The 125000-nt window shown below is 40.9% G+C and overlaps 8 protein-coding genes across 23 annotated transcripts in view; 7 read left to right on the top strand and 1 right to left on the bottom strand.

Moving 5' to 3' along the window:
• LOC113535044 (low-density lipoprotein receptor-related protein 8) overlaps window positions 1-16356 on the top strand; it is a 19913-nt gene extending 3557 nt beyond the window's left edge. The window contains exons 4-12 of one of the 2 annotated variants that reach the window (XM_034306789.2): window positions 796-921; window positions 1873-2044; window positions 2565-2780; window positions 2865-2983; window positions 4064-4203; window positions 8042-8186; window positions 13120-13206; window positions 14087-14241; window positions 14632-16356. In XM_034306789.2, the coding sequence (XP_034162680.2) occupies window positions 796-921; window positions 1873-2044; window positions 2565-2780; window positions 2865-2983; window positions 4064-4203; window positions 8042-8186; window positions 13120-13206; window positions 14087-14241; window positions 14632-14655 (1184 nt within the window). In that variant the 3' untranslated portion in view covers window positions 14656-16356. Of the gene's footprint in view, window positions 1-795; window positions 922-1872; window positions 2045-2564; window positions 2781-2864; window positions 2984-4063; window positions 4204-8041; window positions 8187-13119; window positions 13207-14086; window positions 14273-14631 lie in introns of both variants that reach the window. The other variant, XM_053236502.1, reaches the window with a different exon arrangement.
• Window positions 16357-18965: 2609 nt separating this feature from the next.
• Window positions 18966-24251, top strand: LOC113535165 (N-acetyllactosaminide beta-1,3-N-acetylglucosaminyltransferase 3). Of its 3 annotated transcripts, XM_053236537.1 has the most exons (5): window positions 19000-19128; window positions 19289-19388; window positions 19776-19811; window positions 20144-20174; window positions 22227-24251. In XM_053236537.1, exons 4-5 carry the CDS (start codon window positions 20150-20152, stop codon window positions 23387-23389), a joined length of 1188 nt encoding a protein of 395 aa, XP_053092512.1. In that variant the 5' UTR covers window positions 19000-19128; window positions 19289-19388; window positions 19776-19811; window positions 20144-20149; the 3' UTR covers window positions 23390-24251. The 3 variants fall into 3 exon arrangements, with proteins under 3 accessions (XP_053092510.1, XP_053092512.1, XP_053092511.1); XM_053236536.1 differs by lacking the exon at window positions 19776-19811 and having other exon boundaries at window positions 19001-19128; XM_053236535.1 differs by lacking the exons at window positions 19776-19811; window positions 20144-20174 and having other exon boundaries at window positions 18966-19128.
• Window positions 24252-25784: 1533 nt separating this feature from the next.
• LOC117597794 (N-acetyllactosaminide beta-1,3-N-acetylglucosaminyltransferase 3-like) lies at window positions 25785-29772 on the top strand. Its single transcript, XM_053235883.1, has 2 exons — window positions 25785-25939; window positions 27747-29772. The coding sequence occupies exons 1-2, from the start codon at window positions 25894-25896 to the stop codon at window positions 28907-28909; spliced, it is 1209 nt and encodes a 402-aa protein (XP_053091858.1). The 5' UTR covers window positions 25785-25893; the 3' UTR covers window positions 28910-29772.
• Window positions 29773-38236: 8464 nt separating this feature from the next.
• Window positions 38237-45634, top strand: LOC117597812 (N-acetyllactosaminide beta-1,3-N-acetylglucosaminyltransferase 3-like). Of its 3 annotated transcripts, XM_053236416.1 has the most exons (4): window positions 38238-38893; window positions 39057-39130; window positions 39518-39553; window positions 40946-45634. In XM_053236416.1, coding segments are annotated over exons 3-4 (1164 nt in total). In that variant the 5' UTR covers window positions 38238-38893; window positions 39057-39130; window positions 39518-39552; the 3' UTR covers window positions 42109-45634. The 3 variants fall into 3 exon arrangements, with proteins under 3 accessions (XP_053092390.1, XP_053092391.1, XP_034162452.2); XM_034306561.2 differs by lacking the exon at window positions 38238-38893 and having other exon boundaries at window positions 39019-39130; XM_053236415.1 differs by lacking the exon at window positions 39518-39553 and having other exon boundaries at window positions 38237-39130.
• An 11229-nt stretch (window positions 45635-56863) lies between these two features.
• LOC113525136 (N-acetyllactosaminide beta-1,3-N-acetylglucosaminyltransferase 3-like) lies at window positions 56864-68088 on the top strand. 11 transcript variants are annotated; one of them, XM_053236408.1, is made up of 6 exons: window positions 56864-57003; window positions 57094-57193; window positions 57580-57615; window positions 57880-57910; window positions 63223-66131; window positions 67866-68088. In XM_053236408.1, the coding sequence occupies exons 4-5, from the start codon at window positions 57886-57888 to the stop codon at window positions 64383-64385; spliced, it is 1188 nt and encodes a 395-aa protein (XP_053092383.1). In that variant the 5' UTR covers window positions 56864-57003; window positions 57094-57193; window positions 57580-57615; window positions 57880-57885; the 3' UTR covers window positions 64386-66131; window positions 67866-68088. The 11 variants fall into 11 exon arrangements, with proteins under 11 accessions (XP_053092383.1, XP_053092386.1, XP_053092389.1 ...); XM_053236407.1 differs by lacking the exons at window positions 57580-57615; window positions 57880-57910 and adding an exon at window positions 66519-66554 and having other exon boundaries at window positions 56882-57003; window positions 57146-57193; window positions 63223-65882; window positions 66084-66131; XM_053236405.1 differs by lacking the exons at window positions 57580-57615; window positions 57880-57910 and adding an exon at window positions 66519-66554 and having other exon boundaries at window positions 56882-57003; window positions 57146-57193; window positions 63223-65882; window positions 66058-66131.
• LOC117597811 (N-acetyllactosaminide beta-1,3-N-acetylglucosaminyltransferase 3) lies at window positions 65815-69086 on the top strand. The gene is made up of 3 exons (XM_053236048.1): window positions 65815-65882; window positions 67866-67926; window positions 68043-69086. Exons 1-3 carry the CDS (start codon window positions 65815-65817, stop codon window positions 68565-68567), a joined length of 654 nt encoding a protein of 217 aa, XP_053092023.1. The 3' UTR covers window positions 68568-69086.
• Window positions 69087-83816: 14730 nt separating this feature from the next.
• LOC113525137 (N-acetyllactosaminide beta-1,3-N-acetylglucosaminyltransferase 3) lies at window positions 83817-98947 on the top strand. The gene is made up of 4 exons (XM_026911597.3): window positions 83817-84208; window positions 92371-96032; window positions 96132-96172; window positions 97428-98947. The coding sequence occupies exons 2-4, from the start codon at window positions 95968-95970 to the stop codon at window positions 98549-98551; spliced, it is 1230 nt and encodes a 409-aa protein (XP_026767398.1). The 5' UTR covers window positions 83817-84208; window positions 92371-95967; the 3' UTR covers window positions 98552-98947.
• Window positions 98948-105634: 6687 nt separating this feature from the next.
• The window catches only part of jak3 (Janus kinase 3 (a protein tyrosine kinase, leukocyte)), a 27927-nt gene continuing 8561 nt past the window's right edge, over window positions 105635-125000 (bottom strand). The window contains exons 7-24 of the mRNA XM_026911599.3: window positions 124782-124904; window positions 124226-124383; window positions 124012-124123; window positions 123034-123214; window positions 121259-121383; window positions 120971-121102; window positions 120555-120642; window positions 118436-118557; window positions 116366-116513; window positions 116009-116157; window positions 115234-115384; window positions 114907-115034; window positions 112963-113152; window positions 112262-112386; window positions 111699-111871; window positions 109965-110082; window positions 108467-108580; window positions 105635-106556 (exon numbers count right to left, since the gene is read on the bottom strand). Coding sequence (XP_026767400.3) covers window positions 106437-106556; window positions 108467-108580; window positions 109965-110082; window positions 111699-111871; window positions 112262-112386; window positions 112963-113152; window positions 114907-115034; window positions 115234-115384; window positions 116009-116157; window positions 116366-116513; window positions 118436-118557; window positions 120555-120642; window positions 120971-121102; window positions 121259-121383; window positions 123034-123214; window positions 124012-124123; window positions 124226-124383; window positions 124782-124904 — 2457 coding nt within the window. The 3' untranslated portion in view covers window positions 105635-106436. The remainder of the gene's footprint in view (window positions 106557-108466; window positions 108581-109964; window positions 110083-111698; window positions 111872-112261; window positions 112387-112962; window positions 113153-114906; window positions 115035-115233; window positions 115385-116008; window positions 116158-116365; window positions 116514-118435; window positions 118558-120554; window positions 120643-120970; window positions 121103-121258; window positions 121384-123033; window positions 123215-124011; window positions 124124-124225; window positions 124384-124781; window positions 124905-125000) is intronic.

The raw sequence follows: 125000 nt of genomic DNA, 5'->3' as shown, positions 1-125000 counted from the left end.
CCGCAAGGAATTGTGGGTGCTAACAGATGTGTAGCTGTAGGCTCCGTATTTAGGAACAGCGACTCGGGCAAACTTGCAGCAACCAAACCACGTGTACAGGAATATTCCGATTCCTGGACGCATATAAACATCATATTCGGAATACGGCTGCAACCCGAATATAGACCTTAAACAGAATTAGATCTGCATGTAAACATAGCCATTGACTATAATATTATTATATTATATAATTAATAATAATAATAATAATAATAATAATAATAATAATAATAATAATGCAAAAACTAATAGTTATAAGAAAATAATTTAAAAGAAGTCTATCATTACAAGAATGTCTAACATGCAGTAAAAGTACAATAATTTTACTCTACAGTATATAATGTGAAATACACCATGTGAATTTCTTATTGTAAAAGATATTTTACTATTTTAATCTGGAGTTCTGTCTGATTTTAAAATGTATTTATTTCTACTTCTTTTAATAAATTTTATTTGTATGAATAATACACTGGGTGCTGATTCACCTGCAGGCAGCTACACTAACCAGCAGGTGGCGCTGTTGTACTGAGCGTGCTAACGTTAGCAGTGGTGTGAGGATGAGCGCTCGGCCGTGTCAGTGTTCACACTGTTCTGAAATATCAGAGTGTATTTACATCATTTACACTTTTCTGTATTTAAGTATTAGTTTAGTGATTATTTTACTTAGTGACTGTAACTCAGTGTCTGTAGGTGAAGATAAACTGCTGATGGGGGATTTAATGTTTATTTACGTGTCGTGTGTGTGTGTGATGTCAGAGGTGGAGCCGTGTCTGGATGCGGATGTGTGTGATCAGGTGTGTGTTCATTCCAATGGCTCTTTTACCTGCGCGTGTGGCCATGGTTACGTGATGAGCTCAGAGAGTGGGCGGTGCTTGGCTGCAGGTGAGACTCCAGTGTCATGATTAAGATTTAATTCTCTTCTCAGGACAAAGATGATTATTATAATAACACGATTTCCTCAAGTAAGGAAAAATATCTATATGTAAGTGCGAGGCTGCGTGTGTGTGTGCGTGTGTGTGTGTGTGTGTGCGAGGCTGTGAATGTCAGGTATAACGTGAAACTCCACACACACAAAATAAAACAATGAGTCATTTGCTCTGTGTTCCACTGCATGGCACTGCAGCATTAGATTTCTCTATAATGGACCTCTTTTTGCACGCGCGTGTGTGTGTTTTTTGTGGGTGGGTGTGTATGATTGTGTGTGTGTGTGTGTGGGTGTGTGTTTTTGTGGGTGGGTGTGTATGATTGTGTGTGTGTGTGTGGGTGTGTGTTTTTGTGGGTGGGTGTGTATGATTGTGTGTGTGTGTGTGTGTGAGTGGGTGTGTGTGTATGATTGTGTGTGTGTGTGTGTGAGTGGGTGTGTGTGTATGATTGTGTGTGTGTGTGTTTGTGTGAGTGGGTGGGTGTGTGTGTGTGTGTTTTTGTGGGTGGGTGTGTATGATTGTGTGTGTGTGTGTGTTTTTGTGGGTGGGTGTGTGTGTGTTTTTTTGTGGGTGTGTGGGTGTACGTACATGTTTTTGTGTGTCTGTGGTTATGTGTGTATGATTGGGTGTGTGTGTGTTTTTTGTGTGTCTGTGGGTGTGTATGTTTTTGGGTGTGTGTATGATGTGTGTGTGTGTGTGTGTGTGTGTTTTTGTGGGTGGGTGTGTATGATTGTGTGTGTGTGTGTGTTTTTGTGGGTGTGTGGGTGTACGTACATGTTTTTGTGTGTCTGTGGTTATGTGTGTATGATTGGGTGTGTGTGTGTTTTTTGTGTGTCTGTGGGTGTGTATGTTTTTGGGTGTGTGTATGATGTGTGTGTGTGTGTGTGTGTGTGTGTGTGTGTGTGTCTAGGCGATGCAGCAGCAGTGATCTTCAGCAGCAGTGAGGGAATCATGTGGATGAAGCCTGATGGGTCTGAGCAGAAAAAGATCATCAACAGCACAGGAACATCAGGAGCTTTAACTTCTCTCACTGCTGATAACACACTGTACTGGGCCAACACTGAACACACACACGTCTACAGGTACTGAACACACACACACGCGCGCACGCACACACACACACACGTCTACAGGTACTGAACACACACACACACACACGTCTACAGGTACTGAACACACACACACACACACACACACACGTCTACAGGTACTGAACACACACACACACACACACACACACACGTCTACAGGTACTGAACACACACACACACGCGCGCGCACACACACACAGGTACTGAACACACACACACGTCTACAGGTACTGAACACACGCGCACACACACACATGCGCGCACACACGTCTACAGGTACTGAACTCACGCACACACACACACACACACACACGCACACAGGTACTGAACACGCACACACATCTACAGGTACTGAACTCACACACACACACACACACACACACACACACACACACACACACAGGTACTGAACACGCACACAGGCACTGAACGCACACACATCTACAGGTACTGAACACGCGCACACACACACGCACACAGGTACTGAACACTGAACTGTGTGTGTTCTCAGGCTGGTTCTGGATGCAGGAGATGAGGAACCCTCAGTGATGTTCTCAGGAGCCAGTGGGATTGTGGGATTGGCTGTGGACTGGATTAACGAGGTTCTGTACTGGACCAGTACCGGTACCGGAGCGGTCCACGCCGCGGCACTGAACGGAACCCGACCCACCCCCCTCATCTCGGGTCTGTCCTCCCCCACCGCCGTCGCCGTGCAGCCCTTAGCGGGGTCAGTTACGAGCAGGTTATAAGCAGCTCTATAGACGATCAATAAACTTTAACTGGTTTAGTTTGAATTATTTCTCTCGCTCAGCTTCCTGTTCTGGGCCGACGCTGGAGTTTCTCCCAGAATCGAGCGCTCGGGTCTGAAAGGACAGAACAGGAAAACCCTCGTCACCTCCGCCATACGGCACCCCGTCTCCATCGCTCTGGGTTAGTACTGACACCTCTATCCCTCCATCTCTCCATCCCTCCATCCCTCTATCCATCTCTCCATCCCTCCATCCATCTCTCTGTCCATCTCTCTGTCCCTCCATCACTGTGAGTTACTGTACACACCTCCGCCATACGGCACCCCGTCTCCATCGCTCTCGGTTAGTACTGACACCTCTATCCCTCCATCTCTCCATCCATCCATCCCTCCCTCCATCTCTCTATCCCTCCATCCATCCCTCCATCCCTCTATCCATCTCTCCATCCCTCCATCCATCTCTCTGTCCATCTCTCTGTCCCTCCATCACTGTGAGTTACTGTACACACCTCCGCCATACGAAACCCCGTCTCCATCGCTCTCAACTGGTACACACACTTATATCCCTCCATCCATCTCTCCATCTCTGTTACTGTGAGTTGCAGTACACACGTATCTATCTCTCCATCCCTGCCAATTACAGTACACTCCTCCATCACATAGAACCCCGTCTCCATCACTCTCAGGGAAGTAACACCATTATCCCTCCATCCCTCACTCGATCTCTCCATCACTGAATTAGAATAAACGCCTCTGCTCATCCTTCCTATCCATTTCTTCATCCCTCCATCGCTCTCTCTCTTCCATCTCTTCATCTCTCTGTCTCTCTCTCTTTTCCCCCCCCCCATCTTTTATCTATCCATCCATCCATCTATCTCTCTATATCTTTATCTTTCCAGTCCATCATTCATCCCTCCATCGCTCTATCTCTCTATTCCATCTCATCTGTCTTTTTTCCATCTCTCTCTCAGTCCGATTCATCCCTCCCTTTCTCTTATCCATCTCTCCATCCCTTGATTTTTATTGTAAATCAATTATTAAACAAAATGTAGCATGTTATTAAAGAATGACTTTTATTATTCTGTAGTTTGTGATTTTTTAGAATTTCTTTATCATTGACTGTTTGAATTCTAATTAATTAGCGCATGTTAATGTGTATTAAGCTATTTATCAGTATGTGAAAACGCTGTGAGTGTTTGTGATGTAAACAGTGCGAGGTGATTAACGCGTGTGTGTGACGTTAACGTGGTGTTAATGAGCAGACGTTCCCCGCGGGCTGCTGTACTGGGCCGACTCGCGCCTGAACACCGTGTCGAGGGTGACGTACGACGGGCTGCACAGAAAGACGGTGGTGGAATCGAACGGTTATCTGGACCAGCTGTTTGGACTGGCTGTGTTTGAGGTTCGTGTTTTCGGTGTGTGTGAGTGCGCGGTGTGTGTGAGTGCGGTTTGTGTGTGCAGTGTGTGTCTGTGCAGTGAAAACGCCACCCACCTTATTTCCTGTCAGACTTGGCACCAGGTCAGAGCTGAACACAGGAACTCCATCACGTGACCTGCAATGTCGCAATGTGTCGAAACCCGCAGCTTCTACACAGCCACATTGACGCACTACTGAAATATTAACTAACTATTTATATTTTAATGCTTATTAATTACATTTTTTTAAAAGTAGAATTAAATTTGAAATGTTTTCCTGTGGTCATTTTTAATGCATAATTTTTTTTGTTTAACAAAAACTTTTCTTATAGACAAACAAAAAAATAATAAGAATGGCTATAAATTAACAAACGAGCAATATATATATATATATAATTTTTTTTTAAAGAAATTGTTTTAAATGTTGCTCGTTGTTCTGTGATTTTATTACACAGAAGAGACAATTTCTTATTGCTTAAAATACTTTATACATTATTGAATCATCATTGAGTAATCGCTGTCTCTATTTTTATTTTTGTTGCATCATCTTGAAAAACATTCCCTTTTGAATAGGGATATTGTATCACACACACGTGCACACACACACACGCATACACACACACGCACACACACACGTAAATACAATGGATATAAAAAGTTTACACCCCCCTGTTAAAATGGCAGATTTTTCTAATGTGAAAAAAGAAACCAAGATCGTTTTCTACCTTTATTGTGAAATTGCAATCTATAAATTAAAGTGAAAAACAATAAGAATCATTTTAGGGAAATAAAACTAAAAATGTACAATAACCTGGTTGCGTAAGTGTGCACACCCCTAAACTAATACGCAGTTGAAGCAGCTTTAAGTTTTATCACGGCATTCAGTGTTTTTGGGTGCGAGTCTGTGAGCGTGGCACGTGTTGACTCAGCAATATTTTGCTATTCTTCTTTGTAAAAGCGTTCTAACGCCGTCAGATTGTAAGAGCATCTCCTGTGCACACAGTTTCGATTGGATTAGGTCTAGACTCTTGCTAAGCCATTGCAAAACCTTGATCTTGTTTTCATGAAGCTGTTCCTTTGTTGATTTGGATGTATGCTTCGGGTCCTTGTCATGCTGAAAGGTGGCATTCTTCTTCATCTTAAGTGTTTCTTAAGAAACCTCAAGTCAACTGGTGTTTGTAGCTATTCATGATTCTATCCACCTTTAAATTAAAAAAAAAAAAAAAAAAGCCCCAGTTCTGGCTGAAGAAAAGCCGCCCTAAAGCATGATGCTGCCACCACCATGCTTCACCACAGGTGTGGTATTCTTTTGGTGATGGGTTTTTTTTTTTGCGCACCAAACATACCTTTTGGAATTAGTCTCATCAGACCATAACACATTTAGCCACATGGTTTGAGGTGATTTAGTTGAGCTTGGATGGTTTTTGTGAGAAAGGGCTTCTTCTAGCCGTCCTACCTCACAGCCCAGACATGTGAAGAATGAGAGCATGTTGTTACAAGCAGAGAGTAACCAGTACTTGTCAGATGATTCCTGTAACTATTGGTATGTTGTTGTCTTTTTGGAAGGACATTCTGTTCTTGGTTAGTTAATGTCAGTTACCTGGACAAGCTGTTTGGACAGGCGATATTTGAGGTATGTGTTTTCAGGGTGTGTGTGTGTGTGTGTGTGAAGAGACCAACCTTCTTTCTGTTACACTTGGCATCGGCTCGGGGTGCTGACAGGAACACTCTTCTGTTCCCTGTGATGTCATTGTGGTGCTTCATTTTCTCCACTTGATGATGATGATGGCCTTCACAGTGTTCCACGGTACATCTAATGTCTTGGAAATTCTCTCTCTCCTGATCGATCTCTTTCCACAGTGAGATCCTGTACAGGCTTTGTAAATTCTTCACATTCAGCAGGCGGATGAAACCAAGAAGATGTGAAGAAGATCCTACAGAAACATCTGATCTTTATTTAGTGTTAATCAGAATAATTTCAGATAATTCCTTTTGAACATGGGATTGAATGTGATTGGTTCATTCTGAACGCAGCCACATCGCCATTTATAAAAGTGTGTGCAAACCTATGCAACCAGGTTATTGTTAATAAACTATTTTTTATTATTTTACTCATTCTCTTTAATATGCTCCCAAACCTCAAAGTCTGTAGATTTAAAAAAAAAAAAAAAAAAAAACTTTTAGAAACTTTTAGACTTCCTCATGCCCTTTATGGGTGTGTGTTTGTTGGTGGAAATCTGGTCTTGTTACATTCCATTGACTCTTTATATTAAAATGTTATGACATCTTTTTTTTAATAATTTCAATAAACTTAAATTAACATTAGCACATAACGCCCACGTTGTTAAAAAATGATGTTTGGGTTTATTCAAAAATTGTAACACTTTAAGTTCATTATTTGTACTGATAACTTTATCTCTGGTAGTTTTTTTTTTTTTTTCTAGTTTAAAAACATCTCAAAGCGTCTGTAGGTCGTATAAAACACTAAATAACGCATTGTTTATTTCTAAATAAAGGAATGAGAGCAGTTAATGGTGGCTTAAGACATTTAGATTATACAGTAATAAAAGAATTTAAGAATCAATTTAAATATAGAAATTCATATTATGAAAATATATTTAAAAGTATTTACAGTATCTAAATGATTTTATTATAAATGAATTTTCTCCTTCTTTGCGGTTTTAAAGGTCACAGCAGTAGCTTGTACGCTGGATAAAACCGGTCTAAAACACCAGTCATTAAATCTTGTAATAGTCGTGAACGTTGATCAGAAGCAGGTTCCGGGCAGCGCTGTATCTCAGCAGGTAATAAAGATATTTTTTGGAGATCATGTGACTGATCTGGTTAATATTTGATAAATAAACGATTTTATATTTGTGACTTTACTGTGTGGAATTGGAAGCGATGTCGCCTGCCCTCGTCTCGCACGCTTAGAGTTTGTAGTGAAAATTACGCAAACGCAAGTTCGGTTTTCGGAAATTACAACATTGCGGGATGTTGTTCGTGCTTAATTGCACTCAGAGTGAAGCCGACATCATGCACATGTGTGTACAGCGTGGAAGGAACTGATTTAATATTTGAACAGAGTAAAAGAGCTTTAAAGCACATTTACGGCCGACTGTCTCAAGTGTTGCACAACACGACTGCGTTAAACACGTCGAAGGAAAATAGAGCAACAACAACAATCTAACAGCAAGTACAAATGAAAATAATAATAATAATAATAATGGCAACAATAAAATAACATTAACAATAACGGTAAAAAAATAATAAAGCTATCAGAAATAAAATTAACACTAGCAATCTAATCGTGATCGACGAGGTAAAACTGACAAAACGGGCTTTAAAAGCAAAAAGAACAATAACGTAACAACTGTCAATAATAATAACAATAAAAATAATGTTAGCGAGTAATTGATAGTATTAATAACAACAAAAGCAAAGATAAAAAACAAGGAGGATAATAATAATAATAATAATAATAATAGTAGTAGTAGTAGTAGTAGTAACAATTTTTTTTTTTTTACTGTTTTTGTTTTAAAAAAAAATTATAAGTAACAAGAGCCATCAAAGCAAGAATTAAAAAAAAAAAAAAATCAATGAAACCAGCAACGTTAGCATTACTGTAATTATTTCAGTAGTAGATGTTGTAATTAATATGGGAGTTTTAGCTCACGTCGGTAAATTAGCTAGCTTATCGCATGCTGAATGAATGGAGAAGCATTTTGTGAATCAATTCCAGCGACGTCTTGAGTGCTGAAATCTTTATCTTGTAACCCTAAACGTGTGTGTGTGTGTGTGTGTGTGTGTGTGTGTGTGTGTAGAGTGGTGTGTACTGGAGTGACAGGCATACGGGAGCGATCTGCCATGCAGATAAACACAATGGAAACCTGCTCAAAATCACCAGAATCTCTGGAGCGAGTTCTCTGGGCGGATTACTCGTCTACCACCGGGTCCTGCAGCCTACAGGTGAGCGGTAGACTGGGTCAACACCACCACCGACACTTTTCATTAACACAGCGGCAACTTCTGTAGATTAGACAAGTGCACAGGCTGATTTCCTCTCGGTTTCCCTCTGTAGCGTAGCCATCCGAAGGTAGTTACCGTAATGCGCTGTATATTTGTGCACTCCGGTGTCTAACAGCTGGCTTGAAATCGCTCTGAAACGTGGGTTAAAATCAACATGCTGCGCTTGATGTAAGTCGCACTCGCGTCTAAAACGATTCAGAAGCACGTCGTGTGTTGTGCTGGCAGTGAAAATAAAAGCATGATTGTTTTCCTGATCTGTATGAGTGAATTAGTACGTGCGGCACGCTGGTGCATCGGCCGAGGAGCTGAAGTCATGACACAATCTACCATCAGACAATCTTCCATATTAATAACGTTGCCATGGAAAACATTTCTGACGCTGAAAAAGATTAAAATAGCATGTTAATAATAGGAAAAAGTTACACTTTATAAATCCTGATCTGCAGTGGTTTATCATTTTTATATTTATATTATATAAATATTTTATATATTCATCAGCTAATGCGGCATCTTCAGTTTCTGTCACCGTAAATGGGGAATGTTTGAGTTTGTTTATGTGAAATAAAATCTATCTAGTGTATGTTTAACGTAACGTTAACATAACATTAGCTACGTGTATCGTTAACCTCAGTTAAAATATTTTATTAGGGATTTCGCTGAAAAAATTTTGCCCAAAAAAACACTGCTCTTTTCAGCCATCAAGCCGGTGACTGTAGAAGCTGGAGTGTGTGTATAAAGGGTTTTACGGGAACCAGGCTTTTAGGGAGAAAAAACAAATTAAGATTTAGACACTAGAAAACTTTGTGATTAATTACTGTATGCAACATCTTTTTCCTAGAATACACTAGAAGCAATTTTAGATTTGTGACTGTGGAGTTTAATCATTAAATCTTGTAATAGTCGTGAACGTTGATCAGAAGCAGGTTCCGGGCAGCGCTGTATCTCAGCAGGTAATAAAGATATTTCTTGGCGATCATGTGACTGATCTGGTTAATATTTCATAAATAGACGATTTTATATTTGTGACTTTACTGTGTGGAATTGGAAGCGATGTCGCCTGCCCTCGTCTCGCACGCTCAGAGTTTGTAGTGAAAATTACGCAAACGCAAGTTCGGTTTTCGGAAATTACAACATTGCGGGATGTTGTTCGTGCTTAATTGCACTCAGAGTGAAGCCGACATCATGCACATGTGTGTACAGCGTGGAAGGAACTGATTTAATATTTGAACAGAGTGAAAGAGCTTTAAAGCACATTTACGACTCATGTTGCGTTAAACACGTCGAAGGAAAATAGAGCAACAACAACAAAAAAATATCTAGCAGCAAATAAAAGTGGCAATAGAAATAATAATAATGATGATAATAATGATAATAATAATGGCAACAAAAAAAAATAACATGAACAATAATGCTAAAAAAAATAATAAACCTAACAGAAATAACAAAATCAACAACAGCAATCTAATCATGAGCGACTCGGTAACACTGACAAAACTGACGTTAAAAGTAAAACGAACAATAACGTAACAACTGTCAATAACGGAGAAGAGAAAAGTTTACTTTTGTTGACACTAGAAAAGTTGACTGTAAAAAAACTTTATACTAGGAACTTTTTTGACTGTCAACTTTTCTAGTGTAAAGATTTCTACTCTAAACTCTTTTGACTGTAAACCTTTCTATTATAAACTTATACTGTAAACATGTTTACTGTAACTAAGGGAAAGTGTGGGTTAAACAGCCCTCATCTGCAACCTTCTAACCAATACTGGCTTCAGTCTTAATCTAGTGCACTTTATTCAGCTTTTTTTTTTTAAATAGTTAATTAAATTAGCTGAATCTAATCTGAATCTAAAGAGTGCTTGCTTTAGGGTTTAAAGATCTCAGTGAGTTTTTGGCTCCATAACTTTAAATCCATTTATATCTTCCATTGCTGATAGACTCCACCCAGTGAGCTTATAAAGGGCCCATTATGCTTGAGCATGGCTGGGAATGCATTTTGTGTGAACCTCCACCACCACCTGGCCTTCAGTCAAAACTGGATTATTTGCGAAAGAGGCCAGTGATCAGTCAGACGACTTGTAGATGTGGTGTGAGTGATTTCAACACACGTGTCCATTATGACACGACTGACTGCGTGTACAGCATTAAGCTGACGCTTTGTTAAGAGCCGCTATTACAGCAGCTGAACTTTTTGCAACAAGCTTCCCAGGCTTTCTTTTGCTTGCACAGCTGATTACAGATCTGTGTGAAGAAAAACAGCAGCTAAGTTCCCATGGACGTTTTGCGATAAAAATGAGTTCCGCTAAGCTGAGTTCCACGTTAAGACTTCATATATTGCAAACATGATGGCGTCTTTATATTGTGTGTAGATTACGGCTCAGTGCCGGTTTCTAACAGAAACATTTATTTGAATACTTATTCCACAGAAATTGACATATTACATGTTTATATGAGCTTATAGTTTATTCGAAACGAGGCGTATGAATTTTTAAAGCCGAATGAGTGAAACCTTTCACACGCTCTATAATGATTTAGAATTAAATGGTTCGGTCTGTAGGTAAGAATAATAAGAATAATACAATATTGAGAACTCTTTCTGTACATTTAATGATAATTTGGTACATTTCTCCTGTTGGAAACAGGAGTGGAAGTGCAGGAAGATTCCAGCAGTTTTTCCGCGGTGTATGTTTTATAGTTAGACACCAGGAGCCGGTCGCATAAGTCTGCTTTACACTCGTCTTAAGTTAGTCATCTAAGATTTTTTTCTTTAAGACTGGTCTTTTCTTATTAAATCAGTTGTGTTAAATCTTAGATTGATCCAATTTAAGACCAAAAAGTAAGACTGATTATCCCATGGCTAACTTTTCTTTATATTCTATGATGCCATGGAAACGAATTAACCGCCTGCTGCATTAGATTCACAGAAGTGGCGTGTTAGATTTGGCTTCTACTAACACTGGCAAACTTTAATCTTTGGTTTTATGAACAGGCAATAAAATATAATCACTGATTATCACTGAGCTACAGAACGTTTAACGACAGAAACAATCGCAAAAGCTTTACTACTTGCGAGACTGTCCAAGCGGCGCTGATGTGACAGCTGTGTCAGGCGGTGTATCTTCCGTTGCTGTGGGTTACGTCCCGTCGGTAACTCCGCTCTCCCTCTCTCCGGGGATTCCCCAAAACATCGGAGACGGCTGCTGTCGGCCATTTTGTGGAAAGTTGTTCAGGATCTCACTTTTCCCACAAAGCAGTGTGAATTAGACTGTCTTACTAAAGACAACCGTGAGCTGATTTATGCAACAGTCTTTCCCTGGTGACTTCAGTTGGCCAGACTAATTCTTAGACGCAGTTTTAAGATAATGTTCCCGCAACCGGCCCCAGGCGTTTAGGGGGCAGAAAGCTGCAGCTCATCTGTTTAAGTTAAAATGTAGACATTAGAAAAGTTTACATGCTCACACTCGTTAATTTCTTATTAAACTGTCTGTAATATCTTTTTCCTAGAGTGGGAAAGTTTGTTGTAAGTTTGTTCAAAGAAGATTCTCCATTTTAAAAATGCAAATAATGTAAAATATACAAAATAACGTTCTGTATTCTATTCTGTTCTTTAATTCACTGTGACAATTTTTTGAAAATATTAAATTAATTCACTGTGTCATTTTTAAGAAATAATCAAAGCAAAAAAAAAAAATCTACAATGTTGTGAATTTCTTGATGCTGGAGGATGAAACCAACAGCGTAACTAAGACGGTCTTTATAAACCAAAAGGTTTAACGCAGTAAAATGAAACTGGACTCGGAGCAGTTTATGGAAGAACAGAAGGATGACATAACGCAGATTAAAAACATTAGCAGTGGATGTTTTAGCTACACGTTCAGCATGGTGATTAGCTACAGTCATTAACTGTGACACGTTTCTGTAGCGTGGAGCTCACTATCGTCATGCTCTGGTCCCGTGTCACAAGTCTGGTCGTCTTGGTGAGTTTTGACATCGCGTCTATCGTCTCTCACTTGTTCATTAGAGATCTAAATCTACGTCCAGTTGTCTGTGACAGTGTGTATTTGTATAACGGTAGATGCTGTGTATGCAATGCTGGTCGTGGTTAGAGTGGTCAGACCCCAAGCACTTCTCAGAAACCCCTGACTGATGACACCACTGTGTGTATAGGTGTTGTGAGGCAGAGTGAATGTTTTGTGGTAATTTTTTACTGACATTGATAGCAAACAACCACAGGCTTTTGTTTGCTGTGCAAGAAGAAGTGGTGAAATGCGAGTGAAAATTGCCCTATGACAAAAAAGATCCAAAAACCTGAAGACAGCATGATGGCAAAACATAGAGATTTACAAAAATCTCCTCCATCACATGCTCCAATAAGCTCGTTTCTGTTTGTCTAGTAATAGCAGTGTGTGTGTGTGTGTGTGTGTGTGTCAAAGGGGTAGATGGGTAACAAGATCACAACTTCAACATCCTGTTGTAGGCAGCTAACACTTCAGCAGAAGTGCTTCAGAGAGATGCCTCGAATAAAAATAATTAAAAAAAAAAAACCTCCTTAAAGGTTTAAACCTTGTTGTTTTTTGTTGTTGTTGTTGTTTTTTTATTTTAAGAATACTAGGAGGTTCTTAGGCATTTCCTGGTTGGCAAAGGGGAAATAAATGGTAGGGAAAAAGTCGAAAAATGTCTTTGATTAGTCAACAGGAAAAAAAGACATCATTTAATGGATTAAAATTATAAATAGTATAGGCTATGTTAAGGAAATGACATTAAGAAGACTTCCTCTATGATGCTACATCAGTGTTAATTAATGTAAGTTTTGATTAACCAGGTAATGTGCGTGTACGTAAATACGACTATAATCTCTTTATTTTATTTCCAGTTTCAGAAACGACGTCGTCTCCGGCTAAGCCTCCCACCATGAACTCAGACTCCGCCTTCTTCTTCTCCTGGATCCTCTCTCTGATTGGTCAGTGTGTAGTTTTATTTGTCTGTGATTGGTCAGATGAATGTGTCTATAGTTACTCTCACATTCACATTAATTTGAGTTGGTGAACTCTTTCATATCAGTGTTTATTTGACTCTGGCTCACTTTATGACTCATCACTGAATCACACCCGAGAGCAGTGATACCAGTTACGCTGCGGTCTTTGAAATGCTTTGAAAACCTACTTTTTCGAACCCCTCCTAGACCGTTTGTCTGATTTTCAGGAAAATCGATTCAGATCATCTTTAGACCCTGCTGACAAATGGAGTTCCAGTTGTTGAGTTAAACCGTTCTTGAATAGTACGCTAACGAATTTGACAGCGAGCACGCTGAAATCGACACGAGGCTATATCTCCGTAAAAGCTTTAGCCTTTCAGACCAAACTCAGTTTTTTTTAGTCGCCATGACTTGAGGGTCCCTACACAGTTTTGGAACAGCGCCACCTGGCGCACACGAGATATGAAAAAAGCATATTTTTGCTTTTCAGACCGTTTGTCTAATTTTCACCAAATTTGACTCCGATCATCTTCAGTCCATTCCGGCAATAAGTTATGGATTTCGTGTTGAAAAGAACTTTTTGGTATCTCCAACCATTTCATATGACGCATCGTCAAAGTTTACATAAGCGCCGCGTAGTGAGTTATGCAACATCTTGGCAACGCTACTGACTATTGCACTGAAGCTTGATATGTACATTTATGACCATATGCTGATGCTTGCTTATCTACTTGCTTATCTACTTACTTCGCCTCTGTTGACCTTGGCTCCGTAATTGCTGCTTGCAGCTGTATTTTTTTATTATTATTATTATTATTATAATTATCATCACGTTATCATCTCCTCCTCTTCCTGTTCTCTTTAGTTTTGGCCTGCGTTCTTTTCGCCGCTCTGTTCCGCTACTGGAAGATGGGAAAGTTCTCGTCGTCTCTCTCTCGATTCCCTGGAGAACCCATGATGAAGGAGTCACAGGATCCACTCGTACCATCATCAGGAGACCCCGAGGCACACGCGGATAAAGTACGACACTTAAAACATTACACACGTGCTGGTGAGAGCTGGGTAAAGATGGGAAGAAAATTTTGATTTTACGGTTAATTATTTTACGGGTAATTTTTCTGAGATATTGTGGGTAGTGTGATTTTTTTATTTTTTTTACTTTTTAATACAAAAGATTATTTCTTAAAAATAATAAAACATCATAAACATTATAAATAATTTAAAGCCTATAATAGGACACATTCAAAATTGTGTTTTTGTTCTTTTGTTCTTCACAGGACACAAAACAACACGGCTATTAATGACTCATTCACAATTGTGCTGTTTTTGTTCTTTTGTTCTTCACAGGACACAAAACAACTGTTTTAAATGACATTTGCAATTGTGTTGTTGTTCTTTTGTTCTTCACAGGACATGTTCCCTGTACCTGTGTGAACCAGGAAATGACTTGAACAGACAGAAGAAAAGAGACACCAAGAATGCTGTGTGTGTGTGTGTGTGTGTGTGGGTGTGGGTGAGGTGAGTGAGGTGTGTGTGGGTGAGGTGTGCGTGAGAGAGAGAGAGAGAGAGAGAGAGAGAGGGAGAAAGACAACATTATGCCCCTCTTATTCCAATTGTGAAGTGAAATGATCTGAATTGTTCAATTTATTTATTTCTGGCTTTATTATAGTCGTGATCTGTAAACAAATCTTCTTCAGTGAGTCAGATGTAGAGATTCCGGTTTCTTTTTCTTTTTCTTTTTCACTCTTGGATCTGTGGGGCAGATGTGGCACGAAATGACTCCTTAAATGTTCCAGTTTAATTTGTTCTCCATTTGTGAGATATTAGCACTTCTGTTTATCGGTCCTTATGCATCTGAATCTCGATCAGCTCTGTAAACGACTCTTCTTCAAATGAATTAGTTTTTATCTTTATTTTTTGGCCATATTTAAATCTGAATATTTTAAGAATGAAGACTGGAATATGGAGGACATTTGGAAGAAGATGTGTGGTTTATAAATTGTTTGATGCACACTTTTTTTGTTTCTCAGGTTTCTCAAGTGACTGCATTCCATAACAAATTCTTATGAATCTTCTGCAGTTGATTCTTTGCAGAATCTGAATCTGAATCAAAGTAAAAGTGTGATAAAATAATCCAGACTGTTTAATTTAACCTCCGTTAACCCAGCTCATGGCTGCTGGCTCTTATGTTAATGATTCGTCTGTATTCTGTTCTTTTTACTGTTTGCGACTCTGAATTTGATTTTATAAATTATTAACGGAATTGGAAACGGATGATCCCAAAATGATCTGAACATCCTGATTTATTGCAGTCATCATCTCTACAATCGACCGTTGTGCGATTCTTGGAAGCTGAGTGAATGTAAATGTGTAAATGAATTGTTTTCAAATGACTCTGAAACACTTTTGGGTTTTTCTTTGTTCAAGTTACATATGGGATGAAATGACCTCGATGAATCAAAATGATTCATTTTACAGCTACGACTCTTCTGTAAACGATTCTTCCGAGTTTGTTTGTATATGAATCTGTATTGTGTGTATCTAACTTTTTATTTTTGTCGACCCTTGACACTTTATTTTGGAGTGTGTCGTGTAAATATGAATCAGATTTATTGATTTGTGCCTTTTTACTGAATACACACCTCTTTAACTACTGATTCATCAGGATTTATTCGACTCTGAGTCAGTGATTCTTTATGAATCACCATAATGGTGGTGTTATGTTACTGGTACAGGAGTTGTGTAATTTGATGCTGTGGGTGAGGAAACGAGGCAAAGAGCCAGACAGTCAGTTACTGTGCTCTTTTATTTATAATGTCACTGAGACAGTAAGATTAGGTTTTCTTTATTTGAAATGTTTGTGGTTTGTGATGTTGACTTAAAGGGCAGGAGTTTGTGTCGCTGATTACTCATTAAGCCACGCTTGAAGATTTTATTATATCGCTTTCTTTCTTTTCAGTGTGTGCACAAGCTTTATTTAGTGACTATGAGGATTATTATTTTTTTTTTTTGAAAATGCTGTAGTTTTATTTATTAGTTGAGATTAATATTTATTTTTTTGGTTCCTGCAGCTGTATTTTCTGAAATAAAAAGAAAATCATGTGGCTTTATTAAAAGCCACAAAAGTGGAATAAACTGTTTGTTTTTTGTTTAATGTAAAATAAATTTGTGACCGATTTTAGTGTGATGACAAAAGTAGTTTGGCCTGAAGTGGAGGGGAGGGGGTGTAAGGGTGAGTGAGGTGTGTGTGTGTGTGTGTGTGTGTGAGGTGGTGGGGGTGTGTGTATTTGTGTGGAAACTATTCAGACTTTTATAGATTTCATTTTAAACTTTATTAAATGAAACTTTTTGGCTATTAATCTAAACACAATAATCCTTATAACAAAGTGAAAACACAGGGGGTGCCATTATTTTTTTCTTTGTAATTAATTTTGGTGAGTTTTCAGCTGAATGTGAAAGCATTGTGATGTGAAAATTCCCCAACACACACACTCGCACCATTGTTAGCGAAGCTACACAGGAGTTCTCCAACATTGCATACATTTCAATGTGTTTCATCACTGCATTTCCTTACCTGACTCTGTACAGAACATATCTGCTTTATTCGTTATGTGAAGCTGGCATTCGGACAGTTCAAAGCTTTATACAGAGTGTGTTTAAAAACCGGTACAGGAGCAACACTGCTCATTCCATCTCTATGCCAGGAATCAATTACATTTATGGCATTTGGCCGATGCCCTTATTCAGAGCAACTTACTTTTTTCTCTCTTTTATTCACCTGAGTAGGTGAGGGTTAAGGTGAAGTCTCAGTAACCCAGCAGTAGCAGCTTGGCAATGCTGACATTTGAACGTCTTAACCACTGAGCTTCCCCCGCTCATATTACTCCAGCATGGAGAAGCAAGAGTTTATCCTGCTTTTATGCTGCTTTCACATGCTATCGTAGTTATCAGAAATACAAGATTCCCACCAGGAAGTTGCACATGAATGACTGGGAAACGCAGAGATAATTCTGATGTCGGAGTTTCCGAGATGGGAGGAGTCTTAAACTTTCATCATGGTGGAGAAGAGTACAGTTTCTGAGTACAGTTTCTGTACTGAATAACAGGTTTAGTTCACTTTTCTGAATGCAGCTAGCACTTGCGTTCGTTAGCACTTGCGTTCGTTAGCACTTGCGTTTTGGTAATATTCATTTATGTACTCTATCAGCAACCATTCTACACATGTACATTTTTACAGGTGGGCGGCTGGGGAGTGTCTATAAAATAACTGACTATAAAATATGTCTATAAAATGACCTTCTGTGTGTGTTGAGGTGTGTGTGTGTGTGTCTAAGAATCTTGTCCAAAAACTTCCAGACAGTTTTCCAAGCAGGTTTTGAGGCTTAAACCTTTCTCTTTTTTTTTTATCACTTTCTGCATATTTTCGTGTTATTTTACACACAATAAATTTTAAAAAATCAACTATTGCACCTTTCATTTGAACTCACCATGAGGCCCAAATTTTGGAGGTACAATTATAATTATTTTTATAGTTTATATAATTATTATTAGAATTATACGACATTCAGGGAAATTTCAGTCCAGTATGTAATCATGATTTCTTACAAACTACCTAAAGGTTCTTACATCCAAATGGTTTTAGCCTTCCATCAGTTCCTCATTCAATCGTGGGCGTTTCTGCAACTTCGTCTCATTCTTTCTTTGGAAGCCGTCCTCTCCTTGCTTGTGTGAGTGTGTGAGTGTGTTATAGCTGTTTTTCCTGAATGCATAATTACTTCCCAGCTTTTACTGTCTCCTGAGCTTTGACTGTGTCTGAGACTTTTTCCAGTTAAGATCAAGACCAAGACACTACAGAGACTTTTAGCAGGAACATGAAGACTAATCCCAGACTTCTATAAGTCAAGACAAGTCTGAGATTTTTACCCATTAAGACCAAGATGAGCCGTAGCCTTATACCTACCAAACAGAGACTTTTACCAATCAAGAGCAAGAAAAGACTGAGATTTGTAAGAATTAAGATGAAGAGAAGACTGAAAGAAGACCAAAAGATCAGAGTACAGATGAGGATCAGCTGAGCGAGCAGTAGAACTCTACACCAACAGCGTGGACGGGGATTCCTGCTCCTCCTCGTGCTCCTCCTCCTCTTCCTCCTCCTCCACCAGGTCTAGTCCTTCTCATTGCTAATCTGTCCACCTGAAACACCCTTAAATTATCCTTCAAACAGGAAGGAAGCTAGTGAAGAAAAATTATTCCAGATATCTGACCTTGCTGTGACCTTGACCCTGTCTGCTTACAGTGATAACCCCATATAAATCCCACAAATATGCGACCACTCACTCTTCAGATATCACTAAGGAAATTCTCCCCCAACTAGTGACAGAGACACCAGAGTGTATGTGTGTGTGTGTGTGTGAATGGAGAGAGAAATTTTCCAAAAACTTCTCTTTACTTTACTTCTGTAACTGTAACCAGCAACATGCACTTCTTCATCTTTTTTTTTTCTTTTTTCTTTTTTTTTGTGGGATACACCGACATTCCTTTTATTAAAGGCTTGAAATCATTTTTTCACTTGTTTCTGGGTGGATCAAAGGGAAATGTACTGCTGTATGTGTGTGTGAGTGTGTTTGCGTGTCTATTATTTCACTGTTTCTGTCTCTAACACACTTTACCTCCTTCCTCTTTCTCTTCTGCCCTTCTCTCTCTCTCTCTCTCTCTCTCTCCACTCAGGGGAGGGCCTTTACGTTGCTGTGTTCTGTAACACAAACGGTAATCTGACATCTGTATTCAGAGCACACACACACACACACACACACACACACACACACACACGCACACAATCATGGCTGATGTCTTTCTCTTCTTCACCTCTTTTGTTGACCTGCTCAGTGTTTTCAGACCGTATTACAGGTAAATTAATTTTATATTGTGTTTGAGTTGTTCTCTGTATGTGTGTGTGTGTGTGTGTGTGTGTGTATGTATGTGTGTGTATGTATGTGTGTGTGTGTGTGTGTGTGTGTGTGTGTGTGTGTGTGCGTTTCATCTCAACCTATTTCCCTCTTTCTTCAAGTGAGTTCTGTCAGCTAAACTTATCAGTTGATTCAGCTGTCCATGTGGACTAGAAATGCGAACCAGAAAGCAGAGATGTGAAGAAATCCGTTTCTGTCAGTGTAAGTGTGAACTCTACATATACTTTTATCATCATCATGTTTCTCTCTTTCTGTTAATCCATCATGGAATTCTAAGTATTTATTTCTGTAAATCATTTGTAATGTTAAGGCTTAAATTTGTGCACTGAGTGACTTATTAACTGTCTGATGTTTGATTTTTAAGTCGATTATTATTTCTAATCAGAATAAATCATACTTTAGAGTCTAAAGACTAAAGACTGAACTGTGCAACAAATAATGAACAAATGTCTCATTATTAAAGCAATCAAGATTTTATTTTTTTCCATTTATAGCTACACTGTTAGCTTGAAAAAAAAAATCTCTAATACATTTTTCAGTTAATGCATTCCTGTTCTTTATCATTATTTTAATCCTCTCATTTTACAGAATCTACACTGAGCTCATTAATATTATATTTAATAAGTAAGTAATAAACAACGTGTGTGTGTGTGTGAACCTGGTTAGACGAGGTGATGGTGTGGGGTGTTTTTCTTGTTTTTTTGTTTGTGTCTTTCACTTGTACCCAAATGATTTGCATATTTTCTCTCTCTCACCCGAAGATGTTTGTATTTATATATATACTCTGGAGATGTAGAAACCATCGAAGATCAGACCATTATTACATCACTTCCTTCTGTTTATTTCCATTTTTAAACACACTTAATACATTTCCTATACTTTTCCTATACTAGCTGTTATACTAGTGTTTAATTATTTGTCTCTCTGTATTAATGTAAGGTTTGGATCTGTTTCAGGTGAACATGGAGGTGCTGAAGTGGATTTACGGTAAGCAAAATATTACTGCTGGTTATATGAAACATCTCACAACCCAGTGTAACTTTATACTCATTAACTCGGGTACAAAAGAACTCCAGCGGAGTGAAGAGACTGGGGAAATGTGTAAAGTACGTACGTCTCTACACGTGTAAATACACAGAACTACACGTCTCTACTCAGAACTTCTATTTTTACTTTATGGAAATTTTACAATTTAGAGCTTTATTTATTTATTAAAATAATACAAACATACAAAATACAGTGTTTTACAAAAGATTTCATAATACTATAATTCTGTATTCAACAATAATGATAATAATAATAACAATAATAATAATAATAATTAATTATTCATTAGTTAGATAATTAATCTATCTCAGTATTTATCAGTGGTAATGAAGTAATATTAAACTTCATGTAAATTCCACAAACTACAGATCACACTCTGGCACATCTTTCCTTTTATTTATATATATATAATGATATTGCACTATTATATAATTATTTTAAGTGCACATCACTTCTCTAAACCAAAGGGGTTATGCTGTTGTACTGTACAGAAGGCTGGCCGTAGTGTTGCAGAGTCCTCACAGCCCTTTACCAGTGTTAATGCTGTGCAGCTTTTCTGCAGAATTCAGCACAACTGAAAGGGAAGTTATCAACAATCTGCTGACGAATAATGATTTTATCAACACACAAACAAAAACTGATTACACCGAGCAGGTTTACTGGTTTAGTCAAATATGGAAACATTAAGAGGTTGTCTATCAATATGCCTGATAAAATGTGTGAATATATAATCAGGATTTACATATATATTTATATATTCATGGTTTATAAATAAAAATTCAGATTTATAACTATATATTCAGATGTATTTGGATTTACATTTATATATTCAGAGTTATAGTTCATATAATTATTTCCTGTTTGGCCCTTCATAATTTTATAAATACATATATACACTATACACACAAACACACACACACACACACACACACACACACACATATATATATATATATATATATATATATATATATATATATATATATATATATATATATATATATATATATATATATATGTATATGTGTGTGTGTGTGTGTGTGTGTGTGTATATATAGTCTATGAAAGATCCAATAAGCATTAAGTAAACTCCACTGCAGTCCCCTGGTTATACGACTTTCCACACTCATCATCAAACTTTTTGCTACACTTGAATGCAAAAGTTTGTGCACCCCTACCCAAATTACACAGTTTGTTGAAAGAAAAAAAAAATTCTGCAAATATTAATGGCCAGTTGCTTTACAGTTTATAAACTTTAAAAAAAAAAAAAGAAAAATTAAAATAGTAATTGTGGCATGTGCAAAAGTTTGGACACCCTATTGACTGAGTAACGCGCCCTTTGGCAGATATCAGAGCTAGCAAACGCTTTCTGTAGCGAGCTCGGAGTCTGTCTGTCATTGCTGAATGAATTTTCACCCACTCTTCCTTGCAGAAGGTTTCTAAATATTCAGGTTCTGAGATTTTCACGTGCCGTGTTGCATCCACACCATGTTTAAGATCTACACACAGATCTTCAGTGATGTTCATGTCAGGGCCTGTGAGAAGAGATCCAAAAGGAACCTGGCAAAAATACTTGGTTTATGATATGTACATACTGTATTTATACTGCTACCTTACCTACCCAAATAAAATTGTCATTTAAATGGGAAGTAAAGTGGGAAAATGGAGGAGTGCATTATTTATCATACTTTATATATGCTTTTTCTAGCAGGAATAATTAATAAATATAACATTACTTTCCATCATTCAGAGAGTATTGTTACTGGAAATGAAGTAAAGAGAAAATATTTTCTGGTATATTTAGAATTCATGTTTACATTTCGAATTGTCTCTCGATGATCTCAGCTCTGACACACTATCACCTGCTATCACTTCTCTAAAGTCTCTGCCGTTCTTTACACTGCTGGGAGAAACTTATGGATGATGTGTTTTGATGTATGGCTTTTAGCTCTGAATTAAAAACCTGGTTTATTATCTCTGATTTCTTTCTAGTGGGATCCAGGAGAAGGAGGTGGAAGCTGGAGACGGCTGTTCTGCTCACCACGGCCATTCTGTGTTTGTTATTATTGCTGCGAACAGACATTCAGAACAAGAAATCACAAAACACAACTGACAAACCAAAGTTCAAACCTGAACCTCAGACATCACCAGACCTGTTCCTGAGATCAGCAAACAAATGTCAGCGAAATTCGTCTGCATCCAACATTAAAGGCTTTTCCACTTTACCCAAACACATCCAAGATTTCCTTTTTTACCGCCACTGTCGGCATTTCCCTATGCTGCTCAACATTCCTGGGAAGTGCGGCGGTCCAGAGAACTCCTCAGATGTTTTCCTGCTGCTGGCCATCAAAAGTTCTCCACCCAACTACGAGCGGCGGGAGGTTCTGCGAAAAACGTGGGCTTCTGAGAGGCTTCAGAGTGGCGTGTGGATCCGCACTGTGTTCATATCTGGAACCACAGGAGACAGGTTCGAGAAGAAAAGACTGAACAAACTCCTGCAGCTGGAGAACCGCAAGTACCAGGACATACTTCAGTGGGACTTTCAAGATTCCTTTTTCAACCTTACACTGAAGCAGGTCCTATTCCTGGAATGGATGGAGAGGTTTTGTCCCAATGTGCACTTTCTCCTCAACGGAGATGACGACATTTTCGCCAACACAGACAACATGGTGCAGTATCTCAAAGGGTTAGATGATAACGATGGAAGCAAACATCTATTTATCGGCCACTTGATCCAATACGTGGGGCCGATCCGGGAACAGGCCAGTAAATACTACATCCCCGTCCAAGTCCATAAATCAGACAAGTATCCTCCCTACTGCGGAGGAGGCGGCTTCCTGTTGTCACGTTTCACTTCCAGAACCATCTACAACATGTCTCATTCCATCACCCTGCTCCCCATCGATGATGTTTACATGGGAATGTGTCTGGAAAAGGCTGGACTTAAACCCTCGTCTCATATGGGAGTGAGGACAGCGGGCCTGCATGTTCCCTCAGTAAAGCTGGACCCCTACAATCCATGCTACTACCGTGAGGTTCTCCTGGTCCACAGGTTCCTCCCACACCAGATTTTTATTATGTGGAATGAAATCCATCGACAAGATTTGGTTTGTGGAAAGAAAGCCCTTAGTGAGCAGAATGACACAAACATGTGACACAAAAATGAAACAAAACAATAAATACCAAAACAGAGGCTGATGACACGTGCTGGTTATGAACATCATTATAGAGCAGTTACTGAGTAAAAAATATTACTCACTGTCAAATTTAACACAACTGCACTCTAGTGATGTTCATAAACAGGGTGATTGGTATAATTCCGTATTTAATTTATTCATCTCAATAATTTATTATTATTAATAATATGGTGAGGCTGACTGACGGTAGATCGTGCTTTAAGGAATAACACACTATAGACAGTGCAGTTAGAGGAAAATGGATTATTTCCCCATAACAGCACGTGTTTTATTACTCTTATACCACAACCAGATTGTCATTTATTAAAGAACGACATGTCGTACATTTTATCTATTTATAGTTACATCACAAACTGTGGAACATCGGCTAAGCGAGTTAGTTCCTGTTGTACTGCAGTTGTTCCCTCACCTGCCTCTCTTTTTTCTCTCTCTCTCTGGAACTTAAGTCCTTTCAGCTCATGTACACTTTGTACATGTAACATTAATTAATTATTAATTGTCATGACACCTGAATATTCTAATGTACTGTATATCATGAAAATGTATGTATGTGGAATAAAGTGCAGGTTTGTGCAATACAATGCTGTGCAACCTCGAGCTGAGGTAGTTGAGTGAAAAAGCTAACAATACAGTAAATATTTATAATTACGGGATATTCTGTGTGTATTAACAGGAATGTTGAGGGTGTGGGTGTTGTGCTAATAAATCCAAGGTCTGTATTTATATGTGTTACAGGTGTGGGGATGATCACAAGATCTGATGTAACATATTTGTTGAAGAATTTTCCTGTTAAGATAATATAAGATAATAATGAAAAGAACCGTTAGTGGAGTGTCTTTCTCTGCCACATACTCATCACTGCTTCACCTGCAGTAATCAACACAACTCTACAGTCACACTGTAAAACTCTCTTAAACTTCTCCTATAACCATACATACTGTATCTAATTTCTAATATCACCAACACTAACACATGACCTCAAATGATACAGTTGCTCTTTCTCATTATACAGACACACATTCTTTCAACACAATGAGTAATAAAGAAATATTCAACATTTTAACAGGCAAATTACAGTCTCTCCATATGAACTCTTAGATCACATCCACTGTTGTTATTTCAACATAACAGTACTGTTCTGAAACAACATCAATCATCTGAGATTACCTTACATCTTTACCATTAAACATCCACCGTTTCAGCTGTATTTGTTCCATTATCGCTTCTCTCCAATATCACACAGACATTAAAGATACATAGCTGGCATGTGAGGTAAACATAACAAAATGGCGATCCTTAATTGACTCGCGCATGTGGTGATAGAATCTATACTTTGTATTCTCTGAACCAGGCTTACTTAGCGTGTGTGGGGTGTGTGTGGGTGTGTGTGGGTGTGTGTGTGTGTGTGTTTTTGTGTGTGTTGGGGGATTTTCACTTCATTGTTTGCTGGTTATTTGTATCGCTCCTTTTTCCATCTCGTGCGTTCACTGCAGTGAAGAGGTTTATTTTATTATTTTAAAATAAAGCGCGTTCGAGAAACTATTCAGACTTTATTATAGATTTCATTTTAAACTGATTAAATTAAACTTTTTGGCTATTAATCTAAACACAATAATCCTTATAACAAAGTGAAAACATTTTTTCATCAATCAGTCACATTTATGGCATTTTGCCAAAGCTCTTATTCAGCAACTTTTTTATCTCTTTTATACACCTGAGTAGGTGAGGGTTAAGGTTAGTCTCAGTAACCCAGCAGTAGCAGCTTGGCAATGCTGACATTTGAACTCGTGGACTTCTGATCAGTAGTCCAATGTCTTACCCACTGAGCTACCCCTGCTCATATTACTCCCGCTTGGTGAAGCGCTGTAAATACATGTTTCCCACTAGGAAGTTGCACATGAATGACCCCTCAAGTCATAATTACGACTGGGAAACTCAGAGATAATTTTGATACCCGAGTTTCCGAGATGGGAGGAGTCTTAAGCATTATTGCATTTCTCGTTAAACGCAAAAATTATCTGGCTGCGCTGGGAGCTTACAGACTTCTACCAAGTATTTTTTAGTTTTGTTTTTTTTCATCTCCTAGCTGAGGTGGGGGGCAGAGTGAAGGGGCATTGGGGAGTGTGTATAAAATGACTGACAGGAGGTAATCTGACATCTGTGTTCAGAGCACACGCGCACACACACACACACACACACACACACACAATCATGGCTGATATCTTTCTCTTCTTCACCTCTTTCGTTGACCTGCTGAGTGTTTTCAGACCGTATTACAGGTAAATTAATTTTATATTGTGTTTATTTGAGTTGTTCTCTGTGTGTGTGTGTGTGTGTGTATGTGGGTGTGTGTGTGGGTGTGTGTTTCATCTCAACCTATTTTCCTCTTCATTCAAAAGAGCTCTGTGAGCTAAACCGTTCATCACTTTATCAGTTGATTCAGCTGTCCATGTGGACTAGAAATGCGAACCAGAAAACAGAGATGTGAAGAAATCCGTTTCTGTCAGTGTAAGTGTGAACTCTACATATACTTTTATCATCATCATGTTTCTCTCTTTCTGTTAATCCATCATGGAATTCTAAGTATTTATTTCTGTAAATCATTTGTAATGTTAAGGCTTAAATTTGTGCACTGAGTGACTTATTAACTGTCTGATGTTTGATTTTTAAGTCGATTATTATTTCTAATCAGAATAAATCATACTTTAGAGTCTAAAGACTAAAGACTGAACTGTGCAACAAATAATGAACAAATGTCTCATTATTAAAGCAATCAAGATTTTATTTTTTTCCATTTATAGCTACACTGTTAGCTTGAAAAAAAAAATCTCTAATACATTTTTCAGTTAATGCATTCCTGTTCTTTATCATTATTTTAATCCTCTCATTTTACAGAATCTACACTGAGCTCATTAATATTATATTTAATAAGTAAGTAATAAACAATGTGTGTGCGCGTGTGCGTGTGTGTAAAGCTGGTTAGACAAGGTGATGGTGTGCGATGATTTTTTTGTTTATCTGATTAGCTTCATTTCATTTGTACCCAAATGATTTGCATATTTTCTCTCTGTGACCCGTAAACATGTTACACTGAGAATGTTTTATAACCTTTATTGTGTGAAGAAGCTCTAAGAAGGCTTCCTCCTGTCTTATCCTTCAAACTCTCTTCCTACGCTTGGGAAAAGGTTTTCCTGACATGAGGGGGTGATAACACGTGCACTTGCTCCCGAAGATGTTTGTATTTAAGCTGTGTTTTTACAGACATGTCAGACCGCACCAGACCAGACCATCATTTATACTGAGTTACACATCAGTTAGCTTCATTTTCAGATCGTCAGTCAGCTGCTTAGAGGAGCACATGACTGCTGAGTGTTAGAGCCAGGGAATTTATTACACTCTGGAATTATTATTCCTAATGACAATTTGTGACCTAATGAGTCAATTAAAGCATAGCAAGATAACTAAGTTCTGGAGTCTTTACAACTTTACAAACGTTATATTTTTTAAATAATTTTCTGCAGAGTTTGTGTTTACTTCTTTTCAATTCAGAATGTCAAAAATATGTGATTTGGGTGGGGTACACAAACTTTTGCAAACAACTGTACCAGGTGCTACCTGATCTGAATTGAAGTACATTGTGTCCTAGTCTGTCATTGTGTGATTGTTGCAGTAATTACAATGAGTCACAGTTTCAGCCACGACTGCAGAGTGATGTAATAAACGCAGTAATTTGTCAAAAATATAAAACAATTTTCCTTTACAAATCGCTTGTCTAATGTCCCTGGTAGAAAGCGGGAAATGTTTTCACGGTTGATCTGCTGCTCAAACTGTTTGAACCAGCAAACAACATTTTTAACCACTTTCTATTTATTGTTATCGTTCTGTTTTTCCAGTCAAAGTTTTAAACCTGAAAACCAAAAGAGGAATTTTTAACCATTTTCAGCCAAAAAAGTTTTGGTGCATTGCTAATAAAAATATTTAACAGATGTCCTCTATATACGTTTCTAAATGTTCCTTTGTGGAGCAGGTGTTGACAGTGTTACACCCCAGTCTAGGGTTGGGGATGATAACGGAATAATCTTTCAGTGGAATTTGAGAAAAGAGAAAATATTTTCTGGTATATTTAGAATTCATGTTTACATTTCGAATTGCCTCTCGATGATCTCAGCTCTGACACACTCTCACCTGCTATCGCTTCTCTAAAGTCTCTGCCGTTCTTTACACTGCTGGGAGAAACTTATGGATGATGTGTTTTGATGTATGGCTTTTAGCTCTGAATTAAAAACCTGGTTTATTATCTCTGATTTCTTTCTAGTGGGATCCAGGAGAAGGAGGTGGAAGCTGGAGACGGCTGTTCTGCTCACCACGGCCATTCTGTGTTTGTTATTATTTCTGCGAATAGACATTCAGAACAAGAAATCACAAAACACAACTGACAAACCAAAGTTCAAACCTGAACCTCAGACATCACCAGACCTGTTCCTGAGATCAGCAAACAAATGTGAGCGAAATTCGTCTGCATCCAACATTACAGGCTTTTCCACTTTACCCAAACACATCCAAGATTTCCTTTTTTACCGCCACTGTCGGCATTTCCCTATGCTGCTCAACATTCCTGGGAAGTGCGGCGGTCCAGAGAACACTGCAGATGTTTTCCTGCTGCTGGCCATCAAAAGTTCTCCACCCAACTACGAGCGGCGGGAGGTTCTGCGAAAAACGTGGGCTTCTGAGAGGCTTCAGAGTGGCGTGTGGATCCGCACTGTGTTCATATCTGGAACCACAGGAGACAGGTTCGAGAAGAAAAGACTGAACAAACTCCTGCAGCTGGAGAACCGCAAGTACCAGGACATACTTCAGTGGGACTTTGAAGATTCCTTTTTCAACCTTACACTGAAGCAGGTCCTATTCCTGGAATGGATGGAGAGGTTTTGTCCCAATGTGCACTTTCTCCTCAACGGAGATGACGACATTTTCGCCAACACAGACAACATGGTGCAGTATCTCAAAGGGTTAGATGATAACGCTGGAAGCAAACATCTATTTATCGGCCAGTTGATCGAAAACACGGATCCGGTCCGTTTCCAGGCCAGTAAATACTACGTCCCGGTCCAAGTCTATGAATCAGATAAGTATCCTCCCTACTGCAGCGGAGGCGGCTTCCTGTTGTCACGTTTCACTTCCAGAACCATCTACAACATGTCTCATTCCATCACCCTGGTCCCCATCGATGATGTTTACATTGGAATGTGTCTGGAAAAGGCTGGACTTAAACCCTTGTCTCATATGGGAGTGAAGCCACTGGGCCTGAACATTCCCTCAGTAAAGCTGGACCCCTACAGTCCATGCTACTACCGTGAGGTTCTCCTGGTCCACAGGTTCCTCCCACACCAGATTTTTATTATGTGGAATGAAGTCCATCGACAAGATTTGGTTTGTGGAAAGAAAGCACTTAGTGAGCAGAATGACACAAACATGTGACACAAAAATGAAACAAAACAATAAATACCAAAACAGAGGCTGATGACACGTGCTGGTTATGAACATCATTATAGAGCAGTTACTGAGTAAAAAATATTACTCACTGTCAAATTTAACACAACTGCACTCTAGTGATGTTCATAAACAGGGTGATTGGCTATAATTCCGTAATTTAATTTAATCGTTTCAACCTCAAAATCAGCTAACGTTTGTTTGATCACTTTTTACTGGCTCCCAACTGCTATGATGAGACCAATCAGAATCCAGCTAACTCACTACACTCTGCGCTCAGTGGAATGTCATTTTATTAGCACCTTATTTTAATCATTTTCACTAGAAAGGTCATAAAGATTTTATGGAAACATTAATAATATGGTGAGGTTGACTTACGGTAGATTGTGCTTTAAGAAATAACACACTACAGACAGTGCAGTTAGAGGAAAATGGATTATTTCCCCATAACAGCACGTATTTTATTACTCTTATACCACAATTCAATTCAATTTTATTTGTATAGCGCTTTTAACAATGGACATTGTCACAAAGCAGCTTTACAGAAATAAATGGATTCACAAAAATATATTGTAAATATGTGAATTTATCCCTAATGAGCAAGCCACTGGCGACGGTGGCAAGGAAAAACTCCCTGAGATGATATGAGGAAGAAACCTTGAGAGGAACCAGGCTTAAAAGGAACCCATCCTCATCTGGGATAGTGCAATTATAAAAAAATCCCTTCTATTATTGTGTACTATATGGACAAATAGTGCAATTGTGCAACCAATAAATTCATCACAGTTTTTGCAAGAAGTCCGGTTGGTTAAAATCAGATTGTGAGGTACCTCTTCATAAAATACTTAAATTAGCACTTTCACAAAAAAAAAAAAAAAAAAAAAAAGCACCTCCCCAACAGAGTTTTGGACTGATGGTATTCCTAGTTTGTGACCTAGCAATATCAGAATGTATTTTTGATAGACTTCAAAGCACTATTGTAAGTCGCTCTGGATAAAGGCGTTTGCCAAATGCCAGAAATGTAAATGTAAGGTAAGTTTTTGTCCTCTAATGGTTAAGGATAATGTACTTTGCGTGCAGAGAGCAAGCAGGGACTCCGGCAAGACTAGCTATGACAGCATGAGGGCACCCTGGGATATAAGGCAGCAGCCACTCCACCATCCACAAACCAGAGTGAACGTGTGAGAGTGGGGGGGCGACAGCATCCAAACATCCCAGTTCACCACAACACTCTATGCCCAGGAAACCCTCCAGACCTGCCCCTGTACCTAAGAAAAAACTATTCACTAAAGGCTTGACTAAACAAATATGTTTTCAGCCTAGACTTAAACACTGAGACTGTGTCTGAGCCCTGAACACTAAGTGGAAGGCTGTTCCATAACTGTGGGGCTTTGTAAGAGAAAGCTCTACCCCCAACTGTAGCCCGCATTATTCGAGGTACCAACAAATAGCCTGCACATTTGATCTGAGTAGGTGTCGCGGATCATAAAAGACCAAAAGTTCACTGATGTGGTCATATCTTCTGGCTCTAGTAAGGATTCTTGATGCTGCATTCTGGACTAACTGGAGCTTGTTTATGCTCCTACTGGAACATCCAGACAGTAAGGCATTACAATAATCCAACCTAGAGGTAACAAAAGCATGAACTAGTTTTTCTGCATCGTGTAGTGACATTATATTTCTTATCTTAGCAATATTTCTGAGATGAAAGAAAGCGATCCTAGTGATATTATCTACATGAGCTTCAAATCAATGACTAGAGTCGATAATCACACCAAGGTCTTTTACTGCTGCATTTGATGAAACAGAAAGGCCATCCAGAGTTATTATGTAATCAGAAAGCTTACTTCTAACTGCATGTGGTCCTAGTACAAGTACTTCTGTCTTGTCAGAATTAAGTAAGAGAAAGTTAATAAGCATCCAGGTTCTAATGTCTTTTACACATTCCTCAACTTTATTAAGCTGGTGTCTGTCATCTGGCTTTGCTGAAACATGCAACTGTGTATCATCAGCGTAACAGTGGAAGCTAATACCATGTTTACGGATATTTTTGCCCAGAGGTAGCATATATAGAGAAAAGAGCAGTGGGCCTAAAACAGAGCCTTGCGGGACACCAAATTTTACCTTAGTATGAGAAGAGAAGTCACCATTTACGTTTACAAACTGATAACGATCAGTCAAATAAGACCTGAGCCAGGAGAGGGCTGTTCCCTTACTACATGCCTACTACATTTTCCAGTCTATCGAGGAGAATAGCATGATCAATGGTATCAAAAGCTGCACCAAGGTCAAGCAGCACAAGCAAGGAGACACAATCCTGATCAGAGGCCAGTAGTTGGTCATTTACCACTTTAACCAGCGCTGTCTCTGTCCTATGATGAGGCCTAAATCCTGACTGATACATTTCATGAATGTTATTCCTATGTAAGTGTGAGCATAGCTGCTGTGCTACAACCTTTTCTAGGATCTTGGAGATAAAGGGGAGCTTTGATATTGGTCTATAGTTGGACAGCTGTCAGGTGTCAAGGTCAGGTTTTTTAATCAAGGGCTTGATAACTGCTAATTTAAAAGATTTAGGTACATAGCCAATGCTAAGGGAAGAATTGATTATCTTTAAAAGAGGTTTGATTGTTTCAGGAATTATCTGTTTGAGGAAACAAGTAGGTAAAGGATCTAGTATACAGGTTGATGATATGGATGATGAAATTAGTGAAATTAGTTCAGCCTCTTCAAGGGGAGTAAAATGTTGCAATTGTTGATCTAATATTATTATATTATCATCTACAGGGTTAGTTATAAAACTGTCCGGTTTTAAATTAATAGTCTGAATTTCTTGCCTGATATTTTCAATTTTACCATTGAAAAAATTCATGAGGTCATCACTGCAATATAATAACCAGTTTGTCATTTATTAAAGAACGACAAGTCGTACGTTTTATCTATTTATAGTTACATCACAAACTGTGGAACATCGGCTAAGCGAGTTAGTTCCTGTTGTACTGCAGTTGTTCCCTCACCTGCCTCTCTTTTTTCTCTCTCTGGAACTTAAGTCCTTTCAGCTCACGTACACTTTGTACATGTAACAAAAACATATTAGGTTTTTCCCAGATATGAGTGTTAGAACTGGCTAATATGAGGATATAATATGAATTAATTGTCATGACACCTGAATATTCTAATGTACTGTATATCATGAAAATGTATGTATGTGGAATAAAGTGCAGGTTTGTGCAATACAATGCTGTGCAACCTCGAGCTGAGGTAGTTGAGTGAAAAAGCTAACAATACAGTAAATATTTATAATTACGGGATATTCTGTGTGTATTAACAGGAATGTTGAGGGTGTGGGTGTTGTGCTAATAAATCCAAGGTCTGTATTTATATGTGTTACAGGTGTGGGGATGATCACAAGATCTGATGTAACATATTTGTTGAAGAATTTTCCTGTTAAGATAATATAAGATAATAATGAAAAGAACCGTTAGTGGAGTGTCTTTCTCTGCCACATACTCATCACTGCTTCACCTGCAGTAATCAACACAACTCTACAGTCACACTGTAAAACTCTCTTAAACTTCTCCTATAACCATACATACTGTATCTAATTTCTAATATCACCAACACTAACACATGACCTCAAATGATACAGTTGCTCTTTCTCATTATACAGACACACATTCTTTCAACACAATGAGTAATAAAGAAATATTCAACATTTTAACAGGCAAATTACAGTTAACTCAAATTACAGTCTCTCCATATGAACTCTTAGATCACATCCACTGTTGTTATTTCAACATAACAGTACTGTTCTGAAACAACATCAATCATCTGAGATTACCTTACGTCTTTACCATTAAACATCCACCGTTTCAGCTGTATTTGTTCCATTATCGTGTCGCGGCAAAAACAGAGGCGGATTCAGTAGCGAGTAAGGCGAGGCTTTAATGAAGTTGCAGAAACTGAACAAGCGGAAACGAACAGTCCCAGGAAGCCAGCTGGACACAGTAATCCTCCCGAGGAGCAAGGCATGCAGCGCAACCGCGGAGCTGAAACAACACAAACATGAAGACAACGAACTGACAAAAGACAGGACAAACGCTGAGGTATAAATAGAGCCAGTAATGAGTGGCAGCTAAAAGCAATGACTAATTAACTGTAGTACATGAAACGGCCAGAAGGGGCCGGTGAACCCATGAACCGTGACAGTACCCCTCCTCCTAGGAGCGCCTCTCGGCGCTACCAGGAGAACCTACCCGTCGATTGTAATCATCGATAAGGGAGTGATCCAATATGTCCCTGGCCGGGACCCAACTTCTCTCCTCCGGACCGTAACCTTCCCAGTCCACCAGATACTGGAATTCGCGTCCCCTCCGTCTAGAGTCCAGAATGCGGTTAACCGAATAAAAGGGGTTCCCCATCTACGAGACGCGGCGGGGGGGAACGGGGGCTGGCGGATTAATAGGCGAGTGAAAAACAGTTTTCAATTTGGATACGTGGAACACGGGATGGATTCTTCTGTATGCTGGAGGAAGTTTGAGGCGGACTGCCACTGGGCTAAGAATCTTAGTGACAATGAATGGGCCAATGAATTTGGGAGCCAATTTACTCAAAACGGAGCGGAGCGGAATATTTTTACTAGAAAGCCACACTTTTTGACCGACGACGTAGACGGGAGGCTTCGACCGGTGGCGATCAGCCTGAGCCTTGGTGCGCGCACCCACCCGGAGAAGTGTCTGACGAACAGTTCTCCAGGTGCGACGGCACTTCTGGACGAAGGCGTGGGCAGAGGAAACCGCGACTTCGGATTCCAGGCTGGGAAAAATAGGTGGCTGGTACCCTAAGCTACACTCAAACGGAGTAAGGCCCGTGGATGACACTGGCAATGAATTGTGTGCGTACTCCACCCAAGAGAGCTGTTGGCTCCAAGAGGACGGGTTCTATGAAACCAAACATTGTAACACTCGCTCCAGATCCTGGTTGGCTCGCTCGGACTGCCCGTTGCTCTGAGGATGGAAACCAGACGAAAGGCTAACAGTCGCCTCTAGTAACCGACAAAACTCTCTCCAAAATTTGGAAATGGACTGGGGACCCCTGTCAGAAACCACATCAGTCGGGAGGCCATGAATGCGAAAGACGTGATCAACGACAGCAACCGCCGTCTCCCTGGCAGAAGGCAATTTGGGCAGGGGAATAAAATGGGCCGCCTTCGAGAACCGGTCCACCATGGTCAAAACCACCGTGTTACCCTGGGACGGAGGGAGGGCAGAAACGAAATCTAACGCTATGTGGGACCAGGGCCTAGAAGGGACAGACAGCGGTTGAAGGAGACCCTCTGGGGGACGATTGCAAGTCTTACAACTGGCACAGACCGAGCAAGCCAAAACAAACTCCCGAATGTCACGAGCCATCAGTGGCCACCAGAAGCGTTGTTTGACCAAAAAGGCAGTATGACTAATCCCCAGATGACAAGCGACCTTAGAGCAGTGGCACCAGCGGATGACGTCAGACCTTAACCTCTCCGGCACAAATAACCGACCCGGTGGGCACCCGGACGGAGGCGTTACCCCTTGTAAGGTCGTGCGGACCTTAGACTCAATCTCCCAAGTGATGGTGGAGACCACAAGTCTCTCGGGTAAAATAAGCTCGGGAGTAGTCTGCCGACCGGAACCATCAAAAACGCGGGACAAGGCGTCGGGCTTGACGTTCTTAGAGCCCGGACGATACGAGATGGAAAAAACAAAACGACCGAAAAAAAGAGCCCACCGAGCCTGCCTGGAGTTAAGACGTTTGGCCGATCTGATATATTCAAGGTTCTTATGATCAGTCCAGACGATAAAAGGCACCCCAAACCTTCCAACCAATGACGCCACTCCTCCAAGGCCAACTTAATCGCCAACAGCTCTCTATTACCAATGTCATAATTCTGTTCGGCGAGAGACAGGGGATGAGCAAAAAAGGCGCACGGATGCATCTTGCCGTCCGCGGAGGAGCGCTGGGACAAAACCACGCCCACCCCCACCTCCGAAGCGTCGACCTCCACCACAAACTGATGCGACGGATCAGGGGCAATAAGAATAGGGACCGAAACGAAGTGGCTCTTGAGGTTGGTAAAAGCAGCGTGGGCTGCGCTCGACCAGTTAAACGCCGTCTTGGTGGAGGTCAAGGCGGTCAGAGGGGCGGCGAGTTGGCTGAAGTTGCGAATGAAACCTCTGCAGGGCCTTGCGAGAGCCAGGGGCTGGCCAATCCACCACAGCCTTGATCTTATCGGGATCCATGCGCACCCCCCAGACGACATGATGAACCCCAGGAATGGAACGGACTGTGCATGAAAAACGCATTTCTCTGCCTTGACAAAAAGCCAATTCTCGAGCAGCCGAAGGAGCACTCGCCTGACGTGCTGAACATGTTCCTGGAGAGAGGAAGAAAAAATCAATATGTCATCCAGGTAGACATATATGAACTGATCAACCATATCTCTCAGCACGTCATTAACGAGTGCCTGAAAAACCGCCGGAGCGTTAGACAGCCCGAAAGGCATAACCAGGTATTCAAAATGCCCCCTGGGGGTATTAAAGGCGGTTTTCCACTCATCCCCCTCCCTTATGCGAACTAGATGATAGGCGTTGCGCAGGTCAAGTTTAGTGAAAAAAGACGCTCCCTGCAACCGCTCGAAAGCTGAAGACATCAGCGGCAAGGGGTAAGTGTTCCTTACCGTGATGCTGTCCAGCCCCCGGTAATCAATACACGGCCGCAGAGAACCGTCCTTCTTGCCCACAAAAAAGAACCCAGCCCCTGCGGGAGAAGAGGAAGGACGGATGAGCCCGGCTGCCAAAGAATCAGAAATATATTTCTCCATGGCCTCCCTTTCTGGGACAGAAAGCGAGTATAACTTGCCTTTAGGCGGAGACTTACCTGGCAATAACTCTATGGCACAGTCATAGGGACGGTGCGGCGGGAGAGAAGCGGCCCGAGACTTACTGAACACTCCCTTCAGGTCCATGTACTCCTTAGGCACGTTAGACAGATCCACCGACTCCTTCTGGAAAACAGAACTAGACACAGATGAACAGGCAGACACAAGACAATTAGCATGACAATATTCGCTCCATGACAAGACCGTACTGGAACGCCAATTAATGTGAGGGTTATGGAGCGAGAGCCAGGGGTGACCTAAGACAACAGGAGCGAGCGGGGAGTCGGCGAGAAGGAAGCATATCTCCTCCGAGTGATTCCCCGACGTGATGAGTGTTAACGGGCCGGTGGTGTGTGTGATTTTGGAGAGAGTTTGGCCATTGAGTGCACTGACGGAGATGGGCTGGTTAAGCATAGACACCGGCAGGTGAAGTTGGAGAGCGAACTGAATGTCCATAAAATTACCTTCCGCTCCAGAGTCCAAAAGGGCTTGACCGGGGTGAAGTGTGCTTCCCTGCTGCAGCCGTACCGGAAGGAGCGTTGTGGAAGAGGCTTTACCCGCCGCCATTCCACCCGACAGTAACCTCTGATCTACGGTCGGGCGGTGGCTTTTACCGGGCAGCCCGAGGCAATGTGTCCCGCCCCTCCGCAATATAGGCACAATCCTCTGGTCCGACGGCGATCCCTCTCCTCCCGGGACAGTCGGGCTCTGCCCACCTGCATGGGCTCCGGATCGTGCGCAGGGCTGACCAGAGTATGGGGCGGGAGGTGGTAGGCGTGGCTCGGGTTGAGGAGTAAGCGGCGATTCAGGGGTTAAATCTTGAGGAGCTGGCGCAGTGGGTGACGTCACCGGTCCGGTTCTGAGTAGTCGCACTTGCGCAGTGAGTTTGGACACCTGCGCCACCAAAGCCTGTACCGCGCGACCCGTGGCGACCATCTGTTCCTCCTGCCTGTTGAGAGTGCGGCCGTGTCCGAGAGAAAACTGTTGACTCCGGCGGCATTCGCTGAATCCATAATATTGGTCAGGCCGGTGAACCCATGAACCGTGACATATCGCTTCTCTCCAATATCACACAGACATTAAAGATACATAGCTGGCATGTGAGGTAAACATAACAAAATGGCGATCCTTATTTGACTCGCGCATGTGGTGATAGAATCTATACTTTGTATTCTCTGAACCAGGCTCACTTAGCGTGTGTGAGGTGTGTGTGGGGTGTGTTTAGGTGTGTGTGGGTGTGTGTATGTGTGTGTGTGGGGGGTGGTGTGTGTATCGGTGATGTGTGTGGGTGTGCGTGTGGTGAATGTGTGATTTGTGAGGGTGAGTGTATGAGGTGTGTGTGTGTGTTTGTGTGTGTTTGTGTGTGTGGGCGGGCTGGGGGGGTGTGGGGTGTGTGTGGGGTGGTGTGTGTGGGTGTGTGTGGGGGATTTGGGTATATGTGAGGTGTGTGTGTAGAGGGTGTAGGGGTGTGTGAGGTGTGTGTGTGGTGACTGTGTGATTTGTGAGGGGTGAGTGTGTGTTAGTGTGTGTTTGTGTGTGTGGGGGCTGGGGGTGGGGTGTGTGTGTGTGTGGGTGTGTTTGGGGTGGTGTGTGTTTGTGTGTATGTTTGTGTGTGTGTGTGTGTGGCGGTGGTGCATGTGGTGAATGTTTGATTTGTGAGGGGTGAGTGTATGAGGTGTGTGTGTTTGCGTGTGTGTGGGGTGTGTTTGTGGGCGGGGGGTGGGGTGTGTGTGTGGGTGTGTGTGTGTGTGTGTGTGGTGAATGTGTGATTTGTGAGGGGTGAATGTATCAGGTGTGTGTGTGTTTGTGTGTGGGTGGGGGGTGGGGTGTGTGTGTGTGTGTGGGGTGTGTGTGTGTGAGGTGTGTGTGTGGTGAATGTGTGATTTGTGAGGGGTGAATGTATGAGGTCTGTGTGTTTGTGTGGGTGTGTGTGTGTGTGCGTGTGTGTGCGTGTGTGTGGGGTGTGTGTGTTTATGTGTGTGTGTGTGGTGTGTGTGTGTGTTTGTGTGTGTGTGTGTGGGGTGTGTGTGTGTGTGTGTGTGTGTTTGGGGTGTGTGTGTGTGTTTATGTGTGTGTGTGGGTTGTGTGTGTGTGTGTGTGTGTGTGTTTATGTGTGTGTGTGGGGTGTGTGTGTGTTTGGGGTGTGTGTGTGTGGGGTGTGTGTGTGTGTGGGTGTGTTTTTGTGTGTGTTGGGGGATTTTCACTTCATTGTTTGCTGGTTATTTGTATCGCTCCTTTTTCCATCTCGTGCGTTCACTGCAGTGAAGAGGTTTATTTTATTATTTTAAAATAAAGCGTGTTCGAGAAACTATTCAGACTTTATTATAGATTTCATTTTAAACTAATTAAATTAAACTTTTTGGCTATTAATCTAAACACAATAATCCTTATAACAAAGTGAAAACATTTTTTCATCAATCAATCACATTTATGGCATTTGGCCAAAGCTCTTATTCAGCAACTTTTTTATCTCTTTTATACACCTGAGTAGGTGAGGGTTAAGGTTAGTCTCAGTAACCCAGCAGTAGCAGCTTGGCAATGCTGACATTTGAACTCGTGGACTTCTGATCAGTAGTCCAATGTCTTACCCACTGAGCTACCCCTGCTCATATTACTCCCGCTTGGTGAAGCGCTGTAAATACATGTTTCCCACTAGGAAGTTGCACATGAATGACCCCTCAAGTCATAATTACGACTGGGAAACTCAGAAATAATTTTGATACCCGAGTTTCCGAGATGGGAGGAGTCTTAAGCATTATTGCATTTCTCGTTAAACGCAAAAATTATCTGGCTGCGCTGGGAGCTTACAGACTTCTACCAAGTATTTTTTAGTTTTGTTTTTTTTCATCTCCTAGCTGAGGTGGGGGGCAGAGTGAAGGGGCATTGGGGAGTGTGTATAAAATGACTGACAGGAGGTAATCTGACATCTGCGTTCAGAGCACACGCGCACACACACACACACACACACACACACACACACACACAATCATGGCTGATATCTTTCTCTTCTTCACCTCTTTCGTTGACCTGCTGAGTGTTTTCAGACCGTATTACAGGTAAATTAATTTTATATTGTGTTTATTTGAGTTGTTATCTGTGTGTGTGTGTGTGTGTGTGTATGTGGGTGTGGGTGTGTGTGTGGGTGTGTGTTTCATCTCAACCTATTTTCCTCTTCATTCAAAAGAGCTCTGTGAGCTAAACCGTTCATCACTTTATCAGTTGATTCAGCTGTCCATGTGGACTAGAAATGCGAACCAGAAAGCAGAGATGTGAAGAAATCCGTTTCTGTCAGTGTAAGTGTGAACTCTACATATACTTTTATCATCATCATGTTTCTCTCTTTCTGTTAATCCATCATGGAATTCTAAGTATTTATTTCTGTAAATCGTTTGTAATGTTAAGGCTTAAATTTGTGCACTGAGTGACTTATTAACTGTCTGATGTTTGATTTTTAAGTCGATTATTATTTCTAATCAGAATAAATCATGCTTTAGAGTCTAAAGACTAAAGACTGAACTGTGCAACAAATAATGAACAAATGTCTCATTATTAAAGCAATCAAGATTTTATTTTTTTCCATTTATAGCTACACTGTTAGCTTGAAAAAAAAAATCTCTAAAACATTTTTGATTTAATGCATTCCTGTTCTTTATCATTATTTTAATCCTCTCATTTTACAGAATCTACACTGAGCTCATTAATATTATATTTAATAAGTAAGTAATAAACAATGTGTGTGCGCGTGTGCATGTGTGTAAAGCTGGTTAGACGAGGTGATGGTGTGCGATGATTTTTTTGTTTATCTGATTAGCTTCATTTCATTTGTACCCAAATGATTTGCATATTTTCTCTCTGTGACCCGTAAACATGTTACACTGAGAATGTTTTATAACCTTTATTGTGTGAAGAAGCTCTAAGAAGGCTTCCTCCTGTCTTATCCTTCAAACTCTCTTCCTACGCTTGGGAAAAGGTTTTCCTGACATGAGGGGGTGATAACACGTGCACTTGCTCCCGAAGATGTTTGTATTTAAGCTGTGTTTTTACAGACTTGTCAGACCGCACCAGACCAGACCATCATTTATACTGAGTTACACATCAGTTAGCTTCATTTTCAGATCGTCAGTCAGCTGCTTAGAGGAGCTCATGACTGCTGCGTGTTAGAGCCAGGGAATTTATTACACTCTGGAATTATTATTCCTAATGACAATTTGTGACCTAATGATTCAATTAAAGCATAGCAAGATAACTAAGTTCTGGAGTCTTTACAACTTTACAAACGTTATATTTTTTAAATAATTTTCTGCAGAGTTTGTGTTTACTTCTTTTCAATTCAGAATTTCAAAAATATGTGATTTGGGTGGGGTACACAAACTTTTGCAAACAACTGTACCAGGTGCTACCTGATCTGAATTGAAGTACATTGTGTCCTAGTCTGTCATTGTGTGATTGTTGCAGTAATTACAATGAGTCACAGTTTCAGCCACGACTGCAGAGTGATGTAATAAACGCAGTAATTTGTCAAAAATATAAAACAATTTTCCTTTACAAATCGCTTGTCTAATGTCCCTGGTAGAAAGCGGGAAATGTTTTCACGGTTGATCTGCTGCTCAAACTGTTGAACTGTTTGAACCAGCAAACAACATTTTTAACCACTTTCTATTTATTGTTATCGTTCTGTTTTTCCAGTCAAAGTTTTAAACCTGAAAACCAAAAGAGGAATTTTTAACCATTTTCAGCCAAAAAAGTTTTGGTGCATTGCTAATAAAAATATTTAACAGATGTCCTCTATATACGTTTCTAAATGTTCCTTTGTGGAGCAGGTGTTGACAGTGTTACACCCCAGTCTAGGGTTGGGGATGATAACGGAATAATCTTTCAGTGGAATTTGAGAAAAGAGAAAATATTTTCTGGTATATTTAGAATTCATGTTTACATTTCGAATTGCCTCTCGATGATCTCAGCTCTGACACACTCTCACCTGCTATCGCTTCTCTAAAGTCTCTGCCGTTCTTTACACTGCTGGGAGAAACTTATGGATGATGTGTTTTGATGTATGGCTTTTAGCTCTGAATTAAAAACCTGGTTTATTATCTCTGATTTCTTTCTAGTGGGATCCAGGAGAAGGAGGTGGAAGCTGGAGACGGCTGTTCTGCTCACCACGGCCATTCTGTGTTTGTTATTATTTCTGCGAATAGACATTCAGAACAAGAAATCACAAAACACAACTGACAAACCAAAGTTCAAACCTGAACCTCAGACATCACCAGACCTGTTCCTGAGATCAGCAAACAAATGTGAGCGAAATTCGTCTGCATCCAACATTACAGGCTTTTCCACTTTACCCAAACACATCCAAGATTTCCTGTTTTACCGCCACTGTCGGCATTTCCCTATGCTGCTCAACATTCCTGGGAAGTGCGGCAGTCCAGAGAACACTGCAGATGTTTTCCTGCTGCTGGCCATCAAAAGTTCTCCACCCAACTACGAGCGGCGGGAGGTTCTGCGAAAAACGTGGGCTTCTGAGAGGCTTCAGAGTGGCGTGTGGATCCGCACTGTGTTCATATCTGGAACCACAGGAGACAGGTTCGAGAAGAAAAGACTGAACAAACTCCTGCAGCTGGAGAACCGCAAGTACCAGGACATACTTCAGTGGGACTTTGAAGATTCCTTTTTCAACCTTACACTGAAGCAGGTCCTATTCCTGGAATGGATGGAGAGGTTTTGTCCCAATGTGCACTTTCTCCTCAACGGAGATGACGACATTTTCGCCAACACAGACAACATGGTGCAGTATCTCAAAGGGTTAGATGATAACGCTGGAAGCAAACATCTATTTATCGGCCAGTTGATCGAAAACACGGATCCGGTCCGTTTCCAGGCCAGTAAATACTACGTCCCGGTCCAAGTCTATGAATCAGATAAGTATCCTCCCTACTGCAGCGGAGGCGGCTTCCTGTTGTCTCGTTTCACTTCCAGAACCATCTACAACATGTCTCATTCCATCACCCTGGTCCCCATCGATGATGTTTACATTGGAATGTGTCTGGAAAAGGCTGGACTTAAACCCTTGTCTCATATGGGAGTGAAGCCACTGGGCCTGAACATTCCCTCAGTAAAGCTGGACCCCTACAGTCCATGCTACTACCGTGAGGTTCTCCTGGTCCACAGGTTCCTCCCACACCAGATTTTTATTATGTGGAATGAAGTCCATCGACAAGATTTGGTTTGTGGAAAGAAAGCACTTAGTGAGCAGAATGACACAAACATGTGACACAAAAATGAAACAAAACAATAAATACCAAAACAGAGGCTGATGACACGTGCTGGTTATGAACATCATTATAGAGCAGTTACTGAGTAAAAAATATTACTCACTGTCAAATTTAACACAACTGCACTCTAGTGATGTTCATAAACAGGGTGATTGGCTATAATTCCGTAATTTAATTTAATCGTTTCAACCTCAAAATCAGCTAACGTTTGTTTGATCACTTTTTACTGGCTCCCAACTGCTATGATGAGACCAATCAGAATCCAGCTAACTCACTACACTCTGCGCTCAGTGGAATGTCATTTTATTAGCACCTTATTTTAATCATTTTCACTAGAAAGGTCATAAAGATTTTATGGAAACATTAATAATATGGTGAGGTTGACTTACGGTAGATTGTGCTTTAAGAAATAACACACTACAGACAGTGCAGTTAGAGGAAAATGGATTATTTCCCCATAACAGCACGTATTTTATTACTCTTATACCACAATTCAATTCAATTTTATTTGTATAGCGCTTTTAACAATGGACATTGTCACAAAGCAGCTTTACAGAAATAAATGGATTCACAAAAATATATTGTAAATATGTGAATTTATCCCTAATGAGCAAGCCACTGGCGACGGTGGCAAGGAAAAACTCCCTGAGATGATATGAGGAAGAAACCTTGAGAGGAACCAGGCTTAAAAGGAACCCATCCTCATCTGGGATAGTGCAATTATAAAAAAATCCCTTCTATTATTGTGTACTATATGGACAAATAGTGCAATTGTGCAACCAATAAATTCATCACAGTTTTTGCAAGAAGTCCGGTTGGTTAAAATCAGATTGTGAGGTACCTCTTCATAAAATACTTAAATTAGCACTTTCACAAAAAAAAAAAAAAAAAAAAAAAAGCACCTCCCCAACAGAGTTTTGGACTGATGGTATTCCTAGTTTGTGACCTAGCAATATCAGAATGTATTTTTGATAGACTTCAAAGCACTATTGTAAGTCGCTCTGGATAAGGGCGTCTGCCAAATGCCAGAAATGTAAATGTAAGGTAAGTTTTTGTCCTCTAATGGTTAAGGATAATGTACTTTGCGTGCAGAGAGCAAGCAGGGACTCCGGCAAGACTAGCTATGACAGCATAACTAAAAGGGAGAGCCAGAAGCTAACACAGACATGAGGGCACCCTGGGATATAAGGCAGCAGCCACTCCACCATCCACAAACCAGAGTGAACGTGTGAGAGTGGGGGGGCGACAGCATCCAAACATCCCAGTTCACCACAACACTCTATGCCTAGGAAACCCTCCAGACCTGCCCCTGTACCTAAGAAAAAACTATTCACTAAAGGCTTGACTAAACAAATATGTTTTCAGCCTAGACTTAAACACTGAGACTGTGTCTGAGCCCCGAACACTAAGTGGAAGGCTGTTCCATAACTGTGGGGCTTTGTAAGAGAAAGCTCTACCCCCAACTGTAGCCCGCATTATTCGAGGTACCAACAAATAGCCTGCACATTTGATCTGAGTAGGTGTCGCGGATCATAAAAGACCAAAAGTTCACTGATGTGGTCATATCTTCTGGCTCTAGTAAGGATTCTTGATGCTGCATTCTGGACTAACTGGAGCTTGTTTATGCATCTACTGGAACATCCAGACAGTAAGGCATTACAATAATCCAACCTAGAGGTAACAAAAGCATGAACTAGTTTTTCTGCATCGTGTAGTGACATTATATTTCTTATCTTAGCAATATTTCTGAGATGAAAGAAAGCGATCCTAGTGATATTATCTACATGAGCTTCAAATCAATGACTAGAGTCGATAATCACACCAAGGTCTTTTACTGCTGCATTTGATGAAACAGAAAGACCATCCAGAGTTATTATGTAATCAGAAAGCTTACTTCTAGCTGCATGTGGTCCTAGTACAAGTACTCCTGTCTTGTCAGAATTAAGTAAGAGAAAGTTAATAAGCATCCAGGTTCTAATGTCTTTTACACATTCCTCAACTTTATTAAGCTGGTGTCTGTCATCTGGCTTTGCTGAAACATGCAACTGTGTATCATCAGCGTAACAGTGGAAGCTAATACCATGTTTACGGATATTTTTGCCCAGAGGTAGCATATATAGAGAAAAGAGCAGTGGGCCTAAAACAGAGCCTTGCGGGACACCAAATTTTACCTTAGTATGAGAAGAGAAGTCACCATTTACGTTTACAAACTGATAACGATCAGTCAAATAAGACCTGAGCCAGGAGAGGGCTGTTCCCTTACTACATGCCTACTACATTTTCCAGTCTATCGAGGAGAATAGCATGATCAATGGTATCAAAAGCTGCACTAAGGTCAAACAGCACAAGCAAGGAGACACAATCCTGATCAGAGGCCAGTAGTTGGTCATTTACCACTTTAACCAGCGCTGTCTCTGTCCTATGATGAGGCCTAAATCCTGACTGATACATTTCATGAATGTTATTCCTATGTAAGTGTGAGCATAGCTGCTGTGCTACAACCTTTTCTAGGATCTTGGAGATAAAGGGGAGCTTTGATATTGGTCTATAGTTGGACAGCTGTCAGGGGTCAAGGTCAGGTTTTTTAATCAAGGGCTTGATAACTGCTAATTTAAAAGATTTAGGTACATAGCCAATGCTAAGGGAAGAATTGATTATCTTTAAAAGAGGTTTGATTGTTTCAGGAATTATCTGTTTGAGGAAACAAGTAGGTAAAGGATCTAGTATACAGGTTGATGATATGGATGATGAAATTAGTGAAATTAGTTCAGCCTCTTCAAGGGGAGTAAAATGTTGCAATTGTTGATCTAATATTATTATATTATCATCTACAGGGTTAGTTATAAAACTGTCCGGTTTTAAATTAATAGTCTGAATTTCTTGCCTGATATTTTCAATTTTACCATTGAAAAAATTCATGAGGTCATCACTGCAATATAATAACCAGTTTGTCATTTATTAAAGAACGACAAGTCGTACGTTTTATCTATTTATAGTTACATCACAAACTGTGGAACATCGGCTAAGCGAGTTAGTTCCTGTTGTACTGCAGTTGTTCCCTCACCTGCCTCTCTTTTTTCTCTCTCTGGAACTTAAGTCCTTTCAGCTCACGTACACTTTGTACATGTAACAAAAACATATTAGGTTTTTCCCAGATATGAGTGTTAGAACTGGCTAATATGAGGATATAATATGAATTAATTGTCATGACACCTGAATATTCTAATGTACTGTATATCATGAAAATGTATGTATGTGGAATAAAGTGCAGGTTTGTGCAATACAATGCTGTGCAACCTCGAGCTGAGGTAGTTGAGTGAAAAAGCTAACAATACAGTAAATATTTATAATTACGGGATATTCTGTGTGTATTAACAGGAATGTTGAGGGTGTGGGTGTTGTGCTAATAAATCCAAGGTCTGTATTTATATGTGTTACAGGTGTGGGGATGATCACAAGATCTGATGTAACATATTTGTTGAAGAATTTTCCTGTTAAGATAATATAAGATAATAATGAAAAGAACCGTTAGTGGAGTGTCTTTCTCTGCCACATACTCATCACTGCTTCACCTGCAGTAATCAACACAACTCTACAGTCACACTGTAAAACTCTCTTAAACTTCTCCTATAACCATACATACTGTATCTAATTTCTAATATCACCAACACTAACACATGACGTCAAATGATACAGTTGCTCTTTCTCATTATACAGACACACATTCTTTCAACACAATGAGTAATAAAGAAATATTCAACATTTTAACAGGCAAATTACAGTTAACTCAAATTACAGTCTCTCCATATGAACTCTTAGATCACATCCACTGTTGTTATTTCAACATAACAGTACTGTTCTGAAACAACATCAATCATCTGAGATTACCTTACGTCTTTACCATTAAACATCCACCGTTTCAGCTGTATTTGTTCCATTATCGTGTCGCGGCAAAAACAGAGGCGGATTCAGTAGCGAGTAAGGCGAGGCTTTAATGAAGTTGCAGAAACTGAACAAGCGGAAACGAACAGTCCCAGGAAGCCAGCTGGACACAGTAATCCTCCCGAGGAGCAAGGCATGCAGCGCAACCGCGGAGCTGAAACAACACAAACATGAAGACAACGAACTGACAAAAGACAGGACAAACGCTGAGGTATAAATAGAGCCAGTAATGAGTGGCAGCTAAAAGCAATGACTAATTAACTGTAGTACATGAAACGGCCAGAAGGGGCCGGTGAACCCATGAACCGTGACAGTACCCCTCCTCCTAGGAGCGCCTCTCGGCGCTACCAGGAGAACCTACCCGTCGATTGTAATCATCGATAAGGGAGTGATCCAATATGTCCCTGGCCGGGACCCAACTTCTCTCCTCCGGACCGTAACCTTCCCAGTCCACCAGATACTGGAATTCGCGTCCCCTCCGTCTAGAGTCCAGAATGCGGTTAACCGAATAAAAGGGGTTCCCCATCTACGAGACGCGGCGGGGGGGAACGGGGGCTGGCGGATTAATAGGCGAGTGAAAAACAGTTTTCAATTTGGATACGTGGAACACGGGATGGATTCTCCTGTATGCTGGAGGAAGTTTGAGGCGGACTGCCACTGGGCTAAGAATCTTAGTGACAATGAATGGGCCAATGAATTTGGGAGCCAATTTACTCAAAACGGAGCGGAGCGGAATATTTTTACTAGAAAGCCACACTTTTTGACCGACGACGTAGACGGGAGGCTTCGACCGGTGGCGATCAGCCTGAGCCTTGGTGCGCGCACCCACCCGGAGAAGTGTCTGACTTCTGGACGAAGGCGTGGGCAGAGGGAACCGCGACTTCGGATTCCAAGCTGGGAAAAATAGGTGGCTGGTACCCTAAGCTACACTCAAACGGAGTAAGGCCCGTGGATGACACTGGCAATGAATTGTGTGCGTACTCCACCCATGAGAGCTGTTGGCTCCAAGAGGACGGGTTCTGTGAAACCAAACATCGTAACACTTGCTCCATATCCCGGTTGGCTCGCTCGGACTGCCCGTTGCTCTGAGGATGGAAACCAGACAAAAGGCTAACAGTCGCCCCCAGTAACCGAAAAAACTCTCTCCAAAATTTGGAAATGGACTGGGGACCCCTGTCAGAAACCACATCAGTCGGGAGGCCATGAATGCGAAAGACGTGATCAACGACAGCAACCGCCGTCTCCCTGGCAGAAGGCAATTTGGGCAGGGGAATAAAATGGGCCGCCTTCGAGAACCGGTCCACCATGGTCAAAACCACCGTTTTACCCTGGGACGGAGGGAGGGCAGAAACGTAATCTAACGCTATGTGGGACCAGGATCTAGAAGGGACAGACAGCGGTTGAAGGAGACCCTCTGGGGGACGATTGGAAGTCTTACAACTGGCACAGACCGAGCAAGCCAAAACAAACTCCCGAATGTCACGAGCCATCAGTGGCCACCAGAAGCAGAACCAAAAGCACCAGAAGCAGAACCAAAAAGGCAGTACGACTAATCCCCGGATGACAAGCGACCTTAGAGCAGTGGCACCAGCGGATGACGTCAGACCTTAACCTCTCCGGCACAAATAACCGACCCGGTGGGCACCCGGACGGAGGCGTTACCCCTTGTAAGGCCGTGCGGACCTTAGACTCAATCTCCCAAGTGATGGTGGAGACCACAAGTCTCTCGGGTAAAATAAGCTTGGGAGTAGTCTGCCGACCGGAACCATGAAAAACGCGGGACAAGGCGTCGGGCTTGACGTTCTTAGAGCCCGGACAATACGAGATGGAAAAAGCAAAACGACCGAAAAAAAGAGCCCACCGAGCCTGCCTGGAGTTAAGACGTTTGGCCGATCTGATATATTCAAGGTTCTTATGATCAGTCCAGACGATAAAAGGCACCCCAAACCTTCCAACCAATGACGCCACTCCTCCAAGGCCAACTTAATCGCCAACAGCTCTCTATTACCAATGTCATAATTCTGTTCGGCGAGAGACAGGCGATGAGAAAAAAAGGCGCACGGATGCATCTTGCCGTCCGCGGAGGAGCGCTGGGACAAAACCACGCCCACCCCCACCTCCGAAGCGTCGACCTCCACCACAAACTGACGCGACGGATCAGGGGCAATAAGAATAGGGACCGAAACGAAGTGGCTCTTGAGGTTGGTAAAAGCAGCGTGGGCTGCGCTCGACCAGTTAAATGCCGTCTTGGTGGAGGTCAAGGCGGTCAGAGGGGTGGCGAGTTGGCTGAAGTTGCGAATGAAACCTCTGCAGGGCCTTGCGAGAGCCAGGGGCTGGCCAATCCACCACAGCCTTGATCTTATCGGGATCCATGCGCACCCCCCAGACGACACGATGAACCCCAGGAATGGAACGGACTGTGCAGGAAAAACGCATTTCTCCGCCTTGACAAAAAGCCAATTCTCGAGCAGCCGAAGGAGCACTCGCCTGACGTGCTGAACATGTTCCTGGAGAGAGGAAGAAAAAATCAATATGTCATCCAGGTAGACATATATGAACTGATCAACCATATCTCTCAGCACGTCATTAACGAGTGCCTGAAAAACCGCCGGAGCGTTAGACAGCCCGAAAGGCATAACCAGGTATTCAAAATGCCCCCTGGGGGTATTAAAGGCGGTTTTCCACTCATCCCCCTCCCTTATGCGAACTAGATGATAGGCGTTGCGCAGGTCAAGTTTAGTGAAAAAAGACGCTCCCTGCAACCGCTCGAAAGCTGAAGACATCAGCGGCAAGGGGTAAGTGTTCCTTACCGTGATGCTGTCCAGCCCCCGGTAATCAATACACGGCCGCAGAGAACCGTCCTTCTTGCCCACAAAAAAGAACCCAGCCCCTGCGGGAGAAGAGGAAGGACGGATGAGCCGGCTGCCAAAGAATAAGAAATATATTTCTCCATGGCCTCCCTTTCTTGGACAGAAAGCGAGTATAACTTGCCTTTAGGCGGAGACTTACCTGGCAATAACTCTATGGCACAGTCATAGGGATGGTGCGGCGGGAGAGAAGCGGCCCGAGACTTACTGAACACTCCCTTCAGGTCCATGTACTCCTTAGGCACGTTAGACAGATCCACCGACTCCTTCTGGAAAACAGAACTAGACACAGATGAACAGGCAGACACAAGACAATTAGCATGACAATATTCGCTCCATGACAAGACCGTACTGGAACGCCAATTAATGTGAGGGTTATGGAGCGAGAGCCAGGGGTGACCTAAGACAACAGGAGCGAGCGGGGAGTCGGCGAGAAGGAAGCATATCTCCTCCGAGTGATTCCCCGACGTGATGAGTGTTAACGGGCCGGTGGTGTGTGTGATTTTGGAGAGAGTTTGGCCATTGAGTGCACTGACGGAGATGGGCTGGTTAAGCATAGACACCGGCAGGTGAAGTTGGAGAGCGAACTGAATGTCCATAAAATTACCTCCCGCTCCAGAGTCCAAAAGGGCTTGACCGGGGTGAAGTGTGCTTCCCTGCTGCAGCCGTACCGGAAGGAGCGTTGTGGAAGAGGCTTTACCCGCCGCCATTCCACCCGACAGTAACCTCTGATCTACGGTCGGGTGGTGGCTTTTACCGGGCAGCCCGAGGCAATGTGTCCCGCCCCTCCGCAATATAGGCACAATCCTCTGGTCCGACGGCGATCCCTCTCCTCCCGGGACAGTCGGGCTCTGCCCACCTGCATGGGCTCCGGATCGTGCGCAGGGCTGACCGCATCGCCGGAGAGGGAAACCGGGAGATCCATGGCAACCGGAACTGCGCGTCGTAGCCCCCGCTGTTCCTGCTGCTGTAGGCGTGCGTCCACCTTAATGGCCAGGGCGATAAGCCCGTCCAGGGACGTTGGGAGCTCTAGCATGAATATCTCCCTCTGGATGCGGTCTGCCAGCCCATGAGCCCAACTCGATAGAGTAATCCGACACCGGAAGGTCGCCCTGACGTAAGTCGGCCAGTTTCCAAGCTGCCTCGCGTCCCGTGTACCTGTACCGCACGACCTGTGGCGACCATCTGTTCCTCCTGCATGTCGAGAGTGCGGCCGTGTCCGAGAGAAAACTGTTGACTCTGGCGGCATTCGCTGAATCCATAATATTGGTCAGGCCGGTGAACCCATGAACCGTGACATATCGCTTCTCTCCAATATCACACAGACATTAAAGATACATAGCTGGCATGTGAGGTAAACATAACAAAATGGCGATCCTTATTTGACTCGCGCATGTGGTGATAGAATCTATACTTTGTATTCTCTGAACCAGGCTCACTTAGCGTGTGTGAGGTGTGTGTGGGGTGTGTTTAGGTGTGTGTGGGGTGTGTGTGGGTGTGTGTATGTGTGTGTGGGGGGGGTGGTGTGTGTGGCGGTGATGTGTGTGGGTGTGCGTGTGGTGAATGTGTGATTTGTGAGGGTGAGTGTATGAGATGTGTGTGTGTTTGTGTGTGTGGGCGGGCTGGGGGCGGTGTGGGGTGTGTGTGGGGTGGTGTATGTGGGTGTGTGTGGGGGATTTGGGTATATGTGAGGTGTGTATGTAGAGGGTGTAGGGGTGTGTGAGGTGTGTGTGTGGTGAATGTGTGATTTGTGAGGGGTGAGTGTGTGTTTGTGTGTGTGGGGGCTGGGGGTGGGGTGTGTGTGTGTGTGTGTGTGTGTGGGGGGTGTGTGTGGGGTGGTGTGTGTTTGTGTGTATGTTTGTGTGTGTGTGTGGCGGTGGTGCATGTGGTGAATGTTTGATTTGTGAGGGGTGAGTGTATGAGGTGTGTGTGTTTGTGTGTGTGTGGGGTGTGTTTGTGTGTGGGGTGTGTGTGTGTGTGTGGGGTGTGTGTGTGTGTGGGGTGTGTGTGTGTGTGTGTGTGGGCGGGGGGTGGGGTGTGTGTGTGTGTGTGTGGTGTGTGTGTGTTTGTGTGTGTGTGTGTGTGCGTGTGTGTTTATGTGTGTGTGTGTGTGTGTGTTTGTGTGTGGGGTGTGTGTGTGTGTGTGTGGGGTGTGTGTGTTTGTGTGTGTGGGCGGGGGGTGGGGTGTGTGTGTGTGTGTGGGGTGTGTGTGTTTATGTGTGTGGGCGGGGGGTGGGGTTGGTGTGTGTGTGTGTGTGGGTGTGTGTGTGTGTGTGGGGTGTGTGTGTGGGGTGTGTGTGTGTGTGTTTGTGTGTGTGGTGTCTGTGTGTGTGTGTTTGTGTGTGTGTGCGTGTGTGGTGTGTGTGTGGGGTGTGTGTGTTTTTGTGTGTGTGTGCGGGAGGTGGGGTGTGTGTGCGTGTGTGTGGGGTGTGTGTGTTTATGTGTGTGGGTGGGGTTGGTGTGTGTGTGTGTGTGGGTGTGTGTGTGTGTGTGTGTGGGGTGTGTGTGTGGGGTGTGTGTGTGTGTTTGTGTGTGGTGTCTGTGTGTGTGTGTTTGTGTGTGTGTGCGTGTGTGGTGTGTGTGTGTGGGGTGTGTGTGTTTTTGTGTGTGGGCGGGGGGTGGGGTGTGTGTGTGTGGGGTGTGTGTGTGTGTCAGGTGTGTGTGTTTATGTGTGTGTGTGTGTGTTTGTGTGTTTATGTGTGTGTGTGTGGGGTGTGTGTGTTTGGGGTGTGTGTGTTTGGGGTGTGTGTGTGTGTCTTTGTGTGTGTGTTTATGTGTGTGGGGTGTGTGTGTTTATGTGTGTGGGTGGGGGGTGTTTGTGTGTGTGTGGGGTGTGTGTGTTTGGGGTGTGTGTGTGTGTGTTTGTGTGTGTGTTTATGTGTGTGTTTATGTGTGTGTTTATGTGTGTGGGCGGGGGGTGGGGTGTGTGTGTTTGGGGTGTGTGTGGGTGTGTGTTTATGTGTGTGTGTGTGGTGTGTGTGTGTGTTTGTGTGTGTGTTTATGTGTGTATGTTTATGCGTGTGGGCGGGGGGTGGGGTGTGTGTGTTTGGGGTGTGTGTGGGTGTGTGTGTGTGTGTGTGTGTGTGTGTTTGTGGGCGGGGGGGGGGTGGGGTGTGTGTGGGGTGTGTGTGTGTGTTTTTGTGTGTGTGTGTGTGGGGTGTGTGTGTGGGGTGTGTGTGTGTGTGTGGGTGTGTTTTTGTGTGTGTTGGGGGATTTTCACTTCATTGTTTGCTGGTTATTTGTATCGCTCCTTTTTCCATCTCGTGCGTTCACTGCAGTGAAGAGGTTTATTTTATTATTTTAAAATAAAGCGCGTTCGAGAAACTATTCAGACTTTATTATAGATTTCATTTTAAACTAATTAAATTAAACTTTTTGGCTATTAATCTAAACACAATAATCCTTATAACAAAGTGAAAACATTTTTTCATCAATCAATCACATTTATGGCATTTGGCCAAAGCTCTTATTCAGCAACTTTTTTATCTCTTTTATACACCTGAGTAGGTGAGGGTTAAGGTTAGTCTCAGTAACCCAGCAGTAGCAGCTTGGCAATGCTGACATTTGAACTCGTGGACTTCTGATCAGTAGTCCAATGTCTTACCCACTGAGCTACCCCTGCTCATATTACTCCCGCTTGGTGAAGCGCTGTAAATACATGTTTCCCACTAGGAAGTTGCACATGAATGACCCCTCAAGTCATAATTACGACTGGGAAACTCAGAGATAATTTTGATACCCGAGTTTCCGAGATGGGAGGAGTCTTAAGCATTATTGCATTTCTCATTAAACGCAAAAATAATCTGGCTGCGCTGGGAGCTTACAGACTTCTACCAAGTATTTTTTAGTTTTGTTTTTTTTTCATCTCCTAGCTGAGGTGGGGGGCAGAGTGAAGGGGCATTGGGGAGTGTGTATAAAATGACTGACAGGAGGCTCATCCAAACACTTCCAGTGTGTGTGTGTGAGGTGTATGTGTGTGTGTGTGTGAGGAGATGTATGTGTAGGTGTGTGTGAGGTGGGTGTGTAGGAGGCTCGTCCAAACACTTCCAGTGTGTTTATGTGAGGTGTGTGTGTGTGTGTGTGAGAGGCTTGTCCAAAAACTTCCAAGGTAGTTTTCCAAAAGGTTCTTACATCCAAATGGTTTTAGACTTCCATCCGTTCCTCATTCAATCATGGGCGTTTCTGCAACTTCTTCTCGTCCCCCTCAGAGATGAGCCCAATGAGGGTGGTGTCATCTGCAAACTTCAATAGTTTGATGGACTGGTGACTGGAGGTGCAGCTGTTGGTGTACAGGCAGAAGAGTAGAAGAGAAAGAACAGCCTTGGGGGGGAACCAGTACTGATGGTCTGGGAGTCAGAGACATGTTTTCCCAGTCTCACATGCTGCCTTCTGTCCAGGTGGAATCAGGCACACTCAGCTGGTGGGGCTTGTCCTGTATCCGGGATGATTGTGAGTGAAGTGACTTGTGGCCAAGTATGGTGACCCATACTTGGAATTTGTGCTCTGCATTTAACCCATCCAAGTGCACACACACTGTAGTGAACACACAGACACCGTGAACACACACCCTGAGCAGTGGGCAGCCTTTTTTTTTGCTGCGGCACCTGGGGAGCAATTGGGGGTTCGGTGCCTTGCTCAAGGGTCTCATCTCACTCGTGGTATTGAGGGTGGAGGAGAGCGAACCCACGACCTGCAGGTTCTCCTTCGGGTTACAAGTCTGACTCTCTAACCATTAGGCCACGACTGCCCCCAATGTATTGAATGCAGAACTGAAATCCACAAACAGGATCCTGGCATAGGTTCCTGAGGAGTCCAGGTGCTGGAGGATGAAGTGAAGGGCCATGTTAACTGCATCATCTACAATTCTGTTGGCTCTGTAGGCAAACTTCAGGGGGTCCAGGAGAGGGTCTGTGATGGATTTAAGGTGGGACGGCACGAGGCGCTCAAAGGACTTCATTCAATAAACAAGCTACAGTTAGTCCATAATGCAGCTGCCAGAGTTCTTACTAGGTCAAGAAAAAATAATCACATAACCCCAATATTATCATCTCTGCACTGGCTACCTGTTAAGTTTAGAATTGATTATAAACTAGCACTACTTACGTACTCTAAATGGTTTAGCTCCCACGTATCTAGCCAGTCTTCTAACACATCACAATCCACCACGCTCCTTAAGATCTCAAAACTCCGGACTTCTGGTAGTTCCCAGAATATCAAAGTCTACAAAAGGGGGTAAAGCGTTTTCGTATTTAGCTCCTAAACTTTGGAATAGCCTTCCTGACAGTGTTCGGGGCTCAGACACAGTCTCCCAGTTCAAACATAGATTAAAGACATATATCTTTAGCCAGGCATACACTTAACACTTAACACACACCATAACCTTGTGCTTCAGTACATCTGATTAATTGCACATTATGACTTAGGGCTTAATAATATTTAAACAGCAGCTACGCTAATTCCTTTACACTTGTTTCCCTTCTTCTACCCATCCTGAGGCACATAGAGATTGTGCCAGCTCCAGTAGACGAGGCCAACCCTACGAGGATCCTGAGGCATCCGGAGATGGACCTGCTCCAGCCGGTTTCTGCCTCGTGAGGATTTGGGTGTTCAAAGCAACGCTGCCACCCCTATGTGGACTTTGAGAACTTTGAGGAAGACAACAACCTACATGACTATAAATAAATACAGAAAGGACATTGTTCATATCACACTCTCCAGTATCACCCAAATGAGGATAAGTTCCCTTTTGAGTCTGGTTCCTCTCAAGGTTTCTTCCTCATATCATCTAAGGGAGTATTTCCTCGCCACAGTCGCCTCAGTTGCCTCAGACTTGCTCACTAGGGATAATTCTGTCTAACATCTAGGACTGTTTGCATGTTTTTGTTTCTGTTTGCATGCTTTTTCTTTCTTATGTTCTGTAAAGCTGCTTTGAGACAATGTTCATTGTTAAAAGCGCTATACAAGTAAAATTGAAAAAAAAATTGAATTGAAAATTACCACAGATGTCAGAGCAACAGGTCTGTAGTCATTAAGTCCTGTGATCCTGGGTTTTTTGGGGTCGGGGATGATGGTGGAGGTCTTGAAGCAGGCTGGCACGTGGCATATCTCTAGTGAGGTGTTAAAGATGTCTGTAAACACTGGTGACAGCTGATCAGCACAGTACTTCAGGGTAGATGGAGAGACAGAGTCTGGTCTGGCTGCTTTGTAGGGGTTCAGTCTCTTGAAGACTCTGTTAACGTCTCTCTCTAGGATGGAGAGAGTCGTTCTTGTGGTGGGAGGGGAGGGGAGGGGGCCGTTGAGGTGTGCATATGTGGAGAGGCTGCAGCCCCTGCTGTGGTGGGGATGGTGAAGCTGATAGGCTGGAGCTGGAGTTGATGGCTGGTGTCATGGGGGATGGTGACAGGACTGTCCCATTGTCTTTCAGAGTGACAGTAGAACTCGTTCAGGCTGTTGTCTAGACGTAGGACGTTAGCAGAATGGGGGGCTTTAGGTTTGTAGTTTGTGATCTGTCTGAGCCCTTTCCAGACAGAAGCAGAGTCAGTGGCTGAGAACTGCTGTTGTAGTTTCTCAGAGTACAGCTGTTTAGCTTCTCTCACAGCCTTGCTAAACTTATACTTTGACACTTTAAACCTGGTTCTGTCCCCACTCTTAAATGCAGCTTCCTTCTCCAGCCTTAGCTGTCTGAGACTGGCTGTGAACCAGGGTTTGTCATTATTGTAACTCACCCTGGTGCGTGATGGTACACAGCTAACCTCACAGAAGCTTATGTATGATGTCACAGCCTCTGTGTACTCATCCAGACTGTTGGTACCAGTCCTGAATACATCCCAGTCAGTACAGTCCAAGCATGCCTAAAGATCCTCCACAGCCTCCCTGGTCCACTGCCTTGATGTCCTCACAACCTGTATGCAGGAATCAGATGGACCATGACATGGTCAGAGTGTCCCAGTGCAGCTCATGGGACGGCGTGATAGGCACTGCTTACTGTAGTGTAACATCCAGAATGTTCTCCTCTCTTAGGCATTTAATAGATTGTCTGCATTTCGGGAGTTCATGTGTGAGGTTACCTTTGTTAAAGTTGCCAAGGACAATAACAAATGTGTCCGAGTGTGTGCGCTCCACACACAGTATCTGGTCGGCGAGCACGCATGTTGACTTGTGGTGGAATGTAAACACTGACCAGTATGAATGAAGCAAACTCTCGTGGGGAGAAGAAGGGCTTATGCAGTTTATGAAAAATGACTCAAGATCAGGAGAACAGTACTGCTGAATCACTGTCACATCATTGCACCAGCCATTATTAGTGTAAAATCAAACTCCTCCACCCTTCGTCTTGCCTGAGGGTTCCGTGTGGCGATCCACTCTGAAGAGATGGAATCCTGCCAGCTGCAGCGCAGAGTCCGGTATCAGTCTACACAGCCACATTTCCGTGGAGCACAAGACGGAAGATGAAGAAAAGTCTTTGTTTTTCCCCAAGTTCGTCCAGTTTGTTACACAGTGAACGCGTGTTGGAGAGAAATATTCCCAGCAGCAGTGTGCGATATCCGCGTCAGCAGAGGCGCACAAGCTGACCAGCAGGTTTCCCCCTCCTCCGGCGTTTCACTGCACGTGCACAGGCGAGGGCACCTTTGACCAGAATGTCCAGTAAATTCACAGGTATGTTGATGAAGGTGAGAAATAAATCCATAGGGACTGTAACCAGCAACATGCACTTCTTCTTCTTCTTCTTCTTCTTTTTGTGGGATTTTATTAAAGGCTTGAAATCATTTTTTCACTTGTTTCTGGGTGGATCAAAGGAAAATGTACTGCTGTATGTGTACGTTATTATTATTATTATTATTTTATTATTATATTTCAATATTTCTGTCTCTAACACACTTTACCTCCTTGCTCTTTTTCTCCTCTCCTTCTCTCTCTCTCTCTCTCTCTCCACTCAGGGGAGGGCCTTTACGTTGCTGTGTTGTGTGTTTAACACTGTCAACACATAAACGGTAATCTGACATCTGTGTTAAGAGCACACACACACACACAAAAAATCATGGCAGATGTCTTTCTCTTCTTCACCTCTTTTGCTGACCTGTTCAGGTAAATTAATTTTATTTTGTGTTTGAGTTGTTCTCTGTGTGTGTGTGTGTGTGTGCGTTTCCTCCTAATCTAATTCCCTCTTTCTTCAAGTGAGTTCTGTGAGCTAAACTTATCAGTTGATTCAGCTTTCCATGTGGTGTAGAAACGCAAAGCAGAAAGCAGAGATGTGAAGAAATCCGTTTCTGTCAGTGTAAGTGTGAACTCTACATATACTTTTATCATCATCATGTTTCTCTCTTTCTGTTAATCCATCATGGAATTCTAAGTATTTATTTCTGTAAATCGTTTGTAATGTTAAGGCTTAAATTTGTGCACTGAGTGACTTATTAACTGTCTGATGTTTGATTTTTAAGTCGATTATTATTTCTAATCAGAATAAATCATACTTTAGAGTCTAAAGACTAAAGACTGAACTGTGCAACAAATAATGAACAAATGTCTCATTATTAAAGCAATCAAGATTTTATTTTTTTCCATTTATAGCTACACTGATAGCTTGAAAAAAAAATCTCTAAAACATTTTTCAGTTAATGCATTCCTGTTCTTTATCATTATTTTAATCCTCTCATTTTACAGAATCTACACTGAGCTCATTAATATTATATTTAATAAGTAAGTAATGATTATGTTCATTTCATTTGTACCCAAATGATTTGCATATTTTGTCTCTGTCACCCGAAGATGTTTGTATTTATATATATACTCTGGAGACGTAGAAACCATCGAAGATCAGACCATTATTACATCACTTCCTTCTGTTTATTTCCATTTTTAAACACACTTAATACATTTCCTATACTTTTCCTATACTAGCTGTTATACTAGTGTTTAATTATTTGTCTCTCTGTATTAATGTAAGGTTTGGATCTGTTTCAGGTGAACATGGAGGTGCTGAAGTGGATTTACGGTAAGCAAAATATTACTGCTGGTTATATGAAACATCTCACAAGCCAGTTTGTAACTTTATACTCATTAACTCGGGTACAAAAGAACTCCAGCGGAGTGAAGAAACTGGGGAAATGTGTAAAGTACGTACGTCTCTACACGTGTAAATACACAGAACTACACGTCTCTACTCAGAACTTTAGAATTTAGAGCTGCAGATTCAGTCACACACTTCTTCACAAAAATTATTATATACTGCATGTATATAGATATATATTTATTTATATAATATTTTTGCTTTTATATCATTAATATATATATATATATATATATATATATATATATATATATATATATATATATATATATATATATATATATAATTTTTTTAATGATTTAAAAGCAAAAATTGTAAATAGGAAATACAGTGTGTCAATTACTAGATTTCATAATATTAAAATACTGTATATAATAATAATAATAATAATAATAATAATAATAATAAATTATTCAATAGTTAGTTAATTAATCTATCTAACTATTTATCAGTAGTAATAAAGTAAAATTAAACTTCATGTAAATCCCACAAACTACAAATCACGCTCTGGCACACATGGTTCCTTATATACTGTATATATATATATCATGTGTGTGTATGTGTGTGTGTATGTGTGTGTATAGATTAGGGAAATCCTGTAACTTCACAAAACACACAAAACCACTGAGCAGAACCCAATAACGCTGATGTTCTCTCCAGGGGAACATCACCAAGTGCACTTTGTCTGTCAGCAAAGCAAGTCTGTACATATGTAAAATCACACACAGACATGCTGAGATGTGCTAATAAAAGTGATTCCATGACTGCAGCACCATTTAGCTCGTGTAAGTCTTAAAGATTAAACTTTATTTTTAATCATTTTTCAACATCTCTTCACTGAGTAACAGAGTTTTTTTTTTTTTACCATAGAATTAACAAATACACAAAATGTGGTTAACCAGCATGCATGCTAATGCCATGAGGACTTTTAGGACATTCTAATGATTTAAGTTTTTTTATATATATAAATATAAAATAAAGGGCCAAAAAGGAAATTATATATACAAATGTAAATTGTGAATAATAATAATAGTTGAAGAGTTTGGTTCCAAAACGCGATAAACGCCATTTTAAAAAAAATTGAGTTCCCGCCAAAATCAGTATTGTATCTGGTCGGTATTGAAAAGTCAGTTTTTAATTTTACGCACAACGCGATATCCGCCGTGTTATTCTGTCATGTTTTCTCCCTTTCTTTCCAAACTGCGACAAACGCCAGTCTCCCTTCTCTGCACAATGCGATACATCCGCTCAACCAATCACAGCGCACCGTTCCACGCACTGTAAACAGTAATGGCGGCGCTTTGAATACACTCAGCATCCTAGTGTTCCTCATTACTTTGTACTTTGTGATCAACAAACAAACAAAAAATGAATAATTTTGATGGCATTGATGAACCTGTGGTGGTTTCTGCGGTGGGGAAGAAACGTAAGCCATCAAAATCTAATCATTTACATGAGGAGTTTAAAAAGACGAGGAAAAATGCCGGCTGTTGCTTGAGCAAGTTATTCCTTTACCTATCAGTAGCTCGTGGTGACCTTGCTCAACAGGGCTATAGGATGAATAAAATCTTTCAAAAAATCTTTTAGGCCTACAAGTGATATAAAATTGATACTATAATATGTGAATCTTTCTTCTTTACAGTGTTCTTAATATGAAAACTAAGTGTTTTTATTAATGCCATGAATGTTTTTGTTAATACAGCGTATAGCACTAGTCAACTAAATGAATGTGACATGGCAAAGATGAACGCACTTTCAGAAGTTGAATGTAAGGGAAATGTCATTTTGGAATTTCTGTGGTCTAATGTGATATTGTTGTTCATGTTCTTGGTCACGATGAAATTTTCTTTTATTGATGTATTTAATTTATAGCATTAACAAGATGAGTTGTTGAATTCATTTTGAGAGCGATGACTGATTGAGTGTATTTTTAGTCCAGTGTCTGTATATGAGATTAGTATTGACCAGGTTCAGAGGCTGTCATATGTGGATCAACTTACTTTGTTGTGTATTTTCAACAGTTTCAATATGAAAAATTACTTTTATATTGATTCAATGGATTTATTGCATTTTGGGGAAAAAAATAATCAGTTTTTATAATAAATCTTTGGAAATCAAAATCTGGATTTGAATTTTTAATGTTATTAGAACCTAAAGATTCTATGTGAAAGTTTGAAACAGAAAATAGTGGTTTTCATCTTGCCACTTTCTTGGTAAAGAAAACACATTTTTACTCAAATTAATCAAAATGGATTTATAGCGTTTTGGAACCAAACTCTTCAGTTTTAACTCTGAATATATAAATGCAAAGCTGAACATATATTGTCTACATCTCAAAATAAATATATCTTTCTGATCAGGCATGTCAACAGACAGATGTTCTTTTTGAATTTTTTTATGAAAACAGTAGGCCTTTACATCCTGTACACATTTATCAATGCAAATATTGCACTATTATATAATTATTTTAAGTGCGTATCACTTATCTAAACCAAAGGGATTATGTTTTTCTACTTTACAAAAGGCTAACAGTGTTAATGCTGTGTAGCTTTTCTGCAGAATTCAGCATGACCGAGAGGGAAATTTTCCCGTTCATTATTTGTGTATATATACACCGATTAGCCATAACATTAAAACCACCTGTCTAATATTGTGTAGGTCTCTCTTGTGTTGCCAAAACAGCTCTGACCCTTTGAGGCATGGACTTCTGAAGGTGTGCTGTGGTATCTGGCACCAAGACTTTAGCAGCAAATCCAGCAAGTCCTGTAAGTTGTGAGGTGGGGCCTCCATGGATCGGACTTGTTTGTCCAGCATGTCCCACAGATGCTCGATCAGATTGAGATCTGGGGAATTTGGAGGCCAAGTCAACACGTTGAACTTTTTGTAATGTTCCTCAAACCATTCCTGAACAGTTTCTGCAGTGTAGCAGGGAGCATTATCCTGCTGAAAGAGGCCACTGCCATTAGGGAATACCGTTGCCATGAAGGGGTGTAACCTGGTCTGCAGGAAGGTTTAGGTAGGTGGTACGTGTCAGAGTAACATCCAAATCCAGGACCCAAAGTTTCCCAGCAGAACTTTTACATCATGTGGAAGGCCGGCTTGCCTTCTTCCCATAGTGCATCCTGGTGCCATCTCTTCCCCAGGTAAGTGACACACACGCACCCGGCCTTCCACATGATGTAAAAGAAAATGTGATTCATCAGACCAGGCCACCTTCTTCCATTGCTCCATGGTCCAGTTTTGATGCTCACGTGCCCATTGTAGGAGCTTTCGGTGGTGGACAGGGTCAGCATGGGCTCTCTGACCGCTCTGCAGCTACGCAGCTCCATACGCAGCAAGCTGCACTGCACTGTGTGTTCTGACTCCTTTCTATCAGAGCTAGCTTTAACCTTTTCAGCAGTTTGTGCTACAGTAGCTCTTCTGTTGGTTCGGACCAGATGGACTTTCACTCCCCACACACATCAGTGAGCCTTGACTGCCCATTACCCTCTCACCGATTCACCGGTTGTCCTTCTTTGGACCACTTTTAGTGAAGTGAAGTGAAGTGTGGCCAAGTATGGTGACCCGTACTAGGAATTTGTGCTCTGCATTTAACCCATCCAAGTGCACACACACACAGTAGTGAACACACACCCAGAGCAGTGGGAAGCTTTTTTTTGCTGCGGCGCCCGGGGAGCAGTTGGGGGTTCGGTGCCTTGCTCAAGGGTCTCACCTCAGTCATGGTATTGGGGGTGGAAGAGAGCGCTGGTCATTCACTCCCCCCACCTACAATCCCTGCCGGACCTGAGACTCAAACCCACAACCTTCAGGTTCACCTTCGGGTTACAAGTCCGACTCTCTATCCATTAGGCCACGACTGCCCCCAGTAGGTACTAATCACTGCATACCGGGAACACCCCACAAGACCTTTGCTCTGATCCAGTCATCTGTCCCAGTGCTCAGGTCAGATGCTCTGACCCAGTCATCTAGCCATCACAATTTGGCGCTTGTCAAAGTCTCTCTAATCCTTACGCTTGCCCATTTTTCCTGCTTCCAACACATCAACTTCAAGAACTGACTGTTCACTTGCTGCCTAATATATCTCACCCCTTGACAAGTGTAATGAGATAATCAATGTTAATCACCTGAACTGTCAATGGTTTTAATGTTATGGCTGATTGGTATATATATATATATACTGTATATAAAATGTCTTCTGTACACCGACCAGCCATAACATTAAAACCATTGACAGTTCAGGTGATTAACATTGATATATATATATTTCCTGGAATCCATTCTTCCATCTACAGATGTAATGTTTCCACACAACCCCAAAGCGTAGTAGATCCACCTCCATGCTTAACAGCTGGCAAGATGTTCTTCTTTAAACGCTGCTCCTTTTTTTTCCCTACAAACATACCTGTAGTGTTTGTGGCCAAAAAGATCCATTTTTACTTCATCAGAAGTATCACAGCACTTGTTTCCTATTATCTAGGCACACTGTAGTTTTGCATACATCAGAGGTTGACTTTTGTGGTGAGGTCACAGAAAAGGTTTCCTTCTGATGACTCTTCCATGCAGATCATGTTTGTGTGAGCAATGCTGCAGAGTAGAACAGGGCAGCACCACTGCTATGTCAGATCTACCTTCTTGCAGGTCCTCAGTGTGATACGGGGCTTTCACTTTTCCTTTCTGCTCAGCATACAGGCAGCTCCATCTGAGAGATTTCTCAGTCTTTCTGATCTCGCCTTGACTTCCACGATTCCCCTTAACTGCCATTTCTTAATGATGCTTCAGACAGTGGAAATTGTGAACTGGTATCTTTTATAGCCTTCTCCTGCTTTGTAGGCATCAGTTAGCTTCATTTTCAGATCGTCAGTCAGCTGCTTAGAGGAGCTCATGACTGCTGACTGTTAGAGCCAGGGAATTTATTACACTCTGGAATTGTTATTCCTAATGACAATTTATGACCTAATGATTCAATTAAAGCATAGCAAGATAACTAAGTTCTGGAGTCTGATAACGGAATAATCTTTGAGTGTAATTTGACGTTTTACTTTCCATCATTCAGAGAGTATTGTTACTGGAAATGAAGTCGATGATCTCAGCTCTGACACACTCTCACCCGCTATCACTTCTCTAAAGTCTCTGCCGTTCTTTACACTGCTGGGAGAAACTTATGGATGATGTGTTTTGATGTATGGCTTTTAGCTCTGAATTAAAAACCTGGTTTATTATCTCTGATTTCTTTCTAGTGGGATGCAGGAGAAGGAGGTGGAAGCTGGAGACGGCTGTTCTGCTCACCACGGCCATTCTGTGTTTGTTATTATTGCTGCGAACAGACATTCAGAACAAGAAATCACAAAACACAACTGACAAACCAAAGTTCAAACCTGAACCTCAGACATCACCAGACCTGTTCCTGAGATCAGCAAACAAATGTGAGCGAAATTCGTCTGCATCCAACATTACAGGCTTTTCCACTTTACCCAAACACATCCAAGATTTCCTTTTTTACCGCCACTGTCGGCATTTCCCTATGCTGCTCAACATTCCTGGGAAGTGCGGCGGTCCAGAGAACTCCTCAGATGTTTTCCTGCTGCTGGCCATCAAAAGTTCTCCACCCAACTACGAGCGGCGGGAGGTTCTGCGAAAAACGTGGGCTTCTGAGAGGCTTCAGAGTGGCGTGTGGATCCGCACTGTGTTCATATCTGGAACCACAGGAGACAGGTTCGAGAAGAAAAGACTGAACAAACTCCTGCAGCTGGAGAACCGCAAGTACCAGGACATACTTCAGTGGGACTTTCAAGATTCCTTTTTCAACCTTACACTGAAGCAGGTCCTATTCCTGGAATGGATGGAGAGGTTTTGCCCCAATGTGCACTTTCTCCTCAACGGAGATGACGACATTTTCGCCAACACAGACAACATGGTGCAGTATCTCAAAGGGTTAGATGATAACGATGGAAGCAAACATCTATTTATCGGCCACTTGATCCAATACGTGGGGCCGATCCGGGAACCGGCCAGTAAATACTACATCCCCGTCCAAGTCCATAAATCAGACAAGTATCCTCCCTACTGCGGAGGAGGCGGCTTCCTGTTGTCACGTTTCACTTCCAGAACCATCTACAACATGTCTCATTCCATCACCCTGCTCCCCATCGATGATGTTTACATGGGAATGTGTCTGGAAAAGGCTGGACTTAAACCCTCGTCTCATATGGGAGTGAGGACAGCGGGCCTGCATGTTCCCTCAGTAAAGCTGGACCCCTACAATCCATGCTACTACCGTGAGGTTCTCCTGGTCCACAGGTTCCTCCCACACCAGATTTTTATTATGTGGAATGAAATCCATCGACAAGATTTGGTTTGTGGAAAGAAAGCACTTAGTGAGCAGAATGACACAAACATGTGACACAAAAATGAAACAAAACAATAAATACCAAAACAGAGGCTGATGACACGTGCTGGTTATGAACATCATTATAGAGCAGTTACTGAGTAAAAAATATTACTCACAAAATAAAATAACACAGCTGCACTCTAGTGATGTTCATAAACAGGGTGATTGGTATAATTCCGTATTTAATTTAATCATCTCAATAATTTATTATTATTAATAATATGGTGAGGCTGACAGACGGTAGATCGTGCTTTAAGGAATAACACACTATAGACAGTGCAGTTAGAGGAAAATGGATTATTTCCCCATAACAGCACGTGTTTTATTACTCTTATACCACAACCAGATTGTCATTTATTAAAGAACGACATGTCGTACATTTTATCTATTTATAGTTGTACACTGTACAACTCTCTTAAACTTCTCCTATAACCATACATACTGTGTCTAATTTCTAATATCACCAACACTAACACATGACCTCAAATGATACAGTTGCTCTTTCTCATTATACAGACACACATTCTTTCAACACAATGAGTAATAAAGAAATATTCAACATTTTAACAGGCAAATTACAGTCTCTCCATATGGACTCTTAGATCACATCCACTGTTGTTATTTCAACATAACAGTACTGTTCTGAAACAACATCAATCATCTGAGATTACCTTACATCTTTACCATTAAACATCCACCGTTTCAGCTGTATTTGTTCCATTATCGCTTCTCTACAATATCACACAGACATTAAAGATACATAGCTGGCATGTGTGTGTGTGTGGGGTGTGTGAGGTGTGTGTGGTGAATGTGTGATTTGTGAGGGGTGAGTGTGTGTTTGTGTGTGTGGGCGGTGTGTGTGTGTGTGTGTGTGTGTGTGTGTTTGTGTGCGTGTGTGTTTGTGTGTTTGTGTGTGCAGGCAGGGGGTGGGTGTGTGTGTGTGTGTGTGTGTATGTGTTGGGGGATTTTCTCTTCATTATTTGTTGGTTATTTATGTCTACTGCAGCGTATGTGGCTTCCTGCTGTCACCTTCCTTACCCACTGAGCTACCCCTGCTCATATTACTCCCGCTTGGTGAAGCGCTGTAAATACATGTTTCCCACTAGGAAGTTGCACATGAATGACCCCTCAAGTCATAATTACGACTGGGAAACTCAGAAATAATTTTGATACCCGAGTTTCCGAGATGGGAGGAGTCTTAAGCATTATTGCATTTCTCGTTAAACGCAAAAATTATCTGGCTGCGCTGGGAGCTTACAGACTTCTACCAAGTATTTTTTAGTTTTGTTTTTTTTCATCTCCTAGCTGAGGTGGGGGCGGAGTGAAGGGGCATTGGGGAGTGTGTATAAAATGACTGACAGGAGGTAATCTGACATCTGTGTTCAGAGCACACGCGCACACACACACACACACACACACACACACACACACACACACAATCATGGCTGATATCTTTCTCTTCTTCACCTCTTTCGTTGACCTGCTGAGTGTTTTCAGACCGTATTACAGGTAAATTAATTTTATATTGTGTTTATTTGAGTTGTTCTCTCTGTGTGTGTGTGTGTATGTGTGTGTGTGTATGTGTGTGTGTGTGTGTGTGTGTGTGGGTGTGTGTTTCCTCTCAACCTATTTTCCTCTTGATTCAAATGAGTTCTGTGAGCTAAACCGTTAATCACTTCATCAGTTGATTCAGCTGTTCATGTGGACTAGAAATGCGAACCAGAAAGCAGAGATGTGAAGAAAGCCGTTTCTGTCAGTGTAAGTGTGAACTCTACATATACTTTTATCATCATCATGTTTCTCTCTTTCTGTTAATCCATCATGGAATTCTAACTATTTATTTCTGCAAATCGTTTGTAATGTTAAGGCTTAAATTTGTGCACTGAGTGACTTATTAACTGTCTGATGTTTGATTTTTAAGTCGATTATTATTTCTAATCAGAATAAATCATGCTTTAGAGTCTAAAGACTAAAGACTGAACTGTGCAACAAATAATGAACAAATGTCTCATTATTAAAGCAATCAAGATTTAATTTTTTTCCATTTATAGCTACACTGTTAGCTTGAAAAAAAAAATCTCTAAAACATTTTTGATTTAATGCATTCCTGTTCTTTATCATTATTTTAATCCTCTCATTTTACAGAATCTACACTGAGCTCATTAATATTATATTTAATAAGTAAGTAATGATTATGTTCATTTCATTTGTACCCAAATGATTTGCATATTTTCTCTCTGTGACCCGTAAACATGTTACACTGAGAATGTTTTATAACCTTTATTGTGTGAAGAAGCTCTAAGAAGGCTTCCTCCTGTCTTATCCTTCAAACTCTCTTCCTACGCTTGGGAAAAGGTTTTCCTGACATGAGGGGGTGATAACACGTGCACTTGCTCCCGAAGATGTTTGTATTTAAGCTGTGTTTTTACAGACATGTCAGACCGCACCAGACCAGACCATCATTTATACTGAGTTACACATCAGTTAGCTTCATTTTCAGATCGTCAGTCAGCTGCTTAGAGGAGCTCATGACTGCTGCGTGTTAGAGCCAGGGAATTTATTACACTCTGGAATTATTATTCCTAATGACAATTTATGACCTAATGATTCAATTAAAGCATAGCAAGATAACTATGTTCTGGAGTCTTTACAACTTTACAAACGTTATATTTTTTAAATAATTTTCTGCAGAGTTTGTGTTTACTTCTTTTCAATTAAGAATTTCAAAAATATGTGATTTGGGTGGGGTACACAAACTTTTGCAAACAACTGTACCAGGTGCTACCTGATCTGAATTGAAGTACATTGTGTCCTAGTCTGTCATTGTGTGATTGTTGCAGTAATTACAATGAGTCACAGTTTCAGCCACGACTGCAGAGTGATGTAATAAACGCAGTAATCTGTCAAAAATATAAAACAATTTTCATTTACAAATCGCTTGTCTAATGTCCCTGGTAGAAAGCGGGAAATGTTTTCACGGTTGATCTGCTGCTCAAACTGTTGAACTGTTTGAACCAGCAAACAACATTTTTAACCACTTTCTATTTATTGTTATCGTTCTTTTTTCCAGTCAAAGTTTTAAACCTGAAAACCAAAAGAGGAATTTTTAACCATTTTCAGCCAAAAAAGTTTTGGTGCATTGCTAATAAAAATATTTAACAGATGTCCTCTATATACGTTTCTAAATGTTCCTTTGTGGAGCAGGTGTTGACAGTGTTACACCCCAGTCTAGGGTTGGGGATGATAACGGAATAATCTTTCAGTGGAATTTGAGAAAAGAGAAAATATTTTCTGGTATATTTAGAATTCATGTTTACATTTCGAATTGCCTCTCGATGATCTCAGCTCTGACACACTCTCACCTGCTATCGCTTCTCTAAAGTCTCTGCCGTTCTTTACACTGCTGGGAGAAACTTATGGATGATGTGTTTTGATGTATGGCTTTTAGCTCTGAATTAAAAACCTGGTTTATTATCTCTGATTTCTTTCTAGTGGGATCCAGGAGAAGGAGGTGGAAGCTGGAGACGGCTGTTCTGCTCACCACGGCCATTCTGTGTTTGTTATTATTGCTGCGAACAGACATTCAGAACAAGAAATCACAAAACACAACTGACAAACCAAAGTTCAAACCTGAACCTCAGACATCACCAGACCTGTTCCTGAGATCAGCAAACAAATGTGAGCGAAATTCGTCTGCATCCAACATTAAAGGCTTTTCCACAAGGGTTATATGATAACGATGGAAGCAAACATCTATTTATCGGCCACTTCATTGAAAACATGGATCCAGTCCGGGAGCAGGATAGTAAATACTACGTCCCGGTCCAAGTCTATGAATCAGACAAGTATCCTCCCTACTGCAGCGGAGGCGGCTTCCTGTTGTCACGTTTCACTTCCAGAACCATCTACAACATGTCTCATTCCATCACCCTGGTCCCCATCGATGATGTTTACATGGGAATGTGTCTGGAAAAGGCTGGACTTAAACCCTCGTCTCATATGGGAGTGAAGCCACTGGGTCTGAACATTCCCTCAGTAAAGCTGGACCCCTACAATCCATGCTACTACCGTGAGGTTCTCCTGGTCCACAGGTTCCTCCCACACCAGATTTTTATTATGTGGAATGAAATCCATCGACAAGATTTGGTTTGTGGAAAGAAAGCCCTTAGTGAGCAGAATGACACAAACATGTGACACAAAAATGAAACAAAACAATAAATACCAAAACAGAGGCTGATGACACGTGCTGGTTATGAACATCATTATAGAGCAGTTACTGAGTAAAAAATATTACTCACTGTCAAATTTAACACAACTGCACTCTAGTGATGTTCATAAACAGGGTGATTGGTATAATTCCGTATTTAATTTAATCATCTCAATAATTTATTATTATTAATAATATGGTGAGGCTGACTGACGGTAGATCGTGCTTTAAGGAATAACACACTATAGACAGTGCAGTTAGAGGAAAATGGATTATTTCCCCATAACAGCACGTGTTTTATTACTCTTATACCACAACCAGATTGTCATTTATTAAAGAACGACATGTCGTACATTTTATCTATTTATAGTCACATCACAAACTGTGGAACATCAGCTAAGCGAGTTAGTTCCTGTTGTACTGCAGTTGTTCCCTCACCTGCCTCTCTTTTTTCTCTCTCTGGAACTTAAGTCCTTTCAGCTCATGTACACTTTGTACATGTAACATTAATTAATTATTAATTGTCATGACACCTGAATATTCTAATGTACTGTATATCATGAAAATGTATGTATGTGGAATAAAGTGCAGGTTTGTGCAATACAATGCTGTCCAACCTCGAGCTGAGGTAGTTGAGTGAAAAAGCTAACAATACAGTAAATATTTATAATTACGGGATATTCTGTGTGTATTAACAGGAATGTTGAGGGTGTGGGTGTTGTGCTAATAAATCCAAGGTCTGTATTTATATGTGTTACAGGTGTGGGGATGATCACAAGCTCTGATGTAACATATTTGTTGAAGAATTTTCCTGTTAAGATAATATAAGATAATAATGAAAAGAACCGTTAGTGGAGTGTCTTTCTCTGCCACATACTCATCGCTGCTTCACCTGCAGTAATCAACACAACTCTACAGTAGAGGTCTGCATGGGCTTTAAATTGACGCCTGAACCTGGCCCATACCTGACACTGTTTGACTCGACCTGACCCTTCTGGTACTGTTAAATTTTAAGACTGAACCTGACCCGAACCTGAAATCAGTTTCTCACAACAAATAACTTTTTGCAATATGTTGTTTTTCAGGATTGCAGGCAACAGCCAGAAAACATGCACTTGTAAACAAGAAAAGCTCTTAGTGCTGCGAAATCAATGTATCTCTCCACCCTAACTGGAGGATTATTAAAACTAATCCTAGGTTTAATACAAACAGAAACATGCACACAATCAGTGATGACTTAATGATTTTTTTTTCAATAGCAAAATTGAAAATATTAGGCAAAAAAATTCAGACTATTAATTTAAAACCATACAGTTTTATAACTAACCCTGTAGATGATAATATAATAATATTAGATCAATGATTGTTTTACTCCCATTTGAGGGACCAAACTAATTTTACTAATTTCCTCATCAAAATCATCAACTTGTATACTAGATCCCTTACCTACATGTTTCTTCAAACAGATAATTTCTGAAACAGTGAAACCTCTTTTAAAGATAATCAATTCTTCCCTTAGCACTGACTATGTACTTAAATCTTTTAAACTAACAGTTATCAAACCCCTGATTAAAAAACCTGACCTTGACTCCTGTTATAGGTCAATATCTAACCTCCTCTTTATCTCCAAGATCCTAGAAAAGGTTGTAGCACAGCAGCTATGCTCATACTTACATAGGAATAACATTCATGAAATGTATCAGTCAGGATTTAGGCCTCATCATAGCACAGAGACAGCGCTGGTTAAAGTGGTAAATGACCAACTACTGGCCTCTGATCAGTGTTGTGTCTCCTTGTGTCTCCTGTTGCTTGACCTTAGTGCACTAGACTAGAAAATGTAATAAGCTTTAAGGGAAGGGCCCTCTCCTGGCTCAGGTCTTATTTGACTTCTCTCCACATACTAAGGTAAAGTTTGGTGTTCCGCAAAGCTCTGTTTTAGGCCCACTGCTCTTTTCTCTATATATGCTACCTCTGGGCAAAATTATCCGTAAACATTAAACACTGGATGCTTATTAACTTCCTTTTACTTAATTCAGAAGTACTTGTACTAGGACCACATGCAGCTAGAAGTAAGCTTTCTGATTACATAATAACTTTCTGTTTCATCATGTGCAGCAGTAAAAGACCTTTGTGTGATTACTAACTCCAGTCTTTCTTTTGAAGCTCATGTAGATAATATCACTAGGATAGCTTTCTTTCATCTCAGAAATATTGCTAAGATAAGCAATATATTATATATTATATATTATAATATATTGTCACTATATTGTTACCTCTAGGTTGGATTATAGTAAAGCTTTTCTGCCTGGATGTTCCAGTAGGAGCATAAACAAGCTCCAGTTAGTCCAGAATGCAGCAGCCAGAATCCTTACTAGAACCAGAAGATATGACCACATCACCCCTATCTTATGCACACTGCATTGGCTCCCAATCAAATTTTGTATTGATTATAAAATACTACTATTAACCTATAAAGGACTGAATGGTCTCGCACCTCAGTACCTGAGCGAAATTTTGGTATTTTTTGATGTCACATCTAATTCAATCAAAAGGTGCAGACTATTTGTTGGTACCTCGTCTCAGGGAGTTTTTCCTCACCACCGTCACCTCTGGCTTGCTCATTAGGGATAAATTCATACATTTACAATTTACATCCTGAATGTATTTATTTCTGTAAAGCTGCTTTGTGACAATGTCCATTGTTAAAAGCGATATATAAATATAATTGAATTGAATTGAACTTTCCCAAAAACCTCACTTTGTACTTAAAAAGTTCACACTTTCTTGAAGTAAGCTTTGCTCCCTGTTCTTTGGTATCTCTTCAGAACTAGTCAGATACGAGCTAGGTGCTCTTCAAAACTACCACTATGTACCAAATTGTTGTCAGATTGTATCCTTGAAGCCTGGCAGACAGCTTTCCATGCTTCTTTGGAATTCAGCTGGTGCCAAGCTGAGCCCAAAAGGAATACAAACCCACTGGTACAGCCCCCACGGGGTTTAACTCACAGTAGTTACAGCACAGCCATAGGCAGCCATCCTTTTTCCTTATGCAGACCACTGGGGAGGTGTATGAAAATCTAGATGGTATCACCCACACTTTATTCAACAAGTCCTGCAACTTCTACTTGATCTCAGCATGCAAAGGCTTCAAAACATAAGTTTTCTGCACTGGTCTAGTGTCCTGAAGTGTTATGTGCATCTTTAAAAATGGGATACATCCTGTGTCATTGTCATCACATGACACTCTTCTCTCAGCACTTCACTTACTGTTTTTTGCTGGTCATCAGTGAGGTGGTCCAACTTCACAAAAGGATCCCATTCTATGGACTGCCTTTGGCCTTTCACTAACTGTAGGTATCCTAGGATTTAATTTTGGTGGAGGGTAATGTTCTGATTTGTTGTGTTCACAACTGAAATGTGTACATATTTTTCTGCACCTCTCAGGAACCTTTACTAGTGCCTTATTCAGCATTAGACCTTCCTGGAGTGGGCCGAGTTCATCTGGAGAAAAGAACAGTTCCTGACCCTGGTACTGAGAGTTTATGTGAGCCCACACCTTGACTTATTTGATCTGACTCACAGGCAGGAACACCACCTGTCTCCCTGTTTTCACCACACCCACATTCAAATCTTGCTCTTGGTTTTGTATGCGTCTCAACATGGTGTGCACATCTTTTTGTGTAATGGAGAATGCTGTAGTCATTGTGTGTATTATTTCCCTTTTCTTGTGTCCTTATCTGTCATTTACTCCTTTTACTCAAACTTCCTCAATTACGTTGTAGCCTATGATGGTATCTTCCACTACCATTGGGTCACTTGAAACTAACATGGGCACCTTCAGTTGTGGTGTTGGGGTTGGCCCATCCAACTGAAAGCTTATTTCTATCCAACCCATGAACAGAATCGCTGTACTGTTAGCAGCAAGGCCCGTCAGTGTCACCTCTCCTAGCAGCTCTTTGAGGGGTTGAACTATGGTGTGGGGCAGGTGTTGTAGTTGCCAGCCGTCATTTACAATGCTGGCCTGTGCCTCTGTGTCCCACAATGCCTCCACAGGCTGATCATTCAGGTGACAGCTGACCATGCATCGCTTTCCAATTAATTTAATGAGTTGTGATTGATGTTGAGGTGACAGATACTTTACTGTGCAGAGGCTGGCGGCAGCATTTACTGAGGTCCGGTTGAAGTGCAGTGGTATTTTGAGTGACGGGTTGAGACTGATTACGTAGCGTGATTCTCTCATCTTTTTTTTTTTTATGGTGAATGGGACACTTTAGGGAGGGCTACTGATGGCTCTTTCTCAGCAGTCCCTGTTCGTTTCCCGATTGTGGGCTCCGTACTCCATACACCACGCGATAAGTGGCCCAAAAGTCCACATTTAAAGCAGTGTTGGCAGCTGTCACCTACTTGCTTCTCTTGGCATTTCCTGCAGCCTTTTTGCCTCACTTCCCTACATCTTGCATGCACAGTTCTACTACTCACCTCCGTGGTTGCTGTAATCATCTGTTTCATTTCTGCCCTTCTGTTCTTCCATAATATTTTCTGTGTTTGGGAAATGAAGATTACATCACATCTTAGCAGTGAATTTTACAAAAGTACAGAGTTCTTTTCCTTCAAAACTATAAATGACAGTAAAACGTTCAACTTCAGTCACTGACTGTTCTGCACAGAAAGTGCTCGACTGACTGGATTACGTCATCCATGCACTAAAAAAGTGTTTATATACAGTATACATTGAGGGCAAAATAAGCATTTGGATACTTTTTGTTATTTAATCTACTTCCTGTGCAAATATCCACTCCACATTTACACAGACCATGTCTTTTAATTTTGTGCTTTGTATCTTTGTATTTGAACAAAAAAATATGCATTCATAAACATGAACAAAGTTATGTTTACAAAACTAAACTGATATTGAAAAATGTATTCAGACACCACAAATGAACGACCATTGTTGGTGACTGCAGCTTTGAGACATCTGCAGTAAGAAATCATTAACTTTTAATAGCTTTTAATATATGTTTGTTGATGATTAAATACACCATGATTATTTACAATCATGCACCCATTAGTCATCACTAAGCCTCTACACCGTTAGGAAGTGTGATATTTGTGTTAAGAGTGAAGTGGTGAAATCAAGTGTTGTTGAGCAATTCAAAACATTGCATTAGACTGAAAGCAGGAAATTCATTGCAGTGGCTGTTTTTATGATAACAGCAGCAGCTCTCCAGAATCCAGGTGAGAAGTGTGATATTTGTGTTAAGAGTGAAGTGGTGAAATCAAGTGTTGTTGAGCAATTCAAAACATTGCATTAGACTGAAAGCATGAAATTCATTGCAGTGGCTGTTTTTATGATAACAGCAGCAGCTCTCCAGAATCCAGGTGAGAATATACACTGAAGCAAGGCTGAGACTTGTGCAGGAAGTGTTTTTGGGATATGTAAATCTTTAGGGTACCAGGCGGATACCTCCTACATCTGCAGAAGCAGAACAGCTTCAGGCTTTAGTTCCTATAAAGGATAATGGTGCGTGTGAAATTTGCATCATGCGTATATTGGTGCAGTGTTAAAGAAAGGAGTGTTTGTTTATTTTGTCTTTTTCTGAAATATGAGACTGAGTCGAAACAAAAGAATCCAAAACAGGTTGAGCTGCATTCTGTGGATTTAAGGAGTGAATCACAACTTTTTTCCCTGGCATAAATAAAACCACATTAACTACATGGCTCTGCCCTGACAATGCTCACATAAACAAAATGGCCATAAAAGAGGGACTTTTTGTTACACATGGATTAGGGCGAATAACACTGGGTTTTTAAAGCACTGTACATAAAGTAAAATCCCCAAAATCCTGGAATGATTAATCATGGACAATTCCAAAGACATCACACTTTTCAACAAGAAAACATAACTGAGCTGGAGTAGAGAAATGAAAAAAAGAATGGTAAATCAGATTACAAAACCTGTTCAAAATAACTTTACAGAAGAAGGGTGAAATTTAACTTGGTAAAGGCTTGAGAATTATATAAAACCATCTTAGACTAACACAGAGAAAGAAAATGAACTCGTTGCAAAAGAAATACTAAGAAAATAAGAGAAGGGGAATGTGGTTCTTTATACACAGTTTCATTCATATTAATATTTAAAATATATACATATTTATTACCAAAAAAAATTTTCAAAAAGGGCACTCAAAGAGCAAAGGGGCAAAAGAAGTTCAAACGTTGAACATATCAAAAGATATGTTCTGCCTAGAGGAGTCAGTGACCAAGTAAAGAGGGGATTAGTCAGAGACACAACTAAATAGACAAGGGTAATGCTAAAGACAATGCTATCACCACCATGCTTCATAGTGGACATCTTCAATATTAAGGACTAATATGTGAAGATTTATGAAAACATTGCTGTCAGTTTTTCAGTAAAAAGCTATAACATCAAGATTTTGTTATCAATGAACACTTTTGTTATTGTAATTCCAGTGCATATATTCACTTCACATTTATACATATCATATCTTTTAACTTGTCTTTGTACTAATAAATATGAACAAAAATATGTATTCAGAAACATAAACGAAGAAAACAGAATTGACAGAGGGGAAAAACTGCACAAATGACCAACATTAGTACTTTGTTGTAAAGCAGCTGTTGATAATTACAGCTTGGAGACATCACGGGTAAGAAGTGATTCACATTCATCTTCAATTCCCCAGAAGTACGAGGAACCCTCTGATGGACTCACAATTTATAAGTTAACTTTCACGGGGATTCAGGTCAGGAGACATACCTTCTTGAGTTATTGTGGCTGTGTGTTTGGGCTAGTTGTCTTGGTGAAATGTCAATCTTCTCCCCATATTCAATTTCTTGGCTGATGAGATTAAATTCTCTTCTAATTTGTCCTGCTACGTCGGTCCATTCATGATTCCTTCAGTGGCCCCAGTACCATTTGCAGAGAAGCAGCTCCATATCATGATGCCCCCATCACTGTGCTTCACTGTGGGTCTGGTGTTCTTGGTGTTCTTGGGATCATACACATAGCCCTTCATTCTCCACACATGATGAGCTGAATTATTGACAGAGTTCTGTTTCTGTTTTATCTGATCAGAGTACATATATTGTTCCAAAAGAGTTCAGAGTTGTGTATATACTTTCAGATGCACATCTCTGTGCTTGTTTTTCAGCAGAGGAGTTTAGCTTGTGGTGTAGGAACCGAGATGTTTGTGGTGTCTAAGAGTGTGGTGTGAAATCTTGCGAGTGTGAAATTTGTTGTTCCATGAACTTTCCACCTGAATATTATGGAGCCAGTTGTACTTACAGAGATGTTTAAGGTCTTTGCTATGCCTCTGTATCTTTATTTACATTCGAGTGTTTAATAATATTGTTTCTGAGAACTTTAGGAAGCTCCTTCACCATGATTGCTGCTACTTGTGTGAAATCTTCCCAAACAACTGCAACATCTTTTTATAATCACATCGGGTACTATTTGCAAGAGAATGTATTTGTTTGCAGCATTTATATCTAGAACTCAATATGTAACCTACAATATTTTCCCTCTTTAGCCTCATACATGTCATCTACACATGCTATTAAAACGTTGCCGACAAAAGATTTAGGCGTAGAGGTTTCTGAGATTATGTGGAAAGCTTGTTTGAATAACAGAAATACTTGTTACCTAACCACTTTCCTTCTCCTTCTGCCGAGCTACACTCCTGAGCTGCCGGTGATCCAGACCTCCCCCCTCCTTCACTCTGGACCTGTCCACCGGCAATGCTTCATACTGCCACGAAAACGCTTCAGCTGTTTTCCATGGACTACACCAACACACATTGTACTCACACACACGCACACTACAGTGTAAACCCATATGAGGATGGGTTCTCTGTTGAGCCTGGTTCCTCTCAAGGTTTCTTCCTATCACCATCTCAGGGAGTTTTTCCTTGCCACCGTCGCCCTGCTTGCTCATCAGAGACGGCACACACACACACTTCACTTTACTTTTGTTTGTGTAAAGCTGCTTTGAGACAATGACCTTTGTAAAAAGCGCTATACAAATAAAAATGAATTGAATTGAGTTGAATTGTTCACTTAATGCTCCTCATTGTCTTATTCAGTTTAATACCATACAGAGGTTACACGACTCAAAGACCAGACTGCAGACTTCTTTCCAAACATTTCTCCAATTTGTAATAAATGTGATAACAGAAGAATCTCACATTCATAGCGTTACTGTCTGCTGTAAGTTCCAGGATTTCTGGGTGGACATCTTTGAGGTGCTGGCAAATGTGTGTCAGGTCTATCCCTTCCTTGAACTCAACTTGCCAGAATACACCACGGCATACAAACATGGCCGCTACAAACTACAATCCCCCAGGACAACACTCAACAGTCATATTCATCAACTCCTGAGTTCTAATCACACACGCCTGTTTCCATTTACACTCACATCCTATAGGAACAGACCTTGGACATTCATTCAGTGCTCAGTGTGCATCACCTGACTTACTAAGCCTTTGTTTGTTGATTGCTATCCTGTTTTTTTGGCTCTGTTTCTAGGTCCTGGTTTCTGTGTCCTCATTTTGCTAATTTATACTGTTTGCCAATCCCCTGAATCCTTCCGTGTTTTTTGACCTCGGGCCTGTCTCTCATTTTGGAATTGTTTGCTTGGAACTTTAAACTGTTGATATTGCATTTGCATCTGTCTCAGCTGTTCCATTGTGACAGATTACTTCGCTGCATAATATGGATGCAGCAGGAGAACCAGACTTACGCTAAGGACAACTGATGGGAGAGCAGCAACATCATCTGGCTCAAGCCCTCGCCTCCACCGCTGTGCTTCGTGATCCTGCACCAACTTCCAGCGCACCGATGCCGGCTCTGGATAAATTCACCAGCGACACCTCACTTTGTAAGGGGTTCCTCCTGCAGTGTTCCCTTTATTTCGCCAGCCACGAGGGAACATCGGAGTCACAGAAAATCACCTGCTTCATGAATCTGCTCACCAGCAAGACATTGAAGTGGGCCATGGCCCAATGTCATCACCACTGGCTCGGTACCTCGGTACAGAGTCCTGATCATCCTGTGCCCATCGACATTCCATCTGAGTACCAGGACCTCACTGAAGTCTTCAGTAAAGCTAAAGCCAGTGGTTTACCTCCGCACTGCCCTTACTATTGTGCCATAGAGCTACTTCCTAGAACCACACCACCCTGCAGCAGAATCTACCCACTCTCTATCACAGAACAGAAAGCCATGGAGAATTACATTCAAGAAGCGCTGCAGCAGGGATACATCTGCTCTTCCACATCACCTGCATCAGCTGGATTTTTCTTTGGGGAAAAAAGGGGGGTCTCAGACCCTGTATAGACTATCAGGGCCTTAACCAAATCACCGTGAAATATCGATATCCCTTACCCCTAGTCCCATCTGCATTCGAACAACTCCGCACAGCTCAGATAATTACTAAGTTGGATCTGCGCAGTGCATATAATCTAGTTTGCATCCCGGAGGGAAATGAGTGGAAGATTGCTTTTAGCACCACCAGTGGCCACTATGAGTACTGTGTCATGCCATATGGGCTCTCTTGTGCCACCTCAGTGTTTCAGAACTTTATCAGTGATGTCCTGACAGAGATGTTAGGCCAATATGTCATCACATACATTGATGATATTCTTATCTACCCCCCATCCTATGAAATTCACATGTTCGCTATGTTTATTAAAAGGGAGAAGTGTGAATTTCACAAAAGCACTATTTCCTTCCTGGGTTACATCATTAGCCTGGAATGGGTTACTATGGACCAAGTTAAGGTGTCTGCTGTCACAGTATGGCCCAAGACCGTCAAAGACTTGCAGTGGTTCTTAGGTTTCCCCAGATTCTACAGGCACTTCATTTGGGGTTTTAGTTCCATTGCTCGCCCACTGACCTCACTCCTTAAAAAGGGGACAAAGCACCTGGCATGGAACTCTGCGGCTGAGGTGGCCCTAAACCGGCTGAAAACACCCTTCACCACAGCTCCCGTATTGAAACACCCTGACCCATCAAAACCCTTCATTGTAGTAGTGGATGCTTCAGAAACTGGAGTAGGGGCTGTCTTATCACAAAGATTCTGAGAAAACCCAAGCTTCATCCAGTGGCCTATTTCTCCAAAAAACCCACCCCATCTGAGCAAAATTATGACATCAGTAACAGAGAGCTGTTGGCAGTAAAACTGGCCCTTGAGGAGTGGCGTCATTGGCTGGAGGGGGTCATTCATCCATTCATCATTTTTACTGACCATAAAAACCTATACTTCAAAACAGCAAAATGTCTTAACCCTCGCCAAGCCCGTTGGTCTCTGTTCTTTGCTAGGGTCCAGTTCACCCTCTCTTTTTGACCCGGTTCCAAGAACACCAAAGCTGATGCCCTGTCACGCATGCATGCAGCCTGCCCTCATAAAAGCAATGTTCTCTCTCCATCTTGCTTTGTGAGAGCTATCACCTGGGAAATGGACCAAGCAATCGCTTGCACAAGCTATTTGTTCCAACCCATCTGCGAGCTCAACTCATGAAGTGGGCACACAACTCCTTAGCCACTGGTCATCCAGGGACCCAACATACCTACCACCTGCTACGTGACAGGTACTGGTGGCCCAATATGCTTGCTGATGTACACCGTACAGTCTCCTCATGTTCTGCCTGTGCCCAAGCCAAGGCCCCCAGAACTCTGCCAGCAGGAAAGCTAATGCCTTTGCTCATACCACAGAGGCCCTGGTCACTCATTCCTCTGCCCACTGCCTTCTTTGACCATGTATTCATCTATTTTGGGATCCCAGAGGACCTCTGGATACCACCCACAGGCCAATGGACAGGAAGAGAGGGCCAACCAGGAGATTGGCCGCTTCCTGAGAACATTCTGTGCCAACAACCCGGAGGATTGGTCCCGGTTTTTGCCTTGGGAGGAATATGCACAGAACTCGCTAAGACACTCAGCCACCCAGCCACCCAGCTCACTCCTTTTCAATAAGTGCTCGGGTACCAGCACCCGCTATTTCCTTGGAATGCCAACCTGACCGATTCACCAGCAGTAGATAACTCGTTCCAAAGAGGTGAACAAGTATGGGAAAGCACCCATCAATGCTTGGAACAAGTGGCTCAGCCTTATAAAGAAACTGCTGACTGGCACCGAGGAGAGGCCCCCAATTATCAACCCATGGACAGAGCCTGGTTAGCCACTAAAGACCTCCGTCAACCCCAAGCCTGCCGGAAACTAAGCCTCAGGTACATCGTGTCTTTCAAAATCTTGAAACAAATAAATGAAGTCACAATTAAACTAGACCCGCCATGTCACTGCTGCATTGCTCCCTTGTGCCTGAAACCTGTCATACCAGGACCCCCAGCCACTGACATGCCTCCAGATACCCCTCCAGCTCCCCTCGACATTGATGGTCAACCAGCGTATATAGTCAAGACAATACTCAATTCCTGTTGCAGAAATGGCAAATTAGAGTATCTGGTTGATTGGGAGGGTTAAACTACAATCCCTCAAACATGGCCACTATAAACTACAATCCCCCAGGACAACACTCAGCAGTCATATTCATCATCTCCTGAGTTCTAATCACACACGACTGTTTCCAATTACACTCACATCCTATAGGACCAGACCTTGGACATTCAGTGCGAAGTAATGCCCAGTGTGCATCACTTGACTTACCAAGCCTTTGTTTGTTGATTGCTATCCTGTTTTTTTTGGCTCTGTTTCTAGTTCCTGGTTTCTGTGTCCTGGTTTTGCTTCTTTATACTGTTTGTCAATCTCCTGAATCCTTGCGTGTTTTATCACGAACCCATCTTTCGTGTTTGCTTGGAACGTTAAACTATTGATACTGCATTTGCATCGGTCTCAGCCCTTCCACTGTGACAACATGTTAAATATCTGAGAGATTCTTGCGTTTAAGACACTCAACAGTAACTGCTGTCCTACACTCTCCTTGCAGAAAAAAAAAACCTAAATATTTTGGAAGGAAAAGACACTCAGATTATAACTCAATGAGTTATTTAAAAAAAAAAGCTTACACTTAGAAAAAAATTAATTTTGAAAAATATAAGTTTGAAAAATAAATTTGGCAGCCTTTATTTGGTAACCGTGGTGTATTGGAGCAAAAATTATGTTGTGTAAGTGTATATTAATACATCATATTGAGGGCAAGGGCAGGGTTTGAGGGATGTCTGTTTTCTGTTTGTAAAAGTATTTAATATTTTTGTAAAAAAATTTCTCTTCTACATCCTGGCACATTAATAAACTATATTTAAAAAAAATGACAAGAAGTGCAAGAAGACTTAACTCGAAACTGTGGAATCGCTCCAGATCTCGAGATCACGTTAATGTGGATTAGAATAATGCAGAGACAAGCCTGCCTCACCTTCCAAAAGGGAAAAAATGAGTAAATCTCATTTTAATCTCATCATATCAAAGATGACTGACTCCAAATATATGAGCTCATTCATGATTGGTTGAGTTATTACATCAGAGTAATTCTCCATCTGCACTCACACAGGAATGAACTTTTTAATCACACTTTTATTCTTTAGCTCAGAGTTTCTCAATCCTGGTGACTCAGCTCCGTCAGGTAATTACAGCAGATCCATAAAAGCCACTCAAGTGCGATGAAGAAACTCTGTTTTAACAAGAAATAGACCGCATTAAAGTTCACTCCCAATGGTGTTTATGTGAGTGTGTGTATACGCATGAGTGTGTACGCGTGTGTGTGTGTGTTTGAGACTGTGTGTGTGTGCAAGTGTGTGTATGCGAGTGTGTGTGTATGTGTATGAGTGTGTGTGTGTGTCTATGAGTGTGTATGTGTATGAGTGTGTGTATGTCTATGAGTGTGTATGTGTATGAGTGTGTGTATGTGTATGCGAGTGTGTATGTGTATGCGAGTGTGTGTGTGTATGCGAGTGTGTGTATGTGTGTGTATGAGTGTGTGTGTATGCGAGTATGTGTATGAGTGTGTATGTATGTGTATGTGTATGCGAGTGTGTGTGTATGAGTGTGTGTATGCGAGTGTGTGTGTGTGTGTGTGTGTGTGTATGAGTGTGTGTGTACGCGAGTGTGTGGGTACGCGAGTGTGTGTATGAGTGTGTGTGTATGCGAGTGTGTATGTATGTGAGTGTGTATGTATGCGAGTGTGTGTATGTGAGTGTGTGTATGTGAGTGTGTGTATGCGAGTGTGTGTATACAACTGTATATGTGTGTGAGTGTGTGTATGAGTGTGTGTGTGTGTGTGTGTGCGCATACGAGTGTGTGTATGCGAGTGTGTATGAGTGTGTGTGTATATGAGTGTGTGTGTGTGTGCGCATACAAGTGTGTGTGTATGCAAGTGTGTCCTTTGTCCTCTATCTCAGTTCTCCCATAATGCTATAATAAAAGCTCAGTGTACAGATTGATGTGATTGTGACCAGTTGTTGGTCCTGTGTGGGGCTGAGAATCTCTTCTGAGAAAACATCTTCTCTCCTGGGATCAGCAGTAAACAAAGTACAAAAGTCATGTACTTGAATGAAAGTAAACTATTCTTTGCTAACGTGCTACTCGGGTAAAAGCAGAAGTCTTCTATTTACATTTCTACTGGACTTAAAGAAGCTGCAGTTAACTGTACTTGCGTGTCAAAGGCACTCAGTTACCAGCCACGTTTGATCCACTGGGTATTTTCCAGCTCTTGAAACTTTCGGCTAGCTTTCTCTTCGATTTGTGATCAGCGTGCTTCAGTTCAAAAGTGAGTCATATTCACATATTTTAGCCAATCCAGTTTTCCAATACTTCAGAGTGAGAAGTCATGAAGTAAAAGAATTTTTTGCTTTGAAATGTGGTGGAATAAAAGTGTAAAGTTTGCAGAAATGGAAATACTGAAATGAAGGTACTTTACTACAGTAATGAACGACACGTACGTCAGTGTGCGCTGCTGCCTGGGACACCACACACTTCAGAGTTCACATTTTATTCATTTGTTTTTTTTTAGACAGGGTACAGCTGAGCAGATGAACCTTAAAGAACCAGCAGTGGCATCTTGGTGCTTCTGAGATTCTATAAATGTTCGGTTCTATGAAAAGAGCTGCATACAACATATCATGTGTTAGAGTTTCTGGTAATCTGATTTTTTTTTTACTGAATGGAGGAAGTTGAGGATATTTCTCTCGTCCACTGTAGGAGGAAATGAGATTTTAAAAGGGAAAAAAAGGTTAGATTCCCGGCATTGGGTTGGCACCTTCTCAAGCAAAAGTCAAGATTAATGAACACTGACATGCAACACCAAGCATCACACATAAACAGTTTGTGCCAAAGACTGTAAATGTTTTATTACTGGATGAGTATTACCAACAGCTTATCACCTGCTAGCATGAAATTGTGTTACTTGTCTGATAGTGCAGCTTTAATCTCATATCTTATGTTTGTTTTTGGAGTATTAACAGATCCATGTGACTTAATCATTAAGCTGTTTTGTTAATGGTCAGTGAAGGGGATTAATGACCTCAGGGTAAAGTCCTACTTTTAAAAAATGAGTTGTATTTTCCCTGTCTAAGCTAATCAACAACCTTGATGGAAAAATACAGAACAGATAAAGGCTGGAAATGATTGATTATTAATTGTTGATATAGTGAAGTTGTCTTAAAGTAAGGAGATATTTATTTAACATGTATGGAATGAGTCTCTAGTGTCAGCGCTTGTAACAGTCAAAGATAAAGCTTTAATTTTCAGGACAGGAGTTTACACTTTGAGTTTACACTTTGAGTTTACACTTTGAGTTTACACTTTGAGTTTACACTTTGAGAGAAAAAAGAGAGGCTGGTTAGGGAATTGCTGTTCATAGCTGCTGTAACGTAACCGAGAACAGGAACTAACTTGCTTCACCGATGTTCCATAAAATTAAATGTAACTAGAAATAGATAAAAAGTATGATGTGTCATTTTTTAATAAATAAAAATTGTAATAGTTGGGAAATTACTGCAGTATAAGAGGAATACAACACTTGAAGATGTGCTGCTATAGGAAATTAATCAACTTTGTGGTGGTAACAGGAACTTATCACGCCACCCCAATCGTTGATTATTTTCTAATAGCAGCACTCCACTTCAGGTTTTAATCTGCACTAATCACATCCTATTTAAGCATTTTTATTCTGAAGCTTAACATTAAAGTTTCTGTTAGTTTCATCATCTCAGAGATAGGGTGTGAAAACATTTGCATGCAATTGTATAATATTTACTGGTTACCACACCCAAGTCACATCCTCTGCTGAAACCCTACAGCATGCTGAAAACCGTAGAACAATGTGCAGATTAAAACCTGAGATGCAAGGTCAGATTGCTTCATTGTGGAACACCCCTTGCCTAAATCTGCCTTCCTGCCCGGGTCACATGACCACGGTGAGTCCAGTTTCAGCCCTGCAGGGTAGCAGTGAAGCACAGTGTGAACTGTGTTAAACAGGATAATTTACTGGAATCAGGTAAATTCCCAAACGGAGCTGAATCCTGAGGCTTCAGGAGAGTAAACAGACACCGCTAATCATAAAAGCTAGTTTCACCTACTGATACGGAGCCCCAGGCTGGGCAGAGGAAGCCCCTGATTGGACAGAACTTGCTCTTTTAATAGAAAACTACGATATTAAGTAAGTAAGTTAAAATCAGCTAACAGCCAAAAGAAATGCTGAGCTTTAAATATCCGACTGTATTCATGTTTCACAAACATTAACTTTCACCTAATGTAAATACTAACCATTTCAGCAAATGTCGTGTATCTTAGGTAGCTAGCTATGTAAGTGATAAATACTGTGTGTGTGTGTGTGTGTGTGTGTAAAAAACAGTAACTCAGTAACAGGGTCGTGTGATGAAGCAGAGTTACTCTTACTACCACATAGTTAATTATTTGCCTGAGTGTTTTATTCCTCTTTCACCACAGCAATTTACTAATTATTACAAGTTTCTATTTATTAAAATTTTGTTTATAGCTACATTTAATGTTGAGGAACATCAGCAAAAAAAAGTTCTAACTTATAGAACATTAAGCTGCTGTTATAGAAAATTAATCAACACCTTCTGACCAATCACAATTATCAGTAATCAAAACAATTAAAATAAATAAATAAATAAACTCAGTTAACTCGAGCATGTCATCAGGGGTGTAAACTTTTGAACATGGTAATAAGGAGACACTGAGCTTTACTCCGCTGTAACACAATTTTAAGTAAATTACAATGCAGGTAATAAATTAATGGATTAGCATTGACTTTGCCCCCTAATTACATAATGAATCGCATGTTAGTAGCCTTTAGCTCACTGCTTTGAATTATGTATTACCTGATATTATACTAATAATTAACCTCATTTGTAATATCAGCTAAATAATTATAGGAAATCTGTCACTGTTAGTGTTTGTAAATGAAACTAAGCAACAATAAATCTCACAATTCTCTACTCAAATAATAAAAACTTCTCAACACTGTGAAATTGTTTGTTTTATTTAACATGAAGTGTATTTTCTATAAGGCTTTTGCTCACACACATTTCTCTGTAGCTGTTAGAAACACACTGTAGTTCAATATACAATTCAATATTTATTCACTTTTATATTTTTTACTTTTTACTTTTTTTTTTATTATTCTTTGCATTCACATTTTTCTCCAAAGTGATTTAAAAGTGAGGCAAAACACAATTATTAATAATAATAATAATAATAATAATAATAATAATAAATATAGCTGCAAGCAGCAATTATCGGGGGTCAAGCACTTTAGGGCCTTTAAGAACATAAGAGTAAAAAGATATTACTTAATATTTTACAAGCCTATAAGCACCTAAATCAGAGGAAAAACAAGATCATTTTAAGAAATATAAAGAAATAGCATTTTAAACATTTAAACTGTTGTAGCGCCATTTCTGCCTGACGTGCTTCCTTATCTTCACGCAGTGTTGAGTTTTCCTTTGGGAGCTATTGACTTTTAGCTACACTAATCCACACTCAATTTTGTAAATAACCGTGTTATGACTATCTGAATAAAAAAGTTTTTTTTATAAACATATTTTTTGATTAATTATTGACATAGAGAGTCCAGAGAATTGTACTACACTGGATTTGTTGTGATCGAGTAAAAAAAACCTAGGACTAGTACAAAAAAGTTTGTTTTTTTAATAATCTCAAATATTTAATGAACAATTTGATTGATGCTAGTGGTTCACGAGGAGAAGTTGATCTACATATGAATACTATGTGCACATAATATACAGTCAGGTCCATAAATATTGGGACATCGACACAATTCTAACATTTTTGGCTCTATACACCACCACAATGGATTTCAAATGAAATGAGCAAGATGTGCTTTAACTGCAGACTGTCAGCTTTAATTTGAGGGTATTTACATCCAAATCAGGTGAACGGTGTAGGAATTACAACAGTTTGCATATGTGCCTCCCACTTGTTAAGGGACCAAAAGTAATGGGACAATTGGCTTCTCAGCTGTTCCATGGCCAGGTGTGTGTTATTCCGTCATTATCCCAATTACAATGAGCAGATAAAAGGTCCAGAGTTCATTTCAAGTGTGCTATTTGCATTTGGAATCTGTTGCTGTCAACTCTCAAGATGAGATCCAAAGAGCTGTCACTATCAGTGAAGCAAGCCATCATTAGGCTGAAAAAACAAAACAAACCCATCAGAGAGATAGCAAAAACATTAGGCGTGGCCAAAACAACTGTTTGGAACATTCTTAAAAAGAAGGAATGCACCGGTGAGCTCAGCAACACCAAAAGACCCGGAAGACCACGGAAAACAACTGTGGTGGATGACCAAAGAATTCTTTCCCTGGTGAAGAAAACACCCTTCACAACAGTTGGCCAGATCAAGAACACTCTCCAGGAGGTAGGTGTATGTGTGTCAAAGTCAACAATCAAGAGAAGACTTCACCAGAGTGAATACAGAGGGTTCACCACAAGATGTAAACCATTGGTGAGCCTCAAAAACAGGAAGGCCAGATTAGAGTTTGCCAAACGACATCTAAAAAAGCCTTCACAGTTCTGGAACAACATCCTATGTAAAGATGAGACCAAGATCAAGTTGTACCAGAGTGATGGGAAGAGAAGAGTATGGAGAAGGAACGGAACTGCTCATGATCCTAAGCATACCACCTCATCAGTGAAGCATGGTGGTGGTAGTGTCATGGCGTGGGCATGTATGGCTGCCAATGGAACTGGTTCTCTTGTATTTATTGATGATGTGACTGCTGACAAAAGCAGCAGGATGAATTCTGAAGTGTTTCGGGCAATATTATCTGCTCATATTCAGCCAAATGCTTCAGAACTCATTGGACGGCGCTTCACAGTGCAGATGGACAATGACCCAAAGCATACTGCAAAAGCAGCCAAAGTGTTTTTGAAGGGAAAGAAGTGGACTGTTATGCAATGGCCAAGTCAATCACCTGACCTGAATCCGATAGAGCATGCATTTCACTTGCTGAAGACAAAACTGAAGGGAAAATGCCCCAAGAACAAGCAGGAACTGAAGACAGTTGCAGTAGAGGCCTGGCAGAGCGTCACCAGGGATGAAACCCAGCGTCTGGTGATGTCTATGCGTTCCAGACTTCGGGCTGTAATTGACTGCAAAGGATTTGCAACCAAGTATTAAAAAATGAAAGTTTGATTTATGATTATTATTCTGTCCCATTACTTTTGGTCCCTTAACAAGTGGGAGGCACATATGCAAACTGTTGTATTTCCTACACTGTTCACCTGATTTGGATGTAAAGACCCTCAAATTAAAGCTGAGAGTCTGCAGTTAAAGCACATCTTGTTCATTTCATTTGAAATCCATTGTGGTGGTGTATAGAGCCAAAAATGTTAGAATTGTGTCGATGTCCCAATATTTATGGACCTGACTGTACAATAATTTACACACATGCAATGAGAATAGCATCTCCCGGTGGCCATTTCTTTTTTTCAACTTTTGAACAGACTCCTGGGCAGGAAGTCGAACAGGCCCACCAAGTTTTTTTCTGATTGGCCTTCATTAACCTTGTCTAATAGCTGCTGACATTGATTGGCTGATGGCAGCCATGTTTTTCAAGATTCACAATTGTCCTCATAGACACTGATGGGACCTTGGACAAAGATACTTTCTGCAAGATGTCAGGTCATTTGGACCAGTGGTTCAATATTTAGTGCCAATTTCATATTTTGTCCTGTTATAGCATCACCACATGGCTAAACCCCGCCATTTTATGCTTGTGACCTTAGATTGAGCCAGTATATGAATATGCCAAGTTTGGTGAAAATATCTCCTTCCTGTCAAGAGTTACAGCCATTTCAGTAAAAGTGGCCACACCCTTTTCAAACATTTTTGGCTGCTGTTGTGGCGATGAATTGAAAGTTCAACTTTTTTTTTTTTTTGGTAATAATTGATCTAAGGAGTCCAAACAATTGTCCAAACGTATATTTTGGTTGAGCAAAAAACCTAGGACTAGTTCTCAAAAGTATGTTTTTTAAGTAATCGCAAATATTTAATGAATGATTTGACTAACGCCAATGGTTCTTGAGGCAAAGTTGTTCAGAATGAGGTGCTCCATCAAACGGTATGAATTACTTGTGTTTGTGTGAAACACTGCAGGATATAAAATCATATATGAGCATGAAAAACATAATAGCGCCCCCCAGTGACCGATTAGTCAAGAGTCAAGCAAGTCCACCAAGTTTCGTTCGATTGGCCTTTGATAACCTTGTCTATTAGCCGCTAAAAATGAATAAACAAACATGTTTTTCAAGATACGCTGTCCACATAAATATTGATTGGACCTTTGACAAAGACATTGCCTGCACATTTTCAAGTCAGTTGGACCAATGGTTCCATAGTCAGAGCCAACTTCTTGTTTTTTCCTGTTACAGTGCCACCAACTGGTCACGCTCAGTAATTTTTTTTTTCATGTGTCCTCAGAGTGGGCCCATGAATAAGTCTGTCAATTTTGGAGAAAATATCTCAATAAATTCCAGAGTTATAGCCATTTATGTAAAAGAGGCCATGCCCTCTCAAATGTTTTGACGTGCCATCGTGAGGTTAAATCAAAAGTTTTTTTTTTTACATTTTTTGATAATTATTGATAATAGGACTCCAGAGAATCTTTATTCCCTGGTTTGGTTCCAATTGGACGAATGGCCTAGGACTAGTTCGCAAAAGTAGGTTTTCCAAAAAAAGACAAATAAATAAATAAATATGGCGAAAAATTTTTCGTGGTGGAAATGAAATCAGATATACATTTTGTTCCTCTTGAGCCAAGGATACCAATGATATAAGACACCTGAGTGTCTGACTGTGACAAACGCTTCAAAAGTTATGGCCATTTTTGTTTTGTTTTGTTTTGCCTTTTTTAGAAATCACTGTAGCGCCACCGTGTGGCCGATCAGGGGTGAGACTTTGCTCCGTTGTAGACTGGTGGAGTACTACCATCCCTCAAAGTCTCATGTCTCTAGGACTTTTGGTTTGGTCAGGTACGCTCAGTTTCATGTCAGAATAATAATAATAATAATAATAATAACCACAATTGGCGATCATCGGGGTCCAAGCAGCATGGCAAAGTGGAGAAAAAGTCTAAAACATTCCAATTAGAATTATTTGTGTTCTGTAAAGGGGATGAAGAAACCTGGAATAGGCTACAGTGAACAGGTTTAAAAGGATATGTCTGGTTTTGTTTATTTGTTTATTTGTTTTATTTTGTTCTTTTGATTGTTGAAAATCAGAATTTTTATATTAATGTCTGCATTGGAAATGTATCCCTGTTTTTAGTCTTTTTTACTTTTTAATAAACATATGAAATGGCTTAAGAAATTGGTGGAAGAAGAAGAAGCAGAATAATAATAATAATAATAAATATAAGAATTAAGATTTACAAAATTCAGGTTTGCAAGATTTAAGATTAAGGTTTGCAAACTAATTTGATAAAACTCAGGAGATATTGTTCAGTACCATGGTTCTATGCATTTAATTTAATTTCTATGCATTTTTTTATTATATGATGAGTTATCCAATCATTCAAATTGACGGAAGCTGTGGCTCCCTCTTGGGGGATACATTGGTATTACAGCCCTCATCTGTCACCCACATTGAGAGAAATTTCTGATCATTTAGAATTTGCTGTTTGCCCATCGAACATCAGAAATTAATGAAATTTGGCAAGTTTTCTCAGACTGTCCTGTTATCCATGTGTACCAAGTTTCATGAAGTTTGGACATTGCGTTCACAAAATATAAGCCAATTAGTTTTTATTTGCCACACCCACAAATATATTGGCCTGTATCTCCACAACGAGTATATTAATCAAAATTCTCTTGATAACTTTTCGTCTGGAGCATCTCGAGATGGTGCATACCTAATTCTGTGTGAAACAAAATGGCCTAGGATGAGAATATGGTTTTCAGAAAATTAGAATTGCAGATACATTTCATAAATAAAAATAAAAATGAGATATACATTTTGTAGCATTTGATTCAAGGATTCATAGGAAGCAAGAATTGTATGCTAGCATGCAGGGATGCAGAGTTATTAGAAAAAAATACAAATTTGCTTATTATTGCGCCACCTTGTGGCTGATTCTCAAAAGATTTGGTACACAGCCTCATTTTGAAACTACATACAAACATTTTGATTAGACGTAATTAGCTGCTGAATGTTGATTGGCTGTTGGTGGCCATGTCTGTTGATTTGTCCAAATCATATTTAAAGAATATGTTAGCATGTGTACCAAAGGTGATGCGTACCAATTTTCAACTTCATCGATCACAGGGTTACGGAGTTACAGTGATTTTTCAGTTGTAGCACCCCTAATTAAAAATAATAAAAACAAAAACACTGGGGTTTCAGCACTTTGTGCCTGAACCCCTAATAATAATATTATTATATATACTATATGTAATATAATAGAGAAACTGCCTGCAGAGCTACTAGTAAATTTAAATACTGTATCTACTACACACTACGCCGTGACACTAAAATGAAACAGTGTAATCTGCTGTAAACTTTACTTGCGTTAATTTACTGTAAAATTTTCAGTTTCTTGTATCAACATTTTCTGTCATGTTACATTTTCACCAGGAAAACACCAGCTCAGTTTTCATCATAAACATTTAAAAGCTACAACCTTTTAAACTAGCTAGCTGACAGATTTACAGCCCTTAGGCTTCTCCGGGTGTTCCTCTGGGGAAACCCAAGCTTTTATGCAGAACCTAACAACGAAGTGCTTCGGTATCTCAAGGAGCTCCAAGAAGAACCTTTTTAGGAGACTAAAAAGAACCATTAATTATCGAATGAACCCCTAAAGATCTCTTTTATTTCTAAGAGTGTATCAAGTACCACGAAGCTACATTTTAAACACTTCTCAAATTTTTTAGATAATTTTAGGTACAACATTAAATTTTTGATATGGTGAAGTTTTCTGTGTTTATTGATGGAAGGAGTCTCCAGTGTCAGCGCTTTGTAACAGTCAGAGGTAAAGCTGTAACTTTAAGTTTTCCGACATCTTCAGGACGGAGGAGTTTACGCTTCTTTACGGTTTCTCGGAAATGTGACAAGCTGCTTTTTTTGTTGTTGTTGTTGTCTGATTAACTTCAAGAGAGAAAGAAGAGGCTGGTGAGGGAATGAGAAATATCTCACTACAATCTGAATTTACAACTTGAGTGTTTCGCCTTTATTTCAAAAAGTTTTGCAGTTGAATTACTAACCAAAATTGTAGTCCATGACTTGAATTTGTGTGCAAAGATTCTTACAGTCTTATAAGAATAAAGTGTAGAAAATTCAAATTCAATTTTTCTGGCAGCACAATATTTTGCAAATTCACTCAATCAAATTCAAATTTTCAAAACCCTGCCTCAGTGACTCAAAACACTGCTCGCTGGCTGAAACGGTGGCAATCAGGTCTGTGCCCATTTGCTTTTCCCAGCAAGTAAAACAATAGGTAGTGTTCTGAAATTTTGAATCTGAATTTTTCAGTTTGATGTAATTCAACTACAAAATTTCACTTACAAATTAAAATAAAGGCATAAAAATCCGATTTGTACATTTTAGAGTGTAGTGGCACATTTCTCATTCCATACTGGTGAGGGAAATACTATTTATCTCTGCTATAACACTATAAGTGAGAACAGAAACTAATTTATTTAACCTTAAATGTAACTATAAATGGATATAATATAATAAAACATAATCAAATAATCAAGGTCAGTGTGGTAACAGTAACTCAGCTTCATCATTTGTCAACATTTGTGCTAAGTAAGGAATAAACACTGTGTGTGTTACAGTAAAATACTGTTACTCAGTATTTTACTGTAACACACACAGTGTTTATTCCTTACTTAGCACAAATGTTGACTTTAAGCACATTAATGGCTAGCTGCAGCAGTGACAAGAGATCTAACGGAGAAAAACTTTTTAATTTTGCATGAAAGTAAATGTATGACTTCACCAGAGTGATCTGTGGTTTTCTTCTGGAAACAGGTTTCAGGTGAGTTCATCACTTTAATCCATGCTGATATGTAGGCCATCATCAGGTTGTTCTTCATTAGCTGTCAGGATGATATTAAATTAAAAAAAAAACAGTTGTTTCAGGCTGCATCCACACACCCACACTGACAGATAATTACAATAGTAATAATATTTGGTGTGCGTTTTGCACTCAGTATTATGTACCTTCAGGGTGGATCCGGCACATCCTGTATTTCCTGTTGCGAATTGTGGAATGTGTTGAGTCATGTCATTTGCTTATATTATATTGCTCTCTAAATCTTTCTTTGACCACAGGCCAGATATTAAAGTTTGCAGACTTTGGTAAAGAGGCCCATATATATATTTATAAATATCGAGGCCTGGACTCCGCTAGATCCCTGAAGGTGTGTGTGGTTTCTGGCACTAAGACGTCAGCAGCAGATCCTTTAAGTCCTGTAAGTTGGGAGGTGGGGCCTCCACGGATCGGACTTGTTTGTCCAGCACGTCCCACAGATGCTCGATCGGATTGAGATCTGGGGAATCTGGAGGCCAAGTCAACACCTTGAACTCTTTGTCATGTTCCTCAAACCTCCTGAACAGTTTCTGCATTGTGGCAGGGAGCATCATCCTGCTGAAAGAGTTCACTGCCATTAGGGAACACGGTTACCATGAAGGGGTGTAACTCGGTCTGCAGCAATGTTTAGGTAGGAGGTACGTGTCAAAGTAACATCCACATGAAGGCCAGGACCCGAGGTTTCCCAGCAGAACATTGCCCAGACCATCACACTGCCTCTGCCAACTTGCCTTCTTCCCATAGTGCATCCTGGTGCCATCTCTTCCCCAGGTAAGCGACACACACACACCCGGCCATCCACATGATGTGAAAGAAAACGTGATTCATCAGACCAGGCCACCTTCTTCCATTGCTCCATGGTCCAGTTCTGATGTTCACGTGTCCATTGTAGGAGCTTTGGGTGGTGGACAGGATCAGCATGGGCTCTCTGACCGCTCTGCAGCTACGCAGCTCCATACGCAGCAAGCGGCACTGCACTGTGTGTTCTGACTCCTTTCTATCAGAGCAGCTTTAACTTTTTCAGCAGTTTGTGCTACAGAAGCTCTTCTGTGGGATCGAACCAGACGGACCTTCACTCCTCACACGCATCAGTGAGCCTTGGGAGCCCATGACCCTCTCACTGTTTCACTGGTTGTCCTTCTTTGGACCACTTTTGGTAGGTACTAACCACTGCACACCATTTTGGAGATGCTCTGACCCAGTCTTTTAGCCATCACAATTTGACCCTTACGCTTGCCCATTTTTCCTGCTTCCAACACATCATCTTCAAGAACTGACTGTTCACTTGCTGCCTAATATATCCCTCACTTTTACAGGTGCCGCTGTAACGAGATAATCAACGTTATTCACCTCAACTGTCAATGGTTTTAATGTTATGGCTGATCGGTGTGTATATATATATATATATATATATATATATATGTGTGTGTGTGTGTGTGTGTGTGTGTGTGTGTTTAAAAATAATTATTATTTTAGTTATTTTTATTCATGTACTCATTTATTAATTCCTTGAAGTATTTATTTTGAGAAATATTTTTCTGTGTTTATTTATTGATTAATAATAGGTCTGAGAGTGATATGTTAGTATAGTTTAGGTGACAGATGTCACCTGTAATGTAAACAATAAAAGGAGAACAAAAGGCAGTAGGTGTGGTGTAGGATGTGTGGCAGGGGACAGGGTGGAGGGTGTGGTTCCACATTCCTGGGCGAGATAATTATCTCTGAGATTATATCAGGGTGTGGAGCAGCCGTGTCGCTCAGACAGCCATGATGGTGATGTTTATTTTGGCTTCCTGGGTAAACACTCGGAAAAAGGAATCAGAGGTCGCCAGTCAAGTTCTTAGTAAACGTTCTTGCAGTGTTCTTTGGTCTTTGAGGATCTGCAGGACTCACCACTCTGATATGGTGTTGCCTCAGCAGAGGTATGAGACGTATGAGGAGATTGAGAGCGTGGCAAAAGAGTCGTATCTTCATACAAAGGACTGAGGTGCTCAGCAAAAGAATTTTCCACTTCAGTAATTAAAGCTTAATTAAAGCTTAAAAATGTGTCGTCATCACTGGGTGTGTTTGTGTTTGACTGTTTGCTCTCAGGGTTATCCCTCTGAAGACTCGTATGTGCACTCTCAGGAAAAAAAAGCTACTAAACAGTTCTTTTTCTTGTCACTAAGGGGTTCCTTTCATGTGTATCTTTTATCCAGAAAGGTGCATTGTGTATGTTTTAATTAACTTTTAGAGTGAAGTGGCCTTTAAGGTCCAATTAGGGTCCTTAAATTATTTTTAAAGGTTTCAGTGTAAAAGATACACACTAAAGCTACAAAAGCTGTATCCATGACAGTAAAAAGGAAAAAATAAAGGAAAAAGTAAAAGAGTGGAACCTTACAGCAGAGTGTTCCTCTATCAGAAGAGGTTCCAAGTAGAACCTCCTTTCAGGAGATTAAGAACGATTAATTATTTAATGAAGAATTGAAGAATCTCATAAACTACACTCTTAACCGTTCTTTAGTTGTCTCCTCTAAAGGGGAAATCTTAAAGGTTCTTTGTAGAACATTACAAGAAGTGTTCCTCTCTCAGAAATCATCCCAAGTAGAACCCTTTAAGATGCTAAGAACACTTAATTACTCAATGAAGAAGTGAAGGATCTCCTACACTACACCCCAAACACTGCAAAAAAAAACATAGCAAGTTAAAATTATTAAGCTTATTTCTAGATACAAATTTCAAGCTTAACTTTGTTTTATTCTGCTGGCAGATCATTTCTTATTTCAAGCATTTATTTCTAGAAATAAACAAAATGCCAGTAGAACAAAACAATTTTACATTTCAGATAGAACCCTACAACAAAGTGTTCCTCTGTCAGAAGGGATTCCACGTAGAACCCTTTTAGGAGACTAAGAGCACTTGAAGACATGCAGAATCTCCAACACTACATCCATAAGGGTTCTTCGCTTGTTCCTCTGGAGGAACTCTTAAAAGATGTTGAGCTCAATATTAGGAAAAGTTCTGTGCGTCACTGTCAGATGAAAGCGAACGTAGATGCGGCTCCGCTCCAGATCTCCTCCTTAACGAGGTTAACGAGGGCAATGGAGTTAATTCTACACGCTGACATTAATGTTGCGTTGACATTAATGAGTTGTTGGGTTGTCACGGTGATGCCGAAAGAACCAGACACAAAACTTTCACACGTGATTATGTGAGTGCTGTGTGAAAGTGCAGTGCAGCGTTATGCCTTGAAACTGCACGTGATAACTTCACGTAAACTATTTGCAATTATGTGTGAAAGAGAATTATTCACGTGAGAAAATCACGTCTGCAAAATAAAAGCACGTCAAAACTGTGAAATATAACCTGTGTGATGTCTAAAAACTGTGTGAGTTTTACATGTGAACTGTGTAATAAAGTTAGAAGTTTTCTGCAAGGGAGCAAGTGCAAGAGACTTTATTAGTAAATGTGTGTGTGTGTGTGTGTGTGTTTAATTTGTCATGAATTTTTAATTTGTTACAGGCCTATGGTTTAATTTCAATGGTTTAATTAATTAATTAGTGTATATAAATTACCAGTCTTGCTCTTTCTGTTCTGTGTCAAACACACACACACACACACACACACACTCAGATGTGCAATAGGGAGTGAACTGCTAAAGAATTAAGAATGAAGTTGAGGTCGTTAAACTGTAATTAACATTCATTTGTAATTAGTCACGCCCACCCAATTACAATACCTGAAATACAGACTACAGATAAAAGCTTGCTATCAGCCAGTCTGACTTCTCAGTCTCTCTCTCTCTCTCACTCACACACACACACACACACACACACACACTCAAATCTTACTACCACAAAATGGACCGGCTACTTCCACTCTACACACACTTTTCAGGTGTGTTTAAGCACTTCGAAAATATTCGGTAAGTCTCTCTTTCTCTCTCTCATTTTTTTGAACATTTCCTCTGTAGTCGTGTTACTAAGTAAAGGTGACTCGAGATGCTTTTTCGTGTTTCTCTCAGGTGTCCTCAGGTGAACATGGAGAAAGTCAGCTGGATTTACAGTAAGTAGACAAATTCTTCTGATTTTTTACTTTAAGGTCCCGTGACTAAAAATAATAAAAGTTATTTATAATTCAACTCATGCTGCCATTTCTAAAAATTATAATATAATCCTGCGGAACGCGCACGAATGTGGCGTAGAATTCGTTAGAGCCAAATTTACATTTAAAAATGTAACTTGTTTTAAGATTCAGGGCATTCTATCTGTTTAGCAGATTTGTAGATAATTACATTTATGGTAGTTTCTCGTTATGGAGAAGTCTGATAAATTATTACTACAAAAGTCTCGAGGAATCTATGATCTTTTATTTCCCAGGTTTAATTAAAGTGCAACACCGCTCCAATTTACGAACCTATGCAACGAGTTATGTAGATTCATCGTAGCTTTAACCTCATAACTCAGAACATATGCCTGCTCATTAACTCACATCCATCGTAAAAATAAATGATTATCATGTTTGAGTGATGAGACAAGCTGTAATAGAACCCATAAACGTAATTAGCTTTATAATTCTTTCCTCTGTAATTAACACAAAATGTCCATCATGGACCAAACTAGATAATGTGTTTATGTAAAACTGGTCATTTTTCAGTTATTTTCACGTACTTAAATAGAGACTAAACTACAAACAAGTACACATTTTTATAATTAATGACTCGTCTCAACTCAGCACAGATTAATCTGCTGTTGAATCATTTATATGGCATAAATTGCAATAGCTTTAATGTCAGATTTGAATCATGTCCTGATCCTACAGCATAAATGAAGAGAAGACTAAAACCTATTTTTTAAGTTTAATTCTAGAAAATAACGTGATTTCGGTATTTAATGAGGAAAATAAAGCTCGTAATAATGCCAAGGTTTAATTCGATAAAGCAACTGTTCACTGCTATGTAAAGCACAAAAAGGTTTTAAAAAAACTTTTAAATTTTGACATTTTAGTGCAGATATTAATGTAGCTATTAAGAGCAGCTATTAAACATCCCCTAAGGGCACACAAGCATGCTAGCTAAATCTGTCACATGCCCGATGCTAACTTCCAACATAGCATGTTAGCAATGTGGCTATGATAATTTTATGGCATCTAAAATAGCAATGGACAAGACTGTAGTGATCGACGTCAAATTTGAACATTTATAAACACATTTTGATTGTTAGCATATTCGGGAATCACAGGTGATTTTTCCAGCAACACAAATACAGCATGATGGAATGGTGTTTGTAATTGTTGTTTGTGTTGTTTTGTTGTTTTTTAGGAACCCGGGGGAGGAGACGGGCTCTGGAGACCACGGCTCTGCTCATCATGAACTCTCTGTGTTTGCTCGTGATCCTGAAAATCATCGTGCATGAAAACTGCGACAAAATCACATCACAGAAGATGGTTCGTGAGGCCCAGCCTCTGGAGACGACGACTCCTACATGCGAACAAAACATGTCTGCCGCTAACATCGAGGGATTTTTTACCTTGCCCACTTACATCCAAGACTTTCTGTATTACAGGCACTGCCGGTATTTTCCGATGCTGCTCACCGCTCCTAACAAGTGCAGCATTCCAAAGGGGTCACGAGAACCCTTTTTTCTGCTGGCCATCAAAAGTTCACCGAAGAACTACGAACGGCGGGCGGTCTTGCGCAAAACGTGGGCGGCGGAGAGACTACAGAACGGGGTGTGGATCCGCACCGTGTTCCTGACCGGCACCACCGGCACAGGCTTCGAGAAGCGGAGGTTAAACAAACTCCTGGAGCTGGAGAACAACAGGCACCAGGACATCGTGCAGTGGGACTTCACTGATTCCTTCTACAACCTCACGCTCAAGCAGATCCTGTTCCTGGACTGGATGCAGAACTCGTGTCCCACCGCAGATTTCCTCTTCAATGGAGACGACGACGTTTTCGCCAACACGGACAACATGGTGGAGTTCCTCAAAGGGCTGGGCGATAAGGACGGAAGCAAACATCTGTTCATTGGACAGCTGCTCCTGGACAGCATACCCATCCGCGACAACACCAGTAAATATTTCATCCCAGAACAGATCGAGAAAGCCGACCTGTACGCTCCGTACTGCAGCGGAGGCGGCTACATGTACTCCCGTTTCACTGCCAGGACCATTCTCCAAATGTCGCAGTCCATCACCCTGATGCCCATCGACGACGTTTACATGGGCATGTGTCTGAAACGAGCCAAACTCCAACCCACGGACCACCAGGGAGTCTGGGCCGATGGCCTCATAATTCCTTCCGACAAACTGGACACTTACGATCCCTGCCATTACCGTGAGATTATCCTTGGCCACAAATTCCTCCCTGATCAGATTTACCTTCTGTGGAATGAAATCCATCGCAAAGATTTGGATTGCGCAAAGAAAGAGGTTAATCTGTAACGCTTAACTGCACACAAAAGACTGAACTTTCAGCTGGTTTATTTATTGTACAGACATTTTGAGAGACTTTATTCTGAGCAACGCTGGTTGTTCAGGTAACTTCATAACTGAAATAATATGAAGAGCTGGAATCTTTATGCAATAATAAGCATGAAGAATGTCACATGTCCTGCTTTCCTTTTGTTTCCACTCTGCTGTTGGGTAACTGCATCCTCCATGTGTGTATAATTTTGGATTATTATACTTAACTGAAGAATTAAAGGTTATGTAGAATATTTACCTTCCTCCAACTGTGGAGAAAAGTTTTGTGAAGGAGTGATCTGCATTATTAATCTAATCCGATCTCCATATGTGTTATAATAATAAATAAATACTTATTTATTTGCCTGAAAGAAACATCTGTCTTATTTAACAAACAGTACACTCAACATTTACAGTGCTCTGAGTTAAACACAATAAAGTCTCGGAAGAAAAAGCACAGCATCAGATTCCAGGTGATAAACGACTGTCTGGATCGTCGTGATGCAATCAATCACCTTCATGAGTGAACGTCAGCCATTTTTTTCTTACAAAGCTGTAGGTAAAAAACCACATAAATCAAATAGCACACTCAGGCCTGCTCACTGTCAACTATTAGTCAATAAGTCAACTTTCTAAATTCAATTTACAGACAAAACATTTTATATGATTTGGAAACTTATGCTGAAGCGGTATGAATCAGATAAAATGTAAGAAATAGACGCATACAGCGGGACAAATATTGTATAATGCCTCCAGGACCAGGGCTGAAGGAACAGCACGATGTATTTATTTGTTTGTTTGTTTGTTTATGACACCACAGCGCTGTTGAATTCTGGACTCTGGTCAGAAGGTGTTGATTAGTTCTCTATAACAGCAGCTCTGACAGTAGCGCAGGTTTATATTAATGCACTCGCTCTAATACGTTATCGTTTCTATAGTAACAGCTCATTCACAGGGACGTGTACAGCAAACGCTCCACATAAAAGGATTAAAAAATCATTGATATGTTGAAGTTTTCTGTAAATGTAACATGTATGGAAGGAGTCTCCAGTGTCAGCGCTTTGTAACAGTCAGAGGTAAAGCTGTAACTTTAAGTTTTCTGACGTCTTCAGGACAGAGGAGTTTACGCTTCTTTGCGGTTTCTCAGTAACATGCGGAACAAGCTGCGATTATTTTTTTGTCTCATTAACTTGAAGAGAGAGAATAAAGAGAGGCTGGTGAGGGAACGAGTGCTTATAGCTGCTATAACGTAAGTGACAACAGGCACTAACTTGTTTAATTAAATGTAACTATAAATGGATAAATAGTATGATGAGTTGTTTAATAAATAAAACATTGTAATTGTTGTTAAGTTGTTGTGCTTTTAATAATCACTGGTTCTGAGAACTGATTAGTAAAATTCTCAGGGATTCCGAGATTTATTAATGGTGTGATCATCTGATAATTTAAATAATCTATTAAATAAAAACAAAGTATTATTAGCAGCTGTGGTAGTTACAACATCCTGCTATCAGCTAACACGTTTAATTCTGTATGGGGTTTAATATACTTATTATTATTCTTTTTTTTATTGTGAGCTTAAATCATTCAGGATAATAACACTCTAAACTACACACACGCATCGTTACAGCTGCGTAATCAGACCATAATGCAGCAGGTTCAGGTTTTTAATGTTCACTAATAATGTACATTTTGTTAGTGATGTAATAAAGAAAGCTGTTTGTCAGGAAATTAAGCAGCTATTTATACGCTTAATTCATTAAACTCGTTTAATCTAAGTGCTAAATTCCACACGCTGAGCGTTAACGTTCTCGCTGTAAGTAGTTCTGCTTCTGCTCAGTAATGCTGGCTGTTGCTTTCCACACCTTCTGAACTACTAAACAACTTGGTATTAGTTTTATTAGTTTTATTTTTTTATTTGTGTAGTGTGGTTTTTAAAAGTGACACAAACACAACGCTGTAGCATATACAGTGTACAATCCATCTGAAAACTCAGTGGCACAAGAATACAAAAATTTGATTTATTTATTTTTTTTTAAGTTTCATCACTTCAAAAAGCCTAGCTTTCTTACCTCCTGTTCTGTTTGGCTTGTCTAAGGTCTTATAACCAAAAATATATAGATATATATATATTTTTTAATGTGTTTATTTAGAAATAAGTGTCACAGTGTCGCCTGCGTATTTTCAACACTTCGCTACGTTAGCTTACACACTAAACATGTCATGGTAAAGAGGAAAACTTTTTACATTTATCTATATTTAATATCCAACATTACACCTTTCCTTTACGACATCATCGTGCACTCAGTGCTAGCCAATGAAAAGTTAGCGTGGCAAAGCTTGCTTGGCCCTGATTGGTTGACAGTTCCAGCGCACACTGAAGGCTACATGTGGTAATTTGCTGCTTTTTTGTTTCTAAGAAATGTTTCGTTATTTCAGGGCGTTAAGGCTGGAATGATTGAGCGCAGATGTCAGACTGCTATTTAAGTCAAGGATGCCTTCTAGAAACATCTTAACCACTAATTATACACATTTTAATACTGAAATGACGAGACATTCCTGAAAGAAAAGCAGAAAAACACATCATGCTCTACATTCTCATGCCTGATTAGCGCACTGTTTATGACTGCAAGCGAAACCCAAGACAATTATGAACACCCACTAACCTACTTTTACACTACACACACACACACACACACACACACACATTCCAGAAAAGAGCAAGCTGAGCTGCTGTATGTAGAGCAGAGTGTGTTCTTCAAGACAATCTGACCAAACATCATCAACACATCAGTGGAGTTCATCGCTACCCAGATCAACAGTGCTCTGAATACCATCTCGACATGAAGGTGTTCGGAGAAACTTGTAGAAAACTCACGTGTGTTCTGCCACATGTCCTCACAAGCCCTGCTACTACATTTATAAACACTATACCCTTTATTTTTCTCATTAATATTTATAAATGATGTGAATCTTGAAGCTATTATTGGACAAGTACACTTCGTGTACGAGGAGTTTGACTCAGCTGATGAGCTCTTGTTGTGCTGATAGAAATTAAACATTACAATAAGATAAAAAGACAAAGACACAGATGACGCTGCCGCTGCAACACGGTCACTATGAACAGAAGTGGAAACCTACTGCACTTTAATTAAAAATAAAAGAGAAGAGGAATGTTTTTGAAGGTTTGGATACAAAACGTTTTTGTGTTTTTGTCTTTTACACTCAGTGTTGATTTCAGTGCCATACTGATGCTCTGAAATTGCTGTAGAGGTGCCAACATTTACGCTTTAGCCCTATCATACGACATCTACCACCCAGGGAGGGTGAAGGCTAACACGCGCTTCCTCTGAGTCACAGTATTTCAAACTGCTGCTCCTGCTGCATCACAGGGTGGTGTAACACACTCAGAGGACATCGCTATCTGCCCTCTTCCACATACACGACCTCACAGATGCACATGATTGGCTAGTGTCTCTGTGATTGACAGGAGAGAGAGAGTATGCCCCTCAAACCCAATTTTGCTCTCTTGGCTCTAGAGCGTTTCTCTTTTTTCCATTAATTCAGCAGTCAGACAACGCGGGAGTCGATTCCACTGCTAAGCGGGAAAGAAGACGCAGGATGTCAGGGACTTGTGTTTGTTTCTGCTAGTAATTGCTTGATTGCGATTGATGAACGTTGAACCAAGGTTTAAATTATCTATTAAGGCCACATCACTTTTTCCTTCATTGTTGCTTAGCGCACATCTGAAAAGAAAACTAGCTAGTTAATGTTAGCCCTACATTCGTCATGATTCATTTAATCACAGCATAGTGCAAAATTGATAGTATCACATGATCATTTAGTCTACATGCTACCCAAAAATAACGTGGATCTGAGTGAGGGAAATTATAACCAGCGTACCGTGTGCAAAAAGGTGGAACATGCTTTATTATTTTTATAAAAAAATAGTATAATGCATTTCTGTATGGACAGACAGGTTGTTTAATAATAATAAAAATAATAGCACAGGGTCCAAGGCGCTGTGTGTCGCCATTAAGTGATGTAGTCTTCTTAAATGATCATGTATGTTTTTTTCTATTGGACCAGTGAATTCATGCTCCTCACTCTCATGACATGATAGAAAATGTGTTTAGAAACTGTATCTTTCTAGAAGATGGATGTTTTGTCTTTACAGAGGTATACAGAGTTCCTCAGCTCTAAGCTCCTGCTCTTCAACAATTATGTGTCCAGAGATGACTAAAGTTCACCTGCTCGCTCCTCGCTGAGAGATTTAATCTCTGTTGAGCCGCAGTGACAGGCTGAAGCTCTACAGTGGGAAAAACGCCAGGTTCTGCAGAACTGTGCAATTAAATAAATAACTGCATAATGACTGCATTAACACGTGGTGAACCAGATGCACCTGAGCACATGGTGGTTATTTATTATTTATTGCAGCTGATTGAAATTTGTGGCAATATTAAGCAAACCTCACTGACAAGAACTGCACCATTCTGTGAAAATCCCAAGAGATCAGCAGTTTCTGAAAAACTCAAACCAGCCCATCTGGCACCAACAACCACGCCACGGTTAATGTCACAGAGATCACACTCTTTCTTCATTCTGACGTTTGATGTGAACATTAACTACAGCTCTGGATCTGCATCTGCATGACTTTAGTCATTGTGCTGCTGCCACATGATTGGCTGATTAGAGAACTGCATGAATGAACTGGTGTACAGGTGTTCCTAATAAAGTGGATGGTGAGTGTAAATCTTTATTCACTTCAATTCAATTCAGTTCAGTTTTATTTGTATAGTGCTTTTAGCAGTGGACATTGTCACAAAGCAGCTTTAATATTTAAGAAATATAGAAATTCAGGATATAAATCTTAAATGCATTTATCCGAATTTATCCCTAAACTCCCTGAGATGATATGAGAAGAAACCTTGAGAGGAACCAGACGCAAAAGGGAACCATCCTCATCTGGGTGACACCCGATAGTGCTATTATTAATCATTTCCTTCTATAACTGTGTACTATATGGACAAATAGATCAGTTGTGTAACCAGAAAATTCATCACAGGTTACACATGAAGTCTGTTTTGTTGAAGTTATCAGCTGTTCACTGATGGAGACCTGAGAGAAAAACTGTTCATGGGAATTGCAGTCCTAAAGCTATCATATCAACTGAGGTCCAAAGCCATCTTCCTGGTTTCTAAGTGGTACCATCTCAGTGATCTTCAGGATGTCCATGTGGTTAAGCCTCAGCAGCTGCGAGTGGTTTCCAAGTGATGAGATCTCCAACCAGAAGTAGGACTTCACACAGGTGTTAGCATAAAGCCGCTGTTATGCAGATTGCTTGGCTAGGGATAGCTGCATTTTCTACACAGACAAGCTTTATCAAGTAGATAAGGTGACTTAGTTTAGCTAGTAGTACTGAGAGTGGCGGCATTTTATTTTCTATTGTTTGAAGTAATTTATTACTGTTTCTTTCCTTCTTTTTCACTGAATCTTTCCTCCATTCATCTATCATAACCTCTCTATACTCCACGAACTCCAACTCCCAGAATCCTCCAGGAGAAACCACACTACTGCATTTTCCTGCTTCTGCTTCTACTCACCTGTTGCTCATTTACCCTCATCAGATTTACTATAAATTCCCCACTGGGTAACTCGTCTCTTTGCTAAGACTCGTTTGTGCTTGCTGGCAGGTTTAGCCTCAACAAATATATGATACATGTGTAATATATATATATATATATATAAATATATATATCGCTAGTTGTGGAGAACATAAGTTATTTGTGCTGCAATTTATTTGTATAGATTTACTGCAACAAAATGTTCTCCTCAGTTTGATCAATAACTAATGATTTATGTTACTGATAAGAAATAAATGTGAAGGAATTCACATTTCCATTTACTTTCAGCTGAAAGGTTTACGTTAAATCGCTCCTTTATGATGGCTGTGTTTCTGGCTTTTTAGATTGAATTGGTGCGGTATTGAAGAATGACAAGCTCAATGAGAATTTAATGTCTAAATTAATGCTAATTTAATGTCTATTAATTAAACCCATAGGACACTCCTTATGATATCCAGGAATTATGGGTCTGTTCTGAAACCCTTTAAAGTTTGATAGAAATAAGCACTCACTCTCGTAATTATCATGTGGGTGTAGGAATTCCATTTCTGTCAAAACACACCTCAGCTTCATCAGGCTAATAACACACCTCAACAGGTATTCACACACCTTTATTTAACCACAGGCAATGATACACATCTGTACCATTTTTCTTCTAGTTTTCGCCGGAGGTTACTGTAGGTGAAGCTTAAAAGCCAGTTTTCTATTTTATAGCCAGTTCCCCTTAATTAGGCCAATGTTAACCTGCTGCCATTTCTCTGGAATTACAGGTCAGGTATTGCGTGAGTGTGACGTATGTAGGGCAAGGACACAAATGCACAAAAGCAATTTTATAAACATCTAGTAATTAAGGCTTGTTTGCATAAAGTGCAGTGTTGAGAAGTACTCCTGGCCCAGTGAGCAGCAAACACAACACTTCTGCAAAAAGCACAAAGCTATGAGCTATAACAGGAAGTTCCTGTCACAAACTCAGCACTAGATTCTTGAACTTTTTATCTATACTATCTATATATTTTATTTTATACAGTGGATATAAAAAGTTTACACCCCCCTGTTAAAATGGCAGGTTTTTGTGATGTAAAAAAATGAAACCAAGATAAATCATGTCAGAACTTTTTCCACTCAATGTGAAATTAGGACGTATTACAATTCGGTGAAAAACAATCAGAAACATTTTAGGGGAAAATAGGAAAAATAAAAAACCTACAATAACCTGGTTGCGTAAGTTTGCACACCCCTAAACTAATACATTGTTGAAGCAGCTTTTGATTTTATTACATGAAATTTTCTGTATTTCAGTATAATTTTTGATTGCTGTTTATTACGACCAGTTTGTATTAAGCTACTCCAGGAACACTAACCAGGAGCTACATTTAAAGTGCGTTTGAAATTAAAATTTGTGTTTCAGAGTTTTTGTAACTGTCCCGGAGACACCAAGGAGAACAAAAATCCATTTTATTTTCCACTGATACTTAAAGAAAACAAAACAACAGACATGTCATATTTTCTCAATAGAAATAAAATATTTCAAAAGCACTGATATGATTATAAAAAGGTACAAAAGCCATAAAAAAGTGCAAAAAAAAAAAAAAAAAAAAAAAAAACAACCAATAACTAGGTGTCCTATTTTTGTCTTTAGAACTTGATCACAAATCTAAGGCATTATAGATCTTAAATGATAAATGATCTTATTATTATTTTCCTGACCGTTAGAGCAGATGGTCTTTTCCCAGCATCACTAACTGCATATGATGGAAAACATATATATATAAAATAATATAACACAATAACAGTGTAGCTTTTTATTACATAAAGTCTTAACTTTAATAAAAATACAGATTATGACTGAATTATTTATAGAAATGTTCTCTGTTCTTCTGTAATTAACTTTCTATATTACAGTCCTCGAGTTTGCAGGCAGTTTCAGAGAAGTGACTAATAGCTACGTTTATCTGTTAGATTCCTTTCTGCTTACGTTTATATTTAAAGTGATTTATGTAATAATGATACTAAGAAGAAGAAGAAGAAGAAGAAGAATAGTAATTAAGTGGGAAACACATCTGGTTATTAAACAGCTAAAAACAAAAAGTAAAAACCCTTTGAAGTCCTTTGTGTGTTTACTAAGAAGACGCTAGTAGAGGAGTAACGAGTGAGTAATAATCTGCAGCTGACCAACAAGCATGTGACTCATAAAATTCCACATAATTTATATATTCAAAAGATTCATTGTGGTATGCTTTTCATCCTTTAGCTCCTTCTCTCTCATCCTGGAGACTGCTCTCAATCAGGTCCTGTAGGTGGGAGAAGGTGGGTCTGTCCTCGCTGTTGAACGCCCAGCATTGCATCATCATGCTGTACACCTGGATGGCAGGTAAGAGCGTTGATGTTACTCACAATCAGACCCTCTTCTTAGAAGCTAACTCTGAGAATGTTGCACAAGCCGTTTCCTCTTTGCTTACTCCTGTTATTTCTGGAACTGAAACTTTACATTACATTTCTGTGCAACTCTGAGTGTGGCTTTTCTACATTTTCCCCTTTATCACTTTGTAGGTATATAGTTTCGGCTTTAATAACAGCAACAATAAAAACATGACCATCGCTAATGTCCTCTCCACATCAATGACGCGTGTATGTCCCAGTGACAGGGACAGCGAGGACACGGCTAAGTTCAAATCAATCAGATAATCTCAAACCTGCTTACTACTGAACATAGCTACGGGTTATAGTTACACAATAAACCAGTGTACTTAATGTCGATTATCTTGCTAGCAAATACATCACACAATAAAATAGTTTACTGAATCAGGTAACTACCTCTGGAGAGGTGACCTGACGACTAACCTGACACTGAAGTGAATACAGTCACTGGATAAGGTGCTGTTTGATTGCTCTCGGTTGTTAAATGTGACTGCAGCAGCTTGTTTTCTCTACGGACTGACGAGGCTAATCACTGAGCTGAGCTACATGTCTGTGAGAATGTACTGCAAACCCTCAGATTAGTCTGGATCAAGAAGGAATTTTTTTTATTCATGCACCCTCAAGGATTTGTGAGACATTTTCACTTCGCTCACATCAAAGGAGGACCTCAAGGCACCATTTGTACCAGGACTCACCTCGGGTTAGCCTATAACGCCCGTAATCATAGCGACAACCTCGGAGAAATATTTCTATTGTCTCCTTCACTAACACTAATGCTCGAAATCAGTGGCACAATGACACACTAAGCCCTTAATAAATGTGTGTGTGTGTGTGTGTGTGTGTGTGTGTGTGTTACAGTAAAATACTCAGTAACAGGATGGTGTGATGAAACTAACTTACAGTTACCACCTCAAAGCTGATTATATTCCTCTAACAGCACGTCCCCAAGTGTTTTATTCCTCTTCTATCGCAGCAATTTACCAACGATTTCGATTTCATATTTACTATAGAACAACACGCTGTGATTTTTATCCGTTTATAGTAACATTTAATACTGTTGAGTGTTAGCAGAACCTCTGTCTTGAAGATTGTTGGAAAACTTAAACTTACAGCTTTACCACTTAAACTGGAGACTCCTTCCATAAATGTTAAATTACTTTAAAATTCACCATATCAGCTATTACACACATTTTTTAACCTGTTTATACGAAGCGTCCGCCGTACACGTCCCTGTGAATGATCTGTTGCTATAGAAACAATAACATATTATAACGAGCGCATTAATTATAAATAAACCTGCGATTTGCAGCTGCACTACTGTTAGAGCTGCTGTTAGAGAAAATTAATCAACACCCTTCTGACCAATCACAATGCAGAATCCAGCAGCAGCGTGGCATAAACATATTAATTATGTACTAATATTAATTATATATTAGTTATAATTGTGAATAGTGATAAAAGGAGTGATATAAAACCTCTATAAGCATTTATATAGGATTGGCTAATAGGTTTGATTAATATTAAACTGAAATACTTTTCGTTCTGGACAATCTGAATGCTTAAGTTTAAATGTTGTTGCACAATGTGCAGTGACAGGTCTCCTGACCAATCAGAAACTAGGTCATAAACGCTGATGCGTACACGCCCTTCTGATTTCTGCCAGTCTCTCCTCACGCGAATGTCAATGCGGTGATGATCCTCACAACCAGCCTGACCTGTCTGGATTAATTCCTATCAGGTTTGCTCTGATGCTCCCATAATAACGACGAGGCGATTAAATCACACACCCCGGGCTTTATGATTGGAAAGATTAATGTGCTCTTTCATGGTATGAAATGAAGTGTGTTTTTACTTTTGGTGGACACATGGCAGGCGCTGGCAACCTCCAGTTTTCCTTCAGGATGTTGAAGAGATGAGCAGCCATCATGGTGCCTTGGATGTCACCTCCTATCCGATGGAGTGACAGCTACACAACAAAACGTTATAATTATACATGTTACAAGTTTCTGTTCATGCAAAGATGACTGTACATGTTAAATGCTTTTGTTAGCTTTTTCTGATCGAAAATATATTCTCAACCAGGCAACAGTCTCATGACATGTGACAAATTTTTTTTTATGAGCTCCTCTTCCTGCCATCCTGAGACCTACAAACTCCTCTCCTTGCCTTCCTGAGACCTACAAGCTCCTCCTCCTGCCATGCTGAGACTTACAAGCTCCTCCTACTGCCACCCTGAGAACTACAAGCTCCTCCTACTGCCACCCTGAGACCTATAAGCTCCTCCTCCTGCCATCCTGATGCTAACAAGCTACTCTGAGACCTATAAGCTCCTCCTCCTGCCATCCTGATGCTAACAAGCTCCTCCTCAAGCTCCTCCTCTTGCCATCCTGAGACCTACAGGTATCTCCTCCTGCCATCCTGAGACCTACAGGTTCCTCCTCCTGCCATCCTGATGCTTACAAGCTCCTCCTCCTGACATTCTGTGACCTACAAGCTCCTCCTCCTGCCATCCTGATGCTTACAAGCTCCTCCTCCTGCCATCTTGAGACCTACAAGCTCCTCCGCCTGCCATACTGAGACCTACAGGTTCCTCCTCCTGCCATCCTGATGCTTACAAGCTCCTCCTCCTGACATTCTGTGACCTACAAGCTCCTCCTCCTGCCATGCTGATGCTTACAAGCTCCTACTGCCATCTTGAGACCTACAAGCTCCTCCTCCTGCCATACTGAGACCTACAAGCTCCTCCTCCTGCCACCCTGAGACCTACAAGCTCCTCCTCCTGCCACCCTGAGACCTACAAGCTCCTCCTCCTGCCATCCTGATGCTAACAAGCTCCTCCTCCTGCCATCCTGATGCTAACAAGCTCCTCCTCCTGCCATCCTGAGATCTATAAGCTCCTCCTCCTGCCATCCTGAGACCTACAAGCTCCTCCTCCTGCCATCCTGAGACCTACAAGCTCCTCCTCCTGCCATCCTGAGACCTACAATCTCCTCCTCCTGCCATCCTGAGACCTACAAGCTCCTCCTCCTGCCATCCTGAGACCTACAATCTCCTCCTCCTGCCATCCTGATGCTAACAATCTCCTCCTCCTGCCATCCTGAGACCTACAATCTCCTCCTCCTGCCATCCTGAGATCTACAAGCTCCTCCTCCTGCCATCCTGAGATCTACAAGCTCCTCCTCTATCCACAAGCTAATAAAGCATGTTTTTCTATAGTACAATAATGCCGTAACAGCTTCACAAAAGTACATGCTTCAGGATTTGGCATGCATGTAAAGATAAGCACAGTTGTCATGGTGATCAGAAATCATTGCAAAGTTAAACAAGCGTGATTAGCATTCCTCACATACCCGCTTAGGGTTCCTGCTCTGCTCGCAGCAGGAGAACACCTCGTGTAGAAGAACGCCAAAACTCCACACGTCTGATTTGTGGGAAAACTTGTACTCTGATAAGGACTCTGGTGCGTACCTGAAACAGATTTAGGATAAAAAATGTTGTTAAAAAGGCCAACATGATTAGTGTCAGAGCTTCACAATCTTTTTTAAACTCCTAATTTCTTCATCTCATTTTAAAATCTGCTGCAGGATTTTTAACGTTGCCTTTTTACCTAATAACTGAACACATTTAATGTTAATGAGAACTTCGCTCTTAGATTGCCACTTTCCTTACATGGGCATATATCTTCCTGTTCTCATTAACCTCACACACCTTGTGTAATTAATCTCACCTGCTTCTTCTTTCCATCTTTATTTTTCAAGTCAGTGATTCAGCATTGTTTCTCACAGTTCCTCCAGGAAGTCACGCGTTCCTCAAGCTGAGATTCTCAGCTGTGCTCTCGTATTTTTTTATTCGTTTTTTTATTCAATGCATGCAGTCTCAGAAAAAAAACAAGCAGTAAACTGTAAACCTGTCCTTGTCACTGGGGTGGTACAGTCTAGAGTACATCACACCTTTAGAGAGCATCTTTAACACGGTAATGTGAATGCAGTTTACCTCTAAAATGGCTTAATAAACATAACTGCAATTTAGGAACCACAGGAAACTCATGAAGCTATAAGAGATATCCCCTGGCGGGCAGCACCCCAGTGACAGGACCAGGTTCAGCTCAGTACTCTTTATTTCTGAGAGTGTGTATGTTAGGCCTAAAGAGGAAGTACAGCCTGTAAATCCCCTGAGGTCATTTTGCTGTTGGAAATTCCCACATGTGATAATGTAATGTTGTGTCTCTTAAACTGGTAGAAACGTGGATCATTTCTTAAAGCGGTTCTCTCTGAGTTCCGGCTCTGAGTTGGGAACAGAGAGCAGAGAACTGCGAATTTAAGCGTGGAGAATTATCAGCCTGGGAATGCACCGTGTTATTAAACACTCATGGACGTATTCAGAGCAGAGTTCAGTGTTCAGAGCACTGTGAGGATTTAGTACAGAAATCTCACACATCGGAGTTCGGACCTCAGACGTAACTGCAGACTGTCGACTCGAGTGAGGAGCAGGATTAAGTCCAGCCCCACTGTCTGACAGTGATTTATATTTTGGCTGTAAATACATCCAAGGCGTATATTATGCTCATAAATATGACAGTGTTAATTAATTAACCACATCGCCCCTTTAAAGTGCACGAAAAGGATTTTTCTGCATCACAATTCCTTCTTGAGTCTGCATTTTCTATCCCTGATTTTTCTGGGGGTTTAAAGGTGAGTGTGTGTGTTTAAAGCCAGTGGTCTAGACCCTGCTGAAAAACACAGTCTCAGAAAAATCTCAACCTCAGAGGTGTGAACTACACGCAGGTGATTTTAATAATCTGAATGTGGAGCTCAGGAAATCCACTTAAGCAGCTGCGTAACCCGACTCTGAATACCAGCAACTTTCCTCATGGAAATACTGCTGTAACTTCGGGACTCAAGTCTCCAGCTCTGAGTACAGCCATTAATTATTATTCTGTAAGAAGTGTTTCCTAGACACTTTGGCATTTCTGTACCATGAAATCTGTATAAGAATGATATTATATTATTTATCCTAAGCCCTGGAATTGTAAATCCAGTAAAGTAAAGTGAAGGGGGAAGTGTAAGTGTAGCTGTGCTCAGTACCAGAAGATGGGACTCTCTCCAGACTGTGTGACTCGATAATACTCTTTATTCAGCGGGACGATCTTAGTGAGGCCGAAATCTGCGATCTTCACCAGCGTGTCACTCGACACCAGGATGTTCCTCGCTGCCAGATCACGATGCACATAACGCAGGTTCTGCAAATACTCCATTCCCTACACACACACACACACACACACATACACACACACAGTATTGAATATTAATTAAGAAAATAAGAGTATCCACAATGTGTGTGTGTGTGTGTGTGTGTGAGACTGTATGTCTGTACGTTACAGATCTGTGAGGTGAACAGCAGCATGCTGATGTGTGTGTGTGAGTGTGTGTGTGTGTGTGTGTGTGTGACTTTGTGTCTGTACCTTACAGATGTGTGAGGTGAACAGCAGCACGCTGATGTGTGTGTGTGAGTGTGTGTGTGACTGTGTGTCTGTACCTTACAGATCTGTGAGGTGAACAGCAGCATGCTGATGTATGTGAGTGTGTGAGTGTGTGTGTGTGTGTGTGTGTGTGTGTGTGTGTGTGTGTGTGTGACTTTGTGTCTGTACCTTACAGATCTGTGAGGTGAACAGCAGCATTTTCCGTGTGGTGATGATGTGTTTGTTTTTCTCCATGTAGCTGATCAAACTGCCGAAGGGCAGGAACTCCATCACCAACCTCATACTCAACCGTCCTACACACACACACACACACACACACACACAGGATATAATGAGAAGGTATAGGTGTAGTTCGGCTATTTCACCTTTCCAAACTGTTGTAGTTGGAACATATTGCCTTGTAGTCGGAATATCAGCGTTGTAGTTGGAATGTAGGCTGCGCTCACACTAGAGAGCAACAAAGTGACAGATAGCTGTTTATTTTCTAGGTGTGTGTGTGACACGTAGCCGAGATTTCAGCAACACCAGCAAGTGACATCCGAAGTGAGATTTTCTCAACTTTATGTAAATTAGTTATTATGATGCTGTAAAGAAGAGACAAATTCAAATGATTGTTTCGAATGATTCCTCGGACTAATCCTACGGCACGTGTGGTCCGACGCTTCTTCAGTTCCCTGCTCACAAGCAAGTGTACACAGCTAGTACAGTTAGCTCGCTCAATAGGCCACGCCCACAAACGACAAACTACAAGGGCTACAAGCGACTTATCACTTGCTAGCATAAATGTACAATAAGCTGTGATGTCATAGGATTACAGTGCGTGCGTGTGTGTGTGTGTGTGTGAGTGTGTGTGAGTGTGTGTGTCTGACCTGCGCTGTAGCAGATTCCCCTGTATTTGACGATGTAGTCACAGTGCAGTGAGCTGATGGTCTGAATCTCTCTCTGGAAGTCGGCCATGTTGGACTGTTTGTTGGACTGCAGCTGTTTCACGGCCACCATCTCTCCCGTATTATCACCCAGCGGGTCGTACCGACACAGATCCACCCTGCCGAAGTTACCCTGCACACACACACACACACACACACCAACATTATCAGCAGCACCAAAATCATACTGATATAAACATACTTGATATAATGTTGAATATTGCATGAATATTGCGGTATACTGTGCAGCTGATTATCAGTGCTTATGTAATGCCTGAAATTGCCTGAGAGACATGATTATATACATGATATACGTGTGTGTGTGTGTGTGTGTGTAGGATATTAGGATATATATTGTGTGTAATTATAGGAATTACAGGAATTCAGGAATATATAATTACATCATTATTTGTAATGTAATTAAACAGGAACTTGTAGATGTTTAAGCCACACACACACATTTGTTTTTAAAGGGAATGACTAAGACCCATGTTTACGCTGAAATTGGCACATGACTACATTTCCCATCAGTCACTGCACCTCACCGGATGATGTCACATGACTGTTTGCACCTGTGTCACATTTTTGTTAATGAGCACGAGTATTTAAATCACATCTTGCACCTCACTCATTGTCTCGCTTTTTTTCTTTCGTTGTCGTTTGTTATGTTACGTTTTCTAGTCCATGTGTGTCTTTCTGTTTGCGTATGTCTGCATTCACGTTTTTTTCTGTATTGTTCGTGTGCCATTAAATTACAAATCTGCACTTGCATCCGCCTTCTCTACAAACACCTGACAGTTTGATGCTAACTAGCTGCTACTGTAGAGCGAAACCCGCAGTTTGTTTGTGGGGGCGGGACTTATTCATTTTAGAAAGCGTTTGATTAAACACAAATGAGATGAGTACAGGATGAGTCATCCAAGATATTTCACTGTTTTCCGGGAAATGAGAATTGTAAAGGTAAAAATAAGAATATCCACGATGTATACTTTTTTAGATATATTTTCGAGGCCTGTTTGTGTCCACAGCATCAAGAGGCATGTACAAAAAGCTCTGAAACACAGATATTCATTTCATTCACATTTAAAAAGCAATAAATGACCCAAAGGTAGATCATGCTAAGCCTCACTGGGGTTCATTTATTGTCATTTTAGTATTTTTTTCATGGGACGTATTAATCACATGCATTTCCTGTAATTACCTTTCGGTATTTCCTGAAGTAATGTGTTAGTAGTGTTTGAATTTTAAAGACCTCTCGTGTTGCCTTCAAACCTACCGAAAGGTCTGCTTTGCATATCAGCTCTCTGGATTTTCAAGATTAAAAAATTGTTTTGAATATAAGGTCAGAAATGAATGTAAGGACATGTAAGGGCTCATGACAACAATCACGATAACAGTGGAAAGTTTTACGAGAGCTGTGCATGAAATCACTAAACATTTACAGTTCGACTTGCTGGAATGTTTTGGCTCGGAGTTGCCGTCTAATAAATTTCGCTTTTAATGTTCCAGATGTACATAAAATACGCAGCGAGTGTGTGAACAGCGCCACATGCACGGCTGCTGCTTCTGTAAACCAGGCTCCTCTGCTGGGCATCAGGACGCACCACACCGCCCCGACGCGGAATATTTTCCTATACCTGGTAATATTCCTTTGCACTGACATAAAAAATGTTTAAATATTACAGTAATCCCATATTATTAACCTGTAGAGCGGTAAAGGCTCGGGCTCACAGAAAATTCATAATGTCCATTTGGCTTTGTTTGCACAAAAAGTTTGGGAAGCTCTGCGCTAGTAAACTAGGACTATAATTACATGTCTCCATCTAGTGGCTGATTGAGGGGTGTGTGTGTGTGTGTGTGTGTGTGTGTGTGTGTGTGTGTTCCCACCTTCCCCAGAGAAGAAATGAACTTGAGGTGCCTCTCCTCATACACTTCCTGTTGTTGTTGTTTGCACAGAGCTCTCCAGAAGCTGTCTCTCTCTGGCACAGAGCCGCTGGCGTGCAGAACCTCGTAATCTACACACACACACACACACACACACACACAGGCAAGTGTCATAAACACTGAGTGCACCTTTAACTGACCTGTTTGTTTTTAAGCTACAAAAATGTACACTGCATGAAGTTACTGTCTTATAACTGTAGAAATATAACACACAGGTTGGTTTCTGTGTGTGTGTGTGTGTGTGTGTGTGTGTGTGTGTGTGTGTGTTACCGGGAGTGATGAGGCCATTTAGGTGGCGTATGATGCTGCGAGAGGACGGTCTCAGCTCAGCCTGATACTGCATACACTGAGAGATGAGATCAGCCAGTTCAGCCCACTCCAAACACGGCAGCTGCGAGCGCTGATCATAAAACCGCTGCTTCTGTTCACATTCACAACAACACACCAACCTTATTCAGCACTCACTCAGCCTTTTAACAGTCAGAAGTAAAGCTGTAACATCTTCAGGACAGAGGAGTTTACACTTCTTTGCGGTTTCTCAGTAACATGACGAGCTGCGTTTGTTTTTGTCTCATTAACTTCAAGAGGCTGGTGATGGAGCGACTGTTTATAGCTGCTATAACGTAAGTGACAACAGGAACTAACTCGTTTCACTGATGTACAGCATTAAATGTAAATTAAGGACATTATAAATGGATAAAAAGTACATGTTCTTTAATAACTAAAATATTGTAATTGTTGGTAAATTGCTGTGGTATAAGAGGAATAAAACACCTGTGGATGTGCTGTCATAGGAAAATAATCAACACCACTCAGTGTTTATTACTCATGCCATATAAACTCTACTTTCAGACAGCATAAACAGTTCCAACAGAGGGGGTGGAGTCTAAACATTACACACCGCTGCTTTAACTGTGTCTGTGCTCTGAGTTGTGCTGTGGTCTGGGATTAACATCCTTAAATCAAACACCTATTTAACACTGCATTCACATTCATATGTAAAAAAAAACTGAAATAAATATGAAATTAGTTCAGAGTGTGTCACCTGTTTGGGGTCGAGGCGCTGCAGGGGAATTTCTCCTCCATTAAAAATCTCCCACAATGTCGTGCCAAAGCTCCACTTATCACACTGCTGCCCCAACTCCAGCTTCTCCAACACCTCTGGGGCCACCCACGGGATCCTGTCTAAAACCACTACACACACACACACACACACACACACACCCATACACATAAACACACACACAAAACCAGTACTAGTGTCATAAAGAGGCTCCTCCTGATAGAGAGTGTGTTTACACTGGAACTGGAAATCACAGCTGGAGGAAGACAGGGCAGGTGCTTTTTTTAGATAACATCTCCCATTTTTTTTTTTTTTCAATGTTTGACCTTTAACCTTTACCTTCTTTGCCCAGCATGGCCATACTGATGCCTGGATCACTGAGTTTAATGAAAGGCGAGTTTTCGGAGTTTTCGGAGTTCGGATCTCCCCCTCGTGCCAGAAGCAGGTTTTTTGCACAGATGTTCCCATGAACAATGTTTTTCTCCTCCTGTAGGAAACACACACACACAATCACATCAGTTCAGCCTCGTTTATGTCCACATTATAAATCAGGTTCTACACACGGTTATATGCCTTGTAATGCGAGTGTAATGCTTCGTTGTGCCGCCCTCGGCGCTTGGGCAAAATCCCTGACATGTCTGGCCCCTCTGGGTAAAATGTTCAGGACTCCAAAATCCTGAGGCAAATATTGTCCATATTGTCCAATGTTGACTTTTCCAGAGAAGCCAGGGAGCAGACATGGGCCTGGGACAGGCTCGCCGGGGTCATGAGACAGGAACAAGGCTTGGGGGCCGGCCCTGTCAGCCTCAGGCAGGAGCAGCTTGAGCAGGTTGTGGGAGGTCGCATCGTTGGCCTTAGGCAGGAAAAGAACCTGTTAGGTCACACCGTCATAAATCACCCTCATGAGAGCTATGAATTCAGCCACACTTCCTAGGTCCATGGTTGTTTTGGTGACCAGAAGCTCCACCCACAAGCAGGCCCCACCAGTGAACAAGGACAACAAGAACATGAGCCACTGGTTCTCTTCAGGTTTGGAGTTCGAAAAGCTCTAAAAATAGATTTGGTTCTGAAGCAAGAATCCTTTCAGGAGGTCTTCAGAGCCGGCAAAGAGGTCCAGGAGGTACATGAAGGTCCACTGGAGGAAGTGCACCGAGTCAAATGCTGGCATAGTGATTGCAGCGTTACACCTCTCTCGCTTCCCTGCTACATCCGTGTTGATGGAGAAGTAATCTGTCATGTGATGCGAGTGGAGACGGATGCAAATGCAATTTAAGCGTTTATTAGAGAGGAAGGCAGACAAATTCAAAACGTGAGTCAAAATCGAGAACGAGAAACAGGCAGAGGTCAGGCGATGCACAAAGGGCAATAGCAGGGGTAATCCACAATACACAAACCAGAGGACAAAACAAGATCAAGAACTGGAGAGTAACAACACGAAACAAAAAGGCTTGGTAAAGACAGGCGGCAAAACACTGACCAGTACGTCATGACAAACAAGGAAACATGAGGGCGATAAATACTACTGTAATCGATGGTACACTGAACACAGGTGTGAGTGATAAGGACAAGTGCAGGATACAACCAATGACAATACAAGGGAGGAGACAAGACATGAACCAACGCAAAACACACGTGGCAAAGTAAACAAAACATAAGACAACATGGAAGTGAGAGGCGTGAGCTGCTTATACACACTGAACGCTTCGGTGTGCAGCACTCAGCGCTCGGGGGAAATCCCTGACAATATCAAATAAAACCTGTCCTTATTTGGTATAGTTTGGAATAGTTTGGCAAAAACTAGTAATCTTCTTTAGTTTTACAGCATAAAGAAAATTCCAAACCATGATTTTAATCTTTATGCATCGCCATCATTATTTACCTCTGATTAGAGGTTTATTATAGAGTTATTATAGAATAGAGTCCATATCTGCATATTCATATCCTCCTACATTCATATCATATCTGTGTAATACATATTCCATTCTAGCTTTTTACCATAACTGCACCTTCCAAAATGTCTAAAGTGTTCATTTATGATGTTACTTTCTAATTAAAGAATATAACACAACAGTCTTAAAGTTACAGCTTGATCTCTGACTGTTACAAAGTGCTGACACTGGAGACTCCTTCCATAAATGTTACATAAACACATTCTCCCTACAGAAAACATCATATCAATGATTACATACACATACACACACAAGTCACTGTGTATGAGCTGTTACCATAGAAACGATAATGTATTAGAACAAGTGCGTTAATATAAACCTGCACTACTGTCAGAGCTGCTGTTATAGAAAACTAATCAATACCTTCTGACCAATCAGAATCCAGAATTCAGCGGCGCTGTGGGATAAAGTTCATTACTGATTGTTGTACATGTTTGTATGTTTTGAGGATTTCTCTCACCAGGAAGTTGAGTGTGCAGGCGAGCTGCTTGGCCACGTCCAGTTTCCAGCTGAGTGAAACACTCGATCTCTTCAGGTAAAGATCCAGAGCTCCGTACTTCACAAACTCCTGAACCATGATGTCTACAGAAATGTTTTTTTTACTTTCATTAGAGAAACTGAACCAAGCTCGTAACACTTAATGCTGGAAAAATCCAATTTATTATCCTTCACTGTTAATAAAACTATAAATGTAACCTGAACAGAAGTAAAGGGTTAAATTAATGAGGTCACAGAGTTAAAATACAAGAGCTTCATCATCAGCATCATCATCATCATCATCATCATCACTACTCCAGGACTCTCAGTGCTCAGTGGGTTCTCTCAGAGAGCTCTTTACAGCAGTGGAGATCAAAACACGACACACACACGACACACACACACAAAAGTCTGTCACATTAACATTTAGAGAGATTTTAAAGGGATGGTTCAGTGAAAAATGAAATGTACTTCACGTGTAGCTGATGCTGATAAGCCCAGACCTGATTCTTGTGTTCCGTGTGTAAAGTTCGCTACTTTCGTTTTGCACTGGAGCTATGAAGGTGATACGAAGGTGAAAGTTTCTCCCTCTCAAAGTTATTAAGTGGAATTGTAGCAAAAAGCTACATGAGAATGATAATAAAACTCTATTTAGGACATAAAGGTGTAAACACGAGGGAGCGATGTATCCGAATACGAATACATTATTCAGAATGAACAGATGATGTGTTCTGAACAGATACGAATAGCTCAACGCTGTAGCTCGAAGCCAGTGCAGAACCTTTGTGGTGATATTTATAAAAAGATTTGGGGTGAGATGAGGTGACGCTCCATTACGTGTTCGCTACATTAACTACCTCGTAGCTCCAGTGCAAACCTAAAGAGGCAGTAACGGTGTCTCGGCAGATTGACTGCATTTAGGGGAGACTGTGTTTCTCTAAATTTACATGTCGTGAATGCCTCGTCTCGGTGCGAGTCACAGTTTCCAGCACTGCTTGCGTTTCTGTTTCCATTCTCCACGTGCTTCTGCCATGTGTATTGCTGCGTCTGCCTACTTACACTGTGCACTAAAAGTATGTACTCATTTGGTGAAGAAAAACTACATACTTTTGAGTGTGTAGCAAAAGGGTATTCAAGTACTGGGACGTACTAACCAACACTTCATGTAACGGAAGAAACGAGAACGCTGTTGCCTAGTTACACACACTGTCACCGTAAACAACCTCCTCACTGCATTTCAGCTTTACTTCATTCATTATTCCTTATATCATTTATACTACATAATCTAATTTACTATTCCCTTGATTTATTTTTCCATATTTCATTTAGACGTCTCTAAAACGTGTCCTTGAATTCAGCGAAGCAAACCATGACAAAACTCCTCCTCCCTCGCGCAAGGAATTGTGGGTAATATTAGCTGAGAAAATGTCCACGGAGCCACACTTCGAAAATCTACCAGAAATAGTCGACCATCCGGGAACCTCTGGGATCCTCGTTTCAACATACTATGATTTGGGACACGATAATTCTAATCTCGGATACTGTTTAGGACGGATAGTAGGCGAATTGAGACGCAGTATTCGGTCCTGTCTCCGCCCCTGTGCTGTCATTGGTCAGTTACTGATTGTAGGCACCTGTTCTGTGTTTCACTCTGATTAGTTTGTCTCCTGTTTCTCATGTCCCTGTTTTCTAGCTCATGTTGTGTGTTCCATGTTTATAACCCTGTTGCCTATCATTACTTTGTCTACCTGGGCTCTGACCTCCACTTGGAATCATCAGTACGATTCCTGGGTTGCCTTTAATAAATACCACGTTGTTTTTCACACACTTGTGTCCTGCTGTATCAACCCACGTATTATACAGCTTTATTAACAAATACACCGGCACTTAAGATGAATTTTATCCTGCGGCCCTGTGGCTGTGTTCCAGCACCATCTAGTTTCCCTTGTTTAAATCCAGACCCCCACCTTCAGGGCTTTTCACTTCCAATGTCAAGTGAAGTTCATTAAATAATCATTAATCGACATCACTGTAGACATAACAAGCACAAATTACCCAGAAAGCCCTTCTTCAATTGCTTAAAAAAAGTGAGTGAAACTTACTTTTCGATTTATGGACACTGACTCCGTACACCATCAGCAGGTGCGTATGGGAAATCTGGCTCATGAAGCTGGCTGCTTCGAAGAAAGACTAAAAAAAACCAGATTTAATTCCAAATGATGATCAGCTTCACTGTGCTGTAAATAACCCATGAGTGTTTATTATTATTATTATTATTATTATTATTATTATTTAGTTTTGAAATGTTAAATACAGAAACATTACAAACCTTCTTTACATATTTACACAGAAAACGTGTGATTAGATATTATTTTATTCCGTAGCATAGAGTAGGTTAAACTGCATTTAAGAGGTTGCTAGTAAAGAACACGCTTCAACTTTGTGCTGTTGTTGGTAGCTACTTAGCTAATTAGCAGTTAGCGACTGAGTTAGCGCTGTAAATCAACCTGAAACAAACCTCCCAGCTGTTTTTGTGTTCTACATCCAGAACTTTGAGCAGAACGTCAGTGGTGTGAGTCTCTCCGTCCTGCCGGTCCACTTTGCCGCCTCTGTAGATCTGTGTGAACGAGCCCTGACCCAGACTTTCCTTCTGAAAAATGCATAATTAATAAGAATAATTATTATTAATAACAGTGTATTTTCATTTATACTGATAACTCTTATCATTTTGCTTTTTGCACTCTCAGTTGGCCAGTACGATTGGCTGAGAGCAGTACTGTGTGTGTGTGTGTGTGTGTGTTCTCACCCAGATTAAGTCCTCGTGTTTGATCATGTGGAACTGAATGTGACTGGGTCTGTGTCGGTGCTGAGTCGGGGAGCTTGGCGTCTCACACACACTGCTGTTCCTGACGATGATCAGGTTCGAGAGCTCTGCACACAGGTACACTCATTTACATGTAGTCCATCTGCTACTCTGCACAAAGTATTGGTACCCCTCCACCCCAACAATGGAAAGAGACCTCCATGAGAGCACCACTGAGCACAGCCTGTCTGCAGCACACACCAGAGGAGGCGTCCTACTCAGACACGCCCACCTGTCCTACTCAGACACGCCCACCTGTCAAACACGCCCATCTGTCCCACTCAGACACGCCCATCTGTCCTACTCAGACACGCCCATTTGTCTTACTCAGACACGCCCACCTGTCCTACTCAGACATATCCATATGTCCCACTGACACGCTCATATATTCCACTTAGACACACCCATCTGTCCCACTTAAAGACACACTCATCTGTCCCACTCAGACACACCCATTTGTCCCACTTAAAGACACACCCATCTATCCCACTCAGACACGCCCATCTGTCCCACTCAGACACGCCCATCTGTCCCACTTAAAGACACACCCATCTGTCCTACTCAGACACATCCATCTGTCCCACTGACACACCCATCTGTCCTACTCAGACACGCCCTTATGTCCCACTGACACGCCCATGTATTCCCCTTAGACACACTCATATGTCCTACTCAGACATGCCCATCTGTCCCACTCAGACACGCCCATCTGTCCCACTTAAAGACACGCCCATATGTCCCACTGACACGCCCATCTGTCCCACTGACACGCCCATATGTCCCACTTAAAGATACGCCCATATGTCCCACTGACACGCCCATATATTCCACTCAGACACACCCATCTGTCCCACCCAGACACGCCCATCTGTCCTACTCAGACACGCCCATATGTCCCACTTAAAGACACACCCATTTGTCCCACTCAGACACACCCATCTGTCCCACTCAGACACACCCATCTGTCCTACTCAGACACGCCCATCTGTCCCACTGAAACGCCCATGTATTCCCCTTAGACACACCCATATGTCCTACTCAGACACGCCCATCTGTCCCACTCAGACACGCCCATCTGTCCCACTTAAAGACACGCCCATATGTCCCACTTAAAGATACGCCCATATGTCCCACTGAAACGCCCATATATTCCACTCAGACACACTCATCTGTCCCACTCAGACACACCCATCTGTCCTACTCAGACACGCCCATATGTCCCACTTAAATACACACCCATTTGTCCCACTCAGACACGCCCATCTGTCCCACTCAGACACGCCCATATGTCCCACTCAGACATGCTCATCTGTCCCACTCAGACACACCCATTTGTCCTACTTAAAGACACACCCATCTGTCCCACTCAGAAACGCCCATCTGTCCCACTCAGACACGCCCATCTGTCCCACTTAAAGACACGCCCATTTGTCCCACTGACACACCCATCTGTCCTACTCAGACACATTCATCTGTCCCACTGACACGCCCATCTTTCCTACTCAGACATGCCCATATGTCCCACTGACACACCCATGTATTCCCCTTAGACACACCCACCTGTCCTACTCAGACACGCCCATCTGTCCCACTTAAAGACACACCCGTCTGTCCCACTCAGACACGCCCATCTGTCCCACTGACACGCCCATTTTTCCCACTCAGACATGCCCATATGTCCCACTGACACACCCATCTGTCCTCAGTCTGTCCTGTACCTTTAGCTTGAGGTGGACAGCACCTGCCCAGTTTGACAGGAAAGTCTGACAGTACAAGCGTGTTTTCCTTGTAGAAGTCTGTGAGTCGTCTCAGACTGTCGAAAGAGCTGTGGATTCCTGCCAGGTGAAACTTGTCGTTCTTCTCGATCAGACAGTCTTTATAGTCGATACCAAGCGGCGTCTGTGTTACACAAACACACACACATACACGTCTCAGAGACATGTGGGAGGATAATCACACACGCTACAGATGATGTACTGGATAGATATTATTTAAATGAGCAACAATTTTTGCTATCTGATGAAATATCAAGTCTGAATGATAATAGAAGCTGGAGACGCTTTACAGGATCGAACTCTGCATTCACACTAGTGAGTGAAAAATCGCTCATGTTGCTCATAATTTGTCTCTTGTGGGTGTGGCCTGTCTGGTTTAGCCCTGGTTTAGTTCTTATGAGAAACAATATTAGCTGAAATGTACAGCATACAGCCTCTATATGAACTGTACCAGCTACATACACTCACCAGAGGCTCCACCAATCTCTGCTACTTCCTTCCAAGCTTTATTTTTCTTCGTAATGTCTCTATACATATATTTAACGAGACGTCATGCAAGACAGGCTAAGATGAAACCATTCTTACAGGATTTTTTTCTAGGTTTCTGTGTTAAAATGTAAATGGGAATTATTTGCAGGTAAGAACTAAAGTTGTGAGTTGGAAACTGAAGTGTTGGACCACATGCACTGTAGGACTGATCTGAGAAATCATTCAAGCCAATTGTTTGGATTTGTTGCTTTAGTATGTCATTCCAAATTTGCATAGGATTGAGAAAATCTCAAGTGTAAGGTCACTTGTTTCTTGCCAGTACTGTTGAAATTGCAGATCCATATCAAGCACATAGACAGAAAACGAACGGTTGCCTGTTGTTTTGTCACTCGCTAGCGTGAACACAGGGTCAAAGTAAACGTAGTGTGTTACCTGTAAGCAGACCATGAGGAAGTATTTATCAAACTCCTTGGGGCTGCGTCGAAGAAGGAATGTACCATTTTTAGCTCCAGCCTTTTTGAGCTTGTGCACCGCAAACTCTGACCTGGAGAAAATAAAATGTGGAAAACTCCACCATCATGCTTATCACAGAGCTTATCACAACACGTTTTAGCAGTGCGGCTGAGTGGGTAAACATCTGGCTTACGTGATGGGGCCGTGGCAGTGACTGTCGATGTCCTGCAGCAGACTCGGAGGAGCCACTTCAGAGCAGAAATAGTGACTGGAGTCCGTGGTGAGTCTGAAGTAGTTGTCGATGAGCGACACGAAGGACAGAGCCACAGCCAGCGTCTCAAACTGCACTTCCTGTTTTTCAGAAAGAACACATGCACATCTTTCACTTTTATTTTTCACACCCATAAAACACATACTGTAATTATAATACTACTTGGAATCTCTGATTATTATTATTATTATTATCATTATAGATGCTACCACCACCATGCTTCCCTGTAAAGATGGTGTAATGGATTATAAATTTGGTGTAGATTCATGACATAAAAATCCCAAATAAGTCTAATTCTATAGCTTACAACAATAACTCATCTCACTGCTTCCTTGATAGTTACCAGCATTAGCAAAGATTTTTTTTAAATCATTTAGTAAAGTGAATTACAGCTGATTTTTATCAGAGTAGATCCACATCCTTTTATAGACTGTTGATGTATCACAGTAGCTAGCAACACTGGCTAATTTCTACTCACCAAGCATCTGTCATCCTGTCTGGTCAGAGTTACCACACGTCCCTCAGCAGGAAGCTGCTCTTGGCAAAGACGCTTCATGTTGATTTCTGTGATTTGTGGGAAGTCACAAAATGTCTGCCACTCCTAAATTGATCGAAGAAGTTTGATAATTTGTCAGGAAGAATCTTAACATTGCTTCTTAATATTGGAATGAATTCAGGCAATACACTCAACATATAC

The sequence above is a fragment of the Pangasianodon hypophthalmus genome, chromosome 8 (genome assembly GCF_027358585.1).
Source record: "Pangasianodon hypophthalmus isolate fPanHyp1 chromosome 8, fPanHyp1.pri, whole genome shotgun sequence".
In the NCBI taxonomy this organism is placed as follows: Eukaryota; Metazoa; Chordata; class Actinopteri; order Siluriformes; family Pangasiidae; genus Pangasianodon; species Pangasianodon hypophthalmus.
The sequence above is the reverse complement of the archived record's forward strand: the minus strand, read 5'-3'. Positions and strand labels throughout refer to the sequence as shown.

Bases quoted from the DNA above. Each gene is read 5' to 3' on its own strand.
- LOC117597794 (XM_053235883.1), top strand. From the start codon at position 25,894: ATGCGAACCAGAAAACAGAGATGTGAAGAAATCCGTTTCTGTCAGT. The intron at 25,940-27,746 runs GTAAGTGTGAAC...ATTTCTTTCTAG, and splicing joins AGAAATCCGTTTCTGTCAGT to TGGGATCCAGGAGAAGGAGG.
- LOC117597812 (XM_053236415.1), top strand. From the start codon at position 39,085: ATGCGAACCAGAAAGCAGAGATGTGAAGAAATCCGTTTCTGTCAGT. The intron at 39,131-40,945 runs GTAAGTGTGAAC...ATTTCTTTCTAG, and splicing joins AGAAATCCGTTTCTGTCAGT to TGGGATCCAGGAGAAGGAGG.
- LOC113525136 (XM_053236406.1), top strand. From the start codon at position 56,964: ATGTCTTTCTCTTCTTCACCTCTTTTGCTGACCTGTTCAG. The intron at 57,004-57,145 runs GTAAATTAATTT...CATGTGGTGTAG, and splicing joins TCTTTTGCTGACCTGTTCAG to AAACGCAAAGCAGAAAGCAG. The intron at 57,194-63,222 runs GTAAGTGTGAAC...ATTTCTTTCTAG, and splicing joins AGAAATCCGTTTCTGTCAGT to TGGGATGCAGGAGAAGGAGG.
- LOC113525137 (XM_026911597.3), top strand. From the start codon at position 95,968: ATGGACCGGCTACTTCCACTCTACACACACTTTTCAGGTGTGTTTAAG. The intron at 96,033-96,131 runs GTAAGTCTCTCT...TGTTTCTCTCAG, and splicing joins AAGCACTTCGAAAATATTCG to GTGTCCTCAGGTGAACATGG. The intron at 96,173-97,427 runs GTAAGTAGACAA...GTTGTTTTTTAG, and splicing joins GAAAGTCAGCTGGATTTACA to GAACCCGGGGGAGGAGACGG.
- LOC117597811 (XM_053236048.1), top strand. From the start codon at position 65,815: ATGGCTGATATCTTTCTCTTCTTCACCTCTTTCGTTGACCTGCTGAGT. The intron at 65,883-67,865 runs GTAAATTAATTT...ATTTCTTTCTAG, and splicing joins GTTTTCAGACCGTATTACAG to TGGGATCCAGGAGAAGGAGG. The intron at 67,927-68,042 runs GTGTTTGTTATT...TCCTGAGATCAG, and splicing joins CTGCTCACCACGGCCATTCT to CAAACAAATGTGAGCGAAAT.
- LOC113535165 (XM_053236535.1), top strand. From the start codon at position 19,343: ATGCGAACCAGAAAGCAGAGATGTGAAGAAATCCGTTTCTGTCAGT. The intron at 19,389-22,226 runs GTAAGTGTGAAC...ATTTCTTTCTAG, and splicing joins AGAAATCCGTTTCTGTCAGT to TGGGATCCAGGAGAAGGAGG.